The sequence below is a fragment of the Loxodonta africana genome, chromosome 3 (genome assembly GCF_030014295.1).
Source record: "Loxodonta africana isolate mLoxAfr1 chromosome 3, mLoxAfr1.hap2, whole genome shotgun sequence".
NCBI classification, from domain to species: Eukaryota; Metazoa; Chordata; class Mammalia; order Proboscidea; family Elephantidae; genus Loxodonta; species Loxodonta africana.
The window spans coordinates 188,571,735-188,711,743 of NC_087344.1; the positions used below are offsets into that span (position 1 = coordinate 188,571,735).

The 140,009-nt window shown below is 48.3% G+C and overlaps 6 protein-coding genes across 14 annotated transcripts; 2 read left to right on the top strand and 4 right to left on the bottom strand.

Annotated features, from left to right (window-relative positions):
* Positions 1-4,283: 4,283 nt before the first annotated feature.
* On the bottom strand, positions 4,284-43,976 carry ARHGEF2 (Rho/Rac guanine nucleotide exchange factor 2). 9 transcript variants are annotated; one of them, XM_023554068.2, is made up of 27 exons: positions 43,855-43,976; positions 43,130-43,247; positions 35,980-36,018; positions 34,164-34,281; positions 33,550-33,589; positions 32,193-32,301; positions 19,698-19,842; positions 17,407-17,474; positions 17,005-17,068; positions 16,249-16,378; positions 15,919-16,028; positions 15,618-15,764; positions 14,878-15,128; positions 14,535-14,660; positions 13,976-14,093; positions 13,520-13,768; positions 11,597-11,673; positions 10,983-11,155; positions 9,305-9,372; positions 8,154-8,354; positions 7,726-7,818; positions 7,502-7,569; positions 7,316-7,351; positions 7,057-7,107; positions 5,851-6,294; positions 5,314-5,497; positions 4,284-4,549 (listed from the first exon to the last, which is right to left on the bottom strand). In XM_023554068.2, exons 2-27 carry the CDS (start codon positions 43,130-43,132, stop codon positions 4,476-4,478), a joined length of 3,186 nt encoding a protein of 1,061 aa, XP_023409836.1. In that variant the 5' UTR covers positions 43,133-43,247; positions 43,855-43,976; the 3' UTR covers positions 4,284-4,475. The 9 variants fall into 9 exon arrangements, with proteins under 9 accessions (XP_023409836.1, XP_023409835.1, XP_023409837.1 ...); XM_023554067.2 differs by having other exon boundaries at positions 7,699-7,818; XM_023554069.2 differs by lacking the exon at positions 35,980-36,018 and having other exon boundaries at positions 7,699-7,818.
* Positions 43,977-56,901: 12,925 nt separating this feature from the next.
* On the bottom strand, positions 56,902-63,224 carry SSR2 (signal sequence receptor subunit 2). Its single transcript, XM_003415138.4, has 6 exons — positions 63,132-63,224; positions 62,266-62,420; positions 61,512-61,610; positions 60,595-60,703; positions 58,555-58,632; positions 56,902-57,484 (listed from the first exon to the last, which is right to left on the bottom strand). Exons 1-6 carry the CDS (start codon positions 63,138-63,140, stop codon positions 57,374-57,376), a joined length of 561 nt encoding a protein of 186 aa, XP_003415186.1. The 5' UTR covers positions 63,141-63,224; the 3' UTR covers positions 56,902-57,373.
* Positions 63,225-95,437: 32,213 nt separating this feature from the next.
* UBQLN4 (ubiquilin 4) lies at positions 95,438-114,734 on the bottom strand. Its single transcript, XM_003415139.4, has 11 exons — positions 114,605-114,734; positions 112,933-113,084; positions 112,328-112,545; positions 111,489-111,751; positions 105,169-105,327; positions 101,478-101,703; positions 100,253-100,392; positions 99,658-99,741; positions 99,368-99,483; positions 98,967-99,153; positions 95,438-97,320 (listed from the first exon to the last, which is right to left on the bottom strand). Exons 1-11 carry the CDS (start codon positions 114,710-114,712, stop codon positions 97,168-97,170), a joined length of 1,806 nt encoding a protein of 601 aa, XP_003415187.1. The 5' UTR covers positions 114,713-114,734; the 3' UTR covers positions 95,438-97,167.
* A 1,046-nt stretch (positions 114,735-115,780) lies between these two features.
* LAMTOR2 (late endosomal/lysosomal adaptor, MAPK and MTOR activator 2) lies at positions 115,781-118,702 on the top strand. The gene is made up of 4 exons (XM_003415140.4): positions 115,781-115,944; positions 116,222-116,384; positions 118,153-118,242; positions 118,514-118,702. Exons 1-4 carry the CDS (start codon positions 115,877-115,879, stop codon positions 118,568-118,570), a joined length of 378 nt encoding a protein of 125 aa, XP_003415188.1. The 5' UTR covers positions 115,781-115,876; the 3' UTR covers positions 118,571-118,702.
* Positions 118,703-118,822: 120 nt separating this feature from the next.
* On the top strand, positions 118,823-127,225 carry RAB25 (RAB25, member RAS oncogene family). The gene is made up of 5 exons (XM_003415142.4): positions 118,823-120,387; positions 124,039-124,234; positions 125,725-125,918; positions 126,579-126,659; positions 126,976-127,225. The coding sequence occupies exons 1-5, from the start codon at positions 120,345-120,347 to the stop codon at positions 127,101-127,103; spliced, it is 642 nt and encodes a 213-aa protein (XP_003415190.1). The 5' UTR covers positions 118,823-120,344; the 3' UTR covers positions 127,104-127,225.
* Positions 127,226-128,544: 1,319 nt separating this feature from the next.
* On the bottom strand, positions 128,545-138,372 carry MEX3A (mex-3 RNA binding family member A). Its single transcript, XM_064282701.1, has 2 exons — positions 137,397-138,372; positions 128,545-133,892 (listed from the first exon to the last, which is right to left on the bottom strand). Exons 1-2 carry the CDS (start codon positions 137,848-137,850, stop codon positions 132,790-132,792), a joined length of 1,557 nt encoding a protein of 518 aa, XP_064138771.1. The 5' UTR covers positions 137,851-138,372; the 3' UTR covers positions 128,545-132,789.
* Between the last annotated feature and the right edge of the window lie 1,637 nt (positions 138,373-140,009).

Genomic DNA, 140,009 nt, shown 5'->3' on the forward strand with positions numbered 1-140,009 from the left:
TCTGGGTGTGGTGGAAGGCGGGAGGCCAAGGCCCAAGTCTGGGCTGGGCCTGACAAAGCTTGTCTCACTTTGGAAGGGGAGAAAAGGGCCTGAGAATAAATCTCTGGATTATCCACGGATTCTGTCTTGACTTTTTATTCCTTCCCCTTCCAGCCTGGTGTGAGATAAAAGGATTTCTGGCCCCATTTCTATCTCCTGTAAGAATTCCCAGGCGATTTTCCCTAAGGGTTCTAGGCAATGAATCAGGAATCAGGGCCCATCTCTCTTTTCTCCCCACCCCCACCTTCACCTCAAAATGGAGTGTGCCCATGTCCCTCTCTGGTACCAAGGCCAGAAATGTTCTCCTTCCCTGGACATCCCATCTCTTAACATCTCGATGGTGCCCTCAGCTGCAAAAGCTGTGGTTCCCCTGCAGGGAGATCCGAGGCGGGGGGTTTTACTGGATCCCTGGCACCTGCCCGGCCCTGGGTGTAACGTCCTGGTGCTCGCTGGGGGCACTGTGTGTCTCTTAAATCAGGATTTGAAGGGAGAGGTGAAGATAATGATAGGTCAAGAACATGAATGGGGCATTAAAAAAAAAAAAAAAAACCAACCTGCTGCTGTCTAGTCGATTCTGGCTCATAGTGACCCTACAGGATGGAGTAGAACTGCCCCATAGTTTCCAAGGAGTGCCTGGTAGATTCAAACTGCCAACCTTTTGGTTAGCAACCGTAGTGCTAACCGAGTGGGGAATAGAGATGCAGAAAGAGGCTGGGAGAAGAGGCTGAAGGTAGTGCCAGTAATCACAGAAAGATGGTGCTGGTCTTCCTCCCCACACCAAGTGCAGAGCTGAGAGGAGTATAAACTCAGGTGGCACACCATCTGGATTCAAGTCCTAGCTCTGACACTAACCAGCTGAGGGACCTTGGGCAAGTTACTTTACCTCTCTGTGCCAGTTTTTTTGTCTGTAAAAGGGGCTGTTGTGCAGATTAAACTGCCTGAAATACAGTGTTATACATTATTCCTACTAAAAATCTGAACCTATTGCTGTAGAGTCGATTTGGAGTCACGGTGACCCTGTGCGTTAGAACTGCTCCGTAGGGTTTTCTTGGATATAATCTTTATGGAAGCAGATTGCCAGGCCTCTCTTCTATGGCACCTCTGGGTGGGTTCAAACCACAAACCTTTAGGTTTGAGCACAAACCGTTTGCGCCACCCAGGGATCTTATTTTTACACTCCCTGTAAAATGGAGAAAGAAAAGGAGGAAAGGGGGGGCAGCTGGGAGCTAGAGGTAGCAGATCTATGTAGGTCTCTTCTGGAATGGCTGTACATGCTCTGAAGTGAAATGAAAGTCTTATATAAAGAACTGAGTGGTTGGCCCCTCAGACTGCTTGAAGGTATATCTCCAGGCAATGGCGCTTGCCTTTGGCTTCCATATCCATAGAGACCCAGCAACGATAAAGGTTAGACATGAGACGGGGCTTTTGGGGGGCAGCCCCTGGAAAGGGGAGGGGAGCGGCAGAAGGGCTGGAGCCCCCGCTTCTATCGCTCCCGTGAACTAAGCTCTCCGGCGTGACTAACCTAGGATGGCTCTGGCCACTCGGATCCCAGGGCACCAGATGGATTCTGCTGAGAATTAGAGGCTCTGAACAGCTACCCAATTCAAAGCATGTTAAGCAAAGTTGAAGAGATTTAATTAGCCTCTGGATGTTTAATTTCCTCTTTTTGATGATGTTTAAACTGGTCCAAAACCCCAGGCCTGTTCCCAGCCAATTACAGGAAGATGGAAAATTCTAAGTCCCTTCTTCCCACCTCAGCCCGAGGCAGCTCTTCAGCTGGCCTTGCTGAGATCCGGATATTGACTCCTCTGGGGGCATCTCTGCTTTATGGGACCCAGAGGTAAATATTGACGGAGTTTAAAGTCAGAGAGAATGAACGCTTGAAGACTTACCCTGAAGGGGGACTGGTTAGGGAAAGGGTGTGGGCACTGGAGGGCCTGGCATGGTGGGCTTGGACGTGAGCCATTCACACTGGCGCTCCTCCAGACGGAAGGAGGGCCACGTCGTGGAGAGAAGGCTGAGCCCTGGCTCCCTGGAGCACAAGGCCAGAGAGCTCTGAAACTGCAGCAGGAGGGAACAAGGGACCGAATGTGAGGGAGGGACTCACGTCTCAGGGACAGCCACATCAGAGAAATGCTTTGGCTTTCGGTTTTGGGACCAAAGGATGAGGAAGTTTGGGTGAAAAGGTGGCAGGAGAATCAGTGCTGCTGAGGATAAAGCATCTGTTGCCCTCGAGTGAGCTATGGGCTTCTCCACACTGGGATCTGTGCCTTCCAGTTTCCCTGGCTGGATCCATGTGGGAACGTCCAGGGAGCCTGCCCTCCTTTTCCTGGTGGTCTGTGGTGCTATGAAATGTGTGTTTGGAACCTGGAGCTCTGGTATCTTTAGGCAGAGAGGATGAGGAGAGGAAGTAGAGGGCTGAAACTAGGACTGGCTCCTTTCAGGTTTGCTTATCCAGGCTTCCCTGTCTATCGAACGAGAACAATTCCTACCTCACAGGATACATATAGTGGATAAGAAAGCACCTTATGAAGGCCAGATGCAGGTGGATGAGTTACAGGAGTGGAGGGTGCTGGCTGCCGCTCCCCGCCAAGCCAGCCCCCCCGGCCCAGCATTTTCAATTCCTCTTTCTAGTTGAGGTCTTGCTAAGTGCCTGTGTGCCATTCTTATCACCTTACCCCACAGGCTCCAAGGGGGCCGTGTGCATATGTGTACCAGTACTTATCACCTCACCTCCCCCTAGCCCCACAGCTCCAGCACAGGACATCAATCAGAGCAGGAAATACACCGAAACTCCCCCCCAAAAGAACTGAAACCACCTCCTCTCTCACCACCTCTAAAAAAGCCAAAAAACAAGCAGCTCCTATGAGGCAAACAGGCTGAAAGAGGTCACTCCAGGGTCTGGAAGAAGTCACCCCAGGGCTCTGACACCATGGAGAACATGGGACGGTGGGGACTGAGTCTGGAAATGGACACTGGGGAGAGGGTGGCGGCAGCTGTGCCAAAAGAGGGACGAGGGACGGGGGCAACAGGCTGATGTGGTTTTGAGCACAGCATGCAAATGAGATGAAAACAAGTTTTCTAATATTGGAATTCCCATTTTAGCCACTGGAGCCCAACTGTGCCCTTTATTTTTATCCTTGTATTTGTGAATATCCCGTATCTCATTCCAAGAGATTTGCAGCCACTTCCCTTGTTGGTGCCCCTCTCTCCAGTGAGGCAGAAACTGCCCTTCCAGTGAGGGAGAGGAAAAGGACCTCTTATGGAAGCACCAAGGTCCCTGCCTGGCTTCCCCTTCCTCATCTCCCCTTAGCAGACATCAAGAGAGACAGCACCTCATGGGGTTCCAGGTCTTTAATTTACCCTGCTTGATCTTTTTTTTTTTTTTTTTTTTCTTCTTTCTTTTTGTACAATCAAATTGGCAGAAAAATGGCTGGGGCTGGTGAGCACTGTGGGGGGGTTCCATTGAATAATCCCCAAAATTCACACTGAGGTTTCAGGTCATGGTTGCTGAGGTGAGGGGTGAGGTTAGGCTTTGTAGAGATTTCCCAGCAGACCCTAGAACTTCTTTTCCCAAATGGCTGGGGAAGAGGTCGGAATAGGCCCCCCCACTGCTGTGAATGGGAGTTGAAGACATTGTCCCCTACTCCTCAAATTCTTCAGATGTGGAGATAGAAGGCTGTGATCTCTAATTGCCTACAATCTTCTCTTAAAAATATAAAACACGTGCAGTTGGCTTTGGTACAAAAAAGAAAAGAAAACAAAACAAAACATTCTGGTCCCTGTGGGGTTTCTTCCTCAGCCCCCAACAAAACCATTATGGCCACCCCAACCTCTATTCCATCTACTCCAGGAAGCCAGGTTATCTCCCTGGGGTTTCCATGGAAGATAGAGAGAAGGGAGAACAGCAGTAAGAGGTTGAGGGGAGAAGGGGGAGGGACATGTCCCCACCTACAGCCCTTCTTAAAGATGCAGTTAGGGTCCTGTGGCTGCAGCCTCCCCTCAAAGAGAGGTGTTGTCAGGGGAGGCATGTCAGGGCTAGGACCCAGCAACTGCATGGTTAAGCCCAAATATACCCCAGTAGTGTTAAAGGACAAGGCCTCCTGATCCCTATGGCTTGGTTCCCATGTCCCTGGTCCTTTAAATCTCCCCTCTCCCCCCATAACTAATAATAAATAAATAAATTTTCCTAAAGTAGGGGAAGAAGGCATAAAAAATGGCATCTGTGGTGTTCCTTTTGGATGCCACCAGGGGGCACTGTGGCCTAACTCCCCCAGGTTCCTAAATGGCCCCAGGTATCCAAGGATCCCAAGAGCTGGCAAGGACAATCAGCAGTTCTTTCAAATGCCCCCTCACCATTGGTAGACTGGAGTTCCCAAGGTTTGCCCCACTCAGTAATGTTCTTCACAGGGGCATAGGACAGGGGAGGGGCCCCCTTAGCTCTCTGAGGCTATAGGCTCCCCATCGCGGCTCTCCGTCTCCTCAGGGATGTCCTGCATTCGAGTGAAGTCTGAAGGGGGACAGAGCAAAGCCAGTGAGTGAGCAGAGGACCCCATGAGGAAGTGCAATCCTACACTAATGTCCCCCATCTGCGGGCTGAGGGGCCTCAGATCTGTGGAGGGAGGGCAAACAGTCTGGGTGAAGGAAAAACCTGTCAACAATGTAAGCAATGTAACTACACCCAGCTACCTTATATACTTTGTAAGTATACAAAGATATAATGTGATTAAACCAAAGCCAAATCTGTTTCCATCAAGTTGATCCTGACTCATAGCAACCCTACAGGACTGAGTAAAGCTGCCCCATAGGGCTTTCACGGAACGGCTGGTGGATTCGAACTGCCGAGCTTTTAGTTAGCAGCTGAGCTCTTAACCATGAGCCACCAGGGCTCCAAAAGCTAATTAGTTAAATACAAACTATTTTAAGATTATTATATAAAGTCATCGTAGCTTTTGGTTATTCTGTATTTCCTAAATCAACTATAAGAACTTGGAGGTCTTTGAAATTTTTTTGACTTTGAAAATGGATTTCTGCTTGAAAAGGTTGGGAATCACCACCCTACTGGAGGAGGGGAGGCCCTTACACTTTGCTTCCTAGAGTTCCACCACCAATCCTCACACAAAATAGCAAGTCCTCTCTGCAGCCCTCCCAAGAGTTACTGTAGACCTCAGCAGTCAACAAGGGCCTATCCTCCATGTCCCGTGCTGCGGGATGCAGAGGGCCTGTACCCAGGTTACGCTCTACCTCAATGCCATCTCGCCACCAAGGCCTCACCTCGTGGACTATGGGGTGGCGACAGACGACTGCTACCTTCCTCCTCGCTGCCGGTGTCTGGGTCACTGCTGTCTTGCAGCTGTTCCTCAGGACTGCCCAGCTCCTGCCTCTCTCGGTCCTCAAAGGGCCGATGGATGGAGCGGATAGTCACAGGCAGATCGAGGCGGTCATGGCCTCGGCTAGGCTGTGGACAGTGGGCAGAAGAAGCAGCAGGCCAGGGAATGAGCAGGGTGAAGACTGCTCAGCTGGAAGCAGTGGGCCCTGCTGGGCCCCAAGACTGCTCTTTCCACGGGGCTCACTGAACACCCTCACTTTGGATCCACCACCAACTGATTTCCTTTACAGCTACTGCCCAATTGTCTTTCAACACTCACCCCTGCTCCCAACTAAGTTTCTTTCAGCTGATATCCTAATAGCCTCCAAATCTGTTGCCTGATTTCATTTGGGCATAAATTCCCAACAGTCCAATTTATTTTTGGTTGTCTCATGGACTTTTACGTCCACCCCGGGTTAGTTCACGGTTCCAAGCTTCCTTACCTGTGGGGGGGTGAAGCTCAAGTACAGGGCATCGCCTGCAGGAAGGCTACGCCGCCGAGGATCCAGAGCTCTACGGGCCCAGGGGGCCTCAGCCGGGAGCGGTTCAGTCTGGCCCAAGGCGGCCAGCTGCCTGCGGGCCTCTTCAGCCTCCCGCTCCAGCAAAGCCCGGGCCTGCTCGCTCTCCCAGAGCCGGGCTTCCAGGCTGCTGGCCTCTGTCGCCCGCTCCTCTCCGAGCCGCCGGCAGCGACGCAGCTCCTCCTGCAGCAGCGCGTGTTGCCGCTGCAGTAGTGCCAGTTCTGTGGCCTGTTTTTCAGGAGCTACAGGGGCAGTCCCGGCCCTGCCAGCCTCCCCATCCCGAGAGTTGGCTCTGGACAGTTTCTCCCGCCGCTCAGGGCCCTCAGGGAACCGGGCTTCCATCAAAGTGTCCTGCTGGGCCACAGCCGCCTGGGGGTGGGATGGAGACAGGAGGGTGTATGAGGCCCCCCTTGTTTCCTTCTAAGGAGCCCTGGTGCCACAGTGGTTAGGCACTCAACTGCTAACCAAAAGGTTAGCAGTTCAAATCCACCATCCACTCCGAGGGAGAAAGATGTGGTAGTCTGCTTCCATAAACGTTACAGCCTTAGAAACCCTATTTGGCAGTTCTACCCTGCTCTCTATAGGGTCACTGAGTCAGATCGACTCACCAGCAACGGCTCTGGGGTTTTTTTTGGTTCGGGTTTTTTTTTGGTTCTACTCCACACCCTTACCCCCAGCCTAAGGCCATCATCATTCCTAGGGAGCTGCGGCTAGGGCAATGCTTAGAAAGGCCATTAGACTTGGCTTCCTAGAGTTCTACCACAAATCCTCACACAAAACAGGAAAACAGGAAGTTCTATCTGCAGCCCTCCCAAGAGTTACTGTAGGCCTCAGCGGTCAACAAGGGCCTATCCTCCATGTCCCGTGCTGCGGGATGCAGAGGGCCTGTACCCAGGTTATGCTCCACCTCTATGCCATCTCGCCACCAAGGCCTCACCTCGTGGATTATGGGGTGGAGAGGTGGAGATAGGCAGCTGCTACCTTCCTCCTGGCTGACAGTCCTTAGAAAGGCCGTTTAGGATGGCTCTGCCCCTCCTAAGTGGGTATCTCTGGCCTGGCTCCTCCCTCTTGCCCACCTAGCCCTTGCCCCACGGTGGCCCTTGCCCCATGGCGGCCCCTCCCCTCACTGACCTGTAGGCCATGCAGAAGTCCATAGAGACTGACCAATCGCTGTAACACCTCCTGAGGACAGAGGAGAAGATGGGAACAGGGCCCAAGCTTCAAAACGAGAGAACTGCCCAGAAGTTGAATAGGTGTGGGTGTGGGGACAACAGGACTCCAAATACTTTGAGATGTAGACTTGTCCCCACGCCACTCCAAATCGGGCCCCATTTCTCAGGCTCAGTGTACCCTCCCTTTGGTTTCCTATATCGTCAAATTCCCATCTCACCTCCTGGGGAGATCTCAGCTGATTTCCATTTCGATCCTGCAGAAATGGGGGAGGACAGGGTGTCAGCAAGCATACAAGGGCCTGGTGCCTGCCCTGACAGCTCTGTGCTGAGGGTCTATAGGCCAGCGGTCTCTGTCCCACTTTCCCACCCTCTAGCCCAAGTCCTGGAACCTTCTGAGGACCCACCTTCTGGCTGGAGTCTGAGTCTGCTCTGCAGAGCTCAATGGAGCCATTGAAGGTTCTGGCCTCACCATCTGTGGAGCAGGGGAAAAGGACGGGCCAAGCTCACTTCTCCAGGGCCTGCCACCACTCAGTCCCTGGAACCATCTCATTCTCTTTAGCTCCTCCCACCCACTCCCTTGGTCCCCTGCCCTGACACTCACTGGCAGTGACCCCAGGACTCGTGTTACCACTGCTGTCTGGTTCCACGGGCAGGGCTGGTTCCCGGGGCGTTGAGAGTAGCTCCACTCCAGGCCCCACCAGCAGGTCTTTCAGGCCCTCCACTGAGGGGAAAGAGGAAGAGGTGGGGAATGGGAAGGGATGTCCTTCACCCAACACACACAGACATTCAAGCATCCAAGGGACTGCCCCCTGCCCAGGGCGTAGGGTCTCACCCACACAACCACACGAGATACAGGTCATTAAAGGTGCATAAGGGACGTTATGAGGTGTATCAAACAGTACCAAAGACCATGCATCTTCCCTCGCCATCCCCAGCAACTGGCTGAGTGTCTGGCACAGAACAGGTAGGTGAGGGTGTTTATGGACTATGAGGTCCACGTGTCCACATTCTATGATGGTGAGGGGATGGCCTGGACTCTCCTGGGAGCTCCCTCACCCTCACGGATGGCATCCTGCAGCAGTCGCTCTCCACGAGGGGACTCGAGGGACTCGGAGCGGAAGAGGCCCCTGGGCAGGGCTGGCAGGGGCATCCCACTGCTGCCATCCTCTTCGGCCTGGAAATGGGTCATCTCAGCAAACAGCCCAACCTTCTCTTTCAGCAGCTCCACCAGTGCCCGGTCCTTCTGCTGCAGCTCCACTGTGAATAAGGAACAGATGAGCACACGGGAGCCCGGGCTGCTGGGCAGAGTGGCAGCACTTAATTTTGTTTTTTTGGCATTGACAAAGAAGAAGAAATATCTTTTGGGGGAAGAAAGTAACACATACGCTTTTGTTTTAAAAACAAAAGTAAAAAAGGTTTGTTGCAGGAATTGCAAGATGCCCACCAATTCTCATTCTCCCCATCTTCCTTCAGAGAATGCCTTTAAGTTTCATCTGGGCACATGGCTGTCCAGTTAAAGACTACATTTCCCAGCCTGCCTTGCAGCTATACATTGCCACATGACGAAATTCTGACCAAAGGATGTGAGTGTCTTCCAGATGTGCCCTTAAAACAAATGGTATAAATCCCCTTGTTCCTTTACTCCTCCCTGTTAGCTGGGATACAGCTGTGACAGTGGGAGCTGGAGTAGCCACTTTGGACCTAGAGATGGAAGCTTCACATTGAAGATGGCAGAGATACATGACTATCCTGCTCTGCTCACCTCTGGACTATGATGTGGAGAGAAACAATCTTTTACTTTGTTTAAGCAATTGATTTTTTTTTTTGGAGGGGGGCTCTTTTTAAATAGCAATTAGATCATACCCAACTACAAGACCCTATAGTGAAAGAATAATACTCCCAACTCTGGTCTTCACGGTTCCACTTCCCAGAGGTAACCATAGTGATAATATCTTTCTAGACATATTAGTCTCTCTTTCTCACACACACAATACATACGTATATATATATCCATCCCCGTTATTTTTACACAAATGGTAGCATACACTTTACATTGCGTGAAACCTTGCTTTTTTCACTTAATGATATATTTTGGTTATGAATCTGTATCAGTCCCCACAGAGCCAGCTCACTCTAACAGCTGCATAGTACTCCATTGTGTGGCTCTATTATAAATCCTTTAACAAACTCCCTGTGGGTGGACTTACGCTTGATTCGCCGGAGGTAAGCCTCATCCTCTGTCTCAATCAGGGGGAAGTTCTCCCTAGATGGGCACCTGGGCAGATAACATCGGGTGGGGTTGGGAGGAAGAAGCTAGATCAGGAATCGGCCTCCTCTGAACTTCCCAGGGGTTCTCCTCCCCTTCCCAAGTTATGTTCTATGTACCCCTCTTCCGGTAAGACTCATCAGCCCCCTGCCTTGGCTTCATTTAGTCTTGACTGTTTCCTTTTCTGAGCACCGATCATCTGCATTTAGTGGAATGTACCTCTCAAGAAGCCACATAACGTAGACAGGTACAGACTTTAGCATCAAACAAAACCAAACCCACTGCCAGCAAGTCGATTCTGACTCATAGAGACCCTATAAGACCATGTGGAATTGCCCATGGGGTTTCCAAGGCTGTAACCTTTATGGAAGGAGCAAGCTGCTGACCTTTTGGTTAGCAGCCGAGCACTTAACCAGTTACCAGCCCAGCGCTTAACCACTGGGTTCAAATCCTGGCTCCACTATTTACCAGGCGGTAGCCTCTTTATTTCTTCATCGGAAAAATGGGGATAATATTTTCCTCACAGGTTTCCCATTAGGATTAAATGAAATAATGTAACCGTGTCTTGAACATGGCAGAAGCTCAATACGTTAAGTAGTGTTGTATTAGTTAAAATCTTCACAACTATAAACATTAATACTGTTACTAAAGGCCACTGTGGACATACTGTCAACGGAAAGGTACTGCGAATTGTTTTCCTGGAATAGGCTGTTTTGTACTTTTGAATATATTTCTGAAAAATTCATTCAAATGCATCGATTACAAAAGTTAAAAGGAAAAACAAATTTTACATCTTAGAGAGTGGAAGAAAATCCATTCCCTGAAAGCTGAAAATATAATCCTAATTCGAATTTATTCCTTAGGCATAAGCTTCAGCAATCCATTTTCAACATTTTCATATGCTCCACTTGACTTTTTCCTCCTATCACAATTGGACATGCCATTGCCTCATATCGAAAGTGTGCCCAACAGAAGCTGAAGATTTGCTGCTTGAGGTCACTAAACGATTTCCTTCTTGCCTGAGTTTGCGAGACTTCTCTTATCTCCAGTATCAATGTTTTCGTTATCCTTTTTCTCGTGTGTTTTTAGAAAATAAAAGTAAAATACAATATGATCCAAATAACAGCCTACAGACCAAGGAGCCCTGGTGGCGCAGTGGTCAAGCATTTGGCTGCTGGCAGTTCAAACCCACCAGCTGCTCCATAGGAGCAAGACGTGGCAGTCTGCTGCCATAAAGGTTACAGCCTTGGAAATCCCATGGGGCAGTTCTATTCTGCCCTACAGGGTTGCTATGAGCCAGAATCAACTCAAAGGCCATGGGTTTTTGGGGCTTTGCCTACAGACCAAGATATTAATGTGGCTGAAGCTATTGTTGGCTGGCGGGCATGATGTGACCATTCAAAATATTCCTTTGCTTGTGTGTTCCTGCTGCATTTGAAAGGTGGTCGAGGTCAGTGTATAAAATATGAACACAGATCACCTCCCCTGCTGTGGGCCACCTCCTCTCTGCTCTCACTCTGAATGCTAGGTACTGTTCACAGGGAGCACAGCAGCCTGGAACTCGATGCTGCAGATACCCTGAGGCCACATCCACACGCAGGCCGCAGGCACACACTCACACTCGCACACTCTGCTGGATAACGCGGATCCAGGTGCTCCGGTCATCGCGGGATGCTGTGTGGACCTCATACATCTCCGGGGGGCGGCCTGAGCTGATCAGAAACATCCCTTTCTCCTGGTTGGCGATGTCCCGTACGATTAGTTGCTGCAGCGAGACCACTGAGGGCTTGTCCTGCCAGTCAGGGTAAAGGAAGGATTAAGCCCGGGAATTCTGCCTCCTGGATATTTGGGTCTTCAACCCTTCTGGAAAACCCAAAGGGTTGAAGGGTCAGCCTAAGAATCCAGTTCAGAGCCTAGGCTTTGGAGCTAGCCGGAGGCCTTAGAAACATGTGTGGCCCTTGATAAATTATTTAACTAACTTTAAACTTTACTTTCTTCATGTATGAAATGAGGATGATAATAATAGACCTTCCTCCCAGGTGTAACAGCCCCTGCGCAGTCACAATACTTGTTAGCTACTCTACAATTGATTATTCTATGGCAGTAATGGTTCTGACAATAGTGGCTTCACTCTGAAGGCCCCCACAGCTCTTTGGGCTGGGGTAGGAGAGCAAGAAGGGCCTGAGACACTTGTCTGTATGGGAAAGGAGAGGAAAAGCAGGGAGGGCCTCACCAGGGTAGGGAAGATGTACTTCTGGTCCTTCTCCTGGAGAAACACTAGCACATCCGTCATCAGCAGCATCAACACATCTGGCAGGTGGATGAAGCGAGAGAACAGTCTGCACTAAAGCCTGAGCAGCTTTGTTTCCCTCGTAGACACCAGGCTACCCAGCTCCAATTCCTCTCTTCCTGGCCTCTCTGCCCTCTGGTGGTTTCCCCCAGCTTTTCAGGCCTCCTAACGCCTCATTCTTATAGCTCAGAAATGGGGGCATAAAGGGGGGCGGTCCATGTGTTACCAGATAAAGCAGCTTTTCAGGCCAGAAGGGGCCTCGAGGGATTCCTGAATGCCTTTGGAAAAACCCTCCTTACACAGAGGGCACTGGGTGGGTTACCCTACTAATGCAGGTTCCTTAATCTGGAGTCTAGAGACCCCTAGGATATCCACTGCTGGGCTTCAGGGGCTCTGTAAGCCCTCTAAAGTTACATGGTTGATTTTATGTACTGATATAACACACATGTATTTTTTGCGGTGAAAAGGTCCAGAATTTTTGTGAGAGTCATAAAGGATTTCCAGAACAGAGGAACCAACCCTTTTTTTAACCTTAAGCTCCACATCTAACAACTAAGACCTTTTGGATATCTGCCCTAAATTCCCTCTGGCCCAGCATATTCCTGCTTCTCACCTCATGCTTGGTGGGGAGGGAGAAAGTTGGTTTCTTTTCTTCAAAGGACTGAAAGACCTTCCCTCACTCAGCCATCTCTCCTTCTGCCCCACCAGACCCCGCCTTCCTTTTACTTCTCTGCCCCACCCCTCAGGCTCTCCTGTCCTATGGGGTGGAGTCCTGCACTTTAAGACTGAGGGAGAAAACAAAGGTCAAGTCCATAAAATTTGGATGTCACAGTCCAGAAAACACACACTCCTCCTCTGTCCTTGGAGATCTTGTTAAGCTGTGGGCACACAGAAGGCAAGGGCTTTTGCTAAATGCTTCAGAAATAAAGCTCTCCAGCCTTGCTATTTTTAACCCCCCATGGTTTATATTCTTAGCTGCTGCGTGGGAGGGATGGGAAGGAGAGAAAGGGATGAAGGGGAAAGGCTGGTGAAGACTGACAATATCCAAGCCTGTGGATTAGGGTTGTCATGACAGGGGGACCGAGGCTCGGGCTGACAGTGGCCTCAGATATCTCAGTTTACGTTTGTTCCTCCTCACCCCAAAGCTGAGGCCTGCTCTTCCCTTGCCTTGATTTAGATAGGAAAGACTTTGCCAGTGCAGATAAATTCTGGGAAGAGGGCCTGGGAAAGTGCTGCCCCGCCCCCAACACCCCTTTCTGTTCTTTTCTCTCTTCTCCGTCCTACCTGTTGGTCCCTGGGCTCTGTGCCCTCCTCTGGGGTTGTCCAAGCTGTGCCCAAAGCTCCTGCCCATTCCCCAGCCCTGCTAGCAAGGATTCTAGCTGGTAGAATCAACTGCCCTGATCCTGTCCTCTGGCTTCCTCGTTAAACTGGGGATGCAAGGACCAAAGAAATGAATAAATACTGATAAAGAAGTCCCTACGGGAATCCATGAGTGGTGCAAGCAATTAATGTGCTCACTGCTAACTGAAAGGTTGGCACTTCAAGTCCACCCAGAGGTGCCTCAGAAAAGAGGCCTGGCAATCTACTTCTGAAAAATCAGCCACTGAAAACCCTATAGAGCACAGTTCTACTCCAACAACACGCGGTAGCCTCAGAATCAACTCCACAGCAACTGGCTTTTTGGTATGGTCCATAAATTTAATCTAGAATTTAGACTTTCGCTGCGACAGAGGCCATGGTTCTTTCCTCCCGCAGGGTCTCACCCTGGGTGTAGGGTTGTAGAAAGAGAGGTCATAGGGCTGGATGTTTCTCCCTCTCCATATCTGACTGGGAACACCCGCCTGGCCTGTCCAGCAGACCACTGACCTTTGAAGCGCCCGGTCGCTGTCTTCCAGAGCAGGCAGCCATCGTGGAGTAGCTTGCGCCGCAGAAGCTCCTCTCGGCCAAAGGGACCCTTGCCAGGCACTGGGGTCTGAGCACGGGGATCCATGCGGTTGTAGATCTCCTGCAGGCGGGCCCCCTTCTCCAGCTCGTGCACATCCTGGTCCACATTGGACAGCAACTCCTTCACTAGCCCCAGTGCCATCGTCAGGTCCTGGTGCTCCTCTTCGTTTCCTGGCACCGGGGGTTGGGGTGGGGGAGGCTCAGCCAGCTTCATTCCAGCCCCAATTCCCATCATACCTTGATTCTACCTTCAGAGGCCGTCCCAGGTCCCACACCTACCCTAGGCTGACCCTAGGCCTTCCCTTGGTCATCCCGAGCTTTTCCTAGCCCCAGACAGCCCTCTTCCAGCCACTGCCCTCCCTGCACCCTCCTACTCACCGTGGGAATGCTGCAGGATCCGGCTTATGAGCACCGGGTACTTGGTGATGCGCTGGGTCACCAGCAGGATGCACTCTTGTACCCCATGCCGCTTCATCACAGCCGAGCGGGTCACCTTCTACAAGGGAAGAGGCTGGGCTCAGGGCCAGAGGGGCCGGGGGAGGACAAGAGAAAGAGCACTGGACTTAGAGCACAAGCTCTGTGTCAGCCCTGCCTTGGCCAGTTACCTCACACTGGCCTCAATGATTACATCTGAATAACGGGGGTAACACCGCCACAGGTCTGTTGGGAGACCAGCCAACATGAGGTAGTGAGAGAATCGGTGAGAAATACGAGGTAGTGAGAGCAGCGGGGAGACTACCATGAAGTGTACTGCCAGTATGAGGTGCTCTTGTGACATGATCATGCATGGGTGAGTCCACAAGGGTTGGGTGAACTTTTAAACCAAATCCCTGACCTCCATGTGGGTGCAGTGTATGGGAAATGCCCCAAAATGGGGAGGCTGGGCTTGCTTGGGCCATTAGAGGAGCGTTGAGTGGTCCTGGAGAGGTCTGCTCACCCGGATGAACTGCTGGAAGCGTTTGTCTCGTGCATATAGCTCCTTATAGAGCTTTAAGGCCTTGGTGTGGCGGCTGCAGAACTCCGAGTAGGTCTTACGCATCTGCTCTGCGCTAGGGCCTGAGAACTAGAAATTGGGGGAGCGAGGCTGGGTCAGCATATCCCCTGAAGCCACACCCTCTTCCCTGGACACACCTCTGGCCTCCTGCCCAGCAGTCTGACTTCCTACCTCTCCAGCTCTCCTTGGCTCCCCACCACCCCCTAGTGCCTGGAGGCAAGAAATGCCCACGCCAGTCACATATCCTTCCATGAACATTATTACCATGGGTCCTGCCTTTTCCCACCTGACTGATGAGCAGGTCTCCCAAACGATGGATGACGAAGTTCCGGGTGCTGCCAGGGCACAGAGCCTGCCGTCGGCGTTCCAACAGCTGGCTGAGGAAGCGTGTGTGGATTTCAGTGAGCTCGTCCACGCAGGGGAACAGGCCCTGCACCACACCTAGCTCCAGCTGCAGCTCTTCCAGCATCCCCACGCGGAAGAGGCGGGTCATGATCTTCAGCGTCCGTACGTGGTGCAGCTCCGTCTGGATCAGCTCTGTGTGGCAAATGGGACATTTGGCCTCTACCCTGGCTTGGCCGCCACTGGTGGGGGCCCCAGGCTGGTGCCCTCAGGGCTCAGATGAGGTTTCCAACGTCCCTTCCAGGTGAATGTTCTCCACTATTATCTTCGGTCATTACCTAATCATTTTTTTTTTTGGTTATGGCTTACCACCGCATGCTGTAAGCTATTTTAGGGTGGGAACCATGTGTTCTCTATGTATCTAGGTTTCCCCCAGCCCCTGACATGGTGATGGGCACAGAACAGGCACAGAGTAAAGAGTGAGGATGGAACTGATGGAAGAGACAAAGACAGGGCCTTGCAGACCAACAGCCCCAAGAGGTAGGGGACCAGGCAGGGTTTTGGGACCAATGGAATATGAGGGAAGGGGGCCTAAGAGGTAGGGCCTGGCAGAAGAAAGGACATAGATAATCTGGACCTGGTGAAGGAAGGGAAAGGATGCTGGAGGTGGGCTTCTTGGCTCACCGTAGATGACATCCTGCTGCTTCATCACCTCCTTTTTGTGCTGCTGCAGAAAGCTGCTATCCACTGCAAGGCTCCAAGAGTCAGCTGCAAAGTCCTTCTCATCCATCTCAAAGTCACTCATCAGCTCATTGTAAATCACCTCTGCACCTGGGCATCGGTGGGAGAAGCAACTCAGAGCCAAATTCTCTTCCCTGGGTCCTGGGTGGTTCTCCTGGTCCCTTTCCAGGCCTGCCCCCACCAGCCACTCTTCCTCAGCCCTCTCCAGCTACGCCAGGTCACCCCCAGACCTAGAGACGCTCACCTTCATCAATGAGGGACTCCACTGATAGGGTTCTGTTTCGCATGTTGAGGGAGTCTGTGGACTGTGAGAGGATCCGGCGCAGGCCCAGGGGGGACTCATCATTGAAGTGTCTGAAGGAAGGAGAAGCGGTCTGTATCACCCCCACCCAGGCAAGAAACCCCTTACCAGGTGGGGAACCGAGGCCGGGATCTGAAAGGGAGTCCTTCCAAGCTCTCCTTACCTGTCTGTCTAAAATTCTGAACCCAGGGATGGAAAAGGACCTCTCGGCCCCCTGGTCTCACTGCCACACTCTCTGCCTGCCTGGCTCCCCTTCCCCAAAGGAAGGCTCACCCAGCAATGTTGGTGGTAGAAACACTCTTGGATAAAGACAAGGCGGAGCGGCCGCGGCGGGAGCCCAGGAGGGACTGCCGGAAGCTGTCCGAGGGGTAGATAGCAGAGGTGGGCCGCTCCCGGGTTGTTGCTGTGGAGACAGAAGTCATGGAGAGGATACTGAGCAGGCTAACACCAAACGCTGGTGCCTTCCCAGAACCTGGGCCTCCCTGGCTCCTTGACAGGAAACGAGGCATGCTCTGCCACCTCAGCCCCCTCCCATGTTAGAAAAAAAAAAAAAAATGACAACCATAAAGCTTCCTTACGTTTGTGCAATATATTTAATGTTTACGAAGAGCTTTTACTTATCTCTTCCCCCGCAGCAAGCCTATACGAGCAAACTGAAGTTCATATAGGTTAAGAGACTTGTGCAGGGTGACTTGGCTAATGGCTGACAGGGGCTGGGCCTCTGGTCTTTTTGAGTTAAGAACCATCTTCTGTTAAACCAATGCTGAGCTGACACTTAACGGCTGCTGCCAACACTATCAGAATGCAATGTAAATAACTGATAATAATATGCAGCGATTGGCCAGGCCCAGATGACCAGCTACCTCAAGTCCTCAGGCCCACTTGGACTCTCCTGTCCTGCCTCTCAGCACAATTGAGGGCTGAAGGTGTTATGCCTGGGAACAGCCTTATGGGGGCAGCAGAGGCTATGGGCTGACTGGCCTGCGGCCCAGGGTCCCTTGGGGGCTCCTCCACTCCCCTACTACTCACTCTTACAGCGAAGTGAAACAGACTGCAAGGCAGCGTTGCTCTTCAGCAAGGCAGCTTTCTGTTGCTGTGAGAGCAAGAGAGATACCAAGAACAGTTGTCACTGAAGGGTCACCCCATAGGCACAGGGCAGATGCTGAAGCTGGACACCTGGCTCCATTGGGAGAAAGCTGGCATTGAGGTTAAGGGCATCAGGGTAGCTAAGCCCAGTGCTGGGGAGATGTGTCTACAGCAGTAGGCCTGGCCCATGTGGGGCCTGGGGCCTGGGGTTGGGGTCTGGGCTGCCCCATCACTGGGGCAGAGGTTAAGGAACACCGACAGGGTAGGGAATGAAGGGAAAAGGCTTGTGGGTACCACACACTCACTACCCTCTCCCCCAGCCCTCTGCCCTCCCTGCCGTCTCACCTTCTGCTTGACCTTGGTACAGTTGGCGAGGGTGTCTTTACAGCGGTTGTGGATAGTCACATTGCAGGCTGGGAGGGTGGGGTAGAGAGGGTGAAGGGAGGGCCGGGTGGTATAGGAGGGGACACACCCACATGCAGACACCCATTTCCCCCTGGCCACACAGTCCTCAGAGACTCCCTGCTCCACCCTTCCCAGGCTTCTTGGCCATTACCACACCCCAGTTCTTCCTCCTCCCGCCTCCCCCTTCCTTCAAGCAGAAAATGAAGCAAGAAAGGGTACAGGTGCTGAACACAACCAGTCAAGAGGGGTGGGCAATCCTGACCCAAGATGCTTTGGGGGATGGATGGGCTAGAGGGAAGAAGGGGTTATTGGCTGCCAGAGATGGGTTCAAGAAGCACAAGGTAGTTGAGAACAGCAGATGGAAGAGAGAACCTCAACAGCACAGACGGTGGCAGAGTGGGAGCTGGGGTGAGGCAAGGGGCAAAGAGGGGGAAATGGATATTTCCTGAGCATCTAGTAAACGTTCTGCATTTATTTAACCCTAACAGCCTTTGAGGTAGATTCAATTATCCCCTTACAGATGAGGAACCTGTCCTGAAGAAGCTAGGTCAGCTGCCAGAGACCACATAGCTAGTGGCAGAGCTGGGATTTGAATTCAGGCCTGCCTGAATCCAAAGACCATACTTCTTCCATTGCTCCATACAGCATGGCCTTGATTTCTGGCTGGGCCTAAGCAGCTCAAAGGCTGAAGGATCCAGTGGCAGAGCGGAGAGGCCCAAGCCCTGTCCCTACAAGCCTGCCTGCCTCTGCACTGCTCAGCTCTGCCTGCCACACTCCAGCCGCTCTGCCTTCTCCCTTCCAGGCCCAGGAAGTCCTGTTCCCCAACTCAGGCAAACCCACAGCTCCCACACTCCATCTGCTGCTCCTCCACCCCCCCGTCCTGCCTTACCATGGGGTAGGGAGAGAGGAAGAGAAGAAAGGAGGAGTAGCCAAGCCTACACACTGGGACCATAGGCTGTCCCCTTCCCTGACATGCCCTCAGGCCTAGGCCCTCTCCAGCTTCCCCTCCCCCATCCAACAACACCGGAAACTCTGCAACTCCTTCAGACAATACCCAGCACCATGCTCACTTCCACAAATACAAGGCCAGCAGGGCGGGGCAGAGGGGGCAGACAGAAATGGGGGCTGGGGCTGCTCCCACCCCCTCGGTGCTCCCTTCTCTATCCCCACCACCCAGCGTCTCTGGATCGAACCTCCGCTTTCCACTTGCTCTCAAAATAGCGCTGCCCACCTCCCCTGTTCCCCTGGCAACAAGCTTCCGGATTGGGAATTTTGTCAGGTCTCTAGAGAGACCTAGATTGGGGTTCCCCTCCTCATCCCTACCTCTGAACTGAGCAGTAAGGAAGTAGGGAGGCCTCACTGGTTCTCTCTGGGGCTCCTTCCCCAAGTTTCACAGCAATTAGAGGCTAGAGCTCTTGTCCAGCTGCTCAGCAGCAGGTCACAATACCTCCAGTCCTGCTTTCATTATAAGCATCTCTCCCATCAATTCAGGAGGAGCTGGAGCCCCAGTCCAGGCAGCTATAGGAATTCCCTGCTTACATTCCTTAAATATAGGGCTACCCTCAGATGTGAGTGAAGTCCGGGAGTCCACCCTTCCTCTCCCCAGCCCAACACACACACACACACACACACACACACACTACTGATGTATTCCTCCTTCTCAATGTACAATCAGACTAGAATCTGAGACAGAGGGTCATAATCCCAACCTCTGCTTCAAACAGCAGACATTTTAGGCTCCATCTCCAGTCACTAGAAAGGAAGCGGCAAGGGACCTTGAAGTCCTACATGGCCTGTTCTGGCCAGGAAGATGGGCAGAACCAGCTGCAAGACTGGCAGCTTTTGGCTGGCTTCGCCCCCACCGCCCTCCACACACACACACACACACACACACACACACACACACACACACACAACATTCCTGCTCCTTCAGCAGCTGTTCTGGGAGCCAGGGGGATACCCAGTGGACGACAGCTGCAAGGGGAATCATCCTAACCTCCTCTCCCCCTATTCCCAGATAGTCTTTCCTGCTTATGCCACCCTCTTCTGCCATATTCCCACAGCCACCACCCCTCAGCCTCAGGAAGGGGAGCAAGGGACCAAGCATCTGGCAGTGGCACTGGGGCCCAGCTGGGGCTCAGGGAGGGTATGGATTCTGGGCAGAAAGACAGGTGGGAAGATTAGGGTCAGTGGATACCGAGTCAGTGACACTCAGACTCTAAATCACTTACTTGGGCAGATGAGGGCTTCCTTGGCTGTGATGCTCTTGTTGCAGGCATAGCACATGGTCATGCCCGAAACTGAGATGGTGGTGAAGAGGTGCCCATTGGTATAGCGGGCATCCTTGGCTTCCCTCATCCTCTCCTTTTCCCGGGTCTGTGGAAGGGGAGAGAGACAGGAAGTGAGGCTGGGAGATGCCAGGGTAACTGAGGAGCTCAGAGACAGGCTGAGGGCAGAGGCGAGGGAGACATGCCTCCAGCGGAGCCTGCTGCAGGGTGTCTGAGACAGCTGTCCAGAAGTGGCCAGGCCAGGCTCTGGGGCGGCCAGCCCTGAGGGGCTCTGGGTCCCTGACCTACCTGGCCCCTGCGGCTGGGCTGCCTCCTGTTGCCGCTCATCTCCCTGGCTCTAGACCTCGGCGTCCTCACTCCACCTCCCAGCCCCAGCTCTGCTCGCCCCCGAGCTGCTGTACTCTCTTCTCTGTGCCGGGGGGAAGATGCGCAGAGAGGAGGGGAGAGCAGGCGAAGCAGAGGGTGCCAGCTCACCAGCGTTTTCAAATCTATGGGAGTTAGCTCCTCTTATAACCATGACAACCGGTGTTGGAGCCGCTGTCTCTGTGGCAGTCACACTGGGGGAGGAGGGAGGGGCTGGGGTGGAGGGGCAGAAGATCCCCTTATTAGATTGGCTGAAGGGGGCAGAACGCCTCCAGTGCCTCCCCCAGCCCAGGTCAGCACCGCAAACCTCTACTTCTTCCACAAACATCAGCCAATGGAAATGTCTCTCTGAGAGGTAACATGTCCCCCACTAACTTGAAAGCAAGAGGAGCCTAGTTTTGGCCTCAGGTTACTCCCACTCTCTGGGTTCAGTCATTGTGGTTATTCCTGGCAGGAAGTCTCTCCTGCAGTCTAATTGTTACCCCTGTTTCTGATATCAATCACTTCCCTCTCATACTGCCCTCCACAGAAACTAAAACCTAGGAGAACTGCCACTATTCCTCCTTGCCCAATTAGTCTCCCCATCCTAGGAAGTCCCTTCTGACATCTACCCTCCATCCTCCAGCTGCAATGTCAGCCCTTCTGGCTTTGGTCTCCATAGAGACAGAACACAGCACGTGTCCATCCTCAGAGCCTCTGAGGCTGGTGCCTTCCTCTTCAGCTTTCTCCTCTTCCTGCTTCCTCCTGGCCTCCCCAAGTCACTCCCCCTGACCGTTTCAAGCTTGAGAAGGTGGAAAGGTGGGAAGATGGAGATACCCTTCTTCCTGCCCCTTCCAGGACCTTCCACAGTTGTAACCTCCGATCCCTGGATTTTCCCTCTACTTTTGGAGGACGGAGAGGGGGAATAGAAGCTGACAAGACCATTCCTTCCAAGGGTTCCTTGCCTCTCAGGAATCAAAGAGCAGGATCCATAATGCTGAGGAACACTGGCTGGGGCCCCGGACCTCAGGAGACATGTTTTGACTCACAGCTCCAGCCACCCCGCAACCCTAGGGGGGAAGAGGTGGGGGAGGGGAAGAGCTGCACTGGCCAGGGTTCTGGGCAGAAAAGGGAAGTGTGGAGGGGCTGAGTCAGCAGTGCAGGGGCCAGAGGGCACTGAGCCTCAGTGCCCTACGGTCTCCTGGCTTCCTGGTGGCCCAAGAGCCTTCTCTTTCCTGCCTTTCCTCAGAGGCTCTAGGTTTGCCTGGTGATAAGCATAGCTCAGAGCTGTTGAGATTGTTCCCTTCTTTTCTCTCTCCTCACGCCTCCCTCCAGCATTTATTCTTCTTTTCTCCTCTCCTCCTCTTTCTTCCTTCTCTTCCTATTTCCTAGTCTCCTTCCCACTTCCTCCCTTCTTCTTATCTCATGATCTTCCCTTCCTCTACGTCTGCCTTCCCCTTCTCGCCTTCCCCTTCTCGATAGCCCACTATTCTCTACTGCTCTCGGCCTCTCCCTTCTGGCTCCTCACTGCCCCACCCCACCCTCCACAGGTGCAGGCCAGCTCTCCTCCACCCAGACCTGCTGAGGAAACTGACCTGAAGCTAGCTAATGTTCCAGCCTGCCTCTTTTACCTACCTACCTGGGCCACTAGAAAATTCTTCATTTGTCTTGCTCCAAATTATAGTTCTTTATTTAGGTCAATTCCCTTCCTCTGAACCTTAAAGACCTCAAAGGCCAAGTTCAAGTATCCTGTCACTGCCACATGTGCTGCCTTCTCTCCTGCACTCCCAGCCTTCTCTGTGGCACAAAAAAAAAGTCTGAGCACTTGTTACGTTTCAAATAAAAACCAACAAACAAAGATGTGCATAAGAATAGTATCTGTCTGGATCAGGGTCAGCTTCGATCTGCAGACCTGCCTGCCTAATGCTGTTAGAACTCCCCTTTCCTCACCCTGCCTCCACCCCAGCCCTCCACCCTCAGATTTCCATGACCACTCACCTGCCCAGCCAGCTCTGATAGGGGCGAGGAAACGAAGGGAGAGAACAGAGTAGCCAGAGGATGGGGTCTCTAGTGGCCCGTCTCCTCTGGCACTGATGCCCCACAAAGTGACAACCCAAGAACTCTGGCCCCTGCCTCCTCCACCTCCTGACACTCACCCTCTCTTGGAGTGACCCCCTCTCTAGGTGGGCCAGCAGCGGGCAGCAGCCACAGCAGCAGCACATCCCGGCACGGGCACTGCCCCGCAACCAGCCGCCCTGGCACTGCCTAGCGCTATTGTCTGGGAGGCAGCCTATGCCCGCCCCAGAGCTCGGGCTGCTGAGGCTGGAAAGATGTGGGCCTGCTTACCAGGGGCGCCTGCTCCACAGCTGGTGTGAATAGTTGGTTTCGTTCTTTGTCCTCCTCTTTTCCAGGTAGTCTTAAGATAATCACATCCTCCCCCCACTCACCCACCTTCCAGGACAGCCCTTCTCCACCGTGCCCTAATCTGTCCTCCCAGAAAGAGCTCATTACTCCACCATCGACAACCCACACCTCCAACACTCAGAGGCCCTTCCTGCTCGGTTCAATCCTCTGCCGTCCAGCGTCTAGAGTCATTCCGTCTCTTTTTCTCATAAACCCTCGCGGGAAGTATTTCCTGCTACACACCCTTCATCTACACCACTGCTACATCAAAGATTAAGTGAAATAAAGTATGTGAGAGCACCTAGCACAGCACCTGGTATACAACAGGCACTTGATACATGTTTTGAAATGAAGGGAGGAAGAATGAATGGATGGATGGACAGACACTAAGACATGGGTCCCAGCAGTACCCCTGCCCTTGGTCTAGGGATCCCCTTATTCTTTGTCAAAGTTTCAGAGACTTCAGCGACTCTTGTTTCTCCTTTTCTTCCTTTACCTGAAGAGTTCCCAGCCCCTCTCTCCTAATTCCTTAGAGATCAGGCCCTGAGGGTTCAAAACGCCAACCCAAATCCTCCTTCCATTGTCATCCTGGTCACATAGGAGAAAGAAAAACCGAGTGAATGGCAAGAAGACACTGTGGATGATGGCTCAAAAGCTCACGGCCAGAGATGGTCCTTCCACCTTCTCTCCCAGGCTGAGAGATGACATACATGAAGGACAAGGCAATGCCAAAGCCAGGATTTTGGCTTCTTGTGCTCCCCAGCAGGCAGCGGGGGCTGGAGAGCCTACGCAGGAGAGTCAGAGCTTCTGTAAGCAAGGCCTGAGCCCTCAGCTGCTCTGCCTCCTCCATCGGGTATGTCCAAACCAAGACCTCTGGGAAATTCTCATGGTACTCAGAATCGCCTCTGCTCCAGTTGCAACTGAAAGTAGCCCCTTCCCCAAGACGGTAAGGCCTGTCTCCAGTCCCTCTGTATGGTGACCAGGTTGAAGTCAGAGGACGGGGCCCTGGCTGACCCCTGGAGGGTTCTGCTGGGGTTCAAGTCACCTGTGGCTCAGCCCCTGGGCAGCAGGGGTGCCAAGTCATAGGCTGGGAAGTGCACTAAGTCATGAAGGATGAACTGTGGGGCTGGGAAATGAGGAGGGAGAGGGTTCCTGGCCATGGGGCTGAAGAGAGGGCCGGATGGTCTCAGCCAGGCCCTGCCCCTTTATGAGCTTCTAGGGATAAGATAAAGGCAGGAGGCTGAGGGGAAGGCGGCCAAACGGAAACACTAACACCACAGCCAGAAATGTAACGAAGAAGACACTGCCAAACACACAAAGGCACTTAATAAATGCTTGCTTAATGAATGAAGATGAGACAGCGGGGAGTGGGGGTGGGCACACTGGTGAAGCAGAGGAGGGGCTCTAGGGCCATAGGGAATTAAACCACGGGGCCCTGGGACCCAAGAATCCTGGCCCCCAGCCTGCCCCCCACCCAGCCACACCTGTCGGGGCCAGGAGAGAGAGGCAAGCAGAGAGGGAGGGGGAGCGATGCAAACAGACGGGCATTTGTGCAGGCGAACAATAGCTGTGCCAGGACTCCCTGCCCTCCTGGCACAGGGCAGGCCGGCTGGGTTGGGAGGGGGGCAGCTGCTGCCTGCAGCCCCAACCCCCAAGGAGACATAAACAAACCCAGAAGGGTCCAGGCAACTCTTTGCAGCCATTTCTCTTACCAGCTCCAGAAGCCCTGAGCAATCTGCTCACTGAGTTCCTACTCAATACTTCAAATCAGAGGCTGAAGCTAAGAATGGAACTACTTCCTCATGTTCAGAGCACGAGCCCCTTACTTTGGTGGCCACCAATCAAAACAGCAACCAAGAGCATCTGGGAACAGATATTGGTAGGAAAGCAAATACACACCGCCCACCCCCCCACATGATTGTCTGATATTCATGCATATTCAAATCCGTCCCCTCTGATTCCAAGGTCACTATTCTAGAGAAGCCACAGACACTGAGCTCAGAACCCTGCTTTCTTTACATTTGTTGGTTGGCGCATTAGGTCTTCAGGCATCATCCAAACCCCCTGCCGATACCCAGCGACTTCCCTAAGCTGTCTATTCCCTCCCCCGACCACATTTCTCCCCTCCCCCTCAGCTCCTTCCCTAACCTTCACAACCCCTAGAATCTTTTCTTCTGCCCCCAAAAGCCTCAGCCTCCCTGGGGACCCCCAATTCCTTAACTCCCCTCTAAAAATGGCCAGTCCTCCCAGCTCCCTCCTGGGCTCACCAGCCTTCCTCCCAGCTACACTCCTAGTCCTGCACACAAAGCCAGCCAACTCTCCATTCCTCAGAACAAAGAAATAGTCTCTCCCTACGCCACCTGCCCACCACCCGCTCCAATGCTGGGGTCCCAGAGATTCCAAGGGAACCCTCTGCCTCAGGAGCCATCCCTGGCTCTCTGGCTCTTGCTCATTCCTAGGCAGAAAAGGACCCTTTGTTCTGAGCTTGATCAAAGTTAGGGCTGAGAGAGGAGGGAGGGGAAACAGGGGGCTAAAGAGAGAAAAGGGATCTGAGGGGTTTGAGGCCTGTGGAGGTAGGAAGTAGAGGAGCAGAGAGAATTTAGGAGGTGGATAACTGAAGATAGCCTGGAAGAACAGAAATGGAGGAAAAAGAAAAAGGAAGCAGGGTCGGGGGCTAAACTGAGGGATTCTATGGGGGGGGTAGACAAGAGGGGCAGGTTATACCTAAATTCCTCCTTTTATAAGGAGACCCAAGAGAGAACGGTAAGGAATGGGGCGGGGGGGGGGTGGGAGCTGAGATGTCAGGACTTAGCTCTGACCCATCCTCCCAAGTAGGTAGAGGGGAGACCATCTTCCTCAAATAATCTCATTTCCAGCAAGCCCCTCTCTACTTCCCACCACAGTATAAAAAGAAAAGAGACAGCTGGTGTGCTTGGGGGAGGGGGGAACAGGGGATCCAGGGTTTGTTGGCTAAGAACCAATTCCCCCCTTCTGTAACCACAGCTTTCCGGAGGTGGCCCTCCCCTTCCGACCAGCCCAAACTGACAACCACCCTCCTCCTGTGGCCTCCTGGTCCTCTCAGATCTACCCGCCACCACTCCCCAGCCCCCACCAGACTCCCAGATTCTTCCCCCAACCTCAGGGTGGGAAGAAGTGCCAGGCTTCTGGACTCCTGGCCCTTACATCCCCACCAAAAACACACAGCATGAGAACCCAGGTATCCAGCCTCCCAGTCCCCCCAATAATAGAAAAGGGCCCCAGTATCTAGCCTCCTAGAACCCCTCTCTACACCCCCTATCCAGGTCTGCCCGCTTCCCCATGGCTTTCCTTTTTAGGGTGGAACCAAATTTCCGTGGTTTCAAAAAACCTCTCCCGCCCCCCTTGGCTCTACTCCAGGGTCTCAGCTCAAACGGTTGAAAAAATAAACAGACCTTCGTGCTGGGGCCTGGCCTGGCGCAGGGTTGAAAAGAGCCTGTCTGCCACCCCACTGTTCCACCACACTTCGGCCATCTCACCCTGGCCCGCTGTTTGTCTGAGGCCCTACTCAAATCCCCAGTTGTTTTCCGGCTAGGAGAATCTTATCCTAGCCCCTTAAGAAGGTCTTGAAGCCCCCAACTCAGGTGAAACCTCTCCCAATTTAGCCTCAAGACAGGTAGCCTGGCTTGGAGCTAGGAGGGAGTTTTTTTTTTTTCTTCCCCATCACCCTGGAAGGCTCCAAGCGGGTACTGCTTTCTTGCCTGAAGCGGGTGATCAACATAGTCTGGGCACCCGGGCAGGACATTGGGGGATGGAGAAAAGCCAGAGATTAAACAAGCTCTGGGCTGAGTCCTGGCCTTTCTGATAATGGGTGCAGTGTGGATCCCCTGAGGAGCTAGGAGGTTCTGTCTGCACACCCCACCTCCCTCCTGGCTCTCACTTATCAACCTACATGTCAGCTTCACCATTTCCTAGGGCCTGCGGGTGGACAGGTCATGGCCTTTGGGAGTGGGCCTGGGTACAAAGACAGGGATAAAGGATACTTGAAAAGGAGTGGCCAAGAAGTCATGATGGGGGGGCCGGGGGGCAGGAATAATGAGGTACCCTGACTTATGAAATGGCAGGAGAACAGGGTCCCAAGATGAGGGGATAAGAAGCTGAAGGGTGGGGGGCGGCAGCATTGTGCCAGGTGGGTCAGTCTAAAGCTCTAATGTTTCAGGCTGGGGGAAAAAGGAGCTTGGAAACTGGTGGGGCAGATAGGGACGGGGGACCCTATGTTCTAAGAAAAGGGGGTCAGGGCCCCTAAGGATAGAGGGAAGCCTCCCAGCCACACAAAGACCTCTGCTCCCTTCACCTGGGAGAGATGGTTTGGAGGGAAGTGAGCGGTCCCTCGGCCGTCCCGACCCCAGCCACCCGCCCACCCAGTGGGGAGAACTGAATCACAGCTGGAAAGTCCATTTGCGAGGAGAGGAGGAGCTGACTTTTGTCTAGGAGGGGTGGTGATGGTGGTGGGAGGAAGCCGGGAAACCACCCCCACCCGCCCCCTCCGCCGGATGGCGGGGACAAAGGGGGAACGACCAAGCCAACGACTGGGTGGGGGGACGCCGAGGGCAACCCGGCGAGACCAGGGCGGAAAGAGGGGTGCTGGAGAGCCTTCGTCGCCCCCACCCCCGATACACACACCTTCTTTTTCCCGCTCAGTCCCTTACCGGCGCAACTTTCTTTCCAGCGGCTCAAAACACCCGGTCCCAGATCCGAGACGACCAAACAAACCCAGGTCCGCACTCTCCCAGGATCCCGACACTGAATCCGCGCTGAGCTGGAGGCGCGGGTCGCGCCTACCGCTCCCCAACCCCCTCCCCACTCACTCACAGTCCCCACCCACCCCATCCCGCCGCTTTCCGACCCACCGCTCCGCCCGATTTTGGCACCCAGAAAGCAGGCGGGGAGACGGGGTGCGCTGACCCCTAGGGGGTCAGAGGGCACCCTAAGGACCGCGGACCGAGAGAGGGAGGATTTCAGAGCCCACCTTGCTGGCCAGCTCTTTGCTCCGTTCGATCCGCGCTCGCGTGAGGGATTCGATCCGAGACATAATCCGATGGGGGGAGCCGGGGAGGACGTGGCACGGACCCAGGCGTCCAGCTATTGTGGGGGGAGGGCGGGGGAGGGGTCCGCCCGGCACGCGTCAGTCTCGGGGACAGGAAGTCTGACTCCCCTCGCCCGGCACCCAGAGCCAGTTCCTCAAACCCGAGTCTCCACCCCCGCCCGAGCTCAGGAAGGGGGGGAGGCGGAGCGGAGGGGAGGGCGGGGTACGGGAGCGCGGGACGGGACGCCTGGGTTTGCGGAGGGGCAGTCTGGAGAAGTACAGGGGTCCACGGACAGGTTGAGGGCCCTGTCTGTTTGCCCTCCAGTGCTTAGGGGCGCCCTCCAGCCCCAGGGACCCGCCTCTTAACTCCTTTTCCTAAAACGAGCCCCTGGCCCTGACCCGCAGCCCTCGCCCCACCTCAGGTCTTCCCTTTCCCCTCCTCCGCCCCTACTTCCCCCCGCCCCCACCCCGCGGTTTTTCGATCTTTAAAGACCCGCAGGCCAGAGGATTCCATCCGCCCCCAGCTCTCCAGGGAACCGGACACTAGTTCCTTCCTGGCCTTCGGGGCCCATCAAAGCAAGCCAGAGCAGACCCCTTTTACGACTGGGGACAGAGGTGGGGGCAGGGAGGGGAACTCTAAGGGGAACTAAAGGTTGGGTCTTCAGTTAGAAAGCCTGAACGGGAGGATTCACTCCAAGAAGTCAAAGATTCTGACTGGGAGAGGAGAGAATTCACCCACGAGCCCCCACCACTCTGGCCACGATAGACTCCTCCCCTTTCTAGCTCCGCCTCTGCCAGCCACATCTGGGGATTCGACACCTTTACTGAAGTTAGAAAACCAAAGATATCCTTCCTTGTGTCACAGCCCCGTTGCCTCTTGCAAGTTAGGCTCGACCCAAAAGGCCAGAAGCCAGTCTGCCCTAGTCAGGGACCGGCTGGGGCATGACCGCCCTTTCCACAAGAGGCATGGAGTGGGGACTTATCTTCTTCCAGGACCATTTGCCCCAGCCTGAGCCAACTGCCACCTTTGGTGAGTTTTCTGCCATTAAGAAAATTCTTCCAGTCACTCACAGTGCAGTTCATTTCCGCCTCTCAGGGTATCCCAGTTCTCTGGAGACACCAGAAGCACTGGGAGCCCTGGAACCCAGCATCCAGCCTGAGTCTGGTCCCAGAATAGTGTGCTGGGGAAGGAGACTCAACCCAGATCCAGAGGCTCCTTGCCCGGCTCAGCAGCAGGGCCAGGCTGCAGGTCTCAAACCCAACTCAGCACTCTTGTAGGTGCCAATTTTAGCCTCTGACACTATTTTGGGCTCCACTGCCTCACCACTGGCTGAGCTGGCTGGGCTCCTCACCCCAGCCACCACCCCCACACTGCTCCTCGGCTTCCCCTCCTGCCTAGCAACTCTTTCTTCACCTCCTTTTCACCCATTCCTCTGTTTAGGATCCTTATATAGCAAAGGCCAAAAAAAAAAAAGAGGAAATAAACTATGCCTGCAGCAGGTTGGATGGTAATTCTAAGGCAGAAAGAACTTTTTCCAGGGCCATGAGGAAGTCTGGTTTCTCCAGGCTTGCACCTGCAGGGAAGACCTATGGGAAGGTCTCAGGAACTCCCCCAAACCAACAGTTCCCAGGCCCCAGCCCCCCACAAACACACTTACCTCCTCCCCAGTGGCAACCAAGGCTGACGAATGTACTAAGTTTAAAAACAGACAGCCCAAGGGACTCGTGGCCTCAAGGCTCCGCCCATTGGGGGGCCCAGAGAAGGGGATGGGCTAAGACCTAAGCTTTTCCCCTAGGCCTCCGAGGCCACCCTTGGCTGCAACTACAAACTAAGGATGGAGTCTTAAAGGGCCAAAGTCCAACCATGGTATCTGATAAACCTGGGGCCTGAACCCCAGGGTTTCTTTTGGAGACTTATCATTTCTAAAATTCTACTTAGAAGATTTCTAAGCAAGAAGAGGACTTGACCTTCCAACCCTCTTCCATCTCGCACCCCAGCCTTCACTCTCCTTTCCATCCCACCAGCTGTTTGTTACTCTGCCCCTTGCCCTATGCCTTCTTCCTCTTAGGAGGTAACAGGGAATAAGGTTGGGGGTGGGAGTGTATAAAGGAAACTTCTACCTTTAAAAACACTTGGGCTTTTAGTGAGCTAGGTCTGCAGCTTGACCCAAGTTCCATTTTCTGTATGAGCCCCTCTTCCTTTCTCCTGGGGATCCCCTGGCCCCTTCTTCCAAGCTCCTTCTCCCCAGCCCCCTATTCCAAGCCAGTGGTACCTCCTGGATTTTTTAAAATACACAAAAACAAAACAAAAGCCAACCCTAATTTCTTCCAGAATCTAAAAATAGCTATCATCTTCCCTAGTCCATTTAACTTGACAAATGCGCTCCTCACATTGTAGGGTTCTTCAGAATGGGCGCCTCAGGGAAGAACCTGGCTGTCAGAGTCTTGGCTAGTAGGTGAACAGATAGAGCCACAGGGGATATGTGGACCCTAAGCTCCACTCTCTCCAGGAGGCAGTTTGTTTTTCTCCTCATTGCTCTGGACCTTGTGTATTCTGGGAGGGGGTGGTTAGGCATAGTTTGCCTCTAATGGCCATCCAGCAGAAGATGGTGGAAGAAGGGAAGTCAGACTCATTGCCGTCAAGTCAATTCTAACTCATAGAGACCCTACAGGATACAGTAGAACTGCCTCATAGGGTTTCCAAGGCTGTAATCTTTATGGAAGCAGACTGCCCATCTTTCTCCTGCAGAGCAGCTGGTGGATTTGAACTGCTGACCTTTTGGTTAGCAGCTGAGTGCTTAAACACTATGCCACCAAGGCTCCTTCGAAAGGGAAGAGAGGGGATAAACTGCTGTGTTAAGTTTACTGAGAAAGGGAAAGGCAGAGGCAACATTATATAGTCAGAGCTCTGGGTTTGCAATACAGCCCCGCCTCTTAGTAGCTGTGAGATAGTGGGCAAGTAGCCTAGCCTCTAAGTTATCTTGCCTGTAAAATGGAGGTTAAAACACTTATCTTTGCCTGAGCTGTTATAAGAATTAAATGAGATGACCTCTGGGAAAGTGTTCTGTCAACTGTACAATGCCGGTCAAGTGAGAAGGAATAAGCCACTTCCTTCTCCCACTGCTTGACTGAGCTGCTTTCCAGCCGCACCTCCCTTTTCCTGCTTCATGGCCCCCATCCTGAGCTGGAATAAGGGGGAGAAAGTCTGGGAGGAGGAAGAGATTAAGTGAAGCAGAAACAGGTATTCATAGGGTGGAAAGAAGATGGATGAGGAGATAACAGGAGGAAAACAGAAGGAGGCAGGACCAGAGACCCCGGTGAGGAAAGAAAGGCCCAGTGGGAAAATGTCCAGACTTACTCTGGCTCTTTCCTGCTGCCTGTCTGGACTCCAGAGTCTCTGCCCACATTGCCCTTCACAGGGCTAATCAATCCCCCACCTGTTAGGCCAAGGGTGGGGAAAACAGGGTGATTCTACCATCAGACTCTCCTACCTGGAACCTGAGAGCCTGTGGGGAGATGGGACTCAGACCCCAAAGCCTCCATTTCTGTTTTACTCTCTAGAGAACTCTGCTCCTCCCTCCCCCACCTGCCCTCTCCCAGCCCCAGCTTTAAGATTCTGGACTGCATCTCTTTCTCTGGGGCTCCACTGGCCTCAGGCCTACCTCAACCACAATGCCCCACCCATGGCCTGTGGTGAGAAGATGCTAACAACACCACGTGGTTTCATCTGGCCTTCCTTGAGTGCCCCAGGCAAGGGGAATCCCAGCTGAAAGGCTGGGGAAGAGAGCTCTGACACTGCAGGGGACTGGGAGGAGCCCAGGCAGCCCTAAGGTGAGAATCCCAGGACTCTGAGGTGAATATGACGATGTCTTCTCTGGAGTTTTCTCCCAATGCTCAGAAGCTGCCCCGGGTGGGGAAGTACACATATACTTGAGGAGGCCATGAGAGAAAAAGAGGGGTAGCTCATTTTGCCAATAAATGAAAAAAGTAGAAATGAATTCAAGCTGTGGGAGGCAGAGCGCCATTTCACCAGAGCATGGGGGTTGGTGATGAGAAAGAGGGCTATGTGCCTTCACCTTCCTGGGGCCAGAACTGAGCACACGTGTGGCTATGCGTGTTCTTCCATAATCATATACTTCCCTGGCTGCCACTCTGCCTATGGTCTAATTTCAACTCCTTCAGCTGCTGTATCCACCCATAAAATTATGAGTGTAAAAAGCACTTTGCAAACCCTAATACTCTATGAAGAAGTAAAAGTATTGCTTTAATTATTATCATTATTACATCCAATGCTTACAACTTCTGCTGCCCACCTCTTAGCTATGTGAGGCAGAAAGGGTGGGAGGGCTAGGCCACCCCTTAGTTTCAGAGGCTCCTGGCCCTTCTCCTCTTCCAGCTGTCCACAGCTGGCTGCTAAGCTGGAGACATGGGAAAGCAGAGAAAAGGTGATTTACTCGGATGTAGGGAGGGAGGCTGGGAGAGACAGTATGTGTTTACTTAAACTTTGAACCAATTGCCCTGAGTCTCTGTCTAACGAGGAACTGAGGGTGAGGGGTTGGGGGAAATAGTGAGGATAGGAACTGGGGAGGGCCATGGGTCCCAAGCCTCCTGTTTCCCCAGCTGACTCCTACCTTGGCCTTTCCGGTCATGCCCAAGAGGAAGCTGAAGGTCCGTCGCAGGGAAGAGCCTGCCGATGTACCTGAGCCCCCTTCCAGTTGGCTACAGCTGCCGCCCCAGTGACTGCAGAGAAAGAAAAAAGAGGTGAGGAGATGCAGACAGAGCAGGAAAGGAAGAAAAAGATACTCCCAGAGAGATGGTGGAAGAAGGTGCCATGATCAGGAGAGAGAGAATGGAGATATGATGAGGAGGACTCAAACGGTGAGGCAGAGAGAGGAAGGACTCAGCCAGAGAGACAGTTCCGTCTCCCTTCCCTCCCCCCACCTCCTAAGGCTTCTTGGTGTGGACACTTGAGTTTCCCAGGCCCCTCTATTTATGAGGAAAATCCCAGGCTCCTCCCAGATAACCAAAGACACCCCCTTCCTACCTAATCCAGGCTGAGGACGAGGACTGGAGGGCCCAATTTCCTCGATCGTGTTGCTCCTCAGCCGTGTTGCTCCTCAGCGGAAGTGTTGTGAGGTGGGGGCTCCCCAGGGGGGGCATTTTCCCCTTGCAAAACAAGAACCCTGTGTGCGACCCTCTCGGCTATTTGGAAAGGGCCTCTGGGCCTAGAGCCAGTAAGGACTGAATTTCCTGGGATTTCATCAGCCCTATCCCATGAGCTAATCCCAAACCCAGAGCCAGGAGGATGTGTCAGCTAGAGATTCTCAGGACCACAAATCAGAGCCTGCTATCTTAAAGAGCCCATTACTTGCTCACACACCCACACTGTTGTAGGGGACTGACCCACTGTGATCAGGCTTCAGCTGTGGGAGCCAAATAAACAGGTGCCAATGTTACATGCTTATTTACACAGTTATGGAAATCTCCCAGCCTCCACATCCACTCCTAAACTGTGCCTTCAACCCCTGCCCTCTCCTGTTGGCGCTTTACAGCCCTTGCCCAACTCTTGTTAGAGCCATTCCCCACGGTTCAGTTATCTGAGCCATCCAGTTCTCATCCGTGGTCCTTGGTCACTGTGTACCTGAGACTGTCCCAACAGCTAATCTGCCCACTCACCTTTATGCATTGACGGCAGCAAGCAATTCCTGCTCTGTTATTGAACTGACACCCTGTGCTCTGGATACGCTTTCTCTTTCCCTAATCGCTTTCCCATCCCACGGGACTACTTGGAACCTGCTGAACCTTTCCTCTCTCGCCAAAGGGAAGAGAGTGAATTCTACTTGGCTTGAGAGAAGAATTGTTAGAATATTTAGAGGTTGAGCAATGTTTCAGAAGCAGAGAGATATTTGGGGCTACAAAATCCAGGACCCGTCCCATTGCTCCTCCCGCATCTAGGCCTTTGAAAGACTCTGAGTGCCCCAAACTTACCCTTTGCTGAGATCAGCGGCAGGGGACTGTGATAAATTCCCTGCCAACACAAAAGGAGAAGAGAAATGTCTGGCTAAAGCCAGACAAAGGCGCCCAGGGTTGCCTCCCCCACCTCCTCCACCTGGATCAGGTTCCCAAGCTGCAGGTGCATGTGACGCCATTCCTGAGGGCGGGTGCTAGGGAGCAGGGAGGGAAGGCGGGGTCTCAGCACAGCAGAGCTGGAGAACTTAGGAGCCAGGGGACAAAATACCAGGGTTTTGTGGAGAAGGGGGCTGAGGCCTGAAGTCTTAGTTCTGTGTCTGGCGAATGGGGAGGACAGAGGTTTCACACTGAGCTCTCAATACCCCATCCTGAGGACAAGGTACATTGCAGGTAACTGTCCTCCATCTCTGCTGGCAAGGGAGGTTGGAGACCCTCACTCTGTCCTATGTCCTTCATTGGAATGAGAGTTTCAGAATGTCAGAGGCCTGAATTAAACCTCTCATTAAAGGGCTGCAAGGGTGTGTGATTAGACATAATCCAGAACATCTGGATGCAAACAGCTGGATCTGAGGAGTGGTGGTAAGATGGACTGGGGAAAGAGCCACTGTTGCTTAGCTCCCACGTATACTCACCAGCAGGATCCAAGCAGCCCAAGAAGCCATCGATGCCACTCATGGATACAGATTTGGAAAGCCTGCCAGTGGCCAAGTGGTCCGAGGGGCCAGCAGATGGATGACAGGAACCCTGACCCTAGAATCATGTCAAGAGTCCTCACCCAGAGTTCAGGCTTTATCCATCTTCCCTCCATGCTCTTTGCTTTTCCACAGCTTGGCACTTCTTCAAACACGTCTCTCTACTACCCGTATCTGGGATATTCCACTTGAAATAGTTGGGAAGTTATTCCTGCTATTTAGTATTCATCACTCTGCTACAATTCAAGCCCAGGTTTTCTTAATATAGAAAATACCTCAGAAGTGAAAACATTTACCCCGAATGGTTTCTAGAAGTGACAAACTTATAGGGGCCAGATCGGTAATGAAAAAAAAAACTGAAACAGTCTGAGTTTAAGACCAATAGGGAGTAGATACATTCATAGACCACACAGCCAACCATTAGAGAATAACTTTTCTCTCAAGTCTGCATGGAGCATTAATAAACTGGCCACATATTAGACCATAGAACAAATCTTAACACATTTCAAAGGATCTATACCATTAGAGATCACAGGAAACAACCCAAAAGTCCATCTTAAGTTGACTGGATAAAGAGTATGTATATACATTAGAATACTATTCAGCAACAAAAATGAGAAAACCAAAGGTCACTCAACAATGTGGATAAATCTCACGAATATAATGTTGAGTGAAGAATCAAGGCACAGAAGATTTATATACTGTATGATTACATTCATATAAAGTTGAAAGTACGCAAAAAACTAATTGATATTGCATAAAGGTGCATACATAGATGGTAAATCTATAGAGAAAATCAATCTCGAAAGTAAAGTGGTCATCTCTGCTAGGGGAGAGAGGGTTATGAATGGGGGAGGGGGCTTCTGGGTTCTAGTGATACTCTATTTTTTTTTTAACCTGGAGTGTTTACACAGGTGTTTGCTTCCTAATTATTCATTAAACTGTATAAGTAAGTGTTATATACTTTTCTGTAGGTATATTTCAATTTTTTTTAATTTTAAACAAAAATCTCTATAGATTTAGAAACATTAGAACATCCTTCTAAATAAAGTATTGATTAAAGAAGAAATCATAACGGATATTTAAAGATACTTTGTAATTTAGCAATAATAAAAATACTACAGAACAAAACTTGTGGGAGACAGCCAAAGTGGTATTTTAAGGGCAATTTATAGCCTTAAAAGGTTTACATTGACAATTTTAAAAAGCCGGAAATAAATGAGTGAAGTGAACTTTAAAAGTTAGAAAAGGAACAACAGAACAACCCCCCCCCCAAAAAACATAAGGTAAGATGGAACAAGGATAAAAGCAGAAATCAATGAAGTAGTAAACAAAGAAAAGAAATGATCAGTAAAGCCAAGAGTTGTTTGTTTGTTTGCTTGTTTTGTTTAAATAAAAATGGGCAAACCTCTGATAAGGGTGATAAAGAAAAAAGAAAGAGAAGGTACAAATAAAATTAGAGTGAAAATGTAGACCTACTTACAGAAAGAACAATGATTAAAAAAAAGACTACTACCAGCAATTCTGGAGCCCTGGTGGCACAATTGTTAAGAACTTGGCTGCTAACCAAAAGATCATAAGTTCAAATCTACCAGCTGCTCCTTGGAAACCCTATAGGGGCAGTTCTGCTCTGTTCTATAGGGTCACTATGAGTCAGAACTGACTCAATGGCCCATCATGCCAATAATTTTGAAAACACAAACAAAATATATTCTTAAAAAAAAAAGATATATATATATATATACATATAACTTACCAAAGCGGAGTCAAGAAGAAATAAGAAATCTGAATGATCCTATTAAATAAATGGAATCAATAGTTAATCTTCTTATGAAGAAAAACAAAACAAAACAAAACAATACCAGGCCAAAACTGCTTTATAGACAAGGGACAGATCTTTCAAGGAACAGATCACTGAAATTTTATGCAAACACTTCCAAAGGATAGAATAAGAATACCCTCCAACTCTTTCAATAGGACAAGTATAACCTTGATTCTAAAACTACATAAGGACAGTACAACAAAGGAAAATTATGGGTCAATCTCTCTTATGAACATAAGTACAAAAATCCCAAACAAAATATTAGCAAACTGTAGTTGATTTAAAATGACCACAAATTATTTGCAGCTCCTCCCATTAAGAAGGCGTTTACCTATTTCTTTCCTCTTTGGATCTAGGCTGGCCTTGAGGCTTATTTTGATGAGCAGAGTGCAGCAGAAGAGGCATTAAAGGGCAGATGTGATTTCTGAGCCAGGGCTTCAAGGAAGCCTTAAAGCTTCCACTCTCACGCTCTTGGAATGCTACTGCTATGTGAACAAGCCTAAGCTAGCCTTCTGGAAAGGTCATGTGAATGAGAACCAAGGTATCCCATCTAGCAGCCTGCCAATTGACAAATGTGAGTAACTGTCCTTGACCATCAAACCCTATTCAAGTGAGTCCAGGTGAGACCAGCAGAACTACTCAACTGAGCCTAGCCCAATTACCCGCCTACAGAATTGTGAACCCACCACTCCAAAATGGTTGTTGTTTTAAGCTATTAAGTTTGGAGGTGGTTTGTTATGTAGCAACAGATAACCGTATCACATATGAAATCCAGCAGTGTACCTATTCAAAAGAAGTCTATTTTGGTCTTGTGGAACACATGCTCCATTTACTAAGACACAATTTTAATTTAAATTTCTCTTTCTCCAGCTTTAAAAATATACTTAAAAACACAAACCTGTAATAACAACCTTATTTATCTTGATTTATCCTGAACTCATGTTCCTAGCAACCTCACTTATTCAGGATATAGATGACAACTAAAATATTGCACAAAGACTAAATTCTTAGTTTTTCTAATCAAACTATACCTGCAGGGTCAACAAGCTTGACTCTTTGTTTTTTATGGAACCAGGAGCAAAGCTGTTACTGAATAGCATGCTAATGGCTACATAAGCAAACAGCAAGAAAGCAAAGCAGAACAATTATTTCTTAAAATATAATAACTTGAAAAACACACTAATCCTGTAATAGGTGTATTTAAAGGAGGACAAAAATTTGTATGTTCTAAATACGTGGAAATGACTATATTAGTAAAAGCCAAATAACAGGTAATAAAAATAACTGAGTCACAAAGTAATTAAACCTTTCGTGGGGTTGTTAACCAATATCATAAAACAATATGTATACTAACTGTTTAATGAGAAGCTAGTTTGTTCTGTAAACCTTCATCTATAAGTACAATAAATAAATAATTAAACTTAAAAAAAAAGAAAAGAAATCTAGCAGTGTATAAAAAAGATAACCCATTATGATAAAGTTGTATTTATGCTAAGAATACAAGGGTAGTTTAACATGAGAAAAACCTTTAAATAAAATTCACCTCAACAGTCTGAGACAAAATATGACCATCTCAATAAAAGCAGAAAAGCACAGGATAAAAATTCAATACCCATATTTTGTAAAACCAAAGCCATGGAAATTAGGAATAGAAGGGATCTTCCTTAAGCTGATAAAGAGTATCTTTCAAGAACTTAAAGCCAAAATCGATTTGTACTCCCTCTAGATCGAAAACAAGACAAGGCTGTCCATTATCACCATTTCTATTCAGTATCGTACTAGAGTCGTAACCAGCACGATAAGGCAAGAAAAAGAAATGAAAACTGTAAAAGAAGAAACAAAACTATCATTTAGACAATATGATTGCCTACTTACAAAAGCCCTAATATATCCACAGGTAAATTATTAGAACTAACAAGCGAGTTTAGCAACATGAATGACTCCAAGATCACTACACAAGGATTAATTCAATTCCATTTCCATAAACCCAAAACAATTACAAAACATAATTTAAAATAAGGATTTATAATTGCAACAAAAACTATTAGATACCTAGGAATAAATCTAATAAAGATTGGCAAAACCTGTAGGAAGAAAACTAATACCTTATTAAAAGACGTTTTTTCAAAAAGCCTAACTAGAGGGAGAGATATATTATTTTCATGGATAAGAAGCCTTGATATTGTAACAATGTCAATTTGTCCTAAATTAATTTTTTTCAAGAAGGATATTGTAGGGACAGACAAAAAAAAAAAAAAAAAAAGGATATTGAAGATTTGAAGTATTTCCCAAAGTCAAAAAAATCTTTAAGATTCCAAATCCTTTGTTCATCCCTGTTAGGAGGGGAATATTTGAGGGTTTTCTTTTTTAAGATCATATATTGACAGGAATAAATTAAGTACATTTTCAGCTTGTCCCAAATTAATCTTTAGATTCAATGGAATTTCAATCAGAATCCAGCAGGATTTTTTAGAAATTAAAAAGCTGATTCTAAAATTTCTATTGAAATGCAAAGGACCTAGAATAACCAAGATAATCTTGAAGAAAAATAATAAAGTTGAAGGACTTACACTACTAGATTTTTAAGACTTATAATAAAACCAAAAAAAACTCAAGCCCTTTGCCATCAAGTTGATTCCAACTCATAGCAACCCTACAGGACAGAGTAGAACTGCCCCATATGGTTTCTAAGAAGCACCTGGTGGATTCGAACTGCCAACCTTTTGGTTATAGCCGTAGCTTTTCACCACTACACCACCAGGGTTTCCTTACAATAAAGCTATGGCAATTAAGATGATGTGATATTGGCATAAGGATAGATAAATCAATGGAACAGAAAAGAAGGCCCAGAAATAGACCTGCACAGATATGGCCACTTGATTTCCAACAAAGTCACCATGGCAATTCAACAGGAAAGGCAAGGTCTTTTCAGTAAATGATGATGGAGCAACTGGATGTTTACATGAAAAAATAATTAACCTTGACCTCTACCATACATAAAAATCAAGAAAAATCATAGACCTAAATGTGAAAGTTGAAACTATAAAGCTTCTAGAAGAAAATATTGGAGAAAATGTTTACATCCTTGGGGTAGGTAAAGGTTTCTTAAACACGACCAAAAGCACTAACCATTAAAACATTGATAAATTGGATTTCATCTAAATGACAAACTTGTGCTCATTGAAAAAAAAAACAAAAACACACTATTAACCCAAGGTCAAGAAGGGGAGAGTGTTGACACTTCCTGGGGTTAGCAACCAATGTCAGAAAACAGTAGGCATATTGTTTAATGAGACACCAATTTGCTCTATAAACCTTCACCTAAAGCACAATTTATTTAAAAAAAAATGCTATTAACAAAGTAAAAACTCAAGTCACAGACTGGGACAAAGTATCCACAATAGATATATCTGACAAAGTGTTTATATTCAGAATATGTAAAGAACTCTTACAAACCAATAAGAAAAAGGCAAGCTATTAAAAAATAGGGTCAAAAGACTTGATCAGGCATTTCACAAAAGTAAATAGCCACATGGCCAATAAGCATATGAAAAGGTGCTCAAAGTCATTTTTCAAAAGAGAAATGAAAATTAAAACCAAAATGAGATACCACTAAGACACCCACCAGAATGGCTGAAATTTAAAAAGATCAAAAACACAAACAAAAAAATCCTATAATGTACCTAAGAGTAAATCTTAAAAAAATCTAAAAGACCTATATAGGTAAAACTATAAAAATTTATTGAACAATGTTTGAAAAACCTAACTAAACAGAGAGACATGGTATTTTTATGTAAGAGAAGACTCAATACTGTAATGATGTCAACTTTCCCTAAATCAATCTTTAGAGAAAATTAAGGTCCAATAAAAATCTCAAAGCATTTCATGTACTTTCTGTATGTAATGTTATATATACTTTAATATGTTAATTTGTTAAAAATTTTAAAATTCTGTTTATTTAAGCATACCATCCATCTGTTGCTGTCAAGTCAATTCCGACTCCTAGTGACCCTATAGGACAGAGTAGAACTGCCCCATATGATTTCCAAGAAGAGGCTGGTGGATTCAAACTGCCGGCTTTTTGGTTAGCAGTCGTAGCTCTAAACCACCAGGGTTTCCCAAGGATTCCACAGAGGAGGGAAAAGATAAGCCACAAATTGGGAAAAGATCATTGCAGCAAACACATGTAACAACAAAGGATTAGTCGTCACAATATATAAAGAACACTTTCAAAACAATAAAGAAATAAATAAACCAAAGAATCCATTAGAAAAATGAGCAAAAGGCATGAACAGGAATTTCACAGAAGAGGAAACACGAATCGCCAATGTTACTGTGTACCTCCAAGTAGATTTTGATTCATAGCGACCCTGGGGTCGCTATGAAATGGCCAATACACATATGAAAAGCTGCTCGATTCCATTTGTAAGAAGATAATTCAAATTAAGACCACAGTGAGGTTTATAGCCATTAGACTGGCAAAAATTAAGAAGTCTGATGGCACCAAATGTTGGCGAGGATGCAGCTCAATGGGAACTCTTACATACTGTTGGTGGGAGTAGAGAATAATTCAGCATTAACGGCATTAACTTGTAAAACTGAATTTCTACTAACTTTATGACCCAGCAATTTCACTCCAAGATATACACCCTAGAGAAATTCATACAAATGTGCACCAAAAGACTTATATAAGGATGTTCACAACATTCTTTCTAATAGCATAGAATAGAAACTAGAATCATAATGCTGAATGAAACGCAAGTTATAGAAAATTCTGTAGATGTGACTCCATCGTTTTAAAACTGGGAAACAAACAAAGTGAAATAATATATTAACTACCCCACCCTGTGCCATCAAGTCGATTCCGACTCATAGCGACCCTATAGGACAGAGTAGAACTGCCCCATAGAGTTTCCAAGGAGTGCCTGGCGGATTCGAACTGCCGACCCTTTGGTTAGCAGCCGTAGCTCTTACCCACTGTGCCACCAGGGTTTCCAGTGTATTACTGCATAATACATATATCTGTGTTAAAATTTTTTTTTTTTAAATAAAGGCAAAGGAGTGATAAACAAAATTCAAGGTAGTGTTTACCTCTGGAGGGGCAGCAAGGGAATAGAAATGAGAAATGCCTAAGTAAACACAAATGTGTTGCTGAAGTTCTAGTTCTTGAGATGGGTGGTTGATTTAGTGGGTACTCATTTTTAAACACTATACTGAAAAGGCAAGGAGAAAAATACAAGAGAAACTATTAGCAACTCTAGCAAACTGGAGAGCACAGGTCCCATTTAAGGACATCTGAGTTTTAAAAAGTGTAAGCACCCGTACTGGCCAAACAAGACAAATTTTGGAGCTAGACTTGGCTCGTGGACCACCAATCTGCAGCCCCTGGTCTAGCCTACTGAGTCTCAGGCTTTTGATGGGTGGACTTTGGTAGAACACTTATTCCCATATGCTAACGCACAAAGGAAAAACAAAAAAAACAACGAAAACCCCAAATACATAGACAAAGAGAAAATTAAGGGGAGGGCCAAAAGATTAAATGAAGAGAGGAATCAGAGCAGAGAGGCAGAAAAGAGAAACACTAGGAAGAACCAGAAAAGAAGAAAACATACAATACCAAGAAGGCGGAGGGAGGAGGAAAAGAGAAAGGCGGAAGAGAGGGAAAGAAGTACAAAGGAATGGAAGGGAGAAAAGGAAAACGGAACAGTGATTTTTTTTTTTAGCTCATTCTGTGGGCCAGTTTCTGTGATGGGCACTTTAACACTTTTCTTCATCGAATCACAATTTTAAAAGACAGTTTTTATTAATGGTAAATTTTATGTTATTTATAATTACATAATTACAAATTTCAAAGTGTGGCTCCCCCAGTGGTCCTAGCTTTTTCTTTCTACCTGGTCTCAGGGGTAGGCTGGGGGAGTAGGGAGGAGGTGTGGAGTTTGGTTAAGTATCAAGTCTCCATTGCAAATTATGTAATTTGTAATTACATAATTATATAATTATATGTATACTTTTTTTTTTTTTTTTACTGGCGCAATGGGGCCACCAGTTCGAATCCACCAACCGCTTCTTGGAAACCATATGGGGCAGTTCTACTTTGTCCTATAGGGTCCCTGTGAGTCGGAATCGACTTAACAGCACCCAAAAACAACAGCTGTTTTATTATTCTGATTTCCAGAAAGATGAAGCAAATTACCCAGCTGGTAAATGAAGGATCTAGGGGTCAGCTTGACTGCAAAATCCCCATTTTCTCTACTACTTCACATTGAAACAGGGTGGGGGGAGACATCCAGAGATGCTGATAGGGAAAATGAAGATGGAATAAAATGGCCTCTTGCTGTTTCCTATCGAGCTATACACATCCCCTTTCTCCCAGCCCAAACCACAGCCGTCTACACAGTGAGGCCACACTTGATACCCTTGGCCAGCTAAAGGATGAGCTGGAGGGAAGCAGCCTTTAACCACCTGGCTCTGGCGACATCTCCGTGTACTCAGGGACTCTTCGCCAGCTGACCCAGTGATGTCTCTAAAGCCCTGGTGAATCTTCAGTGGTTCTTAGATCCTGATTTGAGCCCCCAGTTATATTCCTTAAACCAGAAGGTTGGGCAAGCTCTCTATCTTCTGTCTCATTCGATAATCCTAATGATCTTGATAGAGAACTGTCATCTTTCAGGGTACCAGATGCTTGGTTTAATCCCACAAATAATAAGCCTGGCTTCAAACCTGAGAAATATGGGGGTCCCCAGAAAGATGTGGTTGTAAAAACTAGGGGAACAGGGGCCTTTTAATGAGAGAGGCACAAAGACACCCACATCAACACAGAGACACAGATACAGAAAAGAAAAAACAGAGAGTCTTAGAGAAAGTGGCAGAGGCAGGATACCAGGAAAGATGCAAGAGTCCGGGACAGAGCACACAGACCCGGGGAAGCAGACAGAGGGGCACAGACAACAGATTCAGATTCGGTCAGATGGAGTCATAGAGCAAAGCCTGGGCACAGAGAGACCCAGCAGCTGGCAGAACAGAAGAGGCACAGAGTGGCGGCTGGACAGGCAAGAGGGTGGGAGGGGGATTTGTCTGTCCGTACCATGAGGGAGGGTTGGCCACTGTAGTGCTGCAGTCCCAGAAAGGTGTCCAGCTCCTCTTGGCTCTGCAATAAGGGGGCCTCCTGGGGGCCTGGGCATCCCGACACCTCAAGTTTCCTCCTGAAACACACATTGCACCACTGCCCTCTGTGTCCAGCGGCCAGTGATGGGCACCAAGAGCACCGCCTTGGCTCTGCCCTGTTGCTTGCCCCCAGCCCAGCCCTTCCTGTTGGCATAGGCACAGCCCAAACTCACACTGGCTTCCCTTTGGGGCTCTGCTTTGGCAGAGCTGCAGAGCTGGCTATGGGCAAGGGCGGCCCCTGCTGGCCAGAGGACAGCACTGCCCCCAGAAGAAAGCCAATGTTTGGGGAGGCGAAGGGCAAGCTGGATTCTTACTCCTTGCCTGGTTTCTGGTACCAACCTTTGCTCCTACCCAGCTAAATGGTGCACTCGAGGCTTCGTGCCCCCTCTGCCCAAGAGGCAGAGTCCATGCCCAATGGGGAAGGGTGACACCTGGAAGACCCTGAGGTACAGTTGGCACCACAGAAGGGGTGCCCAGGCCATCGGCTTTTACCCAGCTGCTGTTAGACAGGTGCCGTCAATCTTGGGGGCATTGTTTCTCAGCTGAGCTCCCACCCAAGCCAGATCAGGGACAAGGCCCAGGGTCCTCCCCTTCACCCAGCCCAAGCAGCCCTGCCCAGGAGCTAGAGAGAGTTGATCCACTCACCAGAGCCAAAGAAACTTATCCAAGAGGGCCTTGGCCAAAGCAGAGGGACACTGTCCTTCAATGGCTTGCAGGCCCCAACAGTGACCACTCACACTGAACTCTTCACAATGACCTCTGGGCCTTCTCTTTCTGACTTCCTCTGTCTTTGGGGAAGTGGTAGGGGATTTTCCAGGGGAGGGGGAAGAGCCGGGTCCCTTTACCCCAGCTTGTGCAGAACTCTGAGCAACAGTAGCTGTTCTGCCATTGCAGGGCTGTACTGTGAATTAGCCTGGAACCAGCAGGTTGGCAGGAATCTGAGAATGGGGCAAGCCTAATGCCCTGATCCTGGGACCACTTCTCTCAAGAAGCCTCCTAGTTTCTTCCTCTGCAAAAAGAGGAGAGTGGGCCATATGATCCCTGAGTCCCTCCCTGCTCTGACTCTGCTGTATGGTTCCATGACATCTAATGCGGGTGGTGGAGGTAAGATCCAGGTGTCCTGCTACTCATCCCAACTCCACAACTCCTCTCCACTCCTAACCCCCAGCGTGCCCCTGAGACCAGATAGAAGGACCTAGGACCACTGTGACAGCCACATTTTTAAAAGCAGGGTCTACCCTCACCAAAGCCATGAAATAGGTCTCCTCAACTCCTGTCATTCTTCAAGTGTGGTTCAAATATGTCTAGGACTTGAGGGAAGAGGGACAGGAGGTCCCCTGGGTACTTACCTGCTCTGTGGGTCTTGGACCTCCCTGTCAGGCCCCCAGCTATGTCTTTTGAAGGGGTCATAATTGTAGCTATGGGCACGAAACGCACTGGACCTTCGGAGAGGCACACCCGGGAAGCCATTCCCCTCCTCTTTTCTTTCCTCTTCTTCCCCATCCTCTAGCTGCCCTCTGGACTCAACCATGGACAGGCAGCGGCGAGTGTGGCCTTGGGGTACCAGGCCTCCATCTGCAAGGAACACCTCGGGGTCGACTCTGTTCATGGGAGGCACACGCAGGCCAGTCTGAATCAAAACAGAGAAGGGTGAGCAGGTCCTGGAACTCTGGAACCCGGTAACTAGAAGCGGGTCACAGTCAGCAGGGCTCGGAGCATCTAGTCACCGCTCATTTTACTGAGGCACAGAGCGGGCGAAGAATGGCTGCTTCGGGGTCACACCATGAGTCCACTCAGAGCCAAATAGAGTTTTTGAAGGTGTTATCTGTTAACATGAGGTGATACTGGAGTAGGGTGGGTCCTAATCCAATCTGAGTGAAGTCCTATAAAAGAAAAGGGACATGGAGAGACAGGAAAAACAGCCATGTGATAATGGAGCTATGCTGCAGCTGCAAGCCAAGGACTGCCTGGGGCTAACCAGAGAAGACAAGAAAGAATCTTCCCCTAGAGGCTTCTGAGAGAACACCCTGATTTCAGACTGCTAAAAAAAAAAAGCCTCCAAAAAACCAAAAACCAAACCCGTTGCACTCAGGGCAATTCCGACCCATAGCAACCCTATAGGACAGAGTAGAATTGCCCCATAGAGTTTCCAAGGAGTACCTGGTGGATTCGAACCCCCAACCTTTTGGTTAGCAGCCATAGCGCTTAACCACTATGCCACCAGGGTTTCCACCAGCCTTCAGAACTGTGAAATAATAAATTTCCACTCTTATAAACCACTCAGGTTGTGGTAATTTGTTACTGCAGCCGTTGGAGGCTAATACAAAGGCAGAGGATCCACAGAGATCCTAAAAAATCCTAGGCAGCCCAAAAAAAAGGTTCCTGAGTGAGAGTGTTATAATTTCTTCTTTCTAAGATTTTGGTTGCCTGGGGAGTAAGAGAGCGTTTCTAACCTTGCCCCATAGAGCCGACAGAAGGGCCCCAAGCATCAGCCACATCACACCTCCCTTCCATCTCTTTCTCCCAAATGGACATTGCTCTTACTGCCCAACACCCCTGGCTGGCATCAGGCCTTGGCTCAGCATGTCTGAGTTAAGAACATTCAGGTGTTCTTAAAGTTGAAATGCAAAGCCCTACTCCAGAAAGAAATACCAAGCACCAGAGTAGCGAAATGGTGGAGGGGAGGGAAGGGAACTAACATTTCCTGCATACCTCTGTCTACCTCTCTCCTAGGCTGTGTCTCTCTAGATCTTCTTCTAGGTTGAATCTCCCAGGCTTGCCTTCTCCCAGGACCACCTCCAGTGACTGACATGTTAGGAGGACTGAGGAGAACCAGGAAGCATTAGCCAGAATCTTCTCTCTTCCTAAGCTTTCTGTGAGGGTATCCACTCTTCCCCAACTTGTCTTAATTGCCCCAGGAAAGGCTAGATTGTTGGAAAGTGTTTCTTCAATCTCCCTTCCCCTCTGTCTTAGTCATCTAGTGCTGCTATAACAGAAATACCACAAGTGGATAGCTTTAACAAACAGAAGTTTTTTCTCTCACAGACTAGAAGTCTGAATTCAGGGAGTCACCTCCAGGTAAAGGCTTTCTCTCTCTGTCAGTTCTGGGGGAGGTTCTTGTCATCAATCTTCCCCTGGTCTCAGAGCTTCTCTGCACAGGGACCTCAGGTCCAAAGGACTCACTCTGCTCCTGGCACTGCTTTCTTGGTGGTATGAGGTCCCCCTTTGTCTCTTTTATATCTCAAGAGATTGCCTAAAGACACAATCCAATCTTGTAGATTGAGTCCTGCCTCACTAACCTAACTGTGGCCTATCCCACCTCATTGACATCATAGGGGCAGGATTTACAACACATAGGAAAATCACATCAGATGACAAAATGGTAGACAATCACACAATACTGGGAATCATGGCCTAGCCAGATTGATTCACATATTTTTAGGGGACACAATTCAATCCATGACACCCTCTGTCACTGCAATTTGTCCACTGGCTCCACTCCACCTGGGAGCTGCTGAGGAGAAGGTGTTGTGTCTGTGTTGACTGTGTGTCTATTTACCTCGGGGAAGGAAGGGAGACTTCTGATCCTTGGCCTAAGAATTGAAAAGGTGAGAGCTGGGAAACTGGCTTAGGCCCTATGTCTATCCATGTTCATCTTCATCTGGGAGCCAGGTACAAGAGGCCCGCAGCCTATCCAGCCACCAGGAGAGCTCCTCTCCCTCCTTGTCTACAAACTTGGGCCCCATGCCATTTGATGTGCTCACTGTAAACAGGAGGGGCAGAGCTGCAGAGAGCAGGGCAGAGCCTGAGGAGGCTCCAAAGCTGAGATTTGGATTGGGGTTGGGGCAAGTTGACAAAAATTATTTTAAGAAGCTAAGGTGGAGGGGAGAGTTGGAACTGGAGGTATTCATTAGGAAAGGAGGAACTAGGACTGGGAACAGGAGGATAGAAATTGAGGGGCACAAGGGAAGGTGAGGGAACCCTGGGTAGTGCAAATGGTTAAGTGCTCAACTACTAGCCAAAAATTTGGCGGTTCGAATCCACCCAGAGGCTCCTGGGAAGAAAGAGCAGGCGATCTGCTTCCAAAAGGTCACAGTCTTGAAAACCCTATGGAGCAGTTCTACTCTGCACACATGGGGTCACCAGGAGTCCAAATCAATTTGAAGGCAACTAAGCAATCAATTACTTTAACCACTGTGCGACCAGGGCTCCTTAAACAACAACAAACATACCTATGGATAATAATCCTGTTCGGAAATGGGGTTTTCTTTGTTATGTTAATTAGATCACACTTGAGTAGTGTGGGTTCTAAATGTAATCACCTCTGAGAAGATTACACACAGACATTCATACATGTGGGTAGAAGATAGACACCTTGTGAGGATCATCTACAAGCCAAGGAACCAAGGAACACCTGGAACTACCCACGAGGAAGGAATTGACACAGCCAAGACCCTGATTTGGACTTTTAGCCCCAGGACTGGGAGAAAATAAACTTCTGTCCTTTAAAGCCACCCACTCATGGTATTTCTGTTAGAGCAGTACTAGGTAACTAAGACACTGAGATATACCCCCTTCTGTTTTCTGAAATTTAAGCTGGGCCCTCCTCGATGTGTTCTCGCCCTTGCTTCTCCTTCCATTGGGCACTCTCCCAGCCCCCTGGCATCTCCCCCAGCCTCCTGAGCTCAGGAAATGGTGCAAGGGAGTGGCTTTATTTAGCTCCTGAATGAGATCACATCATGTCACATCACTGCTTCCGCTGAGCAGAGAGATAGGAGATTCTGAAATAGGTCTGGGATCAGACGCTTGGGGAAGAGCAGGGGAAAAAAAAGCCAAAAGGGTCTCTAGGGAGTCATTTGACTTATTTCCTGCTTATGGATAGGAAGTCACCCCCCCATCACACACCATCAGTGTCTCTTGCAGCCTCTGAGTCTGTGACCTCCACTGATTGCACTGGTCATCAATCTATTAAACATTCTACTGGGTGCTGTGGGATGGGAGAATATAATATTTAACAGAGACATCTGTTGTTCCAAACTCTGAGGCTACAATTTCTTTATGGTGTTATACTGGCTTTGAAGTCTGTCAGGTTTGCTAGTGCTGAAAGTCCCTGGATGGTATAAACGTTTTGCGCTTGGCTGGTAACCAAGGGGTGGTCAGTTTGAACCCACACAGAGGCACCTCGGGAGAAACAGGCCTGGTGATCTGCTTCGCTAAAGATTAAAAAAGAAAAAAGATTACAGCCAAGAAAATTCTATGAAACTGTTCTACTATGAAACACACAGAGCCTCGTAAGTCACAAATCAGCAACGAAAACAAAATCAACAACAAATTTGCTAGCTCTGCCACCTTTGTAAGCCACATGACCTTGGGAACTTGCTTAACTTTTTTGAGTCTCAGAATCACCTGTAAGACAGGAATGGTAATACCTACCTGGTAAGAGTGTTGAACAATTTGATGATAATGTATAGAATGCAACTAATATTCTGCTTGGCACATATTAGGTACTCAATAAATGCTATTATTATTGTTATTATTTAGAGGCAGAGAGAAGACGGGGCATGGAGAAATGGACATGGAGAGAGGAAAGCCCAAGACAGCAGCAGAAATAGGTATTGCATGATGGTAACCTCACTGTTCTTTATGTTAAAAGAGAGAGAGAATAAATAATCAATCCGTGGATAGACATTAACACAACCGCCAAAACCAAAACCAAACCCACTGCCGTCGAGTAGATTCTGACTCAGTGTAGACAGAGTAGAACTGCCCCATAGGGTTTCCAAGACTTTACAAAAGCCGACTACCACATCTTTCTCCCGTGGAGCAGCTGGTGGGTTTGAACTGCGGACCTCTTGATTAGCAGCTGAGCGCTCTAACCACTGCAGCATCAGGGCTCTGATACCACTGCCGTGAGGACTAATTATCATAAACAACTTTCTGGCGGAAAAGACTAAAAGACTGCATGCAACCAGGACAAAAAGGAGCAACACGAAATAGCTTTTCTGTCCTCTGGGACCCTGAGGGACCCTAAGGAAGCTGTCTTCTTCAAAGGGAAAGGGGACAGAATGACCTCTGGGAATGTAGAGCAGGGGTTGGCAAACTACCGTGGGCCAAACTCATCCTGCTACCTTTTTTTAAACGGTTGGGGAAGAAAAAAAAAGAACATTTTGTGAAACATAAAAATTATATGAAATTGAAATTTCAGTGTCCATAAGTTGTTCTGGAACATTGCCACAGTCGCTTATTTACATATTGTTTATGGTTGTTTTTGCATGAGAACTGCAAAGTTGACTAGTTGCCACAGAGACCGGATGGCCTGCAAAGCCTAAAATATTTGCTCTCTGGCTCTTTACAGAAAAATTTGCAAACTCCTGATTTAGAGCGACTGGGTCTCAAAATCTCAGGAAGGAAGTAAAAAGAGCTCAAAGAGAGACACTGGACCTCAGCGCACACCAAGCAGGCATTCTGCAAGGAGCTTAGAGGTGTGGGGGGGTGCTGAAGATGCCCGCATATTGGGAAAGTGAGCTAACTCATAGTGAGCGCCTACATTCTCATGTGCAACCCTAACAGCCATTTCTTGAAATTGACATTATTATCCCCATTTTACATATGAAGAAACAAGCAGCACAGAGAGGTTAAGTAACTGGCCCAACATTGCACAGCTGACAGGCAGTGGAGCTGAGTTTAAAAAGCAGATCCATCACACTATGGAGCCTGAGTGCTTTTCTAAAACCAGAAGACAAGCACCAAGAAAGCTAGTGGCTAACTTTGAACAAAACCTGGCAACACTATTTTTCATCACCTACTCCCACCCCCTTGCCACCACCCATTCAAAGAAAGAAAGCAGCTTCCAAAAGGAGTTAGAGATGGGTTCCAAAGAAATTGGAGTGGTGCAAATGGTTAACATACTCGGCTGCTAACCAAAAGATTGGAGCTCCGAGTCTACCCAGAGGTGCCTCAGAAGAAAGGCCTGGCAATCTACTTCCCCAAAAAATCAGCTATTGAAAACCCTATGGAGCACAGTTGTACTCTGACACACATGGGGTCTCCGTGAGTCATAATTGACTCGATGACAACTGGTTTTCCAAAGAAATTGAATTTGTGCCTTCTACATTCTCTGTAAGGAGTCCTGGCAGCACAATGGTAAACACTCGGCTGCTAACCGAAAAGTCAGCGGTTTGAACTCACCAGCAAGCAGCTCAGCAGGAGAAAAGACTTGGCGATCTGCTCCCATAAAGATTTTCAGCCTAGGAAACACTGTGGAACAGTTCTGCTTTGTCCTACAGGGTCTCAACAAGTCGGAATCTACTCGAGGGCACACAACAACGGCTCCTTCTGTTATCTTAGAAACCTGAACGAGGTGATGGGGGCAGGCAGGGCTCTGGTATGTTTGCTGCCAGCAAACACTGGGGGTAGGAACTGCTGTTATATCACCCAAACAGCCAGGCACAGCAGACTAGGGGGCAACGCTGGCTGGCTGGCCCTTTCACAGCCTAGGAGGTTCCCTGGGTCTGGCTGTGGGGTCCTAAATCTCCCCAAGAGGGGTAATAATGGGGAAGACCCAAAGGAACCAGATAATAAAGGCTGGGGAGGAAGAGAGAGGCCAGATGACATGGTCTGCTGGCTTCTCCTCCATTCTCCTGGCCCTGTGGGGGGAACAGGGTCATAGAAAACCCTTTGATGGTTCAAAATTTAACTTACTGCTTCTTCTCATGTAGAGTAAACCATTAATCCACCCGTGCCCGGCAAAGAGGGCTAAAGCAGGGCTTCTCCTGTGCTCAGATAAAGAAGGCCCCAGTAGCCACAGTTCTTTCCCACCCCTGCTCCCAGTGCATCCCACTCTATGGCAGATCATAGCACCCCAGTCTCTAATACCTCCTGCTTTACTCATCAGCCTGACCTGGCTACATCATAGCTCCATTTCTCAGTGTGAGGCACGAGTTTTTGCTAGATGCTGAACTCTGGCGCCCCATAACTCGCTCTGACTTTCCTGTTAACTGCCCGGAGAGGACCACGGTTCCAAAAAACAAAGGAAAGGCAAAGGGCGCAGAGGACACCTTCATTCAACAAGCGTTACTTGAGCACCTACCAAATGCCAGGCACAGAGAAGAGAACCCAGAGGGGTCTATGCACAGATGCAATGGTGGGATGTGGCACCATCTCTCACCGATACCGGGGCAGGCACTAGTATGGGCAAAAGTCACTGCCCAGATCAGATTCTGGGTTCACTCCTGAGGGGCACCCATTGCCTCCAGGACCCACGGGGCAAAGTTACTGATTTTATCGTTAGTATTTAATTCTGAAGTTCAGTGCTGGAAAGAGAGTCAGGGATCCCCAGACTCAGAGATGGATTATCCAATAAGCAAGGTACGCATGGGCTTACTTGTGCTTGCTCACTAATCTCTAGTGTACAATTTCACCTGTTTTTCACCATATCTTTGATATGTGTGAAATTGTGCACTATGGATTACAGCCCACTGGTACCTTGCTTACTGGTTAACCCATTCCTGCCCAGACCCTGATCTAATCATACTCTCTCGACTAAGTCAGCAGGCAGGCATCTCAAACACCATCCCTAAATCACTCCCTGATATAAGAGGCTCACTAGTCAGTCAGAAATTTTGCTGGCTTTGGGCTTCCAAGTGTGACCAATTTTTTTTTTTTTTTTATAATTTCTTTGGAAACTGAACCTGGGAACCCTGCCCTCTTCCTTTCTGCCGGGCCCCATAGGTACCAGGGGCCTGGGACCCAAACTAGCCCGTGACTTGTGGGGGTCAAAGAAGAGAAGGGGTGAGAGCACCTAGTCTTCTCCTACCTTCTGCAGGTTTCTTGGCATGCATTCTGGGTCTTGTGCCAGAAGGGTGGAGCAAGAGAGGGTCTGAGGTTCAGAGGGACACACCTCAAAGACTTTGGCCACTGCAGTACAGGGAATTAACCCATCAGATTCGGGGGGAACAGCTAAAAATAGTGGGTGGAGCAGGGAGCCCCTCAATGATGCATGGGCTTATCTGGCATCTGGAAGTCACTGGTTCTCAAGTATGAGTTGGCGGCCCTTTAGATCTCACAATTAACCCTCAGGGATAAAGGGAACAATGTTAGGCACGAGAGGAAGGGGACTCTAGGTGAATTAGGATCCCAAGTTTTCAAAGTCCCAGGGCCGTCCTTCTCGTCTATACCTCCTGAGTAAGAAAAAAGAGACCAAAAGACAATATAATGGGCTTTGGCATTAGATGAACTTGAGTCTGAATTCCAGTCCTACTATTTGCCTCTTAATTTACATGGGTTACTTCAATTAAGTTACTTTTCTAAACCTCATCTTTAATATAGGGATTATAGTATGTCAACCCCATAAGATTGTAAGGATTAAGCAAGAATGCACATAAAAGGTTTACCATCACTTACCTTACGAGTAAGTGTTCAGCAATGGTTGGCCATTATTATGATTCCCTGTTTGCATACTTGTACACGTGTGCACACACAGGCAATCCCCTAATTAAAAATGGGAGCTGAAGGCTGGAGGCTGTTGAGAAGCTATGAAGGGTTCTGCCACTTCCTGGAGTGCTGGGAGGTTCCTGAAAATCTCTGCTTCCCTAGGAATGCCCATTCTTGGGGTAAGGATTTCAACCCAGGGAAGGGGAAGAGGGAAACTCACCAGACCTGGGAGATATCCTAAAGATGGGGGACCTGTTCCTGCCCTCAGCTGGTGATTTCAATACTGGAAAAAAGTCCTGCTTCCGGTGGCCCCTTTAAGGATTCAGTCCAGCACCTCTATGGGGGTGTCTCTCCCTTGGCCCTTTTAAGGGAACAGCTCATGGTCCAGAAGTTTGCATAGGAGACCTGGGGACTCACTCCAGTCCAAACCAGCTGCCTCTTCAACTACTCTAGCCCTTCCCTTCACCGCCCTACTTCAAACACACCAAACAGTGCTGGGCCCAGGCCTTTAACCCTTTCAGTGCCATCACTGATGGGGTAGGGGGTGGGGGGACATGCCTGGGTTTCCCTGTCCTAAAAAATAAAAAATAAAGGGTAGCCACAGGATCCAGGCTGGTGTGGAAGCAGGCACAGGGAGCCAAGCTGGGGCCACCCTGAGTGGAGACTATGTGGGAACCTGACATCTCAGGGAAACCTCCCCTCCTTTCCGTGGAGGCAGGGTAGAGCTGGGGAGGGGAGATAGAGGAGGTCTCTGGGAATGGGCCGCAGCTGGAAAACTCCTTAACAGCAAGGTCCTCATCAGGGTCAGGGAGGTCCTTTGTTCTCTCCCAAATTCGGCTTCTAAACTGCTCCTTGGTCCCTTTAAGAGGCAGGTTACACTGCAGGGAGGAGCTATTATAAGGGCAGCTATATCTGAGGAGGGCCTGGCTTCAGTCAACAGGAACAGGGGTGACCAGGCAACTCAACATACACACAGCACACTCATGGCTTGTTGTGGATACCAGGTTGCAGGATATTTGGTCAGCTCTCCCACCCTCTCCCCTGATAACAACTTCTGGGGCGGGGGAGGGGGCTGACTCACCCTCACTGACTTTCCAGGGGCAGACACTGGACTTCCTAAGGTAATGGGTGTCAGGGAGCCCTCCTTCCTGACAGGCCCTGTGGTCCCAGGGAGCCCTGTGGTTTCATGGAAAGGACATGCTGGAAGGGCTTGGCTGGCTCTGCCTCTCACTAGGCAATAGGAGAAGTTACCTATTAGCTTCAAGTTTCCCCATCTGTAAAATGCGGATGTTGAAAATGACCCTCGAGTGATTGATGCTGAGTTATGTGTAAATGGTGGGGCATAAATGCTGGGCCCTAAGTAGTTACTCAATAAATATGCTGGCTGCCACTTGCTGTGTGACCTTGGAAAAGCCACTTCCCTCTCTGAGTCTTTCCTGATCTATTAAATGAGAGGATAAAATTAGGTAATCTATGCTCTATCCAGAGGGCAGTGGTGGTTCTGTGGTAGAATTCTCACCTTTCATGTGGGGGTTGCCATGAGTCAGGGGCTGACTTTTTAGCAGCTAATAACAACAATGGTCTATCCTTGCTCTAAAAGTCTTATTCTGGGTGAGAGGAAGAGGGCAGCTGTTTCCAGATGTGAAACTGTGCACCCTTTCCTACCTGGCTGGGCCCAAAACCACATGAAGAGTAGGTGACAGTGGTTGTTTCTCACCTCCTAAGAACACAGGGAAAATGCCTGCCTCATCTTACTGACAGGAAGATCTCTAATTGAATCTCATCATTGTCCAAATGAGGAAAGAGGTTCAGAGTAGGGTGGTGATTCACCTGAGGTCCTCTCCTACCTCTGTAGTCAGTGCTGCTTCCACGACCCTGAGCTGCCCTTTCAAGAGATTAAACCTAACCAAACCCATTGCCATCAAGTGGATTTCAACTCACAGCGACCCTATAGGACAGAGTAGAACTGCCCCATAGGGCTTCCAAGGAATGGCTAGTGGATTCGAACTGCTGACCAAAAGGCTCTTAACCACTGTGCCACCAGGGCTCCTCAAGGGATTAAGCCTTTATAAGTCCCCATCATTTCACCAAATCCCTTCATTACTCCCAGCTTCTTGGAAATTCTTACACCCACTTCCCACTTATTCTCTTCAGGTAGAGTCCCAAAGCCTTGTACGTGAAGGGGTGGATGTCCAGGCACCTGGCTCCTCTTGGTACCAGGGCTGCATGTGTGGTTGAGGAGATGCCAGCTGGAAGTTTGGACGTGGGAGGGCAGAGGGCTGGTTGCTGGGGGTGGAGGGATCTGGAGCATGTTGGCGGCTGGGTTCTGTCTGTGTTGCCTTTTAGGGAAGAGCCCCCAGCTTTGGGGCCCAATCTCCGGGAAGGATGTGGGACTAGTGCTTGCTTTCTCTTTCCTCTCGCAGACCTGCACACAATCCTGAGTTCAGGTTCACTCCTTTCTAGAATGGTTCCCAGCTAGAGTGAAGAAGTGCTGTCCTGCTGCTCCATCAAGCAACCTTAAAAAGTTAAGAGAGCTCAATCCTAAAGCCAACTATTCCAACTAAGTCTGTCTATAGATTTTAGAGGCTCTTACATTCTCTAACACCACTATGTAAAGGAGGTTCAAATCCCATCCTGACTCCAAGGAAGTTGACCTCTAGAGAGATGAAACACCTGGTTTTGGCCTTTTTTCAAGGTGCCTTCATGATGCTTCTCTCGTTGTCTGTGTCAGGTCAGCGTTCCCCTCCTACAGTCTCCTCCGTAATGAGAGTTAGGTCACAGAGCGCTGAGCTCTGGTGAGGAAAGGTACCGTGACGACTCTCCCCCAGCTTTTGGGAAACGATTATCCGCCAGGGTTTGGACTGAGAAATAAATCTTATGTTACCTTCTAGAGTTAGGAAGTTTATCCTATCCTCTAAATCAAAACCCCTCCTCCTATAGGTTAACTTACTAACTTTTCAGTGAAGACTACAGAGATGGAAAATAGTGCATCCTTTCTTCTAATGACTAACATTTCAAAGTCCTAGAGATCAAGCAAGGAGCCCCGGTGGCACCGTGGTTAAATGCTCAGCTGTTAACTGGAAGGTCAGCAATTCAAACCCACTAACCGCTCTACAGGTGTAGGTTACAGCCTTGGAAACCCATTGGGGCAGTTCTACTCTGTCCTATAGGGTTGCTATGAGTTGGAATCGACTCAGTGGCAATGGGTTTGGTTTGGGTTAGAGATCAAGATATCACTACCTTTTGCCTAATCCACACCCCATCAAGCTAGCTCCTTTTTCCTCCCCTACATTTGTTCTCAGCCCCAAGCTTCTGACCCATTGCCCTTTTCAAGCCATCCTCCTGAGCAAGTCCCAGGGCTCCACCACACACAATAAGCAAAAGTGAATATATCCTCCTTGCCCTCTGACCTGGCCAGTCCTGGGGTGTCCGAGCTCCAGGCCCTGGAAGAGGGAGGTGAGTTGGCAGAGGGCTACTCCATTTGGAGCCTCCCGTTGTCTCCATGTCCTTTTCATCTTTCCTGGGGCCCAGAGGCTCCCTGGGTGAGGGAAAGGTTAAACTGGTCGGTTGGGCAGGGGAGATGGGGGAGCAGAATCTACACTGGGAAACTTGGTGGCCGGAACAAAGCGGGTGTTTGTTGGGCTTTCCTCCTGCCTGGGAGGCTGCTCCCGGACCACGCCATTCCTGGGTTGGACAGAGTCAGCTCAGCGTGGTTGTCCTCACTGCTGCAGCAGCAAAAGCCAAGCACTCAGCCACTCCTTTCCATACAGGCCATGCTTAGGGCCCGATTCAAGAGGGTCCAGGCCCTGTGCCTGGCCTGAGCTCAACACAGAGGCAATAAAACTAAGATCAAATTCAAAAAGAGCTAGTTCTTAAACAGGGGAGGGCTAGAATTAGGCATGAAGTAGCTTTTCTAGAATAGTCAGTAAATAGAGCAGAATAACTACCCGGGCATGAGAACATGGGCTGATCTGCAGACCATCCTTCCCCACCCTCTCTTCTCTAGCAGTGGAGGGACGCTAACAGGCAAGGAAGGTCTAGGGAATGTGATGATAGGTGAGAACAAAAGACAGGGAAGCAAGGGTTAGAGGCAAAGGTGTTCAAAGGGGCGTGGCTATCTCCCTGGGAATTGGACCCACAACCCCTACAGCAAAGAGGCAGGAGCTCAGCCTCCCTGACCAGACGCCTGGGTGCTCAGGGCCTGAGCACCAACAGTAACTTGCACTCACTCAAGTGATGGGAAAAAAAGACAAGTCAGTGTGGTATTTCTTTCTATTTTTATTAGAAAACCCCATTTGGTAACTGCTTCCCTAACCCAGAACAGAGACTGGGTAGACTCCAAGAGTCCCACAGCTTTCATGTCACCTTCCACCCTCTTCTGAGATGGTAGGGTGAGGGGTGGGGGTGGTGTCAGGCAGTCTCCATGTGCCCCCTCCTGGACCCCTGAGAGTTCACATTGCCAGAAATAACCCCACCAGCCCCTCAGCGGAGCACCAGAGGGCCCTCTGGGCTCAAGGCTGTTGCCACAGGCATTCTCCTTTGTATGGCTTCAGGATGGAACCAAGGAGGCTCTCAGACTCCTAGGCCTCTAGGCCTGTTCCTTCACTCTGGTTGAGGGCAGAGCAGGATCCATGAGAAGGTGGCTAAGGGAGAAGAGATTGCATCTGATGTACCCTTTGAAGTCTGGAAAGCACCTGGATTTCTCGGGAGGGGAGGGTTGTAGAAGCCCCACTCAGTTCTTCTTGGTTTTGGGAGTGTCGTATTTCCTCTTGCTGGAGTACCACAGCAGCAGGGGGATGCCGATGGAGGGAAGGGTCATGACCCCGAAGGCTGCCCAGTCTAGCTGTGGAGAAAAATGAAGGCCTTGCTTACATGCCTGGATTAGGGCATGGAAGAGAACTGGGAAGAAATGGGTCCAATGAGAAAGGGAACAGTCTGGTCCAAGCTTTAAGGAAAACTTTGGCAGGAAGGCTCCTCTCTGACCACTCCTGATAATAGAATGGCTCTCTAAAGACCAATCTATCTTTCAAACTGTGAAGCCAAAGGCCTCACCTGACCTAACCCAGGCTGGAAGAGAAGCTTCTCTCTTCCAAACAATCTTTGAGAGAGGAGACACACCAGCTACCCTGCCACTGACAGTCAGGCCCCCTGAGCTCTAACCCCTGTTTACACCTCTGGCCCTTCTCTTCCGTGTTCTATTCCTCTGCCTTACCTTCTACCCTCTAGCCTTGCTAAATGACTTTCCACTCCTGGACTGCACCAAGCTTTTTCTCATCTCTGAGCTTCTTCCTCTTCCCAGAATGCCTGCCCTCCCACACCCCCTCTTCGACTGGTTAACCCTCACCGCCTCCAGAAACCCTCCCTGACTCTCAAAGACCAGGTATGTCCCTACTCTGTCTCCTCCAGCAACTCGTGTAAAACCCCTAGCACAGCCTTATTTGACCATTTACGTGTTCTGAGTCCTCGACAGGCTGTAAGATCTTTAATGGCAGGGACTTCACCATCATCCACTGAAGGAATAAGTGAATTCCCTCATTCAGTCGTTTAGGCAAATCTCTACACAATTCTCTCCTAGACTAGGTCACAACCAAGTTCCCACTTAACCTTCCCAATGCTCTATTGCCCTTTGACTCTAACCAAGATAGACCCAAGACTCTAAAATGGGGTTCTACTCAAGGCTGAAGAAAAAGAAAGGTCAGTATTTTGGTTCTGGCAATTGTTATCTCACTGCCAAGAATCTCTGAGCATGGTTAAATCAAGATATTTGATGGCTGTTTATATCAGACACCAAGGAACAAAGCCATAGCAAGAACCAGCCCATGAAACAATCTTCTCAGGAGGTCAAGAGGTCCCAGGACCAAAAAGGTGTTCCCATACCAGGGGAATGATTAAAGAAGACATTGCAGAACTTACAAAATGTGGTGAGAATCTCCTATCAAACTCCCGCTGGGCCAGGATTCCTCCCTGTCCAGGTGCACTGGTAAAGCCGATCTGAAAAGAAAAGAAGAAAAGGCATTGAGGCAGGTCACAGACTGATCTCATTCGAGAAAGGGCAGTCTCTGTCAACCCAGTTCTAAGCATCAGATCCTTAGTTCCCAAAGGCCCCAGACAGCTTCAAGGAGAGAAGCAAAAGATTTTGAAATAGGGACCATTAGATGATTCTCTCTTAGTTGTGGCGTAAAGAAGAGAAAACTAGGAGCTAGGAGACCTGAGTTACTTCTCTGGCAACACCACAGGATGAGCATTTATTAAGGAGGGAAGGTCAGGTACAGACCTGGAATTAAAAGCCAAATCCTTCTATCGTAGCCACTCTGAAAAGACTGAAGTTGCTCATGCCACTGGCCCCTCAGCAGGCCAGGTGTATAATGGAATGCCTTGCCCTTGGCAACCATTTCTTCATTCTTTAGGTAAAAACACTCTTCTCTTACACCTCACAAGGTTGATATGAAGCGCGGCTGAAATAATGAGAAGGACTCTGAGAAGTATGAAGCCCTACCCAAATGTACATTACTAGAGGAGAGCTAGAATCTGGCCCACATACCTTTGCCTTGGAGAGGAGGCCTAGAGTTTGGAGCTCACTGCAAACAATTTTCTTCTAAGGCGGTAACTTAGCCTTTGATTTGGTGTCTATTAACTCATCAAGTACCAGCTAGAACTAAGGAATCCTGAGATCATTCTGACAGTAAAAATGACACAAAACGGCAAAAACGTAACTGGGAGATAAGATTATGGTTCTATATGATTTCTGAAAGAAAATGGATATAATTCATGTAAGAAAATTTAGAAACTGCACTGAGTGTCAGTGAATCTTAGATTTCTTTTAGTTCTATGGTTAACTGTTAAGCTCCTTCCCGACTGTGCACGCACTAAGGAGCCTAACGCTCTTTTGTAAGGTCCTGTCAGGGGCCTCCGTACATTCAAGGCCTAAGCTTTTTGAGGCTGAGAGTGTCTCAATCTTTTCAGTATTCCCCAGCTGAGCACGCCGCATGGGCATGGGCTCCATAATTGTCGGCAGACCTTTACACTGATCAAACAAAAGACTGTTTACTACTCAGTTTCTGTTATATATGCAGAAGTTTGGGAAACAAAAGAAATGTAAGACGAAGTCCTTGGCCTCAAGGAGTTTATAATTAAACTGGGGAGTGAAGATTTACATATAAGAAAGAGAACTACCGAAGGCAGTAATTAAATGTTCAAGTGCCATAGACCGTAAGTGCCGTAGAAGCTTAGATACAGTCAATGAATGTTTATTCAAAGAATGACTAGAAAAGAGCAATATGAATCGCAGAAGCCGAAGCTAGAACCAAGCAGATGCAGCTCAAAGCTGGAGCTTGAGAAGGCTTTGGATAATGAAGTGGAGAAGAGTGCTTCAAACAGAGAACAATGACAAAGAAGAAAGAATTAGCATGGAGAGAGGGGGCGGGGTGTAGCAAGGAGCTTGGCCTATTTAGATGGAGGGTCTGTGTAGACAGAGTGGGAGAGAAAGCTGGAGAGGCAGAGAGCAGCTGGAGTATTGGAGGGTGTGGAATGACAGGCAGAAAAGCGCAGCCTCCATGTGGTAAACAGAGATGTTCAAGCAAGGGAAAGACATGGTATGTTGCAGGGCCTGGGAATAATCTGGCAATGGTACAGAAGATGGATTGGAAAAACAAGGATGCAATAAACTAGACAGTAAATGACACACTTCGGACTAACAGGAAAACAGATGAAGAGGAAGGGAACGCTATGGTACTCCCTCTCATCTAGTACAACTGCTCTATTCTGGGACTTCACAATTTGAAACATACTTTATTCCTTCCCCTCGTTTCAGTTCAATCTTATCTCCCTATAAATTTACTGACTGCTTTGGAATTTTTCTTCAAGTTTTCAAGGGAAGACATATTGAAATTGGCCTGGATCAGGGAAATTTCTGGAAATCCAAGTTCCATCCAGCTAAGGGTTGGGGCCACTCACCACAACAGGCCCATCCTCCTGGGCCAGGTATGTAATGGTTGCTGAGGTGAAGTTGAAGTAGCCAGCCTTGAGGGGGCGCAAGACCACGGTGTGGGAGACATTGCTAGCACTGGCCCAAGAGTTAAGGAAGGGAAAAAGATGAAGCCAAGATTATAACAACCCTCCAGAACAGCCTTCAACTTGTGGACTAAATGCACCATTCACAAAAAAGCTGCCAACACATGCGGTGATTTTATACACTCAATACTCTGCAAGAATAAAAAATACAGACTTCTTTTTAGAAGTTGAAAGTGTGGGGTGTAATGTCTTTCTAGTTACATTTTAATGGGTCCATGATGTACTTGGTATGGAGATTTTAGAAGTAAACTTTCAAAGCAATATATGTTATAGAGGAAAAATTACAGTCACTTAAACCTAAATCTTTCATTGGCTATAACTGAAGAGTTTTTAGAAATACAAAAAGACAAAACATTTACCCATACCAGAAAATCTATTTAATTCACAAAGGAAAAAATGCCATTTAATTCAAAATACACAGAAAATAACTAGTAGATCAGAATAAGAGACTCACTAAAAAGAGACTTTAAAAGATCATCAGCTCCATGCTATCATCCAAATGAATTTCTTCTTTTGAAAGCACCGTCATCATCCCTGTTTGGCCACACACATTTTTAGAAGAGTCTACTTCCTCCCTGTATGCTTCACGGCCTCCTAGCCTGAACTTCAGGAAGCTCTTTCCTCAAGTATACCCTAAATCATGCAGGCATGATTGCTGCCAGTCTCTCTTGCCCCATGCTATTCAGACAGATGGCAGGAGACTGGCTTCGTACACTGGACTGCTTGAAGTGAACCCACTGCTTTGCTGGCAACCTTCCCTCCCTGCCACCAGCCTTCATCACCCAGTGCCAAGAGGATACGGGGCAATCCGGTCCCATTTGACATTGAGCATTCCAGAGACAATACCGAAGTCTTCTGGGGGAAAGGAGTCATCAGATAATTCCACATCTAATGCAGCACTGAAAAAAAGAGGAAACAGTAAGGGTTAGTAAGTAATGGATGTAAAATTAAAACAACTGACAATCAAATCTATCCCTTGTCCTAAAAATCAGAACATCAGAACACAGATTCCAGACACACTGTAACTTAGGTTTGTTGCATTGAAGAATCCAGGTCAAGGACTAGATTGTATGGCTCAGAAGCACCAAAGTACTCAAGTATCTAGGAAGGAATGGGCCCAAATCCATTCTCACCTCAATTTCTCTTCACGTTTGTGTGTAGAGACAGGAGGAAGAGAACCAAGACGTACATGGAAGACAAATTAAAGAATGGCAACAAAAATGCTCACAGACTAATGAAAGAAAGGAGGTTGAATCTTTAAACCCCTGAGGTAACAAAGAGATTAGATATATTCTTCTGTCTCATCTTCTTTTCCCTGTTATACCACAATTCGTACTTCTCCCCCACTTTGAAACTCTTCCAACTCAAAAAGTGGAAGAATGTCCTCCTCTCTCAAAACCAGTATGCTGTATTCACTCATGATATCTAATGCTGGAGCTGGAGATCGCTCAAAGAGAAATCACTACCCACCAGAATGTTCCCTGTTCCCAGTTAGGAAATCTAAGACTCCAGAACAGACGCCCAACCTGTAGCTCCACGGCCTCAGGTCCTTACCTTGAGCCAACATTATAGATGTTGTACTGTAAAGTCAGGTCTCGCCCCTCCACAGCATATCTGTTCAGCAGTGATTTGGAGGCTAAAAGCCTGGCCCCCTCCTCTGCTTGAGTGACAGCAAATAGAGCCAACACCACAAATGCCGGCAACCTCATCTTTGAAGGAAAAAAAAAAAAGTGAGCAGTTAATCCAAATATATAAAAATCATCCAAATCTTCCTGCTCTCCTTTACCAAGCCCTAGAGCTCTTTTGATCCTATCAAAGCAGTTTTGATTCACAGAGCAGTCTGTAAGCCACCAGAGCTGAACCGTTTGCAGGACTCTCCTATCATCCCCGCCCTGCAGCTCCTGGAAAACCGGTCTAAGTACCAGAATATATCTACTGCCCAGATCCAGGGATGTTCCCCAGCTGATGAGGTCCTTGGAAAGGACACTATGTGGCCAGAATAGGTCCTTCCTTGGGGGTGCCTAGTTTCAGCGCTTCTCGGACCTGCAGCAGCCTCTAAGCTTTCCTTTACGCAGAAGAATCGCCCAGGGCTGCTGTGTTCCGGCCGCACCTCACCCCCCTCGACCTAGCTCCACTGGATCCTTCCGCGCGCTCGCGGGGTACTGCTCCCCGCTCCCGCATCTCACCCACCCCCTTTTCCCCCGGGATCCCATTCATCCTCGTCTCCCACATCTCTTTCTGGGTCCCTCGGGGTCTCAGTCGGCTCTGAACCCTTCCCCCTCTTGTCAAGGTTACGCGTCAACGGTCGGCGCGCCCCCTCCCCTGCTCGCCCTCCTCAAGCTAACACCCAGCCTCTAGGTGACTTGCGAACACGAGATTCTACCCCCTCCCGCCCACGCCACCGGGGCCTGGGGGCTTACCGCGCGCATCCCAAAAACCTTTCGGGAGCCACCTAGACCGGAAGAGAGCGTCAGCACCCGAGAGACCGGAAATAAGCTCTAGCCGGAAACCTCCGGAGTCCGCCCGATGCCTTGTGGGAATTGTAGTTCTTGGGCAAGCCCCACTTCCCCCTTTGTAGTGCAGGCTTGCTTGGAGAATGGGAATGTCTCCGAAGGCCGGCCAGTCCGTTTATGCCACTTCCGCTCCTTTATTATTCTGCTCTCTTGAGTGCATTTTCAAGCTGATTTGCCATTACTATATGTGACCAGAAAACCCTGGTGGCGTAGTGGTTAAGTTGCACGGCTGCTAACCAGGAGGTCAGCAGCTTGAATCTACGAGGCCCTCCTTGGAAACTCTATGGGGCAGTTCTGCTCTTTCTATAGGGTCGCTATGAGTCGGAATCGACTCGACAGCAGCAGGTTTTTGGTTTTGACATACCAAAAAGGTAGACCTTCCTCCGTTATTCCGCTATCTTCACTTAAGTTCATGCTCGTTGTTGTAGGCTGGTTTTACTGTGGTAGCCTACCTATCTTAGATCTTTCCCTGCACTTTTCAATCAGCTACCAGACGAAGTTCCCCAAACAGGATTATGAACAGTAGACCCTAGGTACAGAGAATGGACTGTAAAGTTAGGCAGTCATGAGTTCAAGTCCCAGTTCTGTCACTGGTTAGGTAACTTTGAGACCAGTGTATACTTAAAAAGCCTTGGTTTCCAAATCTGCAAAGCAAGATAATTACAAAAACCTGTTGCCATCAAGTGGCTTCTGACTCCCCAATCCTATAGGACAGAGGAGAACTGCCCCGTAGGATTTCCAAGGAGCCTGGTGAATTCGAACTGCCAACCTTTTTTTTAGTAGCCGAACACTTAACCACTGGTCACCAGGGCTCCGGGATAATTATAGTACCCTCAAAAGGTTGTTGGAGGATCGAATAAGATAATGTATGTAAAAGTCTTACGACGATGCCTGGCACATATATGTGCTTAATAAATGGTAACTATCAATATTACTATGACTGTTCTCTTTCTGCATTGTAGCATTCCTTCATTCAGTGTACATTTATTGAGCACCTACTTTGTTCCTGGCACTGTTATAAGTATTGGGGATATAGTGATGAACAAAACAGATAAGGTTCCTGCTTTCATGGGGTTACATTCTTGTGGAATGATATATATCACCTGTATTTGTTTTAGTATCTGTCCCCCTGACTCCCCACCTCCCAAACTGGAGCTCCTCGAGGGCAGGACAACTGTTTTCCACCAGGTAGTGTCATTCCTAAGCACACAGGAAGTACTCCAGGAGTGAATACTATATAAATACAATCTTCAGTTGGCTTCCACTTCAGGTCTTACGCGTGTTGCTTCCTTGGAATTCCCTATTGCCTGTCTTTCCTTACCCAAGTCCAACCCATCCTTCAGGGCCCCTCTAGGAAGTCTCATCCCCGCCACAAAGACTTCCTTGTCTTTGCTAGCCCACACAGGTCTTTTGGTTTTGGCCTGAAAAATCTACCTTAAACATTAGGTTCTATTTCTGTAGTGTGTACTTACCTAAAGGCTCTACAGCGATACTGAGAACACTGGAGGTGCTCAAGAAATATCTGCTGATACAAGAAATTTTCATTCCTTCCCAAAGATTATTTTCTATAGCAATTTCTCTAGGACTAGAAAGATGTGGGGTGTGAATGTGGGTGTTCTTTCTTCTCAGACTCAGCTGCATCCAAAGGGGACATAATTTCAGCATATACGATCTGGACAACCTACAAGATAGCCACTTCTAGATTCAGAAGAGAAATGTCTTAATCCTTGCTTTGCCCACTTATGCCATTTGGCCTTTACACCATCCATTAAGTTGCTTGTTTTTTCATTGACATATTCAGCATTACTTTTTGGATACCTATTATGTGTCACTGCCACCTGTTTCTCACCGCAGTAATGGACTAAAAAATGCTGGCAGTTATGAGGATGGCGCAAGACCAGGAACGTTTTGTTCTGTTGTACATACGGTTGCCATGAGTCCAAGCTGACTCGATGACGGCAGCTAAACATTATGTGTCAAATCCTGTGATAGTCACTGTGGGAGATACAGAGATAGGATATGGGGTCTGCTCTCAAGGAATTTAGAATGTAGATGTTGTGATACACTCGTGACTACGTGTAACATTGAATGGAATGTCATAGAAGAGGTACAAAGTGCCACAGAGGCTCAGAGGCAGGAGAGCTCATGTTTGATTGGGATAAGCAGTAAAAAGCTTCAAACAGAGGGGTGGCATTTGAGTTGAATCTCCCAGGACAGGCAGAATTCTGACAGGAAAAAAGGATTTCAGGTGGAGGGAACTGTTTGGACTGTTTTCTGTCACAGTCCTCATTTTCAGGTCCATATTGCCCTCCTTGACTTTTTTTTTTAACTGACTCTCCTCGACTTTTGCAGCAGCCTCCTAACTCCTCTCTATCTCCGTTACAGCCCCTCCAATCCATCTGCCCTACTGCTAGGATCACAAAACCAAACCAGTTGCCATCAAGACTCATGACAACCCCATGTGTTAGAGAATAGAACTGCTCCATAGGGTTTTCTTGGCTGTAGTCTTTACAGAAGCAGATTGCCAGGGCTTTCTTCTGTGGCACCGCTAGGTGGATTTGAACTGCCAACCTTTAGGTTAATAGTTGAGCACAAAACATTTGTGCCACCAAGAGACCTTGCTAGGATCACAGAGCGGTCCCTAATGGTTTCTACACAATAAGATCCAGAATCCTTGGTATGCTGTACAAGGACATTCAGATCTGTTCCAGCTCACAGGGCTGAGCTGTTTGCAATATCCTGCTTCACAACTACTTGCTCCTGCTGTTCCCTCTGCCTGGAATGCCCAGCTCAGCCTCGTGCTCCCTGCTCTATCTTATCTGTCCAACTCTCATTTCTCAAGGCAACTCAGGAGTCATTGCTTTCAGTCAGACTTCACTGATTGTCCTCAGCTGGGATCTATGCCACTGGTTTCTGATCCCTTAGATTCCATGCTAACCTCTGTCAGAGCGTTTAGCACAGTGTCAATCTATCTCCCCTGGCAGATCATAAACTCTTCGAAGTCAAGTATTTTGTTTTACATACATTTGTTTATCAAGAGGTAGTAGATATTCAATAAATATTTATTGAGCTTCAATAACTTGCACTGATCAAAATCCTGAAAGTGAGAAAGTAGGCAAGGTGAATGATTTGTGTCGCTGAAGCAGAGGGGAGGAGACAGGACAGTGAAGTATGATCAGTGACTATCAGACAAAGGAATTGAATTTAATTCCTTCAATAATGGGAACCACCGGATTTTTTTTTTTTCTGAGGAGTGCCTGGCATGATTGGAATTATGTTTTAATAAGAGAGAAGGATTAGAGGCCAGAAAGTCAGACAACAGTTTAATAATCCAAGAAAGAGATAATAAAGAGAGAACAACAGGGAGAAATGAAAGTTGACTGAACTAGAGCCTTAGTGATTGGGAAAATGAATTTAATGGTCCCAGAGGTAGGCAAATAGGAAAGCGAATCATGTCTGGGGAAGACAATGGGTTTGGCTTTGAACATACTGAGACTGGAGGGCTAGAGGGAGCTGTTGAGCAGTTATTGGAAATAATGGAGAGGCATTCATTTAACGGAATTTTCCTGAAACCAAAAACCAAACCCATTGCCAGTCGAGTGATTCTGACTCATAGCGACCCTATGGGACAGAGTAGAACTGCCCTGTAGAGTTTCCAAGGAGCGCCTGGTGGATTTGAACTGCCGACCTTTTGGTTAGCAGCCGTAGCACTTAACCACTATACCACCAGGCTTTTCCTGAGCACCTACCAAAGCCCATGCTGTAACAAAACAAACCTGTTGCCATCAAGTCAATGCCGACTCATAGTGACCCTACAGGACAGAGTAGAACTGCCCTCATAGTGTTTCCAAGGAGCAACTGGTGGATTCGAACTGCTGACTTTTTGGTTAGCAGCCAAATGCTTAACCACTTGCCACCAGGGCTTGAAAGTTCATGCTACAGAAATAAATAGACAGAAATAAATGGCATAGCCTGGATTCTAAGGTGTTTCTGGTCTGGGAGGCGGAGACAGACACAAAAATAAGGGGCAATAAACATATATTGGTACTATGATAGAAATTTGAATAGGTATCAAAAAAAAAAAAAATTCGTTACCGTCGAGTCAATTCTGGCTCACAGAGACCCTACAGGACAGAGTAAAACTGCCCCATAGGGCTTCCAAGGAGCAGCTGGTGCATTCAAACTGCCGACCTTTTGGTTAGCAGCCCAGCTCTTAACCACTGTTCCGCCAGAGCTCCTGAACAGATAGAGTGGGGACCTACACGCCAAGAAATTTGGAAGACAGCTTCCTGGCCAACTGACTGGAAAAAATCCATATTTGTGCCCATTACAAAGAAAGGTGAGCCAACAGAATGAGGAAATTATCGAATAATATTATTAATATCATACACAAGTAAAATTTTTCTGAAGATCATTCAAAAATGGTTGCAGCAGTACATTGACAGGGAACTGCCAAAAATTCAAGCCAGATTCAGAAGAGAATGTGGAAAGAGGGATATCATTGCTGATGTCAGATGGACATCAGCATTTCTTGGCTGAAACCAGAGAATACCAGGAAGATGCTTACCTGTGTTTCATTGACTATGCAAAAGCATTCCATTGTGTGGATCATAACAAATTATGTTTAACATTGTGAAGAATGGGAATTCCACAGCACTTAATAGTGCTCATGCAGAACCTGTACATAGACCAAGAGGCAGTCACTCGAACAGAACAGGGGGATATTTCATGGTTTAAAATCAAGAAATGTGTGTGTCAGGGTTGTATCCTTTCACCATACTTATTCAATCTGTGTGCTGAGCAAATAATCTGAGAAGCTGGACTATATGAAGAAAAACATAGCATCAGGATTGGGGGAAGACTCATTAACAACCTGCAGTATGCACATGACACAACCTTGCTTGCTGAAAACAAATAGGACTTGAAGCACTTACTGATGAAGATCAAAGATACAGCCTTCAGTATGGATTACACCTCAACATAAAACAAAAATCTCACAACTGGACCAACAAGCAATATCATAGTAAATGGAGAAAAGATTGAAATTGCCAAGGATTTCTTTTTAGTTGGATCCACAATCAGCGAACATGGAAGCAGCAGTCAAGAAATCATAGACAGATTACATTGGGCAAATCTGCCCCAAAAGGCCTCTTCCAAATGTTTGAAAGCAAAGATGTCCCTTTGAGGACTAGGATGTGCCTGACCCAAGCTACAGTGTTTTCAATCGCCTCATATGCATTTGAAAGCTGGGCAACGAATAAGGAAGACCAAAGAAGAATTGATGCCTTTGAATTTTGGTGTTGGCGAAGAATATTGACTATACTATGGACTCCAGAAGAACAAACAAACCTGTCTTGGGAGAAGTACAACCAGATGCCCTTTGAAAGCATGGATGAGTGAGACTTCATCTCACGTACTTTGGACGTATTACCAGGAGGGACCAGTCCCTGGAGAAGGACATCATGCTTCGTAAAATAGAGGGTCAGAAAAAAAGAAGAGAACCCTCAACAAGATGGATTGTCACAGTGGCTGCAACAATGAGCTCACACATAGCAATGACTGTGAGAATGGCACAGGACTGGGCAGTGTTTCCTTCTGTTGTACAAGGGTCACTATGAGTTGGAACCGACTCGACAGTACCACAACACACTAGGGACACAAGTATACATTGAGAGGTGTCAGGAAAGAGCTCCTAAAAGAAATGATTCCAAGCTGGGTCTGAGAAGATACATATTTTTCAGCCAAACAAGCTGGGGAAGAGCATCCTAGACAGAGGATACAGGCTGAGCCACGGCCTGGAAGTGTGAAGTAGCCTAATGCTTCAGAGAACTGTGGAAAGCTTGGGAAGGAAATCTGGGGAGGTAAGGGTGAGGGTGGGGGGATGCTCAATGAGAATTGAGACCAGAGAGTTATGCTGAGGCTGCATCACAGAGAACCTTATATCCACTAGTTTCTTAGTTAGTTTGCCAAATATTTTTTGAGAGCCTATTATTTGGTGGGCATTGTTCTAAATGATGGAGCCCTGGTGGCACAGTGGTTAAGAGCTTGGCTGCTAACCAAAAACTGGGCAGTTCAAATCCACCAGCTGCTCCTTAGAAAGCCCATCAGGCAGTTCTATTCTGTCCTATAGGGTCAGTATGAGTTGGAATCCACTCAACAGCAACGGTTTTTGGTTCTAGATGATGCTGATGCATCATTGGTGAACAAAACAGATCCTCAAACCTCTGACCTCATAGGGCTTATATTTTAAATTAGGGACATGGCCAATAAACAAATGAATAAATAAAATAATCTCATGTTTGTATACTATTCTAAAGAGACAGCGATTTGGGAATCGTCTGTGTGACAGGATGTGGTTCTCTCTAACCTCTGCACCCTTTGTTTCTCCTCACCCCCTGGCTTATGGGAGGAAGGAGCATAATCACCTGCTCTTGCCCTAAGAGGCTAGTCTTTGGGTGGTGCAGACAGTTTGCTCTTGACTACTGACTACTAACCTAAAGGTTGACTGTCTTAGCCACCTAGTGCTGCTGTAACAGAAATACCACAAGTGGATGACTTTAACAAAAAGAGTAAAGTAGGCTGAAAGTCCAAATTTAGGACGTCAGCTCCAGGGGAAGGCTATCTGTCTCTACGGCTCTGGAGGAATGTCCTTGTCCTCAATCTTCCCCTGGTGGAGCTTCTCAGGTGTAGGGACCCCAGGTCCAAAGGACGCGCTGTGCTCCCGGTGGTGCTTTCTTGGTGGTATAAGGTCCCCAACTCTCTGCTTGCTCCCCTCTCCTTTTTATCTCTTGAGAGATAAAAGGTGGTGCAGGCCACACCCCAGGGAAACTCCCTTTACTTTGGATTAGGGATGTGACCTGGGTAAGGGTGGTGTTACAATCCCACCCTAATCTTTTAACATAAAATTACAGTCACAAAATGGAGAACAACCACAGAACACTGGGAATCAGGGCCTAAACAAGTTGATACACACATTTTTGGGGGGACATAATTCAATCCATGACAGTTGACGGTAAAGATTACAACTAAGAAAACCCTATAGAGCAGTTCTACTCTGTAATGCATGGGGTTGCCATAAGTCAGAAATGACTCTACAATGGGTTTAGTTTTTCCCCAGTAAGGCTGATCCGAACCAATTACGTTAATGGGTTCCCTAGCTCTCTGACTATTGGCTGGATTTGACCAATGAGTGGGGACAGCATCCACAGGCGATTGGATGACAGGCAGAGAGTGAGGTTGGGCACACATTCCTCCAGCTCCTTCCGTGATAGGCTATATAGCTATTATTCCTGGTTTCTGATACCTGCTTCCTCCCTCTGCCCCATCTGACCTAGAAGGATGAATGGGAAAACTCCTGAATGTTTGAAAATACCATTTATATCCTGTATCCTTGCTGATGCAGTGACAGAGCGAGGCTCAAGTATTCCAACTGTTATTGAAAGCAGTTGAGTTGGAATCAGACATATTTATAAACTAGAGAGCTCCTAGTCACAATCCTCGGCTGTCCTTCCTCCTTGGTGAGGGTATCACAGCACCTCAGATTAGAAACTTACACATACTCAGGAACTCCTCTGTAGTCCAGAAGAAAGTTGGTGAGCAGAGGGAAAGTGGAGGGGCCTGTCCTAGTTTCCTACAGCTGCTATAACAAAATACCACAAAGTAAGTGGCTTTAAATAACAGAAATTAATTTTCTCACAGCTCTGGAGGCTGGAAGTCGAATTCACAGCATCAGCAGGACCGTGCGCTCTCTCTGTCACTCTGGGATAAGAGTCTTCCCTGTCTGCTTCAGTTTCTGGTAGCCTCAGGTGTTTCTTGGCATTCCTGGGCTTTTAGATGCATCTCCACAAGGTGTCTATCTTCTCCCTGTCTGACTCTTCCTCTCTCTGTCTGTTCTCCCCTTTTATAAGACCCCACTCAGAAGGGATGAGGATCAGGACTCACTCTACTCCAGTATGATTTAACTGATAATATCTTCAAAGAAAGATCCTATTTCCCCAGACAAGGTCACATTCATGGGTACAAGGGTTACAATTTCAACATATCTTTTTGGGGGACACAATAAACCTGAGCAAAGAAGTTCAGCATTACATGCCCGCCCTAAATCCCTTCCTTCAGAATCGCAGCCTCACAACACCTTTCTACCAGGGTCTACAAACAGAGGAGGCATTGTGCCAATTTATGCTGGATGGTGGGTCTCGAGTACTTCTCATTCATCTGCCATCCTATAGCTTCATCTGGCCCATGTTTTCTATAACACCTGCTTAGCTGGGTCTGTATGACTTCAGTGTAGAAAGTTACCCGTACCTGGGATGTAGTATGATGAACCTGGAATTTCCAGGCCAAAGCTGGGGGAATCAGAAAAGTGAGGACAATGCTGCTGTGGTATACCCAGGCCCTGGGGGTGTCTGACCAGGATGGATGGCCAACCAGGACCAAATTCAAGGCTTTTGGATATTAGTCAGCAACAGGAGACCAAGAAGTAGCTCATCAGGCTCCCTGAATCTTCTCCGAGGCTCGTATTCATACTATCAGACAAAAGAAGATGGGAGGAGCAGAGAGGTAGCTTCCAACAGGCCCCCTTCTGACAGGCTGATGGCTTGGGGGATTCCCAGCATCTGAGAGATGAAAGAAGAATGGAAGCAACAAAACTAGAACGAAAGTATTCTTGCTCCACTCAGTGGGTTACAAGTCCCAAAGCCTTTTAGGGGAAATTCTAAGAGAATCATCAGGTCAGAGGCCAATGATATAAGAAATCATATGCAGGAGCTTCAAATTACTAACATTTTATCAGAGTCTGAGTCCCTACATATCTCTGATTGTGGTTTACGTAAAACAATCTAGAAGAGTTAGAATGAGGTAAACTTCAAGATACTGAACACATGGACCAAGATGGCCTACTTCATAAGACCTCAAGGTCAGGATATCTTAGTCCATCTGGCAGAAAGCCTAAGATTCTAGATTAAGCCAATGGTCTTGCATTTAGGATGATATTACCAGGTATCCTTGGCAGAAAAGGATTTTGCCAACTGGGACTTTGTCTTTTGGAAAGGACATCTCAGGGCTCAGGCCACTTTCTACATATACTGCAGAAGAGTATTAGGGATGTCATAGTTTGGAGTTGTTGCCATATTTTAACATGACTGTGTTTGTGAGGACTTTGGAACTTCTGGAGAAGCTGCAGTACTTTGAGGATGGCCTTGGTTCCATCATAACCATCGCATCCAAGGAGTGAGCACAGATCCAGAAAAGATTTCTACCCTCATCAGTGGCCTTGTCTCCCTAACCCTAGAGAGCTAAAGGTCTTAGAAGTTCAAGGACTACTACAGGCAGCTGGTCAAAGTTTATCAAGTCTCTCACTGATTTGACTCAAGGGAAGCAGATTACAAAAGGAATGGGAGCAGGATAATTAATGTGACAGCCAGGAGTGGCTGTGGACATGGAAGAGAAGACTCACGTACTGGTTGGAGAAAAATGGGAGAACGTCTCAGACACTCAGGATGCTGGCTGACCCTGTATGGATCAGTGAGGCTCATTGCAACACTTCAACTCAGACTTGTAGGCAATGGATTCTGGGGGAAGGAGATCTGTGATCTTCACTCCTCTGTATTTCTGACATCCAAGCCCGATATTCTCACTCATTATCACTGAAGTGAGTCATCATGGTTAAGTCCAAATGTAGACTCTTAGCCATCCTTTCCCATCTGGGGGCTAACTCTGATTTTAGTATTTAGTTATAAATTAGGGTTAAGCAATAGAGGTACAGATGAGCTGTCAGCTGACTCCTCACCCCCAAGTCATGAACACCACATCTGCCATTGGTGTTCAGCCATCTGGGACTGCTAAAGGGCTGCCTTTCTGGAAGCTGAGGGTTGGATGACAGCTGGGGCCAACCCCAAAGGCCAACCCCATAGCAGTCACAATTTATATAACCCTTGGCCCATCTCTGCTACCCAGATGGAAGTGGGAGGAAAAAAAACAAGCTCTGCCAGTGGGGAAGATGTAAGCTTCCTCTGAAGTCCAAGATCCAGTTCTAGGAATGATAGAAGCTAGCCCTAAACTACTGAGCATTATTTGGAATATTTTTCCCATTTTTAAACATCAAAGTATAACGTTCACACAGCAAAGTACCTAAATTGTAACTGTACAGTCCAATGAAATTTTATTTATGAATCTATCTGCATAACCATCACTTAATGAATACATAGAGAGCATTTCCAGCACCCCAGAAAGCTTGATCCCCATCAATATTCCCCAAGTAACTACTATTCTGACTTCTGTCACAATAAATTAATTTTGCTGGCTCTTAAAATTTTTTATAAATGGAGTTATATAGCAGGTACTCTTTTGTGCCTGATTTTTCTTTTGCTCAATATTAGGGCTATGAGATTCATCCATTTGGTTGCATTAAAAGAAATCCTTTATGGCTGTGTAGTAGTCTATTGTATGACTTTACCAAAATTTATTTACCTGTTTAACTATTGTTGGATATTGGATTGTTTCCAGTTTTGGGCTATTAAGAATACGTCTCATATGAACATTCTCGCATGGGTCTTTGGTGGATATATGTACTTATTTCTCTTGGGTTTATATCTTGGAGGGGAATTACTGGGTTATAGGATCAAAATATGTTTGGCTTTAGTAGATATTGCCAAACTTTTCCAAAGTAGTTGTACCAATTAGCAGTCCCATAAGCAATGTTGAGAGCCCCATTTGTTCCACATCCTCGCAAACACTTGGTGTTGTCAATCTTTTTAACTTTAGTAGCTATTTTAGTGAGTGTGTAGTGGTATCATTGTGGTTTTCATTTGCATTTTCCTGTTGAACATCTTTTCCTATGCTTATTGTCTATTTGAATATCCTCATTTGTTAAGTGCCTATTCAAGTCTTTTACCTACTTTTTAAAAATTGGGTTGTCTTTTTAAAATTGATTTAAAAGGGCTCTTTCTGTATTCTAGATACAAATAAATAAGTATATGGTTTATCTGTGTGTATATACATATATATACACACACACGCAAACACATGTAAATTCCTCTCCCAGTCTGTGGTTTATCTGTTCATTCTCTTGATTGTGTCTTTTGATGAACAAGAGTTCTTCTTAATTTTTGTTATAAAATGCCCTCACCCAAGAAAACTCCACTGGCATTGAGTCAGTTCCGACTCATAGTGACCCCATAGGGTTTCCAAGGCTATAAATCCCTACAGAAGCAGACTGCCACATCTTTCTCCCGCAGAGCCGATGGTGGTTTTGAACTGCTGACCTTTTGGTTAGCAGTTGATCACTTTAAACACTGAGCCACCAGGGCTAATTTTTATTTAAAAATAATACTAAGTTTTATTAAGATGCCCCCTAAAGAAGCAGTTAGTACTGCCTCAGAAATACTGCCTCTTGTTTTCTCTCTCTATATAAATTGATACGTGTGTGTATGCATACACACACATTTATATATACATTTTTGAACCATATGAGAGTAAGATGAAGACATCATGACACTCCACCTCTGCCTACGTTACCGTGTGTCTCCCAAAAACAAAGACATTCTTCTCCACAACTGCAATACCTTTATCACACACCGAGTTTCACATTGACATAATGCTATTTTCTAATATTCGATCCATATTCAATTTTCCTCAAAATGCCCTTTATGACTTTTTTTTTTTGTAACCTAGGGTCTTATCAAGGATCATGTATTACAGCATTGCGTTTGGTCAATAAAATGTCTTTAGACAAAATCAAATAAGATTTTCCCAGGGAAAGTGTAGAAAGAAATGAGAAATGTATGGAAAATAGAACCTTGGTTACTGCCTCCCCAGACTGACAGGAAGTGTCTTAGTTACCTAATGCTATAGTAACAGAAATACCACAAGTGGGTGGCTTTAAAGAACATAAATTTATTTTCTCACAATTCTGAAGGCTAAAAGCCCAAATCAAGGTCTCAGACATGTCGATTCCTTCTGTGAGCCTCTCTCCTAGTTTCTGTCGTCTGCTGGAGATTCTTGTTCCTTTTCTTGTAGATGGGTCCTCAGATGTCCTCGGTTCTCCCTGCACCCCAACCCCCCCACCCCAGTGTTTGCGTCTATTCTGTTCTTTTCATAGCTCAGAAGTGATTAGATTTAGAATCCACCCTACTCTGGATTGACTAATTAATATAACAAAGGAAAACTCTATTTCCAAACAGGGTCACAAGTATAGGGGTTAGAATTTCAATACATATTTTGGAGGGACACAATTCAATCCATAACAAGATGGGAGGAGAAACGGCAGCAGAGAAGCCTGAGCCAGAACTCAGGCTCTGGGAACAGTCACTGAGAGGTCCCTTCTAAGTCCCGGGAGCTGCTGAACATCTCACATAGACCTGGCCCCCTGAAGTTGGTGGTAGACTGTGGTCTGCTTTTTAATAAATTTCTCCCCAGCACAGGTGGATTCTAAGGTGAATTCTGGAATCTACATCTGGCATGGCTCCAGGCCCTTTGGAGTTTTGCCCCATTTTCAGAATTTAAGCCCATTCCCCTCTTCTCCCTTTCTATTAGTTTTGGAGAAGGCTGTGGGAAGGGAGTTGAGCAGGTCCAGCCTCCTCTTGCTGAAGGGTGAAGGAAGAGGGGTGCGTGTACCAGAGAGATGAGCTGAGCTCTCTCCCTCTCATCCTTCAGAGGAGCCCTCCTTGAATGCATGGGCCTGGGACCCCATCCTCCCATTGCTATGACAACCACTTCTGTGAGGACATAAAAAAATATATATATATATACTTTTTTTTAACTGAAAAATTGTGAATGTGTGATGAGGGAGGGAGGGAAAACACTAGAGTTTCTTTGCATTAGTGATAATGGAAGTTTATGGTAATGAATAAGAAAGAGAATGTGACTGTCAAAGTAAGGGGGAAGGTGTGGTACCCAGGCAGCAGCAAGGGCAGGGTGACTTTCCGAAGTTGTGCGTGGTGTGACTTGCTCCACCCCAAGTTGACCTTTCCTTCTCCTCCCCGTTAGGAGCCCAAAGAAGCTTGGAAGACCCTGGGGTAGATCAGCCCTCCTTTAACAAACTTAATGTATCCTGGACTTCTGTCAACAGCTTTACCAATGACCTAGGCTGCCAAGGGAGCTGGGACCCCGCCAGCATAAGTACCCAGTCCCTGCATCCCTCCCTCCTGTGGGGTTTAACACCTGTTACTCTACCACCATCTGGGTATTTTAGCTCGTTGACCTCCCCACAAGACGCATCCTGTGGCAATCTTCCATGCCTTCTCTATATCTTTCTGATTCACATCTTCTATTTCCTTGTACACATGGCTCAAATTTACTCCTTCCAGAAAAAAATACCAAACAATAATAGTAATTGCAGCTTATATTTATTGAGTACTTACTACCTGCCAATACTTTGCAGGAATTTATATCTCATTTAAACCTCCAAACAGCCCTGTAGTGTAGATACTATTAGTATCCCCATTCTTCAGATGAAGAAACTGAGGCACAGGCAGATTAAGTCTCCCAACATCACATGAGTAGGAAGCAAAAATGAGTTTCAGCTCAGTTTGTCTGACTCAAAGGCTCATACACAGAACTGTCTCTCATTAAGCTACTTGATAGTCTTCCTTTGTATCCCTTCAACATTTACATGCTGTTAGACATACTGGATATATGAACTTTTTGTTTGTTTGCTTGTTTGAGGAAGAGCTTAAATGTTTACCACGGTTTTTGTTTTGTGTTTTTGCTGATTTGACATTTTCAGGTGTAACCATGTTTTTTTGTTATTGAGGTGTAATTGACATACAATAAAACTGCACATATTTAAATGTACAATTCGATGTTTTGACAAATGTGTACACCTATGAAATCATCACCACAATCAAGATAATAAGCATATTCCTCACTCCCAAATGGGGACAACCAGGATTTTTAGAACAGATAAATTAGAGGCCGATTAGCTGCCTTCCAAAATGAGTCTTTATTTAACCAAAGCCTTTACCTTAGGAGCCTTTCGAAATAACGAGCTCCCTTCTAGTGCATTCAGAATATGTCTGTCCACCCTCTGCAGATGCTGCTTAGCAATTTCTCTTCAGTAATTTTAAATGAATGGCTCTCCTGGGTAGGGGTAGTCCTTTACTCTCTATGCTCCCTGCTCTGGACACACACACACACACACACACACACACACACACACACACACACACAGACAGACTTGGCTGCTTGGCTTAAGCTTCCCCTCTGGTCTCAGCCCTCCTCTGCCTCACTCCTGCCTCAGACACCAAGTTCCACAAGTAATGGGATGGGTCAGTGGAGAGCAGGCTTTATTCTTTGCTCTTGCATTTCCCCAAGGAAGAAGACCCCAGCCTTGCTTTATCCAACAGGCCGAAGCGGAGCAAGGTTGCCATTGTCCGGGTGAGGAAAAATGAGGCGGACGAGGCAGATGACGAGGACAAGGTGAACGAAGAAGGGCCCCCTAACTCTTTCAGACCTTCTAGGACAATGCAGAGGTGACACCTATCCTCAAAGATCTGCCAACTGAAGCACGAAGAACTCTTGAGGATTTTGGAAAGTAGGTTGAGCTCGGCCACCGATGAGGTTAAGTTGCCCTACTGGAGTTTGGCTATGATTTGCAAATACTTTTGTAGTTGCTGCCACAGGAGGCAGAAGTCAGTGGAAGAAATCAAAGCAGGCGGCTCCAGAGAAGTGAGGAACTCGACTGATGCTAGCTCAGTCTCAAGCTCTGTTGGTGGCTGATGGCTCAGAGCTCACAGGGTCTCCTTGGGGACTTCAAGGAGAGGTTTGGGCAGAAACCAGGAGAAATGAGAGCATAGTCCTTCAGCTTGCAAATAAAGCAAGTTTTATTTTTGTGGATGGCATGTATGATCCTGACGGTTCCAGGTTTTTATCCTCATTGAATTCTTTTTCTTTTTTTGGTAGGTACATCCACTTTCTTCCTCTCCCCTTCCTGTTTCTCTTTCTGCATGTCTCCTTTTCTATCTCTCTGAATTTCTGCCTCCAAGAAACGGGGCTAGTGTGTGGTTGGGTGAGACCTCCAGAGGCATGAGAAGGCTTTTTAAATCCTTGAGGCCTGGAACTCCAAGAAGGTAAAAAACAACCTGAAGAGTGAGAGTCTTGAGACGGTCAGCTGGGGAAGCTTCAAGGCCTCTCCAGAGTTGTCTCATTTTCTTCCTAGTAATTCTCGGCTCTAAAACAAAGCTCTTGAGCTTCTAGTTGTAGAAAACAATAAGAAGGCAAGAAAAATGGTTTTGACCAGAGTGAACTTAGAAACCATTTTTAAGATTGTCGTTGCCCTTAGCAACAAAGTTTAAGGCCAGTTCCCAAATTTATATTACTTTCTCAGCTTTCCTTCCTCGGCCTACATAAAGGCAAAAAGGGACCCTTGCCCTCCACAGCCTTTCCAATCTCTCCCCCTCCCCCATCTACACAGGAATAACTCAGAAAGAATCTCAGAGATCAGGCAATAGAAGTGTCTTCAGTCAGGTTCCCTAGAAGCTGAACCTGAGGTGGAGATTCTAGTGCAAGTAATTTATTCAGTGAATGCTCTCAGGAGAAGGGAGTGAGTGAGTGCAGGGGAGGAAAGCCAACCAAGGATGTGATCTCAGGATCTACTCCAGCCTGATCCCAGGAAGCTCTGCAGCATGAAGGACACCACAAAGTTGGCCCCATTTACGAGGCAAGGGTTTGGCCTTCTGTGGACCCATATCATCAATCATTGGTTGCAGGTTGCCCAAGAGTAGGGTTGGCTGTAACTTCTCCAGCCAGGCAGCCCTGTTGACTGAGGGCAAGTCTCCAGTGAAGGGACGACCTGTGAGCTGTTAGCAATCAACCCGCACAGCAGCTGGGGAATGGGCGTGTGACCCTGGAAAGGAAATCTGGGCAGGGCACTCATAGCAAGTACTGTAACAACACACTTAGAGAGAAGTGCATAAAAATAAAGGTACATGAAATAAGTCAGTCACAAAAGGACAAATACTGTATGATCTCACTTATATGAAAGGCAAATATATAGAAACCAAAGCTTATTAGTGGCTACCAGGAGTGGGAGGGGAGAGAAATGAGCATTATTTTTTAGGGGGCATTGAGTTGCTGTCAACGGTGATGCAATGATTCAGAAAAGGAATGAGAATGGTGGCATTGCATGAAGACTGTAATCAATGTCACTGAATCATGCATGTAAAAATTGTTGAATTGGCAAATGTTTTGTGTATATTTTGGCCATAAAAAAAAGTTTAAAAAATATTTTTTTAAAAAAGGTACAAATGGGGAAGAAAGGATGGCTCTTCCTTACAGAAGAATTGTAACTTGTAAGTGTAAAAGGAAGGAGGGAAAGCGAAAGTCGCTATAAGAACACCAGAGTTATAACTGTAACAGCAAATCTAACAACGGACGACGAAATTAGTGGGTGAACATTGGGGAGAAACAGGATATTTGCATAGTCTTGAAGTATCTCCCTCCAGGTATTTATTAATTACAGAGGAAAAACAGTAACTTTACAGGGGGAAGCCTGGCAGACACCACATCCTTTTAACCAAGTTATCAAGGTTTGCATTACCCATAATAAGACAGATGGACATTGTGGACCCTGATATGAAGCACTGAGAAGGTACATCATTTCTGTGGCATTCTTGCCAAAAATGCTTAGCCTTAATCTAAGCATGAGAAAACATCAGACAAACCTAAATTGAGGGATATTGTGCAAAACAACTGACCAGTTGTAGGGTAATGCTACTCAGCTATATGCATCCCCTCCCTAATGGAGTCAGCTTTGCTCTTCCCTGAAGCATGCTGGGGATGAATTCAGGATGGGCTCAGGCTAACGTACAAGGCCAGGAGTGGCATGACTGGGCCAGCGGCCAAGGCCGAAGAATGCCTTAGCAACAAGAAGGAAAACATCTGGGCCTGGATGTGAAGTCCCTGGGAAAAACGGTGAGCCTTGGCCCCAGCTGGAAGGGTATATAGGCTTGGGTCCCTTGCTAGGTGTTGGCAGAAAACACTCCAGCTGGCCACCACTGGACAGCAGCTGCTTGCCCATGTCAGTAAGTTTCCCTGGACATATGAATTTGGAAAGGGCTATGTATCAGTTCTTCGGATTATCTGCCAGGACGCACAGTGAGGGTCTTTTCCTTGCTGGGGCTGTCCCTCGACAGCAGTACTTTTCAAAAGAGGTCCCTGGATGGTGCAAACAGTTTGTACACGACTGCTAGCCTAAAGGTTGGCTGCTTGAACCCACTCAGCGGGACTGAGGAAGAAAGGCCTGGCAAAATGCTTCCCTTAAGATTATAACCAAGAAAACCTTATGGAGCAGTTGTACTCTGTAACACATGGGGTCACAACCATGGAGGGGATAGGACAACTGGTTTAGTTTTAATAGGTGTACAATGCTATATAATTGTTTTTCTTTTCTAAATGTTATTTATTTCATTGTTCTTGTTGAGAATGTGCACAGCAAAACAGGCACCAATTCAACAGTTTCTACATGTATGATTTAGTGACAATGATTACATTCTTTGAGTTTTGCAGCCACTCTCACCCTCCTTTCCTGGGTTGAGAAAGATTTGGCAGTCGCTTCCACGGAAATTTAAAGTCTTGGAAGCCCTGTGGGTTTGCTATGAGTCGAAATCACCTCAACAGCAGTAGGTTTAGTTTTTTTGGTTTTTCTGGGTTGTTCATCTCTTAACCTGAACTCACTGCCCCTAAGGTTCCTATCTAATCTTTCGAGTTGCTATTGTCCATTTGATCCCATATAGATAGTTCTTAAAAGAATGCAATGCTCAAGGCAGACTTTTTTTTACTAGTTAAGCTAAAATATTGCTGTTTTAAGATGACTTCAGGGGATATTTTTGGTTTAAAGTTTAAAGGTGATCTCAGGGCAATAGTTTCAGGGGTTCATCCATCCTCCATGGCTCCAGAAAGTCTGGAGTCCATGAAAATTTTGAAATCTGTTCTGCATTTCCCCCTTTTTGATCAGGATTATTCTATGGAATCCTTGATCAAAATGTTCAATAATGGTAGCAGGGTACCATCCAATTCTTCTGGTCTCATGGCAAAGGAGGCAGTTGTTCATGGAAGCAATTACCACACATTGCATATCCTTTTCCTGTTTCTGACTCCTGCTCCAGGTGAAGAGAAACTAATTGTGCTTTGGATGGCTGCTTGCTTGCGAGCTTTTAAGACCTAAGGCGCTGCGCAACGAACTAGGAGGCAAAATGTCTATTCAAGTCATTTGCACATTTTATGATTGGGTTGTCTTTTTGTTGTTATGTTGTTGGTGTTTTATATGTATTTTGGTTATTAGATTCTTGTCAGATATGTGGTTTCTGAAGATATCAGTAGCTTGTCTTTTCACTTTTTTGATAAAGTCTTTTTTTTTTTTTTTGGATAAAGCCTTTTGATGAACAAAAATTTTTAATGTTTTTGAGGTCCCATTTATTCATTTGTTTTGTCTTTTGCTCTGTCTGTGCTTTTGCTATTGTATTAGATAATCCATTGTTCAATGCTAGGCCTGACAGTGTTGTCCCTGTTTGTTCTCATTGCAGCAGTGGTTAAGAGTTTGGCTGTTGGACTTAATGGTCTGACTGAGACTAGAAGGACCCTGGAGGTCAGAGCCCCCAGACCTTCTGTTAGCCCAAGACAGAAACCATTCCCAAAGCCAACTATTCAGACAGGGATTGGACTGGACTATGGAATAGAAAATGAAGCTGGTGAAGAGTGAGCTTCTTGGATCAAGTAGACACATGAGACTATGTGGGCAGCTCCTGTCTGGAAGGGAGATGAGAAGGCAGAGGGGGAGAGAAGCTGGCTGACTGGACACAAAAATAGAGGGTGGAGAGAAGGACTGTGGTGTTTGATTAGAGGAAGAGCAACTAGGAGTATATAGCAAGGTGTATATAAATTTTTGTAAGAGAGACTTGATTTGTAAACTTTCACTTAAGGCACAATAAAAAAAAAAAAAGGTATATCAAGGAAACGGCTCATGCGATTGTAGGGGCTGGAGCATCCCAAGTCCTTGGATCAGAAGAGAGTCCTTTCCCAATTCATGGAGCTGCAGAAGGTGGTGAACCCAAGGTGAGCAGGCCGGAGAGCAGGGATCCCACTCACAGGCTGTGATGGTAGAGGAATCCCCAAGGTCAGCAGGCAAGACCGCAAGGTTTCTCCTGAGTCACTTAGCTGCAGGGTCTGGCAAACCCAAGACAGGTAGGTTGGGGAGCAGAACTCTTGCTTGCAGGTCGTGAAGATCAGCGAATCCCAAGATGGGCAGGTAAACTGCTAGCTCAAGTCCCAAGAACCAGAGGTGAGACAAGAGACAACTGCTGGATCCAGAACAGGCCAAAAACTTTGCAAGGTGAGCAGGAAGGAAGTAGGCGGCAGAAGGCAGAGAGATGAAGGCTGAGGGTGTGGTGAGCCATCACAGGCCCCACCCCCGCCAGTACCACTCAGCAGATTCCATCGTGGGGGTGATTGCATACGATATTTCAACAGGGAAGTGATCACAACGTTATACAACTGACAAAACACTGGGAATCATGGCCCAGCCAAGTTGACACACAGTCTTAACCATCACAGTTCACCCCTCGTCAACTTGGCATCTGTATGCATCTCCCCAAACCATACGTAATCTCTGAATAAACACAATTACAACGTTATACTTGCGCCTAACATGAAAAAAAAAAAAAAAAAATTTTTTTTTTTAACATGATACAACTAACACACACACAAAAAAAAAAACACATGTAAACCAAAAATGCACTAGCCCCGTTTACATCTTATATTTTATAAGTGAAGAAAACAAAAATATTTGATGCACGCATACAAAGCAGAAATACTCATAACAATTACAGTCGTCATTTTTGCAACTGGTCTCGTGGCCGTAACTGGTACTTAGAACACCTTCTTCCACCACCCATTCCGTATTCCCTTTGCCCTCAGCAAGCACCTCAGCTGGTTGTGGTTCTTTGCCTGGTGGTGTGACCCAAACCTTCATTCCTGAAGGGTCTGGGCCATTAGTTGTCATGTCAGAATTGGGTTGCTGTAGTTTTCCATTGACTTTAATCACAGGGCATGTTAGTACTAAGAAGCCCTAAGGGATCTCCTGCATTCCAGACATACTCTTCTTTACCTCCATTACATAATATGAATCCAATTTCCTCTTGGTAGTCTAGATCAGTCACAACAGCCAGTATGATAACTCCCTTCTTTGCCTGTTGATCCAGAGGCATAAGGACCCCAAAGTGGCCAGGTGGCATTCTTAGCTTCCAGTTCAATGGAATCAGCGATGTGTCTTCAGGTGGGAGCATTCCTCCCTTTGGAACTAAGACCTCTAGGCCTGAAGAGCATAAGGTCGTGGGGACAGGAAGCAAAAATCTTGCAAGTGGGTCACTAGGGGTAATAGTGAGTGGTGCCACTCCCATTTCCACTGCTTGATTCCTGGACCCATGAATCCTTGGTATGGGAGAAACAGCACCATATATTGGGCCCTGGTTTAGAGCATATACAGCCTCCTGGAGAACACTGCCCCAAACCTGCAAGGTATTGCCACTTAGCTGGTACCATAATTGTGTCTTTAGGAGGCCATTCCATCATTCTATCAAGCCAGCTCCTTCAGGATGATGGGAAATATGGTAAGACCAGTGAATTCCATGAGCATGAGCCCACTGCTGCACTCGTTTGCTGTGAAGTGAGTCCCTTGATCAGAGGCAATGCTGTGTGGGATACCATGACGGTGGATAAGGCATTCTGTAAGTCCACGGATGGTAGTTTTGGCAGAAGCATGGCGTGCAGGGCAGGCAAATCCATATCCAAAAGACTGGCAGTTCTGATCCACCAGCCATTCCTTGGAAACCCAATGGGGCTGTTCTACTCTGTCCAATAGGGCCGCTGTAAGTGGGAATTGACTTGACGGCAATGGGCTTGGTTTTTGGTTTAATGACATATAATGTTGGAGATCTTTTTTTTTGGGGGGGTAGGGGTTTGGGTCATATTCATAAAGGCCTTTATGCCTAATTAATACCCTAATTATAGTCTTAAACAAAACCTTCTCTTGTGTTTTCTCTTAGCCCTTTCATGGTTTAATTTATAGGTTTGATGAGTCTGGATTGATTTTCATTAACAAGAGAGATGAGTACAACTTCATTGTTAACCAAAAGCTAGGTAGTATTCTCTATGACATTTCCACCCACTGGAATGAAATGCCATAATTATTATATACCAAATTCTCATATATTTTCACATATTTTTGGATTTTCTGTTAGGTTCTGTAATCCATCTCTCTAGTTATGTGCTAGTATCACACTGTTTTAATAAGTATAGCTTTATAATATGTTTTAATATCTAAAAGGGGACCACTACCCCTTTGTTATTCTTATTTTCTTGAAATTTTCTGGCTTCTTTTTTCTGATTTCCTTTTCCGTTTTTTTAGTTGTACTTTATTTTTTTTTTTTTTAGATGAAGGTTTACATGGCAAATTAGTTTCTCATTAAACAATTAATACCCATATTGTTTTGTGACTTTGGTTGCCAACCCCACGACATGTCAACACTCTCCCCTTCTCAACCTTGGATTCCCTATTACCAGCTTTCCTGTCCCTTCCTGCCTTCTTGTCCTTGCTAACGTTGGACATCTTTTTCAGTGCTTACTTGCCATCCGTATATCTTCTTTAGTGAGGTGTCCAGATATTTTGCCCATTTTTTAATTGGGTTATTTGTTGTCTTATTGGTGAACTCTGGAAGCTGGAAGTTCTTTGTATATTTTGGATACAAGTCCTTTGTCAGATATGTTTTGCAAATATTTTCTACTATTCTGTGGCTTGCCTCTTCATTTGTTCAATAGTATCTTTTACAGAACAGAAGCTTTTCATTTTAATTATCAATTCTCCTTTTTAAAATTGTGCTTTTGGTGTTATATCTGAAAGCTCATTGCCAAACCCAAGGTCACCTAGATTTTCTCATATATTATTTTCCAGAAGTTTTATAGTTTTGCATTTTACATTTAGGTCTAAGATCCATTTTGAGTTTTTATGAAAGGTGTGAGTTCTGTGTCTATTCTTTTTTTTTTTTTTTTTTGGCATGTGGCTGTCCAATTGTTCCAATGCATTTATTGATCCACCAGTTTCAATGGGTAATATTTTTGTTACTGTTTAGTGTAAAAAATTTTATAATTCAAACTATCATTTCTTGTTTGATGCATAGCTTACTCAGTAGGATACTTTCTTATAAAGAGTGCAAAAATCTTTTTGTGTTGAGTTCTAGAAAACTGCATTGTGATTAGAGATCATATTGTGCATTATTTCTGCCCCTTAATATCCATTAAGATTTGTTATATTTCTCAATGTACATTTAATTTTCGTGAATGCTCCATGTATGCTTGAAAAATGCATATTCTATACTTAATGGATACAGCACTATACATACTGTATTTCATCGAACCTAAGATGCACCGTTATGTTACTTACCACCAAGTATTAAAAGGCTACCAGTTAAACTATGACTCAATTCCAGGACAGGACAGTTGTAAATATCTTAATTCCAGAGACGTTAAAACAGGAAAAAAATGTTTATCTTAGAATTTAATGATATATGTTATATTCTTACTGATATTTTTTTTCCCAGCCTATTCTACCCATTACAGAGAGAGGTGTATTAAAATCTGCGGAAATTTTTCTAATTCTGTTTGCAGTGCTTTCAATTTTTTTCCTTTTATATATTGAGACCATGTTATTAGATGTATAAATATTTAATATACTTACATTTTCTTGGTGAATATTACCTCTTATGGACCCTGGTGGCGCAGTGGTTAAGATCTTGGCTGCTAACCAAAAGGTCAGTAGTTCAAATCTACCAGCCACTCCTTGGAAACCCTATGGGGCCGTCCTACTCTGTCCTGTAGGGTCGCTATGGGTCAGAATTGACTCCACGGCAATCGAATTTGGTTTATTACCCCTTTTTACCTGTAGTTTTGCTTTCTGCCTGAAATTCTATTTAGTTTGCTGTTAATATAACCACCCCTGCTTTCTTTTGTTTTGTGTTTGTATAGTTTATCTTTTTCCAGACTTTTGCTTCTAATGTTTGTTTTGTTATATTTTAGATATGTCTTGTGTTCGGCATGTGGTTGGTTTTTTTTTTATAGATCCAGCCTGACAATCTTTGACTTTTAACTGAGGCATTTAATCCATTTACATTTAATAAAATTACTCATATATGGAACAATCAGAATGGAAATAATAATAATTCCCACACGTTGTGAAGAATGTAACCAATGTCACTGAACAATTTGTATAGAAATTGTTAAATAGGGACCTAAATTGCTGTGTAAACTTTACTACCAAAAACACAATAAAATGTTATTTTTAGGGGTAGAGTGCTAACACATTGCAGGGATTGCAACCAATGTCACAAAACAATTTGTATATAAATTTTTGAATACAAAACTAATTTGCACTGTAAACTTTCATCTAAAACACAATAAAATTAAAAATATATATTATATTTTTTTAATTTTATATATTAAGGCTTAAATCTGCCATATTACTTGTACTTTCAATTTGTCCTATTTTCTCTCCTTTCTTGTTTTGTTTTAAATAAACTTTTTAGCTTAGAACAATTTTAGATTTATAGAAAATTGGGAAGATAGTACAGAGTTCCCATTTACTCTGCACCCAGTTTTCCCTACTATTAGCATCTCATTGTTGTTGTTAGGTGCCATCGAGTTAGCTCCAACTCACATCGACCCCACGTATAACAGACTGTAATGGTTCTGCACCATCCTCACAATTATCACTATGCTTAAGCTCGTTGTTGTAGCCACTGTGTCAATCCATCTTGTTGAGGGTCTTCCTCTTTTTTTGCTGACCTCTACTTTACCAAGCATGATGTCCATCTCCAGGGATTGGTCCCTCCTGATAACATGTCCCAAATACGTGTCTTATGCTGGGTTCTTTAGAGAAGTAAAACCAGTGAAGCGTATAAATATATATATATATATATATATATATATATATATATATATATATATATATCAAGGAAATTGTTCACCTGATTGTAGAGGCTGGACTGTCCCAAGTTCGTGGGTCAGGATAGAGACATCTATTGATTCCCATAGCCACAGGGGCTGGTGAACCCAAGACGGGCAGGTCAGACAACAGGGCTCTTGCACACAGTCTGTGAAGATCAATGAATCCAAGATAGGCAAGACAGCAATAAGCTGCTAGCTCAGGTCCCAAGAACCAGAGGTCAGATGAACAGGAGCCAGCTACAGAATCCAGAGCAAGCAAAAGCCCACAAGCCTTGCCACAAAGTCCACTTATATTTGATGCAGGCCACACCCCCAAGGAAACTCCCTATCAACTGTTTGGCTACTCATAGCAGGTCCCAACATGGAGGTGATCACATTATATCAGATCTCATCATGGAAGTGATCACATCGTCATATGACTGCCCAACTACATTATAACTCCCATGCCACTGAAAATCATGGGCCAGCCAAGTTGATTCACAATCTTAGTGATAACGATAAGTGAGACAAAGTCTCGCCATGCTTGCTTCCAAGGAGCATTCTGGCTGTACTTCTTTCAAGACAGATTTGTTCATTCTTCTGGCAGTCCATGGCATATTTAATATTCTTCACAAAACCATGATTCAAAAGCACCAATTCTTCTTCTGTCTTCCTTATTTAATGTCCAGTTTTCACATGCATTGAGGCAATTGAAAACATCATGGCTTGGGTCAGGTACACCTTAGTCCTCAAAGTGAGCTCTTTGCTTTTGAACACCTTAAAGAGGTTTTTTGCAGCAGATTTTCCCAATGTAATACATGGTTTGATTTCTTGACTGCTACTTCCATGGGTGTTGATTGTGGAGCCAAGTAAAATGAAATCCTTGACAACTTCAATCTTTTCTCCGTTTATTATGATGCTGCTTATTGGCCCAGGATTTTCAGTTTATGTTGAGGTGTAATCCATACTTACATTAACATCTTACATTAGTATAATGCATTTATTATAATGAATCACTATTGATACATTAACTGAAGTCCATACTTTATCTCAGACTGCCTTAGTTTTCAACCTAATATTCTTTTTCTGTTCCAGGATCCCATCCAGGACACCACATTACATTTAGTTATCATGACTCCTTAGGCTCCTTTTGATTGTGACAGGTTCTCAGACTTTACTTGTTTCTGATGACCTACTGGGTCAGGTATTCTGTAGGCTGTCCCTCAATTGGGATTTTTCTAATGTTTTTTCATGATTAGACTGGGATTATGCAGTTTTTTGGGCAGAAGACATAGATATAAAGTGCCCCTTTCATCCTATCGAGGGTAGTTACCATCAGCATGATTTATCACAGTTGACGCTGATCTTGATCACGTGGCTGAGGTACTGTTCGTGCGTTTCTCCACTATAGAGTTACTCTTTTCTCTCCCTTTCCATGTTATACTCTTTGGAAGGAAGTCAATAGCACGGCCCATGCTTAGAGAGTGGGGAGTTGTACTCACCTCCTAGAGGGAGAAGTATCTAGGTAAATTATTTGGAATTCCTCTACACATGAGATTTGTCTCTTCTGCCTCATTTATTTATTTACTCAAAAATTTACAACAGTATGGATTCCTGGGTATTTATTTTATACTTTGGATTATAGTACTACTTTATTTTGTTGCTCAAATTGTTCTAGTTCAGGCCAATGGGAGCTCTCTCAACTGGCTCCTATGTCCTTTGACATGCCCCCATCCTTGTGGGGCTGTTCGTGTGTGTTTGTTTGTTGAGCATTTCATCATTATTTTCTGGTCCTACAAGATGCTAGAGGCTCATCTTTTCTTTTTTTCTAATTAGGTTTACTTGATGTTACTGTTGATAAATTATCAAATCAGAAGAGATGCTTGGCCTCCCTCTGTAAAATTTGCTTAGGTAAGATGTTATAAATATTTCAGAAATTGTGTGCTGTATGAGAAGTTCCCAGGGAAGTGTCAATGCCTTGCGGTCCATAACATGTCTGTAGTTATCAGAGTCCTGGCACTATTTTGCCTGACATTAGACAACAACAACACTGTAGTGTTATCAGTCACAATTTCAGTTAATTTTTAAAAATTTTAACTTTGTCACTTCCTGCTAGGCCTAGAGACCTTATCTGGGGGCCTTGAGAAGAGAGGAATTTGCCCAAATTTGCTAACCAAAAGGCTGGCTGTTCAAATTCAAGAGCCACTCTTTGGAAACCCTATGGGGTAGTTTTACTGTGAAAAAAAAATTTTTTTTCTTTTTTTTATAGGGCTGCTATGAGTCGAGGTCGACTGGACAGCAATGGGTTTTTGTTTCTTCCTCCAATCTTTTATTTATTTATTTTATTGTGCTTTAGGAAAAAAAAATTTGTTTTTTAAATTTTAGATGAGGGTTTACAGAACAGGTTTCTCATTATAAAATTAATACACATATTGTTTTGTGACATAGGTTGCCAACCCCATGACATGTCAACACCCTCCCTTTCTTGACCCTGGGTTCCTCATTTCCATTAGTTCAGCTTTCCTGTCCCCTCCTGCCTTCTCGTCCTTGCCCCTGGGTTGGTGTGCCCATTTAGTCTCGTATACATGGTTGAGCTACGTATATATATTGTTTGTTTTATGGGCCTATCTAATCTTGGGCTGAAGAGTGACCCTCAGGAGTGACTTCAGTACTGATTTAAAAAGGGTGTCCTGGAGACATACTCTCAGGGTTTCTCCAGTCTCTGTCAGACCAGTAAGTCTGGTCTTTTTGTGAGTCAGAGTTTTTTTCTACATTTTTCTGCAGCGCTGTCCAGGACCCTCTATTGTGGTCTTTGTCAGAGCAGTCAGTGGCGGTAGCCGGGCACCATCTAGTAGTGGTAGACACAGCCTGGTGGAGGCTGTGGTAATTGTGGTCCATTAGTTCTTTGGACTAATCTTTCCCTTGTGTCTTTGGTTTTCTTGATTCTCTCTTGCTCCAGATGGGGTAGGACCAGTGGAATATCTTAGGTGGCTGCTCACAAGCTTTTAAGACCTCAGGTGTAACTCACCAAAGTAGGATGTAGAATGCCAATTGAGCTACATGTCCCCCAAGGCCATGGTCCCCAGCCCCTAACCCAGTAATTTGGTCCCTCGGGGAGTTTGGATGTGTCTATGAAGCTTCCATGACCTTGCCTTGGTCAAGTTGTGCTGACTTCTCCAGTATTGTGTACTGTCTTACCCTTCACCAAAGTTACCACTTAACTACTGTCTGGTTAGTATTTTTTCCCTCTCTATCCCGGATCTCCCTTACAACCATCAAAGATTGTTTCTTTCTGTGTGTAAACCTTTTCATGAGTTTTTACACTAGTGATCTCATACAGTATTTGCCCTTTTGTGATTGACTATTTCACTCAGCATAAGGCCCTCTAGATTCATCCATGCCGTGAGATATTTTGCAGATTCATCACTGTTCTTTATCATGCATGTGTATGTATAGTAGTTTGTTTATCCTTTCTTCTGTTGATGGACACTTAGGTTGTTTCCATCTTTTTGCTATTGTGAACAATGTTGCAATGAACATGGGTGTGCACATGTCTATTCATGCGATGGCTATTTCTCTAGGATATATTCCTAGGAGTGGGATTGCTGGATCATATGGTATTTCTATTTCTAGCTTTTTAAGAAAGCGCCATATCATTTCCTAAAATGGTTGTACCATTTTGCATTCCCACCAGCAGTGCATAAGAGTTCCAAGTTCCCTGCAGCCTCTCGAACATTTGTTATTTTCTGTTTTCTTGATTCATGCCAGTAATGTTGGGGTGAGATGGTATCTCATTGTAGTTTTGATTTGCATTTCTCTAATAGCTAGTGATCTTGAGCATTTCCTCATGTGTCTGTTAGCTGCCTGAATGTCTTCTTTGGTGAACTGTCTGTTCATATCCTTCGGCAATTTTTTAATTGGATTATTTGTCTTTTGTTATAGAGGTGTTAGATTTTCCTTTAGATTTTAGACATTAGAACTTCGTTGGATTTGTCATAGCCAAAATTTTTTTCCCAGGCTGTAGCTTCTCTTTTTACACTTTTGGCGAAGTCTTTTAATGAGCATAACTCTTTAATTTTTAGGAGATCCCAGTTATCTAGCTTATCTTCTGGTGTTTGTGTATTGTTAGTTATGATTTATATCCTATTTATGCTGTGAATTAGGGTCTTTAGCGTTGACCCTACTTTTTCTTCTATGATCTTTATAGTTTTTGGTTTTATATTTAGGTCTTTGACCCATTTTGAATTAGTTTTTGTGTAAGGTGTGAGGTGTGGGTGGCTCATCTTTTCTATTTACTGCCAGTCAGAATCAGCGGTTTTGCCAAGGAGCCCTGCTTCCTTTTATTGGTATTAGAAACCAAGATCTGGGTGCTAGCTGTGCTTGTTGCCACTGGGTGTCATTGCTTCTAGGTTCTCTCAGCTGACAGAGCAAGGAAATACATGCCTAACCTGTATATGTACACATTGTTGTTGTGTTGTTATTAGGTGCTGTTGAGTCAATTTCAACTCACAGTGACTCCATATGACAGAGTAGAACTGCCCCATAGGGGTTTTCTAGGATGTAATCTTTACAGCAGCAGATGGCCAGGTATTTCTCTCGTGGAGCTGCTTTGTGGGTTTGAACCACTAACCTTTCGGTTAGCAGCCAAGTACTTAACTGTTTGTGCCATTAGAGAGTTCCTTATATATAAACATCTGTATCTGTAATAAGCTAAACTTGAGTTCATACTGATGTCTCCAACTCTAACCCATTAACACATAGATCGTGCTAGCCTCCTCTCCTTGCTCTTCTGTAAACTCCCACTCCAACAGTGAGAAACCTGGCTCCCACCATCAGCCATGTATTTCATTGTTCAGTTCCAGTATGCTGTATAGTGGTATCAGAACTGTTAACAATAGAGCCGTAGGAAACAGCTTTATCAACCAGAGTTCAGTGCTTATGTACAGTTTCTTCTCTCTTCAGTTCTGTACACTTCACTCATTTCCAAAATTACTTAGGTTAGTACCTTTCTCCCCTACCCCTTCAATGAGGTTGTTTCATACATTTGTAATAGATTGTCTCATCACTTTCTGCATTCCATCCTGGGATCCCCCAGCCTTCTAAATGAATTTTTTTTAGTTTGCACATACTAAGTTTCGCTCTTTGTGCTGTAAAGTTCTGTGGGTTTTGGCAAATGCATTACAGCATCATACAGAATAGTTTCACCATCATAAACAAACCCTCTGCTTCTTGTCTCGTTTTTGAATGGTAATTTTTATTTCATTTTCCCCCATTTATTAGTTTTGTAGTTATACTCAATTTTTCTATTTTTTCAGCGGTTAGCAAAATATATAGTAGTTTGGCAAACCATTCATCCTTGACTTACCAATTCCTAACATTAATTGACCCTTTACTTCCTCCAGGGCAACACAAAGACCCTAGTACGCTCTAATTCATTTACCACGGCCTTCTTGATTCCTGTGTTGTTGGGTCATATATTTTAATTCCCTCTCCATATATTTATTTTAAACACCATATCATCTTTTTGTTTTAGAGTCAATGTTTATTTAGATTTACTACTTTCATAGCTCTTTATTCCTTTCTCATGTTTTTTCTTGTTATCATCACTGAAGATTACTCTTTAGAGTTCCTCTTAACGTGGGTTGGCTGGCGGTGGACTCACTCAGTTTTTGTCTGTCTAAACATGTCTTTCACTCACCTTTATTTTTGAAAGATATTTTCAGTGGGCACAGTATTCTAGACCATCAGTTACCGTCTTTAAGCACGGGGAAGATTGTTTTCTGGCTTTGGTTTTGCTGCTAAGTCAGTGGAGGTATAACTGTTGGTCCTTTAAGAGTAGACTCTCTTTGTTCTCTAACCAGCCAACCAGCCCATTGCTGTGGAGGTGATTCCAACTCACAGTGACCCTGTAGGACAGAGTACAGCCGCCCCAGAGGGTTTCCAAGGTTGTAAATCTCTACGGAAGCAGACTGCCACGTCTTTCACCCACGGAGTGGCTGGTGGGTTTCAACTGCTGGCCTTTCGGTTAGCAGCTGAGTGCTTAACTGTTGTGCCACCAGGGCTCCTCCTTTTTTCTCTAGTGGCTATAAACGATTTTCTCTTTGCTTTTGCCTTTTTTTGCAGAGTTTAAGTTTAATTCACTGGGCTTCCTGAATCTGTGGATTGATGGTTTTCATGAGCTCTAAATAATTCTCAGACATTATCTCTTCAAAGATTGTTTCTTCCCCTTTCTCTCCCCTCCTCCTAGGACTCCAATTAAACATGTTAGGCCAACTTGTCTTTTGTCTCTCTTCTCCTGTATTTTCAATCCTTTTATTACTCCAAGTTTCATTCTGTTAGTTTTTCTGACCTATTTTGATAAGTCACTAATTCTTTCTTCGGCTATTTCTAATCTGTTAAACCTATTAGAATCTTAATTTCATTGGTATTTTTCCGGCTAGAATTTCTATTTAGTACTTTTTTCAGTTATGCTGTGTCTACTTTTATAGTTTCAGTTCTCTGCTGAAAATTCAAAGCTCGGCTTTTACGTTCTTGAAATACAGTTGTTTCACTTTGTGTGTAATTCCAATATATGGAATTTCTGTGGGTCTGTTTGTCTCCGTCATGGGTTGAATTATGTCCCCCCCCAAAATGTGCCTATCAATTTGTCTGGGCCATGATTCCCGGTATTGTGTGATTTTCCTCTATGTTGTAAATCCTGCCTCTGTGATGTTTATGAGGGAGGATAGGTGGCCATTGGGTTAGTGAGGCAGGTCTCAATCTACAAGACTGTATTGTGTTTTTAGGCAATCTCTTGAGATATAAGAGAGAAGCAAGCAGAAAGACAGGTGGACCTCATACCACCAAGAAAGCAGTGCCCGGAGCAGGGCATGTGTCCTTTGGACCTGGGTTCCCTGCACTGAGAAGCTCCTAGTCTGGGGGAAGATTGATGAGAAGGCCTACAGAGAGAGAAAGACTTCCCCTGGAGCCAATGCCCCAAATTTGGACTTTTACCCTACTTTACTGTGAAGAAATAAATTTTTCTTTGTTAAAGCCATCCACTTGTCGTATTTCTGTTATAGCAGCACTAGATGATGAAAACAGTCACTGATGTTTAGTTTCAACCACATTGCCTTGTCCCGTCAAATGCTTGACTAGTTTCTATTGTGACTGGATGTTATATTTGAAAAATTATTTGCTGCGAAATGTTTGAGGGTCTAGGATGATGTTACCTTCCTCCAGAGATTTGTGCTTTTTTCTAACAAGCATCCTGACATGTTTGCAATCTGTAATCATCTTAGTCCAAGTTCAAGGCTTGACAATTTCAGGATCACCTAGAATAGTGGGAAGCTAAGCAGCAGATTATGAGGACTAGTTTACCCCGGTTCATTCTTAGGGGTCCTAGACCTAGTGCTGGATTGTTTGCTAGGGTCTCTATTTTTAACAATCCCTCTAGCTCCCAGTCTGACAAGACCCTCAAAAGAACAGCTCAGCCTCTCAGCAACTTTTTCCCAACTGGTAAAAGCCTCCAGGTCAAAAGTAGCCTTTAGTGCTTTTCTTTCCTCTCTTGGTTCCAAGCCAATCTTGTTAGCCCTTTGATGCTTTTTAGATATTTTTCATAATTCATCCAGCTTTTTTAGTTTGGAGTAGGAATGTTGGTCTGAAGCATTTAGTCCACTATTATCAGAAGTGGAACCTTCCACTCATGTTTTATTCATATATCACAGAGCTCTAATCTATGACCTCACCATACAAAATATAAAACCTCAGAGGTGTAAAAAGACTTAAGTTCACACAATTAGTAGTAGAGCCAGGTTTAACTTCAGAGCTCAAGACTATTAAACTCTACTTGCATAAGATCTGGACACAAGGGTGTGTTTGTTTATTTACCTTTTTGCTTGGGGTGAGGAGAGGGTAGTCTTGCCCAAAAGTCAGAGAATAGAGGTAATGACCTAGCTATCTTCTCAACACCTCGCCTACATTTCTCTCCCAGCCCTGACATGGGGGCTGGGGAACGGGGGGAAAGAAACTCAGATATATTTTATAGTCTGGGAATGGAGACTAGAAGAATGCAATCCTTCTCATCCCTCAGCCATGGATTATTGATACCTCCATGATCAGTTATCCCTTAACCTTCAATGTTTCTTAACGCCTGTTGTCACTAAGCACAACTTCAGATTCCTCTATATCCCACTTTATGCCCTCTAAAACCAAGTTGTCTTCAGCTAGCCTCCTCTCCCACAGAAAACAAACACCAAAACACCCTCACAATGAAGACCACGCCATTTATTTACAAGGGCCAGTGTGGGAGTTGGGGGAAATAGGGAAGGAAAGTCACACAGACATCCTCTCTGGACTGCTTAGGACCCTCTTCCACTTGGAGCAAAACTCTGTTCCTCTTGCCTGCATATTCTCAGCCATGGGTCCTCCAAGCAGCTGGGCCGTGTAGCAGAGGGAGGATGTGGTATGAGCCTCCTCTGTGCTCCAGTAGAGCAAATGTCCAATTCCAGATCAAAGGCATCACTGCCATCCTCTCCTCTCCCTCCTCAAACAGAATTTTCTGGCCTGGAGGAAAACTGTGAAGAACTGAAAGAGCAGGGGCTAGGAAGCCAAAGGCCATGATTTCTGGAGGGAAAGACTCCTCTCCTGTCCCCCTAAAGCATTACCAGAATGAAGGGTAATAAAAGTGCTGGTCACAGTCCTGACTGCTTCAGAAGGGGTACCTCACACTACCCTTGGGTTATCCAGTACCCAGAAGTCGAAGGGACCTAGCTCTCCTTCCTATAGCCATTCCTATCCCAGACTGGCCATTCTATCCACTCTTTAGTTAGAGAGAGCTCTGGATCAGAAATCCACAAAGAATCCACCTCCCACCCCAACTCACGTGCATACACACACACACACACACACACACTCATTCACCCAACTCCCCACTGCTGAGATAGATCTCAGTGCCCTCCAGGTCTTTTGAGAGGGGCTCAAGACAGTGGCATTAGGCAGGTTTGGGTTCATGGAAAGGTGCATGTGTGTGTGTATAAGCATGTGTATTTGAAGAAATGGAGCCAATATGACCCCTTGTGAGCCAACACTCTTAAGCTTCATTGAGCCCCTTTCTTCAACTCAAATCCATTAGCATTTCTAAGTCTCCTCTGCCAGTCCTGGGCCTAACCTCCCCCACCTAAAAAAAACTACTAGCGCTCCTATTCCCTAACTGTCAACTCCAGTTTCCAAGCCTTTATTAATCCCCCTCCCATTCCTTTCCTCCAGAAAATCTCATTCCCTCCTCTTCTGCACCCATCTCCACTCGGCTGGTCCAGGGCTTGCTAAATCTTTGACCAGAAGGCTGTGACTTATCTTCCCCTTCAGACAGGGAGAACAAACAGGGTCCTCCTCCTCCCCCTGGAAGCCCCAACAGAATCCACAAAAAAGTACTGGATCAGGACAGGGAGTGAGGAGGAAAGTCACAGATAGCCTGTTTTACCTGTCCCTCCTTCAGAGTGTGAAATTCTAGCTTTGTGCCTTTTCTTAGCAGAGGTTGGGCTAGGAGGAGGAGGGAGTGGTGGAGAGAAAGAAGGAAGAGTTACCAAGAATAAACATAAGATAAGAAAACCCTACCCGTACAGATGGAAGACTCTGTTCCAGTAAACCAGATAGCTGGTTCCTCTTTTGATTCTACACTGCCACCGAGAAGTTTGCAGATTATAAAAGGTGTTTGTGGTGGGGCAAGGAGGTGGGGCCAATCAAACAAACCTGAAAAGTGTTTAAATAGCTGTGCTCAAGGAGGATCAGGAGAGAAGATTCAATCAGAGATGTAAAAGTAAACCAAAATTCTTAGATAGAGCTACAGGATTAAGGCCCATGCCTCTAAATTGCTCTGCTGTCTGGGGAGGACAAGAGAGAAAACAGAGTAGATGACAAGCTCCAGAGGGTGGGGACTGTGAGAGAACCAAACACTGGCATGGAAGGAAGGGAGAGGCAGGAGGCATGGGCCGAGGGATTAGGAGAGTTGAGAGCCCAGGAGTCTCTCAATAGCTGCATTGATGTCCCCTCCTGTGGCAATCAGGGCCTGCAGGTTGGCCTCACGATTGATGAAACCCATGGAGTTGAGCTGCTCCAGTTGCTGCTGAAATCTCACTTCCGGAGTCTGCACCTGGAGGGGAGAGGCCTTGTGAACTGGGCCCCAGATCACCCTTGGAGGCCTATCTGAATCTGAGGGTTCCTAGTGGAGGGAAGAGGCCCAGCAGGCCTTCTCCAGTGTCCTCAGAGTCAACCAAGAGGGCAGGCGAGGGTATACTGCAAGCAGGGGGCAAAGAACCTGAGTTTCAAGTCACTAAACAACTGTGTAATAATGAGGGGGTATCTTTCTTAAAACTTCAAAGTAACTGACAGTCCTCGATCAGCCTATTTTCCTAACCACCTTCCATGAACATCTTGGAGGTGTTAATAGACACCCCAAGAGCCAAATCCTCTGTGGTCAAATAAGATGCATGTCAAACAACATGATGAGCATATTTAACGTCACTGAACTATACTTAGGAAACCCCGGTGGCATAGTGGTTAAGAGCTACAGTGGCTAACCAAAAGGTCAGCAGTTCAAATCTACCAGGCGCTCCTTGGAAACTCTATGGGGCAGTTCTACTCTGTCCTATAGGGTCGCTTTGAGTCCGGAACTATACTTGTAAAGATTATTGACATGGGGAATGTTTTGTTACCTATATATTTATGGCAACAACAAAAAAAGAGCCATTAAAAAAGTGCATGGTAAACACTACCCCTAAATTCATTCCTGGCAGTCATCACACATACAGCAATATTAAAGGCCAGAGAAGGGCCCCAAGAAAGAAAGATCCTGTTTAATTTTGTTTAATTAATCAACAAACACAGCTATTTACAAAAGAGAAGGTTTTTCATTCCTGACCCTCCTATAAACATCTCCTGGAAATGTTTTCCTAAAGGATGTTTGGGAAGTACTAGGCTAGACTCTTAGAGCTAGAAGGAGCCCAGCAATCACAGTCTACCTGCCTGTGGATGAGAGAAAATTGTCATCTAGAGAAGGAAAGGACTTGCCTAGGGTCAGAGAGCAAGTCTGCCACACAGGCCCCCGACTTGCAGTACAAAAGCCCATTCCAGAGCTTTGTGCTCCTTCTCTTCACAGTTCACAGAGCGGGGCACACATGAGGCACAGATCTGTTGACTGGCTTTTAACAGAAAGGTTAAGGGGTTCACCCAGGGTCATCCCCACTGATCCTCCAAGCCCCTGGCCTTGATTTTGTATCCTCTCACCTCCCAGAATCCTCCTCTCTGAGTCTCAGAGATGGGGCGTGCTTTAATCAGCAAAAGAATCCTCTAAGTAGAAGTGGTATAACACAGTGGTTGAGGTGTTAATTCAGGAGCCCCTATGCCTGGGTTTGAATCTTGGCTCTGTTACTAGCTGTGTGATCTTGAACAAGCAAATTAACCTCTCTGGGCCTCATTTTCCTCCCTCTGTAAAACAGACTAGTAAGAACAAATTTCCTTTCAAGGCTGTTGTGAGGAAGAGGTGAGCTCTTATACATAAAGCACTTAGAACAGAACCTGGCACATGGTAGGTGCTATTACTATTCTCATCTTCATTTTATAGTTGTGGACACTGAACTCAGAGGGTCAGTAACTTGCCCAAGGCTAGTCAGTGGCAGACCAGGCTCTCAAGCTGGTCTGGCTGCTTCTGAAGCTTGCTCTGCCGCTCCACCCTACTGCTACGCTTGACTCCGCCCAGGTCGACATGGCGGCCCAGCACCAGCCCCGCTGCCCAGGTACCTGTGAGTTTCCACTTCCGGCCAAAAGCTGGATCATCTGCTGCATGAGCTGCTGCTGGGCACTGGAAGTCCCTGTTGGAGAAGATGTGGCTGGCGTGGCTGGGGAGGAGCTGGGGGCCTCGGGCACAGGCCCAGTGTTGCTGCCTGCTGAGGGTGCTGGAGTCCGGGACATCCCAAAGGAGCCAAGGCTGCAGGCGGGAGATAACTGTGTGAGAGACTGAGAGGTGGGAGGTAGCATCCAAGGTAGGGACGGAAGTGTGAGATCCAGCAGGCAAAGCAGTTAGAGGGAGCAGAAAAAGAGACCCTCAGAGACACAGGCTGCCAGGGGACAGCAGGGCTCAGAGAGAGGAGTTGGAGGGGAGGGTGGCCAGAACTTAGCTGCTCATCTGCCCCCAGCCTTACCTGGGTACCAGCCCAGGGGCCTCGGTCTGCAAGGTCTGCAGCCCCTGCTGGATCTGCAGCAGTGCCTGCATGGCGCGGGGGTTGGTAAGGATGGAGAGTGACTCCGGGTTCTGCATCTGGTGGGAAACCAGTGGACAAAGGTACCAGGAGGTAGCGGGAAAGAGGAGGCAGCCAAGCCCTGAGTCCAGAGCCCAGTTCTGCCCCATGCTGGGTACCCACTGTTCCACCTACGGGGCTTCAGAGACCACCCCTTGCCCTCAACCTCCGCCCTCTCTAGGCTCCTCACTCACCTGCTGCAGGAAGACTGGGAGCTGCAGGCGGAGCTGCTCCTGCAGCTGGGGGTTCCCCGCAAAGAGTGGCACGTTCACCATCATCTGCCAAAGTGAACGTAGTAGGGGGAAGCCTGGGCCCCTCTGTCTTAAGAATTCTCCCACATCCTCAGACTCCCATGCCCTACCTACTCCCATAGGAAATCTGGCCAGCTTTTCCAAGGACTTCAAAGTGTCCTAAAGGCCTAAGCACAACAGTGAGAGGAAGCAGAACTATACTCTGGGCAACGATGAGTATCCGGAGTCAGGTTGCTCGGTCCTGGGTCTGAAGACGATGATGACGATGCTAGCTAAGATTTCCAAGAGGACACAGTACTTACTATGTGCCATGTCCTGTCCTAAACATTTGACATGTGTTAACTCATTTAATCCCACAACAACTCTATGAAGTAGAAACTATTTTTACAGATAAACGGAGGTTAAATAACACGCTTAACTCACAGCCAGGAAGTGGCAGAGCTGGGGATACACAGTCCTGGCTCTTGACCACCACAAGAAATCGCCCCCAAGCAGAGGACTCCTCCCCTCAGCACACTCCCCTGTGCCAGCTCAATACCTGCGCAGCAAAGTCGGGGTTCTGGGCAAGCGTCTGCATCATGCTGCGCATGTACGGGGCTGAGATCACATTCTGCATCAGCTGAGGGTTCTCAGAGATCTGCTGGAGCAAGGCCTGCATTTCTGGGCTGTTGAACACCCCTAGAAGAAGGAGGGGAAAAGAACAGGAGAGAAGGGGTCCCGATGGAAACCAGATGCCTCCCTCACGTCAGTCTGCCTTACTCTAGACACTGAATGGTTACAAAGCTCAGGGAAGCAATGGTAAAATGGTCACCCACGTGCTGTGGTGTGAGTCCACATCTCTCCTGACTTCACCTTGGTCATCTTGCCTTGCTCTGGCCTGGCTCCTTTCCCATCTCCTTTGCTAAGGACAGGCCAGTTGGAAACTAGGTCTGATTCATGCCCCTCTGGACTGCTCCTGCCACAAGCTCAGATAATGTCAGAGTTGGGAAGAATCGCCTAAAGATAACCTAGAACTTGTCTTAGTGGCAGACCCTTTCCTCAAACCAAATCTCATCCAGAACTAAGTATTTCAATATTCTGGTTGGAGCTGGGGCTGGAGGCCTGGGGCCTCTCCCATTTGGTCCTTCCTCACTCTGGAGATGGTCCAGACCCCTCAGGACTTGGGAACACAATTGAAAAACCACAGATCAAGTTGAAGTCCCTTGTTTTACAAAGAAGGAAAATGAAGCAGACAGAGGGGCAGAGACTTGCCCAATCAAGATGTCCCCCAGGGTACAGGGAAACCAGGGCATCTACCAAAGGCCTCCTCGGGGCCATGTGTACAGCCATAGTCCAGATAAATGGGGCACCCCCAAAGGCTGTGCAGCGTATAACCTGCACTTCTGAGCATAGCAGCCCTGCGCATCCCTCTCCCCCAGCCTCACACCTGCCTGGCCCCAGGTCTGCCCTGATTCCTCTCCAATACCCCCTTCCCCAGTCAGACCCATTTACATGGGATAGTACTGGCAGTGCTCAAAGAGCTCAGGCCTGGTTTATTCTTGAGTTCCTACTTAGGTCATACCACGGACATCAGGACACGGCCAATACCAAGCCTTACCCTCTGAGGGGCCTGGCCAGTCCCCCAGCTGCAGAATCCCCTGTGTGGCTTCAGTATAGTCTCACCTCTGTCTTAAATATCCTGGAGCAGTGTGGACCCCATTCAGTCCTGGGGCAGAGGGGCTACCCTGGTGACCCCACTAAGTTCCTTCCACCCTAGGACATACCTGACCCCAGGCTAGCCGCATTGATCCCAAAGGGGTTCGAGACTGTCGGGTGCACCTGGCTGGTCCCCGATCCTCCGGTGCCCTCCCCACCGGACCCGGGGGCCTGGGAGGTGGGGGGCGAGGGGCTCCAGGGGTTAGGGAGGGGCTCTCGATTCTCAGTCCGCAGAGGCTGGGAGGACGAGCTGTCGGAGTTCCCGGCCAGGGAAGAGAAGGGATTGTTGCCAAACTGGGAGGAGGGAAAGGTTTCGGGTTAAGGACTGAAACAAATCAGGGACAAGGGCTAGGCCCTTTCTCTCTTCTCACCGAACAGCCTCCCCTTCCCCGGGAAAGGGAGAGAGATCTAAGACCGTGGAGGTCCTCAGCTCAGTGCTTTGCCCCATGATGGGCAGCTCCATCTTGGCCCTGTTGATGCTAATGACTGGATAGCTGAATCCCTCAGATAACTTTCTCATCTCCTTGTGGCTCCAAATATTCGGTCTCTAGTCTCCTCTGTGTCCACATAGCCCTTTACTCACCTTTCCCATCATGTAGGGAGGTATTTGTTTTCTACTAGCACTTAAAGAGCACAGACAATCTCGGACTCACCTTTGCACTCCCAGCCCCTGACACTAGTAGGTGCTCAATAAGTATTGTTGGCTTGATGGGAGCTGGCTCTCAGGCCTGGCTCTCCTACTTCAACCCTGATCTGCTTCCAGCTCCCTTTATCCAGCCACCCCAGTCCAACCCCAGCTCCCCAAAGCAGCTATCCCTCATTTCCCAGGCCCCCTAAGTGCCACTCTCTGTCCCTCCAGGCACCCCACAGCAGAGCCCCACACTGGCAAGTCCTATGGCTGAGGATGCTCTCCCTGGGTCTTCTTCCCCAGCCCTTGGTCCCCCACCCAGTTTTCCCATCCCCAGCCTAGCTCCTCGCACTGGCCACTTCAGTGGACAGGCCTCCATCACCTCCTGTCCCCTTAGCACCAGCCTCCTCACAGTGGTACCCAGGATGGTCTCCTGGTTTGCCCTTCATTGGATAGTACCCAGCTTCTTCTCTCTGGACCCTCCAGCACCCAGGACACAGCCCTGTGCAAGGGGCATGCTGTAAGAGTCCCAGAGCCCATTTCCCTTGCTCAGCCTTCCTCAGGGCCTCAAAGCTCGGTGGCTCCCTCTCCCCAGTGCCCTGGCAGCCCTGCTCTGAGCAGGAGATATCTGAGGAGACTCAGCCCCTCCGCATATGGGGTTTCATACCCAGTCACTTTTCCTGTTTATTCAAAGCGGGTCACAGGGGCCACGACTGATCAAGGAACTCTCCTGCCCTAAGTCATGGTTCCTTCTTACCAGATGCCTGTTCAGATAACAGGGCTTGCAGGCCAGGGTTCACACACCACAGTTTCAGTCTTTGTCCCTGCTTCAGATTTCCTGTTCTGGTAACTTGCCAAGACTCATGTAGTTCTGGGCCTTGCTTTGTTCTTCCCAGTATACCCTAAGGACTGAATCCCCTTCCTTGAACCACCCATAGGGATAACAGCCACCATTTATTGAGCACCTACTATGTGCCTGACCTATTTATTCTAATGCTTAAAATATCCCTCTAATACACCAGTTCTCCAAGGGTGGTCAGAGGACCCCTGTGAGGTTCAACCTGTTTTTCACTCTCATTTTCTCATGAGGGCACAGCAGAGTTGTCCAAAGGCTACATAATGTGTGACATTGCAACAGACGGAAGGCAGAAGCAGATCAGAGAATTCACCTGTCTTATCATAAGCCAGACATTAAAGAGATCTGCAACAATGTAAAACAAGGCCACCCTTTCCTCTAAAAGCTGTTTGTTTTGGAAAATAGTCATTTATATAACCTACAATAACAAAAGCCTTTCGGGGTCTGCAGTTTTTAAGACTATAACGGGGCCCTGAGACCAAAAATGTTGAAAATCCATTTTGAAAAGGAGGAAGCTAAGACTTAAAACCTTAGGAAGGTTAAGCAACTCGCTTAAACTCACACTAGAAAATGGTGGCCCAGGTATTTGAACCAGGTTTGTTGATGCCGAATGCTGTGTTCTCTTAGCTAAACCAGTGGTTCCCACCATCAGAATTAGCGGGAGTGCTTGTTATAAGCTTGTCTCAACTATATGATTTTTTATCAGATGCATGCATTACTTTGATTTAAAAAAAACTTAATGAAAAACTTAAATAAAATTCCATACAAATTTCTTTAAAAATCTGTAGTTGATCCCTATAAGCAATTTCTAAAATTTGAGAGAGTAATGCCAAGAATAACCAGGATGATGTCAAAGAACAAAGTGGGGGATTCACTCTACCAGATACCCACACTGACTTAAGACAGTGTGGTATCACTGTGGGGATAGGCAAATTGACCAGTGGAACAGAATAGGGTCAGCAAGAGACAAACGATCTGTGGAAACCTGGTGTAGGACAGAGATGGCATAAACAAGCCACTGGTAAAGCGTGGGCCACTCAGTATATGGGGCTGGCAAAACTGCTTAGCCACAGGAAAAAGGGATGTGAGATCCCAACCTCACACCTGGATGCTGGTTCCAGGGCCACGTTCAGTTCGTGAAAATTCATCCGGCTGTACGTTTACAATAGGTGCGCTTTTCTCTGTCTATTTATCCTTCAATAAAACATTTTAAAAATGGTAAACATTTTTTGTTTCAATGTTTAAAGCAAGTTGAAAATGATATGAACAGTGTGACACCTCTTTTGTGAGGTTTAAAATATCCAAAACAGCCCTATAGATTGTTTTTGGATACACACATAGGTCATAAAAGCATAAAGAAATGAACCAGAATGATAAACACCAGCTTCAAAGAAGTAATTACTTCTGGAGAGGGAAAGAGGCAGAGGGGTACGTGAAGGCTGCAATTCTATCTGTAATGTCTTCCTTCCAATGTTAAATACGTGTACCACCATACACAAAATACTGACAACGCTAGTTGCCTCTGGGGTAGAAGAGAGGTGGCTGAGAAGAAATAGAAAGATCCCCTCTGTGTACTTCTGTCTAGGTTGTACACTTTTTGAAGACTCTCTTGGTTACCTTTTGCAACTTTTGAATTTTGAAAGGCGTAAATGCATAATGCATTTAATGTAAATTAAAATTTTAAAAAACACACAAAGAAAGCACTGACACTATATATGACAGTGTGTTAGGGTTAGATAAAATTGGGTACTAGATATAAGATAATGCTATATTTTTAGCTATGCTTTTTGGGCCCTTGGAAATAATTCAAAAAGCATTTTTGAAAGTGCATATTCCTGGGACCCAACCCCAGAGACTGAGTCAATAAGTAGTTCGAGGGTGGTGACCAGGAGTGTCATTACCAAGCTCCCCGGGTGATTCTGATGCAGGTGACCTGTGGACCACAGTTGAGACACATTGCTAGGAGCAGCTGTCTGCCCCCCAGGCCTGCCCCACAACCTTTGAGCCTCTGGTGTAAGAAGTTTGTCAGAACAATGTCAAATCCCTTGGACACGGCCCCCACCCACTTCTTCAGGGAACTCTGCTATCTTCCACCTTAGTCCCATGCCGAGTTGTGCCGTCTTTGCCTACACATTGTGAGAGCCAGCCTTCAAGCCAAGGTCTACCCATCAGGGGAGTGGGGGAAGAAAGTGGTACCCTGAACCTTGCCTGGGTCTGGGGGCAGGGAATCCTGTGCCCAGACAGCCCCTTCCACTGCCCCAGCCCCAGCCCCTACCTGCTCACGGGCAGCACTGAACATGGGCTCCTGGATGTCCGTGTACATGCGACGGAGGGCATTATACCCTCCGGGGATGCTCTCAAGGTTGCTCAGGGCCCGGTCCTGGTTCCGCATCATCTCCTGCATCATGGCTGGATTCCGAGCAAGCTCCATGGTCTGGTGGAGAGAGAAAAAGACATGATGGGCCTTGGAATCAGGGTAGCACCAAGCTAGGAAAAGGGTGGGGCCAGAGGAGGGGCCTGCATTAGGACCAGAGTCCAGGGCGCAGGAACTGCCCACAGCGGCAGGGAGTGGGGTGAACAGGACTTCCTTCTTCTACTGTAATCTTGGCTCTAACCCTGCCTCCCCCTGGGTATTTTGGTTAGCTTTTTCAAGTGGGGGACAATGATCCCAGGTAAATAAGGGCAGCAGCTTCCCTCCCTCAGGATCTGAGGGTCCACAGGAGTGTCAGGGAACATGGAAGAAGCAGAGTAAGAAGGAAACCCAGAGAGGGGAGGCAGAAGAGAAAATTAACATCTACTGGGCAACCTACTGCATACGAGCACTAGGCTAAATACAGAATTTGAGTCATTTCATCCCCACAGTAACCCTCCCAGGTAGGTATTTCGGTCCCTCTTTTGCAGATGAGATAGATGTTAACTGACTTGCTGCCTGGGGACACACAGCTGGTTAGCGGTGCAGCCAGGTTTGCAGGCCAGGTCAGTCTATGTGACAAAGACCATTCTGTGATTCAGGTAAATAACCACAAATAGAGGAGCAAAAGGATTCAAGCTGGGACATGCTACCAACACCCCCTAACCCCCAACCTCCAGGTCAGGTCTTTGGCCTGACTGCACCTTGAGAAATGCCAAAAGTGAGGGCAATGGTTCACTCTCAATTAAGCATGTCAATCCCAGGGAAGAGGAGTGCATGATGGGAAAAATTAGCATAGCTATTTCTTGTTCCCATCCAGTTTGGAATACCCTCTCTCTCCACCATCCCTCCCTCCTTTCCCACGGTGCTCCACACCTGCCTTTTCTAAGATGACTTGTGGGCTAATATATCCAGCCTCATGAGGCTCTGATCTCTTGCGGCACAATTCATTCAAGCGGTAAATATTTATTTATTTATTGTGCTTTAAGTGAAAGTTAACAAATCAAGTCAGTTTCTCATGCAAAAACTTATACACACCTTGCTATGTACTCCTAGCTGCTCTCCTAATGAGACAGCACACTCCTTCTCTCTACCTTGTATTGCCCCTGTCCATTCAACCAGCTCCTGTCCCCCTTTTCCTTCTCATCTTGCCTCCAGACAGGAGTTGCCCACAGTCTCCTGTGTCTACTTGAGCCAAGAAGCTCACTCCTCACCAGCATCATTGTCTATCTTACAGTCCAGTCCAATCCCCGCCTGGAGAGTTGGCTTCGGGAATGGTTCCAATCTTGGGCTAACAAAGGGTGTGGGGACCATGACCTCCAGGGTCCTTCTAGTCTCAGTCAGACCATTAAGCCTGGTCTTTTTATGAGAATTTGAGATCTGCATCCCACTGTTCTCCTGCTCCATCAGGGATTCTCTGTCGTGTTCCCTGTCAGGGCAGTGATTGGTGGTAGCCGGGCACCATCTAGTTCTTCTGGTCTCAGGCTGATGACACCTCTTTCTGTCTCTTGGGCTCATCTTTACCATATGTCTTTGGTGTTCTTCATTCTCCTTTGCTCCAGGTGGGTTGAGACCAATTAATGCATCTTAGATGGCCGCTTGCTAGCATTTAAGACCCCAGATGCCTCTCACCGAAGTGAGATACCGAACGTTTTCTTAATACATTTTGTTATAGTTGACCTAGATGTCTCCTGAAACCGTGGTCCCCAGATCCCCATCCCTGCTACTCTGGCCTTCAAAGCATTTGGTTGTATTCAGGAAACTTCTTTCAAGCAGTAAATATTTATTGAGTGCTTACTATGTACCAAAGGCTGGTGGCGCCACAGTTAAGTACTTGGCTGTTAACTGAAAAGTTAAGCCACTCAACAGCTCTGTGGGAGAAAGACATGACCATCTGCTTCCATAAAGATTGCCATTGTTGTTGTTAGGTGCTCTTGAGTCAGAGTTCATAGCGACCCTGCGTACAACAGAACGAAACGCTGCCCAGTCCTGTGCCATCCTCACAATTATTACTGTGTTTGGGCCCATAATTGCAGCCACTGTGTTAATCCATTTCATTGAGGGTCTTCCTCTTTTTCACTGACCCTCTACTTTACCAAGCATGATGAACTTCTCCAGGGACCGATCCCTCCTGAAAACATGCCCAAAGTACATGAGATGAGGTCTCACCATCCTCGCTTCCAAGGAGCACTCTGGCTGTACTTGGTCCAAGACAGATTTGTTCATTCTTCTGAAAGTCCATGGTATGTTCGATATTCTTCAGCAACATCACAGTTCAAAGGCATCAACTCTTCTTTGTTCGTCCTTATTCATTGTCCAGCTTTTGCGTGCATATGAGGCGACTGGAAACATCTTGGCTTGGGTCAGGTGCACCTTAGTCTTCAAAGTGACATGTTTGCTTTGGAACACTTTAAAGAGGTCTTTTGCAGCAGATTCACCCCATGCAATATGTCATTTGATTTCTTGACTTCTGCTTCTATGGGTGTTGAATGTGGATTCAAGTAAAATGAAATCCTTGACAACTTCAATCTTTTCTCCATTTATCATGATTTTGCTTATTGGGCCAGCTGTGAGAACATTTATTTTATGCTGAGGTGTAATCCATATTGAAGGCTGTAGTCTTAGATCTTCATCAGCAAGTGCTTCAAGTCCTCTTTACTTTCAGCAAGCAAGGCTGTGTCATTTATATATCATAAGTTGTTAATGAGTCTTCCTCCAATCCTGATGCTGTGTTGTTCATATAGTCCAGCTTCTTGGGTTATTTGCTCAGCATACAGATTGAATAAGTATGGTGAAAGGAAACAATCCTGACACACGCCTTTCCTGATTTGAAACTATGCAATATCCCCTTGTTCTGTTCGAGTGACTGCCCTTGGTCTAGGTACAGTTTCTGCATGAGAACAATTAAGTGTTATTGAATTCCCATTCTTTGCAATGCTATCCATAATTTGTTATGATACATAGTCAAGTGTCTTTGCATAGTTAATAAAACATAGGTAAACATCTCTCTGATATTCTCTGCTTTCAGCCAAGATCCATCTGACATTAGCAATGATATCCTTTGTTCCACACCCTCTTCTGAATCTGGCTTAACTTTCTGGCAGTTCCCTGTTCACGTAATGCTGTAACCATTTTTGAATTATCTTCAGCAAAATTTTACTTATAGATGATATCAATGATAAAACAAAACAAAAACCCAAATACATTGTCGTTGAGTCGATTCCAACTCATAGTGACCCTTTAGGACAGAGTAGAACTGCCCCATAGGGCTTCCAAGGAATGAATTTGAACTGCCGACCTTTTGGTTAGCAGCCAAGCTCTTAACCACTGCACCACCAGGGCTCCAATATTAATGATATTGTTCAAAAATTTCCACATTCTGTTGGATCACCTTTCTTTGGAATGGGCACAACTACGAACCTCTTCCAGTCGGTTGGCCAGGTAGCTATCTTCCAAATTTCTTGGCATGGATGAGTGAGCACTTCCAACGTTGCATCCATTTGTTGAAACATCTCAGTTGATATTCTGTCAACTCCTGGAGCCTTGTTTTTGCCAATGCTTTCAGTGCAGCAGCGACTTCTTTCTTCAAATACCATTGGTTCTTGATCATATGCTACCTCCTGAGATGGCTGAAAGGAGCCTTGCTGGCACAGTGGTTAAAGCGATCAACTGCTAACCGAAAGGTCAGCAGTTTGAAACCACCAGCGACTCCGCGGGAGAAAAGATGTGGTAGTTTACTTCCATAGAGATTTACAGCCTTGGAAACCCTATGGGATGGCTATGATTCGGAGTTGATTTAATGGCAGTGGGGTTTTGGGAAATGGTTGAACAATTGTTTTTGGTACAGTTATACAGTTACTTTGTGTATTCCTTCCATCTTCTTTTGATGCTTCCTGCGTTGTTCAATATTTTGCCCATAGAATCCTTCAGTATTGCAACTCAAGGCTTGAATTTTTTCTTCAGTTCTTTCAGCTTGAGAAATGCTGAGCGTGTTCTTCCCTTTTTGTTTTCCTACTCCAGGTCTTCGCACATTTCATTACAATACTTTGTCTTCTGGAGCCGCCCTTTGAAATCTTCTGTTCAGCTCTTCATTATTTCTTCCATTTGCTTTAGCTACCCTACGTTCAAGAGCAAGTTTCAGAGTGTCATCTGACATCCATTTTGGTCTTTTCTTTTTTTCCTGTCTTTTTAATGACGTTTTGCTTTCTCCGTATATGATGTCCTTGATGTCATCCCCCAACTCATCTGGTCTTCAGTCATTAGTGTTCGATGCATCAAAGCTATTCTTGAGGTGGTCTCTAAATTCACGCTGAATATACTCAAAGTCGTACTTCAGTTCTTGTGGACTTGCTTTAATTTTCTTCAGTTTCAGCTTGAACTTGCATAGGAGCAATTGATGGTCTTGTTTTGCAGTCAGCCCCTGGCCTTGTTCTGACTGATGATATTGAGCTTCTCCATCGTCTCTTTCCACAGACGCAGTTGATTTGATTCCTGTGCATTCCATTTGGCAAGGTCCACGTATATAGTTGCCACTTATGATGCTGGAAAAAGGTATTTGTAATGAATAGGTCATTGGTCTTGCGAAATTCTATCATGAGATTTTTGGCATCATTTCTATCATCAAGGGCATATTTTCCAACTATTGATCTTACATCTTTGTTTTCAACTTTCATATTCCAATCACAGTAATTATCAATGTATCTTGATTGCATGTTTGATCCATTTCAGACTGCAGAAGCTGGTAAAAGTCTTCAGTTTCTTTATCTTTGGCATTAGTGGTTGGTGCATAAATTTGAATAGTGTTATTAACTGGTCTTCCTTGTAGGTGTATGGATATTATCCTATCACTGGCAGCACTGTACTTCAGGATAGATCTTAAAATGTTCTTTTTGACAATGAATGTGACGCCCTTCCTCTTCAATTTGTCATTCCCGGTATAGTAGACCATATGAGTGTCTGATTCAAAATGGCCAATACCAGTCCATTTCAGCTCATTAATGACTAGGATATCAATGTTTATGCGTTCCATTTCATTTCTGATGACTTCCAATTTTCCTAGATTCATACTTTGTACATTTCATGTTCCAATTACTAAATGGATGTTTGCAACTATTTCTCCTCATTTTGAGTCGTGCCACATCAGCAAGTGAAGATCCCGAAAGCTTGACTCCAACCACATCATTAAGGTTGACTCTGCTTTAAGAAGGCAGCTCTTCCCCAGTCGTTTTCTGAGTGCCTTCCAACCTGATGGGCTTATCTTCTGGCATTATATCAGATAATGTTCTGCTGTTATTCATAAGGTTTTCATTGGCCAGTTATTTCAGAAGTAGATGGCCAGGTCTTTCTTCCTAGTCTCCATTAGTCTGGAAGCTCTGCTAAAACCTGTCCACCATGGATGACCTGAAATACCGGTGGCATAGCTTCCAGGATCACAGCAACACACAAGCTACCACAGTACAACAAAATGACAGATGAATGGTGGCCATAAAGATTACAGCCTAGAAAACCCTGTCACATGGGGTTGCTATGAGTCAAAAATAGACTTGATGGCACTTAACAACAATAACTATGTATCAGGCATCATTCTAGACAGTGAACAAAAAACACTAGGAAACCCCTGCCCTCTTGGAACTTATTTTCTAATGAGTTTAGCACCAGTGTCCACAGCTCTGCTAGGCAGGTCATCTGTCTTTGGGAAATGGAGCTCTCAAAGATCAACACCAAAACTGCCTTCCCTGGGTCTCCCTTCCCCACTGGGCCCTGCCCAGCCACCTCGCTCCCCAAACATACCACTCTTATTTCCAGGCCTGTGCACTTGCTGTCCCTCTGCCCTTAACACTCTTCTCATTTTCTTCCCTTCGTTCATTGTTCTCCTCCTTTGGGTCTCAGCCTGGATGATACTTCTTCCAAGAGGCCTCCTGCCCTTCTCTGGGCTCCTAGGAGGATTCTGTGATTATCACTATAATAGCACCTACCACACTATATTATAATTGCCTGTTAACCTGTCCCACTTCCCACCAAGAAAGCTAGGCCTGTGTCTTTTCGTCACTGTACCCCCACTGTTTAACCATGGCTGCTGAACGGATGAATAAACAAATTAATGTAGTACAAGGTAGGAAAAGGCTGGGCAGGGCAAGGCTGGGCTCCAGGTGTTCATCAACTACCCAACCTTCTCTTGTACCCACCTGCCTCATGAGCTCAGGATTGTTGAGCATATGGCTGATCTCGGGGTTCCGCTCCATCAGCTGCTGCATCTGGGGGTTGGCCATGATCATGTGGCGCATCAGGTCGGGGTTAGACATCATGTCCTGGACCAGGGGGTTCTCCATGATCTGCGACAGCATCTCAGGGTTGGACATCAGCTGCCTCTGCATCTGCTGCTGCAGCTCCATGAAGTTGGCAGAGCCCAGGCCCAGGCTGCCCAGCCCCAGGATGCCCCCAAAGCCAGCTGTGGGGAGGGGACAGGGTCACATTCTACTCAAGTGGCCTTTCCCCTACCTGGCCAAAGGTACTGAATACAGATCTCCAGGGTGGGCCCAATCTTTTCTCTGCTTCTCACAGCTCCCTTTTCCACTTACTCCCACAGCCTAGCCCTGATCCACGCGAAGAGCCATTAGACTGAGACCTCTTGGACTGCAGAGGCTTAGGCTACCCCAGAGCTGAGCACAGCACCTAGCAAAGAGCGGGCAATCAGTGACAGTCTAAGTAAATAAATATTCCCTGTCCTGGCTCCTGCTGGGCCTATCATTTCTCCAAACTCACAGGTTCTTTTAATATCCTCACCCAGGGTTCCCCACGTCCCCAGCCCCATTTCTCCCCTCACTCTTAATACTTCCCCTCCTCCAGGAAGCCCTCACGGAGTAGTCTCCTCCCTGGTTTGGCTCAAATACCAGTGTTTAGAGCCCTGTGTCCAGGGGTCACCTACCCTATCAGACCAGGATCAGGGACCATATTTCTCCCTCCTCTTGACTCTCCCCAACTCCCAAACCGAAACAGCACTGTGTTCTCCTTTCTAGGGGCTTACAGAGTATGGACGCAGTTGCACTGGGGGGTCCCTCCCCAGCCCCTGGGGAGGGCCCCCCCCCACTGCTCCTCCGGCTTCCACTGCCAGCATCTGAAGTGGTGCTGCCAGAGGTGGAGGGCTGGGCAGGGGTGGCGGGTGAAGCAGGCATGGTGGAGGGTGCAGAGGCAGGGTCAGGAGTGGAGGGGGAAGAAGCAGTGGTAGCAGCCGGATCTTGAACCCTGAGGACAGAGAAAGGAGAATCCTGGTTGGAGTATACACCCCAAGAACAAGGAAGGCACCACAAAGATCAGACTGCTCTTTCTTGGCTGGGCAGTTACTACCCTAACTATGACCCTAAGGCAGGAAGAGGGAGGGGAAGGGGAGGTCAGTAAACTAGGGAGTGAGGGCGGAGCTAGTATTATCTGTCTTCAGGGCATTCTGGGAGGGGTAAATCAGGATCCCTTCGGAGGTGAGATTATAGCCTGCCTGAAAATTCATCCAGGAGCCACCTTCCCAGGCCTTGGCATAGGCCCTCTAGGTTTGGATGAGCTGATGGGTGAGAAAGCCTCAGATGTGGAAGTGAGAGGCCCAATCAGAAGCTGGGCCTGCTTATCTCCTGAACTTACTTCTGAGGGGTCTTGATGACCAGATGGACAGTGAGCCCATCCTTGATCCCATGCTGGTTCAGTGTGTCCCCATCCTTGAGGATCTTGCCGGCAAAGATCAAGACGAGCTGGTCCTGCTGGGCCTTAAACCTCCGGGAGATTTCCTCTTTGAACTGGGATCAAGAGACAGAGGTCCTTGTGGAGGGTGCCTGGGCTCCACCCACTAGGGACCCTGCCTCTTCTTTAAGAGCTTTTGCATTCCCTTGCTCCCACCTCTAGTCATGGGAAGTCCTTTCTTCAGTCTCAAGCTGCAATAAACAGCTCCTTTCTTACCCAAGGAGATGGATTATTGAGAGGCTCCTCTCTCAGTTCCATCCCAGGGTCTTCTACCCTAGAAAGTCCTTGCTGCTATCTGCCATCCCACCTCCAGTCTGTCCACCCAGCTTCCTGTGAGGGTGCTGCCTGGGCAGCCCTCCTCATCCCAATTCCTTAAACAGCCTTGGACCCGGACTGTCTTCCTTCAGTTTTTTCTTCTCAGACCTCAAGTTTCCCTCCTCCGCTTAGTCTCAGTTTCTGCTCAGTTCAGCGTTCCTGAACTACAACAACAAATAGATCCCAGTCATTGAATATTTACTACTCACCACTTAACCGTCTAAGTCCCATAAGATACGTACTAATGACTAGCTCCATTTTAGAGACGAGAAATTTGAGGATCAGCGAGGTTAAGTAATTTATCCTGAGCAGAATGGGAATTGGGCTTTGACCAGGCTCTTAACCGTTCAGACACACTGCCTCTCAATTGGAGCTGATTTCAAATTCAGCTGTGCAGGGAAAAGGATTTAAATTCTGGAATGGAGTGGTTTTATAAGGTTGGGAGGCAGTGGTGGCACCAAGGGGTGCCTGAGGGAGACCTAGAATCCCCAAACTCTATCAGCCCCTCCCACTAAAAAAAAAAACACTCAAGTAAAAACAGTGCACTTGCTAAGCAAAGACAGTTAAGACTCCTCTTCCAACCAGAAAGCCTATCTTAAGCCCCGCCTATGTGAAATTTTGGAGCAGCCACTGGGGGTGAAGAACACAAGCGATATTCTATATTTCAACAATTGTTTATTGAGCACCTATTGCACACTGCGTAAAAACCTGAGGAGCTGAGAATCAAAAGAAATCACCTCAATTTGAGAGTAGAAAGGATCTGGGCAGAGGAAAATCCTCTCCCCACCGCCGCAGGTTTTCACCCAAAACGCTGGGAGTCCTGGGAGGCATACAGAAGGCGCCTGGCGCTCTCGGCTTGCGCCCTGGCCCCTTCTGGCTCAGCACCTTGCCGGTGCCCCCCGCTCAGCCTTGGCGCCTCGAACCCCGACTGGTCACCCGAGCGCACACTCCCCTCAAACCCAGGGTCATTCCCTTTTCCCGGTGCAAGGTGCCCCCTCTTCACTCTCCACCACGCCCCCAGCCCTGGCCACAAGGCAAACCCCGGGCCCCCCCCCCACGCGCGCGCGCCATGCTCCCCCGGATCTACCCTTTGCAGGGCGCCCCCTACCCGCCTCTCCTTCCTTCCCGCTCCTTGGGGTCCCTGCTGACCCCCCGCTCTTCTCTCCAGGGCCCTCCTGGTGGTCCCGACAGTCTCTCAGAGACCCCCACATCTCCTCACAGACCCCCCTCCTCCGCGCTCGGTCCCCGCCAGCCGTACTACCTCCTTGACCGAGGCTCGATCGCAGATCACAATTTCCTCCTTGTCCTTGGGGGTCTTGACGGTGACCCGAATGGGGGGCCTCGTCTCGGCCCCGCTCGGCTCCGCCATGCCGCCGCCGCCGCCGCCACCACCCGGCCGCCCGCCAGCCCGCCCCGGCTCCTCCTCCTCCTCTTCCCCGCCCGGCCGGTCCGGCTCGGCTCGGGCGCCTCCAACACTCCCCTCCCCTCCCCAAGGCTTCACCGCCCCCTCCGGACCAGCCGCAGCCACAGCGCCCCGGGCGGACCGGGGGGACCACTGCAGCGGGCCCGCCCAGGGCCAAGCCCCGGGTTCGGGAGCCTGGACAGGGCCTTGCAGGGTAGTAGCCCCTGGATGGGGCTCTGGGCGGGAGCGGGGCGTGTCCTTCACTCGCGGGGCGGGGAGCAGAGGGCGGGTTCCGGGCGAGAGACCACCGCCCACCCAAGCTGGCCCGAGCCGCGCCGCGGTCCAGTCTGGCCCAAGGCTGCCCCCGCCCCCTCCGCGGGTAACTCCCGCTCCGGGACAAAGGACTTTCTGTGTCGCCGCTTTATCACTGTGCCCTGTGATAACTTGGCCTTTCCTGAGAGGCCCAGATCCCTTCCAGGCCTTCTCTTGCTCGATTTGGAGGTTGAATTTTTTCCCACCTCTGGACGTCCGCCTAGGGTCTCATATCTAGGATTGACCCTGTTCTCCCGAGGGTCGTGACCCGAATGAAGGACTGTTAAATACGGTGTCAGGGATCTGGCCTTTGCCTAGGTGGCTTTTCTGAGCCTAGGTTTCCTCAAGCTAATAATGCCTATAGCCTCATCCCACAGAATCGTGCATAACATAGAAAACTGCTTTGGAAAGTAACCAAAGGTGTGCTTGACAAATACAGGGATTCTATTGTTATTATTATTGAATCGTGGGTTGCTAAGCGGACATGACGCCTTCTCTCTCCTCGAAGGGGTTAAATGTCCTTCCAGTACTTCCAAGGGCCTTTTACTCCCGCTCTTTTCCCCCATAACCTCGTGGACTGATTGGAAAGGCAAACTATAGTTCCCAGGGTGCCTCGCGAGGCAACAAGGAACTACAATTCCCAGAGCCCTCCGCGGTGGGAAGGAGTTAAAGCAGACCCACAATAGCCAGGCCAAGAAACTACAACTCCCAGGATGTTTCGGGGCAGGGGAGCTGGGCTACGGGGAGCGGCAGGCGGAGCCCAGCGGGAGGAAATCCAGGGTATCTGAGTGGAAAAGCCTTGGGTTAGGTGCTGCAGGCATGCTGCGCCCCAAGGCTTTGACCCAGGTCCTAAGCCAAGCCAACACTGGAGGCGTCCAGAGCACCCTGTGAGTGCGGACTGAGGACTTGAGCGGCGCGGGGCTCTCAAAGGGAGGGGTGGGGAAGGATCGCCTGGAAGGAAAGAGGCAGCAGTGGGCAGCATCTGGGGAAACCCGCCGGGAGAGGCTTTTCTAGAAAAGGGAAGCTGGCGTGCTGGGTGTTGGTGCAGGTTCCGGGACATACTCAGCCCAGACCCTTGCTTCCTAGAAGCGCCAGTTGCAGGAGTTGGGGGGGAACCCAGGCGTTTTTTTTCCCTGCTCTAAGCACGTTGATATCCCTCGCCAGGCTGCTGAATAATGAGGGGTCGCTGCTAGCCTACTCGGGTTACGGAGACACGGACGCCCGGGTCACCGCGGCCATCGCGAGTAACATCTGGGCCGCCTATGACCGGAATGGGAACCAAGCGTTTAATGAAGACAATCTCAAATTCATTCTCATGGACTGCATGGTATGGAAAGGGGAGCCTGGCTTCCTCTATCCCCCAAGGGGATCCCCAGGGGGCTACCCAGACCCCATCCTGGATGGTTGGAGGGCCAGGAACAGGATCTCCAAGTCTTAAGAGGTGATCTGCAGCAGTATTTATAAGAGGCAGGACCTTATTCATTAAGTGGTGGTAAGGAAGGGGTTCTGGGCCAGAGGACTCACTGGGGTTCTGGTCTCAGCCAGCCACTTAAAAGTTGTGAGACCTTGGGTAAGTCATTTGACCTCTCTGAGCTTCCTCATCTTTAAGGTGAAAACAATAACACACATACCCTTGCCCAACTTACTGGGTTCTTTTGAAGATCAAATTAAAGAATGAATATAAACTACAGAGGGATGTGCAGACTCAAGGTGTTGTCATCCCAAGTTCACTGACTCACAAAACCATAAAGTTGTCAGGGTCTCCAGACCCTAGTAGAACCCTTTCAGTTTACAGAGAAAGGAAATTAAGTCCAGAAAGGGGAAGTGGCTGTTAAGACTGTGAACTCCATGGGAGCAGGGACTGTCTTACCTTTGTATCTCCTTATTCAACAAATATTTACTAAGTCTCTGCAGTGTTTGGGGGAATAGCAGGGAAGTAGTGAACAGGACAGACAAAAACCCCAGCCCTCAGGAAGTCAGTAAGTACGTTAGGTGGTGAAAATGCTATGGAGCAAAATAGTGTCAGGGACAATCTCACTAAAAAGGTAATATTTGATTGAAGATCTGAAGGAAGCTGGGAAGCAAGCCATGTGGCTATCTTGGGGAAGAACATTTCTGACAGAACAGCAAATGCAAAGGCCCTCAGGCAGAATATGCCTGGTCAAGGAACAACAAGGCTAATGGGATGGAGTGGCATGAGCATAGGTGAGTAGTAGGAGATGAGCCCCGGAAAGGCACCTGACTCCCAGCCCAGAGTGGGTATCTACTGAAGGTTTGCTGAACCAAATTAAATAGGCCCCAAGAGCGAACTCTCTAGGAAGGGTCTCCACTGTAGCTTGGCTACCTGCTTCATTCCTACCCTCTGAATGTCATTTCAGTTTAACAGATGACCCCTAGGGTGCCTAGTCCACAGCTAGTGCTATACGGCAATGATTGTCAAAACTTTTTTTTTAAACCACAACCTGGTCATAAAAAATACATTTTATGTCACAGCCTAGTACACACACTCACTGAAACAAAAGTTTCGGGAGATGGTACTTCCCTTACCACATGCAATGCTCTTCATTTCTCTTCCCTCCATTTTTTTTTTTTCCCCATAAATGCGGATCAACCTTTTAAATAGATCTCTTAACCCTGTAGTCAAACTTGCAGTTTGCAAAGCATCACTAAGGGAAAAGAAGAGAAATATAAGTTGGGTTACTGCTCCCAACTCCCTCACAGTGTCTTGGGTTGAGCCCATAATAATAACATCTCCCATCTGGACAGCCCTTTGCAGATACAAACTCCTTAGTGTATACTGGCACCCCCACCAACTGGAGTGAGGTAGGGATTATAGAAAGAGAAACCAAGTTTTGGGGAGATTAAGTGAGTTTCCCAGAGCAACTTGGTTAAAAGATGGCTGTGCTGAGGCTAGAACGCAGGCTCAGGACCCCACGTCCAGGGCTATAGTCAAAGCCCCCCAGTTGAACCTCCTGCTGTACCCAGGGCATGCAAGGAAAATAAGTCCCTCTAGGGCCAGAGGAGCCCTTTGGGAAGGAGGAGGCTGAGAGTGCCAAGCAGAGCATCGCATCCCATTATATCCCCTCCCCCACCAGGAGGGCCGAGTGGCCATCACCCGAGTGGCCAACCTTCTGCTTTGTATGTATGCCAAGGAGACCGTGGGCTTCGGAATGCTCAAGGCCAAGGTGTGTATGCGCCCATCACCCATCCCTCCACAACCCCGGGCCAAGCCTTCATGCTTTATCATCATGTCCACTCCCACCCTCACTACCTTTCTGGGGCCTTCCCATGTCTACCCAGTCCATGCCTGGTGTGGTCTAGCTCCCAGGAGCAGACTGAGGCTGAGGCTGAGACTGGGTGTTCAGAGCATATGGCATTGGGGGGTATAGGTCTTGGATCCCATATTGCTCTAGTGGAAGGCCAGGGTGGGACTGATAACTGTTCCCCCTCTTGCAGGCTCAGGCCTTGGTGCAGTACCTGGAGGAGCCCCTCACCCAGGTAGCGGCATCATGACAGCTATAGACGGAACCTGGGATCAGAAAAGAGAGATGACCATTTGGAGGGGCAGGGCCCCTTGGGAAAACCTGCCTGGGCTGTGGTGGGAGGATGAGACTTTGTTTTTCCAAGAATAAACTTAAACTCCTATCCTGTGTTTGGCTACTTTCTTGGGTGGGAGGGATGGGAGGAGGTGGGAAGAGCAGGGATCGCTAGTAGGATTCCTCATGTTCTTCAAAGCAGACTTCTACCCCCTCCTTCACCACAATCTCCCAAAACCAAATGGTTTCTGGCAGTGGTGCCCCTACTCCCTTGGCCTCTCCGGCGGTGTGACCTCACCTAGCCCCTGCCACTCACAGCAGAATCTTCCCACCTGGCTGACAGAACCTTGGGAGGGGCTCAGAGGAGTAAGGGCCTGATGGGGGTCGTGTTGGACAAAGAATATCTGACGCTGGGAGTTCAGTGTCCATTCCAGGCTTTGCAGTGGGAGGTGTGGTGCCTTTTCTACCTTTGGAGTGGGAGGGTACCCCTAGGCCACCTCCAAGGGGCTGACACCCTCTTCCTTTTTTCCCAGGCATTCACATTCTCAGACCTCTGGATCTTGAGGTCTTTTTTTTTAATGTCAATAGAAAATTTTTTAATAGAAATGAACTTAGTGCAAATATAATGCAAGAAAGGATAGACTAATATATGATGCTAATATAACAAGAAAACTATTGAAAAATAAAGATAAATCTATACTTTATGATACATAATTAATCATGGTAGATTATTGCAGTTAGGATGTGTGGATCTTGAGGCCTTTTGCAGACAGGATGCCTTTGCTGTGAGGCCTGAGGTCGTGGGGAGAGAATAAAAGAAGCCCAGAAATGGGCCTCTCAGAGGTCTTCATCTCCAGATCTGGCCCCTACACTCAGACCCCTCACCCAATCTTGCTGTTTCTGCCCCTGGTCTCCCCTACCCTGGGCAATGACTACGGTGAGCTAACAGCCCGTTTCTCCAGGGCTGTGCTAAGGGGCCCATCCTAGGGAAGCAAGTCAGGCCGCAAGTCCCAGCTCCACCCTGAGTGAGAAATGCTACCCATCCCAGGCCCTGGGCTGCAGGGAGGGGCAGAAGTGGCTGTGTTGTACCTCCCACAGCTCTGCACTGTATCAGGGGGGCTGGAACCCTGCTGACCCCAGCCCCTGGCCCCAACAGCCCTTCCACTGGCGCCTCCAGTCCACCTTCCCCAGAGGCTCTTTGCACCTTCCTCTGAAGGGAAACCAAGAGGCCAAGTGGGTTTCTGCTCCCTGAGGGGCTTTCCAACGCACTGGTGGCTGGGCCTCCACTTGCCACAGGTCCCAGGAACCCAGCAATGCGCACTCAGCCCTCAGCTGGCTTTTTCCATAGGTCCTGTCCCCAGCCCTGCTCCCCCTCTACCACTCCTCTGAGCCTCCTCACCAGCATTCAAGAGCCCAAGCTAGGAGCAGACACCCAACCTGTTCAACCTGTCTGACGTCATCATCTCTCCACCCACCTGGGCCCCAGGTCTCCAGCCGCCCCGGTCTTCCTGTTCTCAACTTCCGTCCTCTCAGCTTCCTTACAGCACCCCCACCTGCCAGACCTGAGTCTCCCTACCCCCTGCACAGCCTTGAGTCTGTCTGTCCTTCTGACTGCAGAAGTCTCCTTCACCCCAATGAGAGGAGGGGAAGGTCCAAGTCTCTTGAGAGCCGAGGACTGAGGACATTGAGCCAACACACAGACTCGTCACCTCTGCCCCCAAAGACACTCGCACCCTCCATGCGGAGCCAAGATGGGGAACAGAAAGGAGGAGGATTATAACTTTGTCTTCAAGGGTGAGTTGGGGTTCATGGGGAGAGACGAAGGCTTAGAGGGACTCAGAAAGAGACTGACAGAACCAAAGAGGACCTTCTCCTAGTTTTTCTTTTACGGGGACCCCCCCAAACCCTGCCCCAGGGCTCAGCATTCCTTCCGGATAAGAAAGAAAGCTATGGGGGAGGTCTGGTTACAAAGGCAAAAGTCTCTAGGCTCAACTGTTATAAATAATGATGTTGGTCATTCCTTAACAGTGCTGAGTTAGGCCCCTCTTCAGGGTTCCTAATAGAAGCCCAAATTCCTGGGAATAGTCTGCCACTGCAACACAAGAGATGGAGGTCAGACTTCAGAAAGGACTTCCCTCCTGAGAAGAGAGAGAAACAGACAGATGTAAGAGAAAGAAAGTCATCTTTCTGGGTATTATAGGGTTGGGTGAAGATACAGGGAGATATAGTGATTTGGGACCAGGGTCTGCTAGAATCTGGAGGATTCCTAGGGCTGTGACCTTGTTTGCCTATTCATTGGCAAACCCCTCGAACCTGGATACCAGACACAGAGTTCAACTTGGCTGCCCCTGGAAGGGTGCATGTATCTTTCTGTGTCTTTGTTTTGCTGCCTTTGGTCCCTTTATTGCCCCTCCTCTCTTACATGCACCTCCATACCTCCTTCAGGGCAGGGTGGACAGGCAAGGCTCTGATTCCCTGTCCAGCCACCCCACCCCACTGCTTCTCCCAGCCTCAGCCCCACCCTCACTCAAGCTGGGCCTCTCAGCCGACTTGGGGTTAGGGAACCTGTACTTCCAGCCGCTTTCCCAGGAAGAGGAGACTGGGTAAAGTTACCAGTAGTCTCAGTAAGCTACTGTTTATATTGAGCCCTTTCTCTGGAAACCCTGTGGAGTACAGGTCTACTCTGACACACACAGGGCCGCCACAAATCAGAGTTAACAGCAATGGGTTTGGTTTTCCGTTTACTATGTTCCAGCTACTTTCTCACAATTAAAAAAAAATTTACAGCAACCCCATGTGTTTCAGAGTAGAACTGCACTCGGTAAGGTTTACAATGCTGTGACCGTTTAGACACTGATCACCAGGAAGATAGCCAGGCCTTTCTTTCAAGACACCTCTAGATAGGTTCTAACTGCCATCCTTTTGGTTAGTAGTCGAATGCTTAACCATTTCGTCACCCAGAGACTTACGACCTGTTGCTGTCAAGTCAATTCTGACTCCTAGCAGCCCTAGAGGACAGGGCTGTAAATTTTTACAGAAGGAGACTGCCACACGTTTCTCCTGCCGAATGGCTGGTGGGTTCGAACTGCCAACCTTTCGGTTAGCAGTTGAATGCTTTACACTATAGCAACCCCAAAAAGTTATCTTTCATCTTGAGAGGCAGTATAGTAGAGTGGTCAGGAGCCCAACTAACAGTTCAGATCTCAGCTCTGCCACCTGCAGTGATTGCAAGTTGGGATCTTCAGTAGCAGACACAGAAGAACTTCGTGGCGCAAGATTGACATGCATGAAATGAAGGGGGAGGAAACAGGATTGGGCAGAGGGAAAAGTCAAACTGCGAAGCAGGACTAACAAAGCCTTGGCTGTGGGTGGGGAGCTCTGGAGAAAGTCTTGCTCATCAGAGTGGCCCAGCCTGTTACAGCCTCACCTTGCTCAGTCACTGGATGTGGGTTGCCCAGGAAGGGCATGTCCTCCGTGAGGGGGCTCTCCGCACCGGAGACGGATGCTGAAGGAGCCAACAGTTGGAGGCTGGCAGCTGCCGACACTCCCTGCAGCTGGGCAGCAAGTCCTGCCTTGAAGGAGGGTCTGGGGAGCACCACCACACTGGCTGTGTTATCTTGGGCAAGTTATTTAACCTCTCAAGGGCCTCGGTTTCCTTGTCTGTAAAATGGGGATAATAATAATGGTGTTTTCCTCATGGATTTGTTGTGAGGATGAAATATGTAAAGCTTTTAGGACAGCACCTGGCACATAGTAAGCACTAAATAAATGTTAGTCTATTTATTGAGGAAACTGAGGCTTAGAGACAGAGTAAGTAGCTTAGAAAAGGTCACAAAGTCAGTACTCAAACTCTATCTGACTCCAAAGCCTTGCCCTGAGCGCCTTTGGAGCCCAAGGACAGGGCTGTGAGCCCACTCTCCGGGCAGGATCAGATGGGAATGAGGTTCCCAGTAGGGGAGTGGCAGGCAGGCAGGCAGGCACGCGCACACACACACACACACACACACACACACACAAATACCTGCCCATCCTCTTACCCATGCATACCCATACTGCTCTCAGCTCTCTCCTGCCCTACATAAATAAGGAATTTTTTTAAGTTGGAAGGGACCTTTATAGGTCTATAAACAAGGACACTGAGACGCAGCAAAGGTATGCCACTTGTTCAAGGTTACACAACTAGTCAGAGCTGAGCTGGGACCAGAGCCCAATGTGCGTGGCTCCCAGTCCTTGGGTGCCAGCCTGCCTCCACAGAAGGGTGGCCTCCTCTGATCCTGGGTGCTCAGCTTGGTGCCAGTGCATTTTGTGGGTCCTATTTACATCAGCCTCCGACACCCTATTTTGGCTCACCCACAGCAGGTAAGGCCTGGCCCTGGACACTACCCACAAACCCAAAGGCTCTTACAGCCCTTGTGGCCCTTGTCCCTGAAAACCCAAAGGCAAAAACACTGACTTACCAACAATGATCACAACAGTAACAATTTTGTACCCTTCCTGTATCCTGGGCAACATCCCATTTACTTATTACAACAACCGTAGGTAGATTCTACTGTTATTCCCATTCTTCATATTAAAAAAACAGGCTCAGAGAGGTTAAATAACTTGCTAAAGGACACACAGCTGATACAAAGCAGAGCCAGGACTGCAAATCTCACGGTCCAAATCTCAGCTCCAAGCTCTTTACCATACAGGACTGCAGGGACAACTGGATCCCAACTTTTTACACACACCTGGGCACACATACCTCCCCCTCACCCCCAGACATGTCACCTGCCAAACTTCCTTCTCACCCACATCTCTGTTCACACCTTTGCACCTTGTGCAAACATGCACACCAAACCTTCCACTTCCCCCATATCGTACTCCCTACTCCAGAACATGTGCACCCCCCAGACCCTCTACCATACCTGCCCACATTCACACACCCGGGTAACCTCCCTGTACAACCCCTGAACACCAACACCCACAAACAGCCCACAGATTAACACACCACGGCCAGATGCACAGGCTGACTCTGCAGCCGCAGCGTGACAGACCAGGCCTATCATCCTTGTTGTTGTCATTAGTTGCCATCCATTCAGTTCTGACTCATGGTGACTTTATGTACGACAGAACGAAACAGTTGCCTGGTCCTGAGCCATCTTCATGACCGTTGGTATGTTTGAGTCCGTTGCTGTGGCTTTGTGTCAATTCATCTCATTTCATTGGCCTTCTGCTTTACCAAACATGCTGTCCCCTTAACTTATTCCAAACTCTGGCCCTTTTGCCCAGGACAGATGCATCATGCACAACGGCAGACCTGACCCCAGCCGCTGCCAGGAGTCCCGGCTCCCTCTTCGGTTTTCCGAGTCCAGCTACCCTGTCCCGATGGATAGACAGTCCAAGCTCAGGTGAGCTTGGGGCTGCTCTGCCCCATGCTCAGCCCGTCTCTCTCCACCCCTTCAGTTGTGCTGATTGGCGAGTCAGGTGTGGGGAAGACCAATCTGCTATCCCGGTTCACCCGCAATGAGTTCAACCACGACAGCCGTACCACCATCGGGGTTGAGTTTTCCACCCGCACTGTGATGCTGGGCACCGCTGCTGTCAAGGCTCAGATCTGGGACACCGCTGGCCTGGAGCGGTACCGAGCCATCACCTCAGCGTGAGCCTGGGCCTGGGGGTCTGCGGGGGTGTGGGGGTCCTGGGGAAATCAGGGAACACCTCTGGAGGAAGGTGGAGGAGAAGGTGGTGGCAAGGGAACTCTGCGGTGCCTCCCTGGGTGGGATCCCGAGACTTCAGGTAAGTCTCCTCCCTCAAAGACTTCACAGCCCACAGTTCAGGAGACACACGTAAACAGCAAGCAGCCCGAGACAGAACACAGTGCTACTAACTACTAGAACTAAAAACAAGAATTGTTGCCGGCACTTACAATGTGCCCAAGAAGATACAAGGCACTTTAAGTTTGGCATTTTATGGAATCCTCAAAGTACCATCAGGAGTTAAGGGGCTATGCTTAATCCCTGTTTAAACACAAGAAACTGGAGGCTCGAGCAGGTGAAATCAGGGTACAGCTGGGATGGGAGCAGGCTCTGTGGGTTGAAAGCTTCCCCTCACCTCTCCACAGTGCTTTGCACTTGGCAGCTTTCACCATCTAACCACAAACACTGAGGGCTGGACTGGTCACCTCCATGTGACAAAGCAACAGGACTCAAAGGACACCCTGGAAGTGAGGCCTCTTGACACCACATCCAGATTGTCTTCCTACAGCTTTAGGCCAAATTGCATGAAGGGTGGTGTGTATAGTGAGGGATAGCACTGGCCAGGGGCCAGGAAGCAAAGGGAGTCCAATTACACACAAGGTACATACACACTCTTGCACTGGTCACCTGACCACTTAGGAGCCTCAGCTGCCTCATCAATAAAATGGGAATAGTTAGATAGCACCCGTCTGAAGGAGCCCCATCCAGTTCTAAGAGTGAGGTTGGATGCCTGAGATGGATGCTGCATGGGGTAGGCATTTAGCTAGTCCTAGAAGGAAGGGTGCAGCCCTGGTGGCGCAGTAGTTGTGTTTAGCGGCTAACCAAAATGTTGGCAGTTCGAATCCACCAGCCGCTCCTTGGAAATCCTGTGGGGCAGGTCTACTCTGTCCTACAGGGTCACTGTGAGTCGGAATCGACTCAACAGCAACGGTTGTTTTTTTTAGAAGGAAGGGCAAGAATTACTTGGCCACAGGAGAGAAGAGGGCATTGTGGGTCAAGGAGCCATTGCAATGAAGATCTCAGAGGAGGGCCATCCAGACGCAGACGTGCCCAGAGCTCATCTATGCATTTGGGTGAATAGTAGGGGCTGAAAGCAAAACAAAGGAACTGAGCAGAGCAGAGGGGCTATGAAGGAAGATGGGAGCCAGAGGAGGTTTTAGAGTGGGGAGATGAGGCTTCAGAGGCTCCAAGGCCAGTGTCCCTGGAGGACTCCGAGCATCAGGCACAGGAGCTTTGGGCTGCCCTGCTGAGATTTGGGTCCCTGGACCCCAGTTTGCATATTTCCTGGTCTCTGGTACTCAGATCTCTGGCTTTTTGACTTGATGGCTCTTCTCTGAAACTTGGCCCCACGGCCCTGACCTTGCCTCTCTGCCCGCCTCCACCCCTTGCCCAGGTATTATCGTGGTGCCGTGGGGGCCCTACTGGTGTTTGACCTCACCAAGCACCAGACCTATGCCGTGGTGGAGCGCTGGCTAAAGGAGCTTTATGACCATGCAGAGGCCACCATCGTCGTCATGCTCGTGGGTAACAAGAGTGACCTCAGCCAGGCCCGGGAGGTGCCCACTGATGAGGCCCGCATGTTTGCCGGTGAGAGCCTACCAGGACCCAGATTCCTCCAACTTCCCCCACAGGCTCCCAGCTCCAGCTTCTCCAGCCCCTGTCACACCCCCAGACCCCCAGCCTGGACTTCCTCCATCAGGTCCCCCTATCTCCATCTCCTCTTCCTCAGGATTTTCTCCCAGCACTTCCCCTCCATGTCCTGTGTCCCCATTATGTCCCACCATTGCCCTGAGATTGTCTTCATGGGCAATTATTCATAGTGGATTTTAAGACAGTGCTACCCTGCAACGCTCAGAGACCCTAAGTGTAGGCGGGGGCTCTCTTGGCCAGCTCCAGTCACGCTTTCCCCAGGAGTTTTCTGGGGTTTTCAGGCAGCATGGTATGGTGGTTAAGGACAGACTCTGGAGTCCCACAGCCCAGCCTCACATATCGTCTTGGTCAGTAACTAGATGTGGACACAGGGCAAGTTCCTTATGCATTCCCTCTGTATTTCTGGGCTTCAGTTTCCTCTCCTATAAAGGAGCTGTAGTAATCCTATCTATCTCATAGGTTGTTTTAAGGATTAAATGAGCTACTGCATGCCAAGGATTAAGCACAGTGCCTGGTACTTGGTAAACATTAAGTAAATGTTATCATTGCTGCTGCCTTTGTACCCCTCAATTAATGCTGTGTTTCCCTTCCTGCCAGAAAACAACGGGTTGCTATTCCTGGAAACCTCAGCCCTGGACTCCACCAATGTTGAGCTGGCCTTTGAGACTGTTCTCAAAGGTTAGAACCCCTGCCTCCATTTGGCATTCCCATCCCGCCCCATCACCCCAGCCTTCACTCCAGCTGGTTCCTCAGCCCTTCTCTGGGCCCCTAGCCTCCTCAGAGCCTCCCGGCACCATTGCCTCCCCCCTCAGGTCCTCTCACCCAGGTAAGTAGAAGGGACCCAGGTGCTCGAACTCTACTTTCTTCCAGCAAAACCTCTTTCAGATGTGGCCACTTCCAATGCTCATAAAGGGGTGTGAGGGGCAGGAGGGATCTCACTCAGTGTGGGCTCTCAGTTTTTTCTTCGCCTGATCACTGTCCTCTACCCACTCAGAGATCTTCGCCAAGGTATCCAAGCAGAGGCAGAACAGCATCCGGACCAATGCCATCACCCTGGGCAGTGCCCAGGCTGGACAGGAGCTGGGCCCTGGGGAGAAGAGGGCCTGTTGTATCAGCCTCTGACCTTGGGCAGCACAAACCCCGCCCCACTGGCATCCTGGTCACCACCCCCCCATGCCCCAGGCCCTTTCCCTGCCCTTTGGTTCCTGATGTCAGTGTCCAGTTCTCTGTCGACAGCCCCCTAGAGCCCTGAGGACTTCGTGCCCCGCCACACATATCTCTATTATCTATCCACATCCTCACAGACTAGGCCTCAAATAAAGCTGTGTTTTGTATCGATGCCCGGCCATCCTGCTGCCTCCGTCTGTTTCTCCCTCTTCTCCAGTTGGTGCCTCCCCTTCAGCTTTGGCCCTCCTCTGAGTCCCTGTTTCCCTTCCCCTCCCCCAACCTCTGTCCTCGCCACCACACCCGCTGCACCCCAGGGCCAGCTGCTTTGGGGAGCCCTGTGGTCTGGGACAGTGCCAAGAGAGTGGGAGTTGCCCGCCCTTCCCTCTGCCAACCCCCAGGGCAGGTGGGGGAGGGAGGGCAGCGTGGAGGGGAGGGGGTATCTGGAAGGCAAGACAAAGGAAACGGCATCAGCGGGAACCATCTGGTGCCCAGGGCCCTGGTGCCAAGAACTGAGGTCACTCCAATGCCAGGGGTAAGAGGAGGAGGCAGGGGAAGATGTTAGGGAGAAGGGGCGTCAGGGTCTCCTACAGGGTCTGTTTTGTCTGTGCGTGCTGACAGAGGGGTGGAGTTAAACCTGGAAGGCGGAATGTTCCAAGTTCTCCATCATTTCCTTTCTGTCTCCAAAGAAGAGGGACTGTGCAGGGATGGATTGAAGGGGTCTGGTGGGGGTGAGTGGAGAGGGTCTCTATCTCTCTTTGCTCTCTGGCTAGCCCCTTCTCCACTGAGCCCAAGAGATGGGTGCTTAAGTAGGCTGTCACCCTGGCCTACAGGTCAGGGTGGAAGGTCTGACTGCCCCTCAAGGTGTAGAAGGCAGTAAATGGGGAGAAGAGAGGTGACCTAGTGCTTGGAGGTTCAAGTAGGGCGGTGTGGACAGGGGGAGCCCGAGGGCGGGTGACAGCTTCAGAGACCTCCACTTCCCATAAGGTGTGCTGGGACACTAGAGTCACAGTAGAGAAAACCCCAAGCGACCACTCCCACAGTGACTCCGCTCATTCATTCCGAGATGTCTCCGACCCATATGCTAGAGAAAAAAGACAGAGCCTTTAAGTAATAATACTTTTAATAAAATTAAGTTCTTAATAGCACATTTAATACATTAACCCTCCCCCTTCTTGGTTTCTCTGCATTCTGTGCAACATCACTGTGACTTGATTATTCATGGGTCGGTTTTATTTCCCGCCTTTTGAACTCTTTCTCCTCAGCAGATTTGTGTCTTCACTAGATGCCTCAAATTAAGTCTGACCACAATCCTACTCTACTTTCTACAGTGGAGAGGCCATCCCCCCTGCCCCAGGGTTGTCTCCCCCCACCCACCCGACCCACCCGCAGCGGGCAAGGACAATCCCCTCCCCACCCTTGATGCTACCATCCCAAACTAGGAGGGTTTCTAGGACAGAGCAGGGGGCAATCTGTCCCCAGGTGGGGCGAGAAGAGTAAATTGGGGAGAGGAATCTGTGTTTGGGGTCTAGGGCCAGGGAGGGGCACGACAGGGTCATTGGTGTAACAGAGCTGGCTCCACCCCTCCTGCCAAATGGAGAGCCAAGGGGCCTCCCTGCCCCTCATCTGGGTAGGAGGGAAGGGCCCCACTTGATTGCAAGCTGGGGTTAGAAGAAGGCAAGTGCTTAAAAAAAATGATTTCTCACATGCAAAAGTCAGGCTCCCCAATTGTCTGTGAAGGGGGGTGACGTGCCCCAGGCCAAGGCATGGTGGATGGCCCCTACCTGGACACTTATAGATGGAGGTGGACTGGGGCAGAGAGGGTCAGGGTTGGGGTCACCCAAGGTCACTGCTGCCCTGCCCCTGCCTCTCTATCTGGGGAACAATTACCCCAGACCATCAAGGACGTGTCTCCCCTTTACTTCCTAGGATGGGAAGTCCTTCTTAGGGTCTAACTTCTATAAGACAATAAAGCACTTTGCAAACCTGTGAAGCACAGTACAACTTTAAAGGAGAACATTTATTGAAAATGCTACTCCCACTGATGCCTTGGAGGGCAAAAGCAAAGTGGAATGTCAGGTGGGAACAAGGACGGAAGACAAATATTCTCAGCCCTCCTGAAGCTCTGAGAAGGCAAAGTAGTATGTATGCCTGTCTGGGGAATGACCTACCAGGCTCTCAAATTAATCTGCAATGAAGTAGATTGAGGTTAGACATTAAGAAGGACTTCCTCAGGCCTGAGAGAAGCTGGTTTAGGACGTTTCAGATGTCTCCATCCTCCCTAAAAGCCCCAGGTGATGATCTATCACTTTGGAGTGAGCAAGCATTGCCCAGCAAAGGCAGAGGGATGGACAGGATGGCCGGGTCCTCAGGTTACCTGTCTGCTGCCTTCAGCCCAGCCCCCCATCTGCTTGAGATGATCAATGTCCACCTTTTCAAAGACCCTCAGAACGGAGCCCCTCTTCTACTTGTCCTACAATTGAAAACCCCAAGTATTCTCAGAACCAACCCCAGCTGATTGGAAGCTGCCAGCCTTCACTTGCAACCTGCTCCCACCCTGATATCTGAAGATGGGGACAGCTCAGGGTAGACTCAGCCACTTCCCTCCTCTATTTTCTTTATGACTTTTATACATTCTACTGGACCCAGGGGCCCTCAATGCTACTAAACTTTAAGCTATCTGAATATTGTCTACTAAGTGACTAGTAATTCTTTCTCTCTTTCTCTAGGATTATATGAAATAAATTTGAATTATTATTATTATTAATAATTATTATTTTGTAGTATTTTCTTTTAAACCCCTCGGTTTCTTTCTTCTTCTCTCTTTCTCTCTTGTTTTTGGTTAAAAAAAAAAAATCTATTTCTCTTAAATCTCATACCTCTCTGAGGGTTCCCATGGGCCTGCTGGGCCTCAGTTCTCAGCTTCCCCTCCTCACTCACCCCTGGGGACTGGGCAGGGGAAGGGGGGGACACCCCAGGATTCTCAGTCCTCTGCTTCTTCCTTCCTTGTTAATCCCTTTCTTTGTTTGGCTCTGCCGGCTCCCCCGAGGGGGAGGGGAGAAAGGGAGGGGGAGCCCACGAAGTGAAATCCAATCTATTCACAGGGCCCCAAAAGGGACCCGGTTCCCCCAGCCCCTCTCCACCATCCATCCCAGGATGCTCCCTCCAGAAAAGCAAACGACTCTCCTCCCCAAAAAAAAGTGGGGGAAAAAAGGAACGTAAACCCGAACATATATTAAAAACACTTTTAAGATTTAACTCTGAATACAAATGTATTTTTTTCTTCTTCTTCTCTCCCTACATATATTCTAAACCTTCTAAAGTTTTTTTATGTTTTTTAAGGATCACTTTATCATAAAATAAAATATCCTTTCCATATAATATAATAAATTACCTAATAAAAAGTCTTTTTTTGTTTTTTTCATATTAGCCCAGGTTCTTTGCTACATTTATATGGTAATAAACGCCTTTATTAAAATAGAATATTAAATTATAAAGAACTGCTTTTTTTTTTTTTTTTTTTTTGCTATTTTTGTTTTCTCTCCTCTGTGTTGGTCGCCTTTCTCGCTCCCTCTCTCTCTCTCTCCTCTATTTTCTCTCTCGCTGTGTGTGTTTTGCGTTTGTTTCTAGGTTTGGCTCAATTAGTAAGGGTGGGATGGAATTTTCTGAGCCCCCTAGTGTAACAGTCTTCTGCCTTTGAGGGTAAGGAGTGGAGAGGGGGAGGGGATCGACAGACAGACATCTCTTCTTCCCACCCCCCTCCCCACCCACCCCCAGCGACCGGGGGGTGCCCATTTGGTTTGGTTTCTATTGTACAGACATTTCAGGATGGCTCACATTTTTCTGTGGGAAGGAGGGAAGTTGTCACAGGCTCGTTTTCTTGGCCGTGACCTCCTTCCTCTCCCTTCCCTGGCTGGTGGTCTGGAGGGGAAGGCTGAGGAGAGGTGAGATAATTCACAACAGGGGGGAGGAGAAGAGTAAAACCTCTCTGCACCCCCATCCCTGCACCCCTTCTCCATCCAGGAAGAATGGGACTCCAGAGCTAAGTGCTCGGAGATCACACAGAACAGTCCCACCCCATTATATACAAGATCTCCTGGGGCCCTCTGGGACTCCCGTCCCTGTCATCTCCTGGCCCGGCCAGCGGAACCAGGAGAGCGAGAGGCCAGTGGCAGCCCCAACTGAGCAGTGGGGAAGCAGGAAAGGGGGTGCAAGGCCTGTAACAATACATGATTCTCAAGACAGGTCCTGTAGCACCCCAATTCTGCTTCACCCCAGACTGACCCCGTTCTAAAGACCTGGCCTCTCTCCTCAGCCATAGTGGGTGGGATGGAGACTTCATGACTAGCAGGCTAATGAGGATTCAGGTCAGGTCCAGAGAGGGGTGCAGGGAATGGGGCACTGCAGGGGAGGAGGAGCCGACTGAGGGAGCTAGCTGCCCTTCCCTCCACCAACCTCTCCTCCTGCCTCTGGCCCTTTCCTGCTCCTTGAAACAGCAGACACACTCCCCTGCCCCCGCCCCATACTCACAGCCAGAAAATCCAGCCCAAGAACTGCTCCCTATATGTAATGCCCATATATGACGAAGGTGGAAGTTTGACCCTTTATGTACCCTGGTATTAGTCCCCACCCCAAATTTTCACTGACGATGGAGATACACTCCATCAAAACTTTAAGATGTTTCTTTGGAAGAGGAAGGAGAGGGCTTTCTGATGCCTGAAGGAGTTTGGTGGGATCATCAACGTGTTCCTCCCCTGACTTTTCCCAGAGACGGTGTCCCCAAAGCTTGGCTGGAAGGGGCAGGACGGCAAGGAGGGAAAGGGGAGAAAGAGCTGAAATAGACAACTACCAAGGGGAAGCAAAGAGAAGAACTGGGGCAAAAGAAAAGGGCAAAGGAGAAAGAACAGCCTGAAGGGAGAAAAGTGGGGAGAAGAGAGTGAAAAGAAAAGTTGAAGGGGGCAAAGGGGAGCCCACGCCTCCAGATTCTTCCAGCCCAGCTTTGTGGGGTCAGATGAATTCTGAGCCCTTCATCGATTGCCATGCCTCCCCCCACAAAAGACTTATGCAGCCTTCCAGTAGGGCCCCAACCTCCTTATGCTTTTGGAAACTCCTGAACAGATTCCCAAACAGGATATGGGGTGGGGGTTTAAAGGGTCATGTTAAGAGGTCAGAGGTCAGGACCAGAGGGCTTGGGATTGGAAAAAGCACCTCTAGGTACAAACGATAATTCTCCCTCTCCTTTTTCCCCATCTCCTCCACCGAGGAAGGGGTAGAGTGACACATAGATGGGGAGGTGGGCAGAGGGGATCAGGATTAGGAGATTCAGCCTTGGCTACCACCTCTGGCAAAACAAGTTTCTCTTAGCTGCTCCCAGATTTAAGGGTGTGTTGAGGTATTAGAGTTGTAACTCTAGTAAAATTTCTGGTCTTGCCCCCTCCTACCCAGGGCAGGGTGACCAGAGGCTCTGGCGGTGGCCCACCCTCCGGCCGCCCTCCGGCCACCACAGCCTTCCCTTATCCCTCCCCAGCTAGCGAGTATCTCTAAGCACCTTGCCCTTTAAATCACTGATTTCCAAAAGGCCCCAGTGGAAAACAGCTCCAGGGCAGCCCCTGGGGAGTGGGTCAGGAGGTATGGGGCAGGGGGCTTAGGAGAATATTCGAATGGCTTGCGTGGCTGTGATGTGGCAGACTGGACACTCTGGGTCCGTCCTCTCGCAGATGCGTACTGCACACTCCATGCAGAACAGGTTGTGTCCGCAGGGCACTAGAGCGGCAGTCACCTCGCTCTCAAAACACACCATGCAATCGCGCCCGCCGCCGGGGCTCCGCAGGCCGCCACCCCCAAGTTTGGAGAAGCCCTGGAGCGGCTCTCCTGGCGGACGCCTCGGGAGTCCAGCCAGCTCCGCGGAGGTAGCAGGAGAACGATGAGCGCCGGGGGGCCCAGCGCGGGCCTTGGCTGAAGAGGAAGAGGAGGAGGAGGCGGAGGAGAAGAGCACCGAGGTGGGCGTGGCGTTCTCCTGGCCCGCCCAGAGCGGGGGGCTGGTCTCCGCCACACCGTAGTATACATCCTGCTTGCCCATGCCATAGCCCGGAAACAGGTACCCGCCGTAGCCAAAGTCCCCGCCTTGCTCGCCCAGGCGCGGGGCCTCAAAGCCAGAGTCCACTCCGCACTCGCCGATGCAGCCCAGGCTGTTCTGCCGAAAGGTGGAGAGGGGCTTGCAGCCGGGCGGGTGCACTCGCCAGGCCTCCGAGTAGCGGCTATCAAGAGCTGCATCGGGGCTCCCCGCCAGGAAGTCGTTCTCATTGTTGTACTCGAGGATCTTGCCCGTGCGCACCGCGATGTGGGTCTCGATCTCCTCCCGCGCACGCTCCACGTTGCCTGGGGCCCCGGTGATCTCGAACACTGGGTCGCGGTCACGGCTCGGCGTGATAATGTACGTGTTGGTCTGCTGCTGGATGCGCTTGATGGTTGCCCCCTTGGGGCCCACCACTAGCCCCACCACCCGGTAGGGCACCCGCACACGGATGGTCACCTGGCCTGGCAGAGCAGGCGCCACGCCAAAGGCGGCGCCCGACTTGTTGCGTGAGGCACGGATCATGGAGAAGTGCTCGGCTGCAGAGATGATTTCCCGCCGGGCTGTGGCCACGTCCTCCCGCCGCCCAGTCACCATGAACACCGGCTCCTCACCCCGCACTGGCGTCTTGATGTAGGTGTTGGTTTTGGCCCTCAGAGCCTTAATCTTGCAGCCTGGGGAAGGGTGGGGAAGGGGAGAAAGCAACCCACAGGGCAAGGTTTGTGCTGGGACCTATAAGCTCCCTGATCCTTACCCAGATACCACAGCTCTCCAGGGATCCCTCAGTCTACCCTTGGAAACACAGGTCCCCCCCACCCCGCATCCACCCTGACTGGAATAATCCACTCACCGGATTTCAGATCTACCAAACGTTTCTTTTGATCACAGATTTCAAAATGAACCAACTTTCCCCGGCGTTCCACTCAGTTCCCTCCATATTCATTCACTCCTTGAAACCTCAAAATACTCACTGACCTCCCAGACAAGTTGCTAACCTCAAATCTACTAGCTCTTTCTTAACACCTCACTTGGCTGGTCCCTCAAGTCTTCTACTGATTCCTGGCTAGGACATACTTCCAAATTACTTAATCACCCCCATCTGTCACTGACCCCATCTTTCTACAGAACCCCCAATAACCCCACAAATCTTAACCTCCATTCATTAAAAGCATCCCCCAATCTACTCGGGGACCACTGACCCCCATCTTCTCTATGACCCCCCCCCATGCCTTCTACCTGTTAGTTTCTCAGTCCCAAATTCATAGTGAGCAACTAGTGGAATGTGGGAGACCAGGATGGGTCTGAGAATCACAGTTTCAAGAGGGAGAGGAGGAGTATGAAGATAAAAATAATCAGTGTGAAGGAGCAGCACCCCACCCAAAAGACACTCCTGTCCCCTGGGGGCAGAAGAGTAGAGATGGGATGGGGGCTGAATATAGGGTGAGGGAAAGAGTATTCTAGACTCATTCTCCTGCTCTGAGGTAGGAGTAGGTTAAAGCTGGGAGGTTGAGGCGAGAGGCAGGAAGAGAGAGAAGAAAGGCCCAGACAAAGAGACAAAGAGGGAGAAGGGGAGAGAGAAAAGTGAGGGAGGCTGGGAAGCTCATGCCACCTCTAAAGGCCACAGACTTTGATGGCTGACTGGACAAACCACTCTCCATTCCCATGTTCCCCCTCCATCCCCATAGCTTCACAGAGGAGCCTCAGAGACTCACACCTTTTCACATAGCACACGTGCCACGTGTATGTGAGTTTGCACACATGTCCCTAAGAATTGTGATGGGCTATGTGCCTTTATCTAAACTATACTTGTGGGGCGAGCCTGATGTACACTTTCACACACAGCCCCTGTGTTTCAACCTTTTATATATCCCTCTCTTCCATCCCCATCCTCTCCAGCACGTTCCACACACACCCACAACTTTTGCCCCCATTCACATACAGATGTGCTGACACCCCTTTCCAAGCACACAACTTACTATCCTTTCTCACTTCCCCATCACACTGCCGATCTCCTCAAAACCAAGGCAAGTGGTCCTAGCTTTCTGACCCTGCCAACCCTCCAAACACAGGCCTGAGGTGAGCTCATTTTTTCCTTCTACCCTAGACTGCCTCTCCTTTGACACTACAGATTATGGGTGGGGGGTAGAGGGTGAGTTGGGGGCAGCTCTCTTCAACTTCAAGAGACCTGAGGAAGGAAAATTTGCACCCCCCCACCCTTGTCTTCAGACTTCTTGTCAGTTGAGAAGTCCTGCCTGTTGTCAAGCCCACATCCTTGATGCCATCAATAAATGATTGTTTTATTTGTGAGGTATGCGAAGTTGAACAACAGGAAGGTCCCCTGTTCTGCCTCCTCCACTCACATGGTCTGATGGGCACCTTGGGGTCTGGACTCTTAAGTTTTGGCTCCATAAACTTAAGTGAGAGCAAAGCATCTTTGGGGTTGAGGTTGGGGTGAGCAGGACCGGCCAGGGCAAGGAGAAAATTTAGGGGCTTGGAGGTGCAGAACTGGAGGTGGATCTCATCCTGGACTCTGCAACCCTGAAGAAGCATCTCTTGAAGGGAAGATCCAATGGGCTTCACCTTCCTAGAGGTCAAATAGAAGAGGACTAACACTGCAGTAGAAGGAGGGAGGTTAGACAAGAGAGAGGACTTCCATACACTTAAAAAATGGAGCGGATTAACAGAATAGGAGAAATCTCCCTACTCTTATGAGGGACAGGCCCATGGGATGCAGAGGCAGAAGAGGAAAAAATGATCTCATTAAATTCCAGAGCCTCTCAAGACCACCCCCACACCCAAGAAAAGATATCACTGTCCCCACCCAGTTCCAGGGCTCTGGACCCCCAGTTTCTGACAACAAGAAGAAATCAACTTTCTAAACCAGAAATCTCAAGAGAGGGAGTGCCTCAGGGGGATGGGGAGTGTGCAGAGGAGTGGCATCTTCCCCACGTCCCTTCTCGGGTCTCCTGGTGAAATTTCCCTAACCCCAGCACGCCCGCCCGGTGGGTGAGGTGGGATGTGGAGTAGGGGCTGCCTGGCCCGCCTCCCCTCTTCCCCCATCAGCCACCGGCCTCCTCCCTCACTCCCAGCCGGAATGCAGCTCCTCTATTGTTCCCCACTGTGGGACAGCTCCTCCCCCACCCCACACCTCCCCAGCCCAGCCCCTTTGCAATTTCCAGATCCTGCCCCCCCACCCCTTTTGGGAAACTGGGAGAGGGACCGGTCCCCAACATCCCGTCTGCTCGATCTGGACCCTCACCAACATATACCCCTCCAAAGCTGCCCAGGGATGCTGGAGCTGAGGAGGGTGTGGTATCAGACAGACTACACTGGATTAATTCTAAACATACACCCCCACAGACACCCGCCCTGCCACCAAATCTCCAGGTGATGGTTTCTCACCCCCCAGCACACCCCCTTCCTGCGCTGTCCCACTCTCACTACTAGAGACCCCTCAACAGGCCTCTGGCCCCTGGCCGTAGCCAGCCCAGAACAAAAGCCACAGAGAGGGAGGAGAGGTCCAGGCCAGGACATCACACTTCCTTGGAGGCACCCCTTCCAAAACCTCACAGACCGTCTAACTTTGGTGTGTGGCTGACCATAAGACCCCCTCCTCCCAGCAGCCCCCCTCACCACCTCACCCCCAGGCTGGGACCCTCCCCTGGGCCACACCCCCTTCCATTCCTACACTCAGCCCAACAAAGAGACAGATACTCAGTTGGGCTTCCCGGGCCAGGTCTCCCCCAAAGTCTGGAACTCCAGGAGTGTGGGGATCCCAGGGGTGCCCCCGCCCCAAGCCACTAACAGACGCTGGAGCAGAGACTTCCGAGTGACTCTTTGCACATTCCGCCAGTCCCCCCCCAGGAATGGACACCCCCTCCGGACAGCCTCCCTCGATTGGGAGACTGAGCCCCCTCCCCTTTCCCTCTCCCAGTGCGAGGATATTTCTTTGTCTAAGAGCAGAGCCCTGTGGGGAGGAAGGATCCGGAGAGTGGTCCCGACTGTGGGCAACAGGGAACTTTGTGGCACTTGGAAATCAGGGGAGGGGCGGGTCCCCCTTTGTGGGGAAGGGACAGAGCCGGAGGCGGCGGGAAGGGAGAAAGGAAATGAACTTTCTGTGTTGGGGACGGGGTGCCCCCCACCTCACGTCCCTCTCCACGGTCCCGGTGCCCGCTTACCTTGCCTGCCCACGATCTCGGCCACGTGCTCGGAGGTGGGCACGGGCACACACTCGGTGGTGTTGCTGCTGCCCTTCAGGCGCAGCTCGGCCTCTTTGTAGAGAGCGCAGAGCTTGGCGTCGCTCGCCCCTTTGGAGGCGGTGGGGGGCTGGGGCGGCTGCGCCGCGGGGGCCGCCGTCGGGGCGGCCGGGGGCGCCGCGGGCGTCGGTGGCGGGGCCGGCTGCGGGGGGGCGGCCGGCTGCGCGGGGGCGCCGCCCCCCCCACCTCCCCCGTCCTCGCCCGCCGTGGGGGCGGGGGGCTCCCCCAAACCCAGGAGGCAGAGTTGATCGAGAGCCAGCTGAAGGGCGCGCTCGTCTTCCAGCAGCCCTCGGTCCTTAGCGCTTCCCCCGAAACATCCTAGTTCCCCAAAGCCCCCATTTCTTTCCATTATTCCAGATACCACTAGACTAGGCATGGCGAAACAAAAGCTGGGGGAGAGAGAGAGAGGGAGAGAGAGAGAGGTGGTGGAAGGGAAAAGAGGAGAGAGGAGGGGAGGGGAGAGGAGAGGAGGGGGGTGTGTGGGGAGGGGGGAACAAAGAACTGGGGTGGGGGGAAGAAAGCGAGATAGAAAGATAGATCCTCCCCCTAAGCCCCCCTCCCCAAACACCCTGTAACCCGACTCCCCACGCCCCAGCCCCCGGGGTGGGGGTGGGGGGAAAGAGAGGCAAAACCAAGAAAGCAGATCTCCTCTCCTCTCCGGGGGTGACGGGGGGCGGGGGGCTGCGGGATCTCTGCCCCCACCCCTCCCGCCTCGGACCCAGAGTCTCTAGGCCCCGCCGTCCAGACGCCCCCTTTAGGCTCCCGCACCGAGCCCCAGTCCAGGAGCGGCGCTCAGTGGCCCCCAGTTGAGCCCAGCCCCTTCCAGCGCTCAAACTCTTTTGTTTTAAATGAACTGGATGGAGCAGCATGGAACTGACGGGAGGGGGGCGCGCCGGGGGCGCCCGGGGCATGCTGGGAGTTGTAGTTTCTCGCCCATGGGGCCGCGGGGACGAATTCCTTGACCCGAGGAGGATAAGGATGTGCCCTTCCGTCTCTACCCGCGGCGCCGAGGCAAAGCTGGGGGGTGGGATGGGAATCGAGGTCCCTGATTCTTTCTAGTGGTGAGCAAGGGAGGGAGGCAGGGTGCAGAAACTCAACGGGTTTGAAAAAGGCTAATGCAGTGCGTCCCCTCCCAAGACGGGCTCCCTCCCCATCCCAACCGGTCCGGGGTCCCTCTTTCTTATGGTAATGAGAGGGGGCGAGAGGGCGGGGAGCGGTCCGGCTTGCTCACTGCGGCTTTCTCTCTCTCTCTCCGTCTCTCGCATCTTACCCCTCCCTGCCGCGCTCTCTCTCCGCTTCCCCTCTTCCCCCCTCCCGCTCTCCCAGAGTCGATCCCAGCTCTGGGCCGCCCGTAGAGGTTCTCGGCAGAGCAGACAAAGCCTGCAGCCTCGATGGGAAGAGAATCCTGCTCTGCGCGCTGTGGGGGCCTAGATGGGGTGCTGGGCTGGAGGCTGGGACTCCCTGGCAAAGCACGGGGGTCCCCCCCTTCCACAAGCGGCAAGCTACCACCCCCCCGCTCCCCTTCCCCCCCCCCCAGTCTCGGATATCTCAGAGGCAACAACTGGGAGGTGAGTTAGTTCTTGTCCCTTTGGTCAGTGGAGAGGGCAGGGAAGGTTGTGGAGTGATGGGGTGAAGAGAAGGGGATAGAGGGAGAGGGGGAAAGTGAGGGGCAGAGAGTGGGCAAAGTCTTAAAGGCATGCTGTGACTACACTTTGGGGTGGGAGCCTTGAGCTTTGGGTGCGACAGAAGGAGGGAGGAGAGAATAGGGGTAGATTGGGGACCCAGACGTCCTTCAGGCTTGGGCCATGAGTACAATGTGAGGTGATCTGCCCTTTAGCCCCACCACCATTCCATTCGCTTCAGCCACCTCTCCCCCATTGCAAATCCATTTGACTGGAAATTTGGTGACAGTGGAAATAAGTTTTTAAGGCCTGAATCAGACGGTTGGATGCTTTTAGAGAGGGTTTGGGAGCAGTCCCAGCGTAATGCAGTCTTTTCTTTTCCCCTTACCTCCTATCTTCAACATTTCTTTTGCCACCCTCTTTATGTCTGGGTCTTTCCCAAGAGGAGAAGGGCTAACACTGCAGCTTGAGGGCCTGAGGTCAGACTTTAAGAAGGACTTCCCAAAAGAGTGGATGAGCTACAGAAGCGAGATGTCCTTTTCTGGATGGAGCACTTTGGAAACCAAAAAATCTGAACTGGTTTTTGAGGTGAAGTCCTGCTCGAAGGGAGGAAAATGGATGAGATGACCTCACAAACCTGGTACTGTAAAGTCATGAGGGCTGAGCTGCACAGCTAGGTTCCCTAAATTGATTCTTGGAAAGAGTGAATTTGCACACCAATGGGAGGGAGGATCTCAGGAGAGGCTGGGAGATGGCACACTGCAGGGCTTTGACTCCTTTGCTAAGCAGAAGATCCAAAAAGAAGAACCTTGACAGAGGAACACCAGAAGGCCCCAGGGTTGGGGAGGGGACTGGCGATTTAACATAAGATTCACAACAAGCCTGTATTATGGGGTTGGGCAGGCGCCACTGC

What these genes read in the sequence shown, in the direction of transcription:
- ARHGEF2 (XM_023554067.2), bottom strand. An exon ending in GGAGTCCCTCATTGATGAAG is followed by an intron (nt 15,765 to 15,918) that starts GTGAGCGTCTCT and finishes ACCGATGCCCAG; the next exon opens with GTGCAGAGGTGATTTACAAT. An exon ending in GAGTCCTGGGGTCACTGCCA is followed by an intron (nt 7,570 to 7,698) that starts GTGAGTGTCAGG and finishes CCTGCTCCACAG; the next exon opens with ATGGTGAGGCCAGAACCTTC.
- SSR2 (XM_003415138.4), bottom strand. An exon ending in AAATGGGACCGGATTGCCCC is followed by an intron (nt 60,704 to 61,511) that starts GTATCCTCTTGG and finishes CTCTTGGGCCAG; the next exon opens with TGCTAGCAATGTCTCCCACA. An exon ending in GGAGATTCTCACCACATTTT is followed by an intron (nt 57,485 to 58,554) that starts GTAAGTTCTGCA and finishes TTTTCTCCACAG; the next exon opens with CTAGACTGGGCAGCCTTCGG.
- UBQLN4 (XM_003415139.4), bottom strand. Translation starts at nt 114,712, where the DNA reads ATGGCGGAGCCGAGCGGGGCCGAGACGAGGCCCCCCATTCGGGTCACC. An exon ending in TCAGTGCTGCCCGTGAGCAG is followed by an intron (nt 101,704 to 105,168) that starts GTAGGGGCTGGG and finishes CCCTCCTCCCAG; the next exon opens with TTTGGCAACAATCCCTTCTC. An exon ending in TCCCAGTCTTCCTGCAGCAG is followed by an intron (nt 99,484 to 99,657) that starts GTGAGTGAGGAG and finishes GTTTCCCACCAG; the next exon opens with ATGCAGAACCCGGAGTCACT.
- LAMTOR2 (XM_003415140.4), top strand. Translation starts at nt 115,877, where the DNA reads ATGCTGCGCCCCAAGGCTTTGACCCAGGTCCTAAGCCAAGCCAACACT. An exon ending in TCATTCTCATGGACTGCATG is followed by an intron (nt 116,385 to 118,152) that starts GTATGGAAAGGG and finishes CTCCCCCACCAG; the next exon opens with GAGGGCCGAGTGGCCATCAC. An exon ending in TCGGAATGCTCAAGGCCAAG is followed by an intron (nt 118,243 to 118,513) that starts GTGTGTATGCGC and finishes CCCCTCTTGCAG; the next exon opens with GCTCAGGCCTTGGTGCAGTA.
- RAB25 (XM_003415142.4), top strand. Translation starts at nt 120,345, where the DNA reads ATGGGGAACAGAAAGGAGGAGGATTATAACTTTGTCTTCAAGG. An exon ending in TGAGGCCCGCATGTTTGCCG is followed by an intron (nt 125,919 to 126,578) that starts GTGAGAGCCTAC and finishes CCTTCCTGCCAG; the next exon opens with AAAACAACGGGTTGCTATTC. An exon ending in CTTTGAGACTGTTCTCAAAG is followed by an intron (nt 126,660 to 126,975) that starts GTTAGAACCCCT and finishes CTACCCACTCAG; the next exon opens with AGATCTTCGCCAAGGTATCC.
- MEX3A (XM_064282701.1), bottom strand. Translation starts at nt 137,850, where the DNA reads ATGCCTAGTCTAGTGGTATCTGGAATAATGGAAAGAAATGGGGGCTTT. An exon ending in CGAGATCGTGGGCAGGCAAG is followed by an intron (nt 133,893 to 137,396) that starts GTAAGCGGGCAC and finishes ACCCTTCCCCAG; the next exon opens with GCTGCAAGATTAAGGCTCTG.